General features: G+C 44.2%; 1 protein-coding gene, 2 long non-coding RNA genes and 2 pseudogenes across 4 annotated transcripts; all 5 read right to left on the reverse strand.

The window, feature by feature from the left end:
- Window positions 1–27,384: 27,384 nt before the first annotated feature.
- Window positions 27,385–27,482, reverse strand: LOC120891922 (U6 spliceosomal RNA; annotated as a pseudogene).
- A 23,389-nt stretch (window positions 27,483–50,871) lies between these two features.
- On the reverse strand, window positions 50,872–51,007 carry LOC120891927 (small nucleolar RNA SNORA40; annotated as a pseudogene).
- A 21,431-nt stretch (window positions 51,008–72,438) lies between these two features.
- On the reverse strand, window positions 72,439–97,693 carry LOC144371179 (uncharacterized). Of its 2 annotated transcripts, XR_013431335.1 has the most exons (4): window positions 97,261–97,693; window positions 97,002–97,148; window positions 79,927–80,173; window positions 72,439–79,167 (listed from the first exon to the last, which is right to left on the reverse strand). It is a non-coding gene; the product is annotated as an uncharacterized LOC144371179 (long non-coding RNA). The 2 variants fall into 2 exon arrangements; XR_013431333.1 differs by lacking the exon at window positions 97,261–97,693 and having other exon boundaries at window positions 97,002–97,248.
- On the reverse strand, window positions 88,773–89,467 carry LOC144371180 (uncharacterized). The gene is made up of 2 exons (XR_013431336.1): window positions 89,097–89,467; window positions 88,773–88,938 (listed from the first exon to the last, which is right to left on the reverse strand). It is a non-coding gene; the product is annotated as an uncharacterized LOC144371180 (long non-coding RNA).
- Window positions 97,694–107,575: 9,882 nt separating the features above from the next.
- Bhlhe40 (basic helix-loop-helix family member e40) lies at window positions 107,576–113,899 on the reverse strand. The gene is made up of 5 exons (XM_005330964.5): window positions 112,893–113,899; window positions 112,661–112,730; window positions 112,291–112,398; window positions 111,238–111,361; window positions 107,576–109,599 (listed from the first exon to the last, which is right to left on the reverse strand). The coding sequence occupies exons 1-5, from the start codon at window positions 112,970–112,972 to the stop codon at window positions 108,746–108,748; spliced, it is 1,236 nt and encodes a 411-aa protein (XP_005331021.1). The 5' UTR covers window positions 112,973–113,899; the 3' UTR covers window positions 107,576–108,745.
- Between the last annotated feature and the right edge of the window lie 7,997 nt (window positions 113,900–121,896).

Consider the following 121,896-nt stretch of genomic DNA (forward strand, 5'->3'; position numbering starts at 1 on the left):
CTGTGTATATAATAATATCTTTGGTGTAAGATGGGGAAATAAGAATATATATGTAAATATATGTATATATGGTATTTTTGGTATAAGACAGGAAAATATGAATATATAAGGAAATATGTGGTATTTGCATAATGAAATCCTGGGAGAATAATAAAAACATTTTCCTGTGGGGGTAGAAAGAACTACATAGAGTACAGGAATGGAAATTAGACTTCTCCAGGAACCTTTTCATACCATTTTGATTTTTCAGCCGCCTAAGTGGGTTACCTGTTCAAAATGTAATTTAAACTGTGTGCAGTGGGGCACAACTTTAATCCCAACAATTTGGGAGGCTGAAGCAGGAGGGCCACAAATTCAAGGACAGCCTCAGAAACTTAGTGAGACCCTGTCTCAAAAAATAAAAAAAGGGGGCTGGGGTTGTGGCTCAGTGCTAGAGTGCTTGCCTAGCATGTGTAAGGTGCTGGGTTTGATTCTCAGCACTGCATATAAATAAACGAAAAATAAAGGTCCATCAACAACTAAATTTTTAAAAAAATTTGTAATAAATAAAATAAAAAATAAAAAAGGCTGTGGATGTAACCCAGTAGTAAAGCATCCCTGGGTTGAATCTCCAGCACTAAAAAAAAAAAAAAAAAAAAAAAGTATTTTAAGCTGGGCTGGTGGCACATGCCTGTAATCTCAGCTATTTGAAAGGCTAAGGCAGGAGGATCGAAATTTAAGGCCTCAGCAACTTAGTGAGATTCTGTCTCAGGAAAAAAAAAAAGAATAAAAAGAGCTGGGATATAGCTCTGTGCTAGAGTACCCTGGGATTTAATTCCCAAGACCAAATGGAGGAGGAGAAGGAGGAGGTGGAGGAGGAGGAGGAGATGATGAAGGAGGAGGAGGAGGAGGAGGATTTTAAATTTCTTAAAAATCCCTTTGCGCTGGGTGAGGTGGCACACCTGTAATCCTATTGACTGGGGAGGCTGAGACAAGAGGATCAAATGTTCCAGGTCACCCTGGCTCAAAATAAAAAATAAAAGGGGCTGGGGGTGTGGCTCAGTGGTAGACCACTCCTGGGTTCAATCTCCAGTAAGGGAATAAAGGTGCCCCTGGGCTGAGGATGTACCTTGGTAGTACAGCGTATACCTAGCTTGTATGAACTTGATCTCCAGTGGCCAGACAGTGTGAGTGGCCCTCATGGAATTTACTTGCCAGTGAAGACAAAGTCTAGTAAACAAACAAACATGGAATAGAATGAGACGCAGTACTGAACAGGCCAGGCACAGCAGCACATGCCTGTGATCCCAGCAACTCCGGAGGCTGAGGCAAGAGGATTGCAAGTTCAAAGGCAGCCTCAGCAATTTAGTGAGGCCCAGAGCAAATAAATGAAGAAGACCCTGTCCCTAAATAAAATACAAAAAGGGATGGGGGTGTGTCTCACTGGTTAAGCACCTCTGAGTTCAATCACTGGTGTAAAAAAAAAAAAAAAAGAAAGAAAGAAAGAAAGAAAACTGAACAGGAACAGAGAGAGTGGGCAGGAGTGAACTCTATTCTCTAGACCTGGAGCCCTGGGAGGAAAGACTTGGAGGAAGTGAGAAAGAGAACAAGGCAGATTTCCTGGAGAAGCACATTCTGGGAAGAAGGAAGAGCAAAGACCTGAAGGGGAAGGAGCCTGAAACATTAGGGGCATATGAAGACAATGTGCCTGGCAGAGATTAGGAAAACCAGGTTGGAAAGAGGTGGGTGGAGAAAAAGGCAGGAACCAGATGGAGTACAGAACGGGGAATCTAGTTTGGATGCTGCTCTATGTAATGAGAAATCAGGAGAGAGATGAAATGTATATGTTTAAAAGTTCATTCAAGTCGGGCGTGGTGGTGCACACTTGTAAACCCAGAAACCTGAGACGCTGGGGCAGGAGGATTGCAAATTCAAGGCCAAGCTCAGCAATTCCACAAAACCCTGTCTCAAAACAAAAAAATAAAAAGGACTGGGGGTGGAGCTCAGTAGTTAAGCATCCCTGGGTTAAATCCCCAGTCTGCCCCCACCCCCAGAAAAAAATGTTCACTGAAGCAGATCTGTGGAGTATTAGCGTGGGAGAGTGTCATGGGTTCATGGGTTGAATTATGTGCCTCCCCTCCATTCAAAAAGATTTGTTTCAAGGCCCTAAGCATCTTAGTGAGACCCTGTCTCTAAATAAAAATATTAAAAAGGGCTGGGGATATGGCTCAGTGCTAAAGTACCCTGGATTCAATCCCCAGTACAATATATATATATATTTGTTTAAGTCCTATCTCTTGCTGGTTGTGTTGCCACACACCTATAATCCCAGTAAATCAGGAATATGAAGCAGGATGATCGCAACTTCAACGCCTGCCTCAGCAACTTTAGGGAGCTCCTCGGCAACGTAGTGATATCTTGTCTCAAAATCAAAAGAACTGGGGATATAGCTCAGTGCTAGAGCTCTTGACTAGCATGCAAGAGGCCCTATGTTCTATTCCCAGCACATTCCCCCCTCAAAAAAGGAACAAGATCATTTTTGGAAATATAGGATCCTACTGGAATCAGGTGACACTCTATGACTCCTGTCCTGATAAGAAAAGAGACCAGACAGCTGAGGGGAGATAGCCATGTGTCAAAGAATGCCATGTGATCAAAAATGTGGCACCTGTAAGCCCAGGAACACCAAGGATTGGCAGCAAACAGATTCTCCTCTCCTGGAGGCTTCAGAGAACAAGGCCCTGTGACCCTGAGATTGCAGATGGCTAGCCTCCAGAACTGTGAGACATTTGAGGTTTTAAGCAGCCCAGTTTACGACACTTCCTTATGGCAGCCCTAGCAAATGAATATAGAGGACAAGAGCAGAAGCAAGCTATGCCTTTGCTTTAGGAAATGTTGCTGGGACTGGGCTGTTGGAAGCATGTAGGTGTTGGTTATCACATAACTTCTGCTCTAGTGGGAGAGACGGACAATGAACAAGTGAAAAAAAAAAGATCATTCATTTATTTATTTAGGTGCTGGATATAAAACCCAGTGCTCTGCACTTTAGGCAAGCACTGTACCACGGAGTTATATCCCCATCCCAAGCTAATTTTAAAATGAGGAATTGAACATTTGTCTACAGTTATTGTAATTCTTTCCACTTCTAAAATCACTAGTCAATAGAAAATCCACTGCTCAACTGTGGAATTTGATTTCCCATTTAAAAAAGAAGAAATTACAAATTATTTTTTATCATAAAAACCAAAGGGTTATTATTATTATTATAATAATAATAAAACAGTCAGGCACAGCGGTGCACAACTGTAATCCTAGCAACTCTGGGCAACTTAGCAAGGCCTTCAGCAGTTTAACCAGACTCTACCTCAAAATAAATGAAATAAATAAAATAAAAAGGACTAGGGATACAGCACAGTGGTAAAATGCCTCTGGGGTCAGTCCCCCATACTAAATAAATAAATAGAGAAGTATATTTAAACAAAAGTAAACCATCTTTGAGCATTTTTAACCCTGTATCTCTGAAGTGATCAGTTTTTTGTTGTTGTTGTTGTTGTTGTTTTGGTCCTGGGACTTGAATCCACCAGGGTACCACTAAGCTACAGGCGTTTTTATTTATTTTGAGGTAGGATCTCTCTAAGTTGCCCTGGCCACCTGGCTGGCCTGGAATTTGTGATCCTCCTCCCTCATCCTCCCAGGTAGCTGAGATCACACCAATGCACCCCATTCTTAAGCATTCTTTTATTTACAAAAGTGGGAACATCTTGCAAACATTACTGTATAGCTTCATTAATTAATGTATAGTTAAATACATTTTATTAACAATAAAGACAAAACTGAATGTAGTGGTGCACACCTGTAATCCCAGCAGCTGAGGCATGAGAATTGCAAGTACAAGGTCAGTCTCCGAAATTTAGTAAGACCCTCTCAAAATAAAAACACAAAAAGGGCTGGGCTGGGGATGTAGCTCAGTAGTAGAGCACCCCTGAGTTCAATCCCCAGTATCAAAAGAGAAGGGGCAGGTGATATAGTTTCTGAGTACAGCCTACATAGTCAGATGACTTATTCCAATACCAGCTCCTTTACCAATCAGCTGGGTGAACTGTACAAGTACTTGGTTTCTCAGGCCTTCATGTGCCATAAAGATAGGACTATTCAAAGAAGTAAATGAATGACTCCACATAAAGCTCTTAGAGCTACGCAAGGCATCAATACCCACTAAATGATAGCTATTATTTCTGAAAAATAGTGACTCAGGACAATTACTGCACAATTCAGGAGCTCAGTTTCTCATCTATAAAACAGGGATAAGGATGCCACCCTTATTTGATGTTTTCAATTAGGAGCACTAATTGAAAAAGTTTTTTTTTTTTTTTTTTTTTTTTAGGTACTGGGGATTAAACCCAGGGATACTTTACCACTGAGCTACATCCCCAGCCCTTTTTATTTTTAATTTTGAGACAGGGTCTCACTAAGTTGCTCAAGTTAGCCTAGAATTTGTGATCCTCAGCCTCCCAACAGTCTCCCAAGGTGCTGGGATCACGGGTATATGCCACTGCTCCTATCAGGAAGCACTTTCTATTAAAGCCACTTCAGTAGTGTACAAAGTCCTATAGAGACACTATTCCCTTTGAATTTTGTCTAGGCTTAAATTGGAAGAATGGGAATTCAAAGTCAGGTGCTCAGATACATAGACCCATTTACAAGATATGAATGGATAAGAGTTGGGAATCCCAGAGCCATGGGAATGAGGATGACAAAGGACAGGGCAAGAGATATGCAGTTGTTATATAAGAACTGTGACGTTTTACAGCATCAGAGCTGGATAAATCCCTGAACACCATCCAAGTTTTACCTATCAGAAAACAGAGCTAGGTGTGGAAGTGCACACCTATAACCTCAGCTATTTCAGAGACTAAAATAGGAGGATTACAAGTCATGTGTCACCATACCCAGCTATCAGTTTTTGTTCTGTGGAGACTAAACCCAGTATCTCTCGCCAAGTGCTACACCACGGAGCCACACCCCAACCCCCTCAGTTCTCTTTAGAAGCAATATCCTCCCTCTAAAACCTGAACTAGTCAACCCAGTTTTAAGAAAAGCCAATCAGATTAGAATTCCAAAGGTAGAAAACAGATAACATAATGTGTGTTATATAAAGGTTGCTCTCTGAGAATGAAAAAAGTTATGTTGCTAGGAATGAAAAGTTTTACCTTGAATTAGAAAGTTCTTATCTTGAGCCAGACATGGTGGGGCCTAGCTGTAGCAGGGGATCAAAGCTCAAATACAGCCTAGGCAAGTTAGAGAGACCCTGTTGCAAAATTAAATGAAAAGGTCTGGGGATGTAGCTCAGAAGTAGACAACTTGCCCAGCAGGTGCAACACCCTGGGTCAATCCCCAGCACTAAAAAAAAAAAAAAAAAAAAAAAATATCTTGTCTTTGAAAACTAAATATGTTGTCTTGAGCAAGTATTGTTCTCTCTTTGGGTTTCAGTTTCCTTTATCTATGAAGGGTTTACTTATTTATTTATTTTAGTAGTGGGGATTGAACTCAGGGACTCTCTTGAGTCAGGTTCTTGCTCAGTTCCTTAGGTCTCTTAGAGGTTTAGAGAAGAACCTCTTCTTTCAGCAGGGTATGGTGGTACAAGTCTGTAATTTCAGTGGCTCTGGAGGCTGAGGCAGGATGATGCCAAATTTGAGGCCAGCCTCAGCAATTTAGTGAGACCCTAAACAACTGAGAAACACTCTACCTCAAAATAAAAAAAATAAAAAGGGCTGGGGATGTGCTTCAGTGGTTAAGTGTCCCTGGGTTCAATTCCTACTGGCAATAAATAAATAAAATTAAACTATATTCTAAAGGATGTAGCTCGGTGGTATAGCCCCTCTGGGTTAAATCTCCAATTCCAAAACCATACCAAACCACCTATTAGTTTCAAAATCTTATCATAGCATCCTCATTGAAAGATTCAGGAATAGAGTCCTGCATGGGAAAGGAGATAATTCTATTCATGTATGTTTGTATTTGTATTTATTCATTGGTACTGTGGATGGAACCCAGCAGTGCTTCATCAAAGAGCTACATCTCCAGCCTTTCTGATTTTTATTTTGAGACAAGATCTTGCTAAGTTGTCCAGACTGGATTCCAACTTAAAATTCCCCTGCCTCAGCTCCCAAGTCACTGGGATTATAAGCATGTACCACCATTCATGGCAGATAATTCTCTTAAAAGTATATATATATATATATATATATATATATATATATATATATATATACACACACACACACATATGAGAATGTTGAAATTTATAGAAAATTATGCAGACAGTACAGAATTACCAAATACCCTCTTCCAACACGGTTTCCTCAATTGCACTCATTACCATTGAACCAATGCTGTTATAGTTTTAACTCGGGTCCATAGTTCACATTGACATTCATTCTTTTTTAAAAAAATATTTTTATTAGTTATTGATGAACCTTTATTTACTTATTTGTTTACATGTGGTTCTGAGAATTGAACCTAGTGCCTCACACATGCTACTCTACCACTGAGCAACAATCCCAGCCCCTGGCCTTCACTCTTAATGATGGTTTGGTCCGTGGGTTTGGTCAACTGCAAAATATCCAAGTATCTACCATTGTGATATTATACTGACCTGGAAATCCCTTGTACTCCAGTAGTTGGTTCCAGACATAATTCACTTTCATCTTTGACAGTCTATTAACCCAGCTCCCTGGCTGCCAAAGCCACGCAGCTGGTCTCCTGGGCCCAGCAAGAGGTGGCAGCAGAGTGGTAGCCGCGTGGGTTGAAGTGTGCAGCGAGCATAGCTTGCAACCCCACGGAGCCGGCCATACAGGCACAGCAGGCCTGAGGCCCACCAGCCAGTGCCAAGGCAAGCCAGCGTACACAGACCTGTCATGCCCGGGCAACCAAGCCTGGGCACAGCATGAACACCTGCTACAAAGCCTGTTCCAGGCAGCAACACAGCCCCATCCAAGGGCCTCAACCTCCCACTTCCTGGAGAAAATGAAATGGGGCATAAGGAATGGAACTCAAAATGGATAAATGACCATAGGGTTAATACATTTCCAAACCCTAATTAGCATAAGTTTGGACCAATAGCCAAGAACCAAGTACTACATAAACCACACTTGAGGCCCTTTGGAGTTCCATTTTGCACTCTAAGAGTTCTGTCTGTATTTCTTTCTTTCTTTCTTTTTTCTCCTTGGTACTGAGTCTTGAGTCCAGGGGCCCTTAACCAGTAAGCTACAACCCCAGCCCTTTTTTATATCTTATTTAGAGACAAGGTCCTGCTGAGTTGGGCCTTGTGAAGTTGCTGAGGCTGGCTTTGATCTTGCATGCACACCCCAAACCCCGGCTCTAGTATTTAATAAATCCTACTCTTACACTCATTCATCCTGGTCTGTGGGTTTTTTTCTTCCAATTCAGGAGGTAAGAATCCTGAACGAGGAAGCTGATGGGAGGCTGCTGGGATCTGCTGCAACACTGGCGGACATGGCCTGACATTAAGTGCTGCAACATTTCTGGGCTACAGAGGCCTGTGGTTTGTACAGACTCCACCTGCCAGCAAATGCAGTTCTCCCTGGCATCCCACGTGGGTGGTGGGAATGGAGTTCCCCTCAGTGGAATGGGCCAGCTGAGAAATAAAAGAAAATAGAATGTTGAAAAAAACACAGGACACAGAAAGTAGTTTCAAAAACTGGGGGCAGGATGTGATAGCCAATCATACGGATAGGGCTTCTATACTCTGGCAAAATGGAGCCCAGGCTTGCTTTTTTTTATATCGGGAACATCAGACAGGGATAAGGTTTCCAGGGCCGAGTCTTGCTTCAAGGTTTCTTGCAGTCAGCAGGTTCATTGATATCTTGTCAGGTCACACCCATCTGAGGTGCTGTGTGGGATTTCTGGCAGAGCTTAAGGGGGAGGTTCACCTGCATCAGGCAATCAATCCCGGTGGGGGTGCCACAGGTGGTTCCCAATACCAGATTTATCCCCTCATTAGGCTACTATGTGCAACATAGTCCACACACAGCCCACAGCTTGTGACAGGCAGTGAATCAAATTCCATCTCAAAACTCTGGTTTCATTATGATATTAAATATTTATGGGAAAGAGAATCATGGCCAGGCATGGTAGCCCACACCTGTAATGCCAGCAACTTGGGAGGCTGAAGCAGGAGGATTGCAAATTGGAGGCCAGCTGAGGCCTCCTGTTTCAAAATAGAAAGGACTGGGGAATCCATGCATGCATAGGTTTGTCAAAATAAACACAAATATAATATATAACCATAAAGCTCAAAACAAATAAATAAATAAGACTGGGAATGTAGCTCTGTGGTAAAGCACCCCTGAATTCAATCCCTAGTAGTGGAAGTAGGAGGAGAAGAAGGGAAGAGAGGTAGGTAGGTAGAAAATAGGGATGGGAGGAAAAAGGGGGACGGGGAGAAAGGAATGTGGAGATCAGATTGCCACATCCTGAGCACTGTTGGCATTTAGGACCAGGAACTAAAGTTCTTCAAAGAAGCTGCATCTCTATTAAATATCCTACAGATGTCTGAACTTGGCTGACTAGAACATCAGAATTGTGGAGAGATGGAATGTTGCAAGTCAAGAGCCAAAATATCTTAGGCTATCTTAGACTCTAAGAATCATTTGGTAATTAGTAGATAAATATTTTAGAATATATCACTAAGCTTAGCTGACTTCTAGCCTCCACCAACCCTAAAGCTAATAATTCTGTAAGGAGACATCTATAACCTATGAAAGAGGTTTCTCAGGTTCACTATATCCTGTCTACCTGTCCTTGGATGTAATTGATAAATAATAAATTGATTTATAACTTACTTTAAAGAAATTTTCTTAGTCATTTGGGATCTTTAAGCATGCAGAAGAACCAGTATTTTCATATGAATAAAATTCAGTATTTAGGTGTAAATGAATGCCATTCCTTTTAAAATTTTGATTCAAAGACTTTTGTTCTGTGACCATACAAGTTCACATAATCTCTTCCGTGATGAAACGTCACTCAGGGGCATGTTGAGTCCTTGGTCCATCGAAACCAAAGTTTTGAGATGAAACTTGATACTCTGCTTCTGCTTCTTGGTGAGACTGGAGTTTCTCCACATTTGCTGGCAGGTGGGGCCTGTGTGCATAAGTTTTCTGGGCTCTGCTGCCAAAGTGTCCCAGCTCTGAAGGGCAGGCCATAGCCTCTGGTATTGCAATAAACCCAAGGAGCTCACCATCAATTTCTTCTTCTTCCAAGGTTCTTGCAAAATTGAAGAAATCCACAGACCAGGATGAATGAATTTAAGAATAAAATTTAGCCAGGCGCAGGGCCGCATGCCTGCAATCCTAACAGCTCAGGAAGCTGAGGCAAGAGGATGGCGAGTTCAAAGCCAGCCTCCTCAATGGCAAGGCCCTGAACAACTCAGTGAGACCCCCTGTCTCTAAATAAAATACAAAAGAGGGCTGGGGATGTGGCTCAGTGGTCGAGTGCCCCTGAGTTCAAACCCCAGTGCCCCCCCTACCCCCACCAAAAAAGTAAAACTTACTGACAGAAGTCTTGCAGGACAAGAAGAGACCCGATAACATATTTTCTGCTACTAAATGTGATGGTCTAGGGGTTTATATAGCTTTTGGTTTGCTGCTATTGGTCCAAACTTATGCTAATTAGGGTTTGAAAATGTACTAACGCTATTGGTCAACTCTCAATTCCCGACTTCCCTTGTTCCGGGAGGGTCCGCCTCCATTTTCCCTCCTCAGTTCCGGTAGCTAGAGGTTGAGGGCCATAGATTGAGGTCGTGAGACCGTCTATGCTCACAGTTTCTGGGCTGCAGTGCTATGTGAAGTGACTCCTGCCCCAGGCGTCATTACCACACCTAGGCCTGGACACTTAAGGGTGACAGGTGGGTACACTTTAAAGCGCTGTGCCTCAGGCCCCCCACACCTGCTTGGCGGCTTCCACAGGCCGGTGGCCATGTTTGCCACGCTCAAGCCCCCGAGGGCCACTGCTCGTCAGGGACCAGTAGGCCAGATGCATGGCTTGGTCACCAGAGAACTGTGTCACCGGGGACCATGGTCCCTCATATTTGGCCCAGAATAAAATTTAATTGAGTGTCCACATACTTTATGTACAGAGATACGAAAATTGTGGTATACGTGTGTATGAAGAATTACAATGCAAAAAAAAAAAAGAATAGCGTTACCTGAGATTAGGTTGAGGGAAGTGAAAGGAGGAGAAGGCAGGGAATGTGGGGATAAGAAGGTAGAATGAAACAGACATTATTAATGTATATGACTGTATGACCAATGGGATTCTACAATATGTATCCTCAGAAAAATGAGAAATTATATCCCATCTATGTAGGATATACCAAAGTATATAAGTGCATTCTACTGTCACATATAACTAAAACAAAAACTTAGGTCATATAATATATTATATGGATATCATATTAAAAAATAATGTAACTGTGGTCCGTTTTATGCTTTCAATATGGCCCTTGCTGCTCTGCCACTGCAACTTATTTTTAAAATGGATATATTTCTTTCTCTTCCTCTCTCTCTGCTCTTCCCTTATATCTACCCCTCCCTAATCTCAGAGCAAATAGGATTACCTTTCTTCCCCATTTTTGGCAGATTTATCTGTCCCCCAGTTCATACCCAACATAGAAAGAAAGTAATTCAGATTTTGGGGATGGCACAGAAGATCTCAGAAATGACTATCTCCCAAATCAACCAGTGAGTTACGAGTCTGAACAGAGAACATGTGGAATGTAGCCTCTGAGTCACCTGTTTAAAAGTGTCCTGTTCCTGATGATGGGCAGAGTCATAACCTCTGGGACAGGAGTCTCCTGTGCTTGCTTCTCCTTTGCTAGCAAAGCAATAAACCTTCCTTTTTCTCAAAACTGTGTTCTCATTTTTTTTTTTTTTGATTGGCATCAGGGTCAAGGACTGAGCTTTTGGTAAAGATAGGGATAGATAATTGTTTTGTGAGGAGTGGTTCTGATCACTGTGGGATGCTCAGCAGCAGCCCTGCTTTTATCTATCATATGCCAATAGCAATCCCACCCCGTCTACAGGGGTGACCACACACACACACACACACACACACACACACACACAAATGTTTCTAAGCCAAAGCTAGTGGCACTCGGTCTGTGATCCCAGTTGCGAGTGAGGCAGGAGGATCACAAGTGTGAGGCCAGCCTCAGCTACTTAGCCAAACTCTGCAAAATTTAAAGGGCTGGAATGTAGCTCAGTGATAGAGCGTCCTCATTTTCAATCCCCAGTACCACAAAATAAATAAAACATTATGGGGGAAAGGCACAATTGCCCCTCAGTTGAAAAATGCTGGATTAGACAACAGTTTGTTTTTTTGAAGTTTTTTTTTTAATTTTTTATCTCCCACTGTCCCTTCCTTTATTTAATATATTTTTTTTTTGTGGTACTAGGAAATTAACTCAAGAGGTGCTTTACCACTGACCTACATCCCCACCCCTTTTTATTTTTAATTTTGAGACAGGGTCTCACTAAGTTTCCAAGGCTGGACTTGGATCTTGAGATCCTCCTGTTTCAGCCTCCCAAGTAGCTAGGATTATAGGACTGGGCCACCATATCTGTTCTGTTGTTTTGTTTTATTTGATCTTATTTCATTTTATGGTACTGGGGATCGAACTCAGGAGCTCTCTAACACTGAGCCACATCCCCAATCCTTTTAATTTTTTGTTTTGTTTTGTTTTGAGACAGGGGCTTGTTAAATTGCCCAGGTGAGGCCTGCGACTTTGGATCCTCCTGTCTGTCTTCAGAGACGCTGGAATCACAGGGGTCACCTCACTACTGGCAAGAGTCAAGATCAGAACCCTGTTCCCCAGAGTTGAAGGATGAACACGAAGAATGGCACCAAGGTAAGCAAGCATGCAAGCATTTTATTAAAAAAGAAAGTGAGAAAAAGACTCAGAACCCCCAGCAGCAGCACACCTGGGAGGGCAAGTGTGCTGTTTGAATCTTACGGTGCTCCTGGTGCTCCTTTTAATGGCATCTGAGGAAAAGTTGATAGAGCTCCTTTTGATTGATTTTTGATATTTCAATTACCCTGTGGCAGGCTTGGGCGGATTATAGATTATACACTTGCTTTCATGGAGATGGAGATTTTCGCTCTTTCTGAGAAACAGGAACTGTTTTATAACATGTTGGGGCATGTTGGGATGGCTGTCTGGTACTTGCCCTCTTGTCAACCTTTACTGTCCCTTCCCTACTCTCCATTTCCCCACTCTGATAAGGAAACCCTTGCTGGTATAAGGGAAATTGGGCAGTGACTTCTCTAGATGCCTCAAGCTGAGAGGGGGCGATGACTGGTAAGCTGTTTGGTTTTCCCATCAAGTCGATTGAGAGGTTCATGGTAGAAGTCATCTGTGATGCTCATGGGTAGACTCATCTCCACTACTATCTGCAGGTTAATGGATTCCAGCTTGTTAAAAGAGGAATTTGAGATCTCTTACTGGTTCACAGGTGTATGGAGGAGATTTATCTGGTGGGGGTTTGAAGTACTCCAGTCCAGTTTTAGAGTTAGATATCCATCATTTAACTCTGGAGTGGCGAATCCAGTTACTTTTACTGCAGAGGGGGTGGGGAAAAATCACAGAAAAAAGTCCCTTCCAGATAGGGTGTGGATCAGGGGAATTTGAGGGTATCAGTCTTGACCATTACTATGTAAAACAGAAATTCTGGTGGTCCATTTTCAGAATACAGTATTTACCTTGAAATGACTTGGGATGTCACAAAGTTAGCTGGAGGAATGGAAAGTTACAAGCAATCAACACCAGAGGGTTAAAAATTCACAGCCTTTTGCTGGATATGGTGGCTTATGCCTATAATCCCAGTGGCTCAGGAGGCTGAGGCAAGAGGATCACGTGTTCAAAGCCAGCCTCAGCAATTTAACAAGGTGCTAAGCAACTCAGTGAGACCCCTCTCTAAATAAGATACAAGATAGGGATGGGGATGTGGCTCAGTGGTCGAGTGCTCCTGAGTTCAATCCCTGATACCCATCCCCCGAAAAATTTCACAGCCTCTTAATAAACAGGAGGTGAAAAGGAAGTCCCCCTGCACCGAACCAAAAAAGATAAACTGTGCAGGTGCCAAAAGGCATTCAATCCAAGGGGATTTTCCCCACCAGGAGGGACCAAAGTGAGGCGGAGACAATGAAAGACTATGTTTCTTTAAATAACCCAATAGGAGATAGTGAAGTCCACCAATGAGTAGTAGTCAAGTACCCTCTTTCCCTGATAACTGTCCATGCCAAAGATTGTGAGGTCATCCCTGACCAATGGGCAATGACTCGTGGGCAGTGTTACCCATGACAATGAGCAGGTACCCTTGCATCAGAGATAAAGGCCAAACACACCTGCTTTGTTTCTTTTTTTTTAAATATTTTTTTAGACATTGATAGACCTTTATTTTCTTCATTTGTTTTTATGTGCTACTGAGAACCCAGTGCCTCACACATGCTAGGCAAGTGCGTGACCACTGAGTCACAATCCCAGCCCCAGTTTTGGTTTTGATTGCTCTCCCCACTTCTGTGTTTGGAAGTAAAATTCTTGCCCTGTTCACAGAGCTGATTAGGCTCCTAGTGTTTATTTTTGCTCCTGGGGTGTCCAGGACCCCCAATATTTCCAACATTATTAAGTCACCAGGGTAAGACTGGAGAAATAAGTGGCTCATGTGCAGGATACTTACAGATTTCAGTTTGGAATTTGGCTAGGTTTGTGATACGAGATACCAAGTCAACACCTTCTTGATCTTTAAGGGTATCATTTTTTAAAAAATGGCTTCCCGTATAAGAGCTCAAACTGACTAAGTCCTAACATTCCTAGGGTATTTCTGATTCTGAACAGGGCTAGAGGAAGCATCTTAGGTCAAGGATACCGACTTTCTTGAGTGAGCTTCCTCAAATGCATGGTTAGATTATTATTAGCCGTTTCTATCTTCCCCGATAACTGAGGTCTTCAGGCACAGTGAAGACGATATTCTATATCTAAGGCTTTTGCTATTCCCTGAGTGACAGCTGCCTTGAAAGCTGCTCCATTATCATCACTTTGAAGGCTGCAGGGCAATCCAAGTCCAGGGACAATTTCTTGTAGTAAAACCTTTGCCACTTCTCCCACTTGTTCAGTTCTGAAGCGGAAAACCTCAACCCACCCAGTAAAGGTATCTGTCATGACTAGCATCCTGGAATCCACTGCTCTTAGACATGAATGAAATCAAGTTGCCAATTCTTTCAGGGAATTTTCCTGCTCTCTTCAGTCCTAGAGGCCTTTTTAGTAAAGTGGGTTATTTCTTTGGCATATTTGCCTTGACTACCTGATGAACAGTTTTGGGTGTGACTTTTCCTTCAAATAACTCTTTGAGTTATCTTAAGAGTATTTTCTACTCCTAAGTGAAAAGACTGATAGAGTGTATGTAGAATTTTCCATTGGGAGTTAGCAGGTGAACAAAGTTTATTATTTTCTGTCTGTATCCATCTGGAGGGAAGGGGAGCCCCTCCTCTAGATAAAGCATATTGTAGTTCTTCCCAAATACATTGAGGTCTTCTATCCAGGGAAGGTTCAGTCCAAAGTAAAGGAGATAAGTGTGATGGCTGACATAGTTCTCCCTTGGATACCTCCCTGGCTTATCTGATATTTCATCTATTCCCTTTGGTGTACCCAGTAGTGAATTACTGCTACCTGTCTAGGTAATGGACAGCTTCCAATAATTTCAAGACCTGCTTATAGATTCAGATCATCTCCAAAAATGCTTGGCTGCCTTTAAGACAGTCTCCTTTTCATTAGAGGTCAAAATTTGGTTAAATAATAACATAATAGCCTTCCAGGTAAGACTGAACACCTGATATGAGTTTTGGAACACCTCAATATATTTATCTGAATCCTCTGAGAACTTCCCTGAGCCCATCTTTATTTGCCTCAGGTCTTGAAGGGGAAAAGGAACCCCAGCCTTGGTTGGCCCAAATCCCGCTCCTGGCATTACCTGTAGCCGCAGTATGTTTTATCCTCCTCTAGGGGTAGATGATAGGGGTCCTAGATAGGAAGGACATGAGAGCTGCTGGCAGAGTTAGTAGGGGTTGGGAATCCTTGGGCTTTCCCTGGCTTTTCTACCCTGGCAGGTATCTCCTTAGACTTTTGATCATGGCAGCAGTCCTAACTGGGTCCAGCTTGCACTGCTGATAGAATGTGGGGTTCTCCCTTAGAGAAAAAAGAAAAAAAACAACCCTGAACGTAGTGGACCTCAGACCATTTTCCTTCCTTTGTTCAAAACAAACGGAGATGCAAGATAGTATTAAAGTTTAGACTTCCCTCTGCAGCCATGAGTCTCCATCAGAGTTTGAATTGAGGCCACACCTGACAGCAGAAGACAATCAGATGCTTTTTCCTGAGTGTCTGTGGATCAAACTTGCCCAGTTTTTCAGTAGGCAGGCTAGTGTTGAACCGGGCACTACCTTTGAGGCTGATGCTCCCATCTGGATAAAAGAAAACAGAACTCCGGCGCCACACCATGGGAACCACCCACTCTCATAGGGACGAGTCCCTGGAGAGCCCCTTGGAGGAGGTTGGCAATCCTGCCCCTCTAACCAACCCTACATAACTAGCCCTTATTACTGCTTTCTTTTTCTTTTTTTTTTTGAACTGGGAATTGAACCCAGGGACACTTAACCACTTAGCCACATCCCCAGCTCTTTTTCCATTTTATTTAGAGACAGGATCTCACTAAATTATTTAGGACCTCACTAAGTTCCTGATTCACTTTGAATTTGTCATCCTCCTGCCTACCTCAGCCTCCAGAGCTGCTGGGATGACAGGTGTGCACCACTGTGCCCAGCTATTGCTGCTTTACCAGTTAAGTTCCTCAGATCTTCTCATTTCCAAGTGAAAAACACACCGGGGGAGCCAGGCTTAGCAGACCTTCCTGGTCTCCTGTGGCCCCTGTTGGATTTCCAGATCCAATGAATGAAATGAAATATCGACCAGCCCTGGAATGTCTTCCTCTGATTCATGTGTCTACAAGATTGGTGGGCACAGGAGAATTAACTCTCATTTCCAGCAAGGTCCAAGGAGTCTGTGTAAGGCCAGGGTCATCAAAAACAAAGGATCATTTTAAAGGGGTTTTTAACTTACAATCTGGATTCTAGGCACCCCAGGTTGTCTCAGAGGACCTTCTTTGGAGAAATTTCAGGAAGAATTTAATTAATAGGTTATGAGCCTGATGGGCTTGGAGATACCCAGAGGAATAAAGCTGAGCTTCCTTTGGGGGAGGATGAGAATGTGTATCCCCTAGATCCTTAAAGAAGCAAAAGAGACAGTGCCTCCCCTTCCCTGACAGGCAAAGAAATTAGAGACATGTGGGAGTTCAGAAACAATGGCAAGGATCATATTCTTTTTTTAAAATCTTTATTTTATTTGTTTATTTATTTATTTTTTTATGTGGTGCTGAAGTTCGAACCCAGGGCCTCACACGTGCTAGGCATGCACTCTACCGCTGAGCCACAACCCCACCCACGAGGATGTATTCTTGGCAAGTCCACAGACCTTCAATATGTGAGAAGAGAGAGCCCGAACTTATCCCTAAACTTGGTGCAGTGGCACAGGCCTGTCATCCCAGCGGCTCAGCAGGCTGAGGCAGGAGGATCTCAGATTCAAAGTCAGCCTCGGCAATTTATTGAGGCCCTAGGGAGGGGCAAGAGTGCTGGTTAAGTCTTACAGCACTCCTTCTGTTAAAGGCACAAAATAAGAAGTTGATCTGCTCCTCTTGATCTGTTTTGGATATTTCAATTTTCCCGTGATATGTGGGCTGGAATACGGATTATACAGTGGCTTTTGTCCCAGAGCATATCAGGGTATGGTCCTTTGAGCTGGTCCTCCCATCCCTATTCTCCACTGCCCAGCCTTTTTTATCTCCACCACTGTCTCTGGCTCATGCCTGTCCATTCTTTCAGTCCTCCCTAGAGTAATGACATATCAAGCAGGTGGGAGCTGTAGGAGAGGACCCCAGGGAGAGAACAAGTGTTTTTATCGCTGGCATTGTCAGCACTATCAGCAGAAGGGTAATAAAAAGAAACCAGCAGACCGGCTGTTGGTTTATTCTTGCTACTTCTCTACCACAACACACCCATTTATTACTGCAGCTGTTCCAAGTAACCCTTGGCACAGCTCCATCCCATGTGCTGATTTTTTTCCCTGCCCGTGGTCACTGTTAGGTAACAAAGCATCCTGCTGTCACTTTAAATCATTGAATGCCTTTCAAGCTCAGTTACACCTTAAGAACTTGAGGGAAAAAAATTAATTTCAAGTACAAATTTCTCCTGATCCCAGTCAGTTACGGTGGCACATGCCTGTCATCCAGGCTACTCAGGAGGCTAAGGCAGGAGGATCACAAGTTTGAGGCCAAACTGGGCAATTAGTGAGACTCTGTCTCAAAATAAAAACCAAAAAGGAGGCTGGGGTTGTGGCTCTGAGGTAGAGCGCTTGCCTAGCATGTGTGAGGCACTGGGTTTGATCCTCAGCACCACATAAAGTAAAATAAAGACATTGAGTCTACCTATTACTAAAAAATAAATATTAAAAGAAAAGGGGACAGGGATGTAGCTCAGTGATAGCACTCTGGGGTTCAATTCCCAGTCCTAAAAAAAAAAAAAAAAAAAAAAAAAAGATTCTCCTGGACCCCAGTTGCAGAGTTGCAGGTATAGACTAGATATTTGGGAAGGGACAGGACAAGATTGGCTGCTTCCATTTCCTGCTATCTTATTTTCTTAGGGCTACAGTAATGATGGACCATTATAAATTTAATGTGTCCCAGTTATGGAATCTAGAAGTTAAAGATCACAGTGTTGGTGGTGTTGGATTCAAAATATATATATTTTGGTACTGGAGACTAAACCAGGGGAGTTTACTATAGAGCTACATCCTCTGCCCTTATTTTGAAATAGGGTCTTGCTTGACCTCTACAATTCTCACTGTGTTACAGAGGCTGGCCTTGAACTTACAATCCTCCTGCCTCAGCCTCCTGAGTTGCTGGCATTATATATGTGATATCCTGTTTTAGTCAGCATATTTATTGATATAAATATGAACAGTATAATAAGAACAATATAAAGGAGGAAACGTGTATTTTGACTCACAGTTTCAGTCCATGGTTGGCTGATTTCATTGCTCTGGGCCCAAGGAGAGGTAGACAACATGGCAGAAGGGTGTGGCAGAGGAAGGCAGACCAGGACATGGCAGTCAGGAAGCAGAGAAAGCTCTATTCACTAGAAAAAAAATATGCATCCCAAAGGAACACCCCCAGTGACCTACCTCCTCCTGGTACAGTTATCAGCCAGTTAATTTGTATCAGTGGATTAATCACTGATTAGGTTAAGGTTTTAATGGTCTAATAATTTGACCTCTGTAAATTCTTGCATTGTCTCACACATGACCTTCTGGGGCATCACACTATAGGCTGGCTTGACTTGAGTCTATAAAGATCCAGTGGAGGGCTGGGGATGTGGCTCAAGCAGTAGCGTGCTTGCCTGGCATGCATGCAGCTTGGGTTCGATCCTCAGCACCACATATAAACAAAGATGTTGTGTCTGCCGAAAACTAAAAAGGAGGCCATAAGCAATTTAGCAAAACCCTGTGTCAAAACAAAATTTAAAAAGAAGGGAGGGTGAGGGTTGGGATTGTGGCTCAGTAGTCAAGCACTCCTGGAACCTTATTTTAAATAAGGCTACATTCTGAGGCTCTGAGAATTAGGAGTGCAGCCTACCATTTTGGGGAATCACAACCCCATTCATAGCACCTGCCTAACCCGTTCTACTCCAAAGGATGATCATGTAATTTGTCAAATCAAATGGGACCCTTCTGAGAGTGAAAGGGAGTGCTGTTGGTAACCATGTCAGAGCCAGGTATGGTGGTGCATGTCTGTTCTGACACATTTTAGATTACTCTAAAATATATTGAGTCTGCTGCATCCACAGCACTTCTACCTGGTCTTTTATTCGAATATATGTATTTTTTTAGTTGTCAGTGAACCTTTATTACTTATTTATTTTTATGTGATGCTAAATATCAAACCCAGTGCCTCACACATGCTAGGCAAGTCCTCTGACTGGTCTTCTAAAGCCCCTTTCCCTAGATTTAATATGACAGGCAGCACTGCCCCCCCCCCCAACACACACACACTTTTCTCCTTGAGGTTGAGAGTGAGAAGAGTATTTCATCACAACTCTCTCCAAATTGTTTTCCTCTAATTCCCTCTTTTTAAAATATTTTTTTAGTTGTCAGTTGTTATGGTTTAGATGTGGTATCCCCCAAAAGCTCACATGTGAGACAATGCAAGAAGATTTGGAGGAGAAGTGGTGGGGGTATTGCCTTAGCCTAATCAGTGGATTAATCCCCAATAGGATTAACTGAAGTGGTAGGGTGTGGCTGGAGGAGATGGGAATTGGGGTATGGCTTTGGGGTATATATTTGTATCTTGCCAATGAAGTCTTTCTCTCACAGCAGAGAAAAAGCTGACTAAATCATCAATGGACCTTTATTTTATTTATTTATATGTGGTGCTGAGAATTGAATGCAGTGCCTAACACATGTAGGCAAGTGCGCTACCACTAACTTATAACCCCAACTCTTAATTCCCTCTTAGACTTTTTTTTTTTTTTTTGGTGGGGTTGGGTTTGAACCCAGAACCTCATGCGTGCTAGGCTAAGCAACATTCCCAGCCCGTCTGCCTCTTTCTTTGCAAGTGATGTCATCTCAAAGCCATTTCTTCTAGCCCTGCTTGGTGATCTCCTGCATTTCATTGACATGTGACATTTACTGTCTTGGTGCTTAAGCCCAAAGCAGAACAAAATGATTTTATTTTAATCCTCTTGAACTACATTATTATTATTACACTGAAGCCCTCTGAAAGCATTGTTAGCTGGTGTGGTGGTACACTCCTGTAATCCAGCGGCTCTTCATTACAGGAGGCTGAGGGAGGAGGATGGCAAGTTCGACGCCAGCCTCAGAAATTTAGTAATGCTCTAAGCAATTTAGCAAGACCCAGTCACAAAATAAAAACTAAGAAGGGCTGGGGATATTTATGGCTTGGTGGTTAAGCTTCTCTGGGTTACAATCCCCAATACAAATAATGATGAGAAGGAGGAGGAAGAGGCGGAAGTGTCCATGGCAGGGATACTCTTATTCTAGTTGGCATTCCCGGTCATCGCTGATCCGATCCTTGGCAAGGAGTCTGCAAATGTTTTCTAGGGGATGAAGGAATGGCCAGTTTCCTCTTCAGTGACAATGTCGCTATTTGATTTTATTCGACCCCTAAAGAAATCTTTAATAATGGAATGAAGAGACAGACGGAGAAAAGCGAAACAGAAGTGCACCTCCCTTCAACTTCTAGAAGGATGCTCTAATTGCTCCCAGGTTGTCTGGTGCAGGCAGCAAGTGGAGAGGTTGTGCGCAAAACCACCGCCGTTTCTGAGCCTGAGCCACTGCGTTTTAGCGCCAGCTGGTGGCTGCGGGGTGCACTGCAGGGTCTTCTCCAGGCCTCAGGAGGCAGGACCAGCATTCTGACGCCCCGCGGGTTATCCTACAGCTCTGGAGGTTTTCATAGGCTGCCAAGTCAAGTTCAAAGCTTTCAAAATAAACGCATGGATGCAGAATACCCTCTGCATTGACAAAGCCTAAGCAGGTGGTCTGTTGTGCTAATGTGCTGATGTGCTAAGGAAGACAGATTCAGGGTGTCCAAGGAAAATGTTATTAATAATACTGGATTCTTCATGCTGCTCCAAAGTAAAAAATATGCTATGGAACAGAGGCAATGGAATAAACCTTTTAGATTTTATTTTTAAATAAAAGAATTCATCATTATTTTAATGGATGCATGTAGGAGAAGATAAAGGCATTTAGGGAGATAGATTTTTAAAATAAATAAATCATATGACTATAAATAATATAACTACAGTCTGAAGGGTGTAAGTACTTAGAAGTCCAGATATAGAGGTGAAAATACAGCCAAGCATGGTGGCACACCTAGCAATTTAGCCAGACCCTCTCTCAACATAACATTTAAAAAGAAACTGATGTAGCTTAGTGGTAGAGAGATTTGCCTAGCATGCCTAAGGTCCATTACTGCAAAAGAGAAGAGAGGATGAGGAGGGAGAGGAGGAGGACAAATGCTTAAGGCCAACCTGAGCAACTTAGCAAGGTCCTGAGCAACTTAGACCCTGTCTTAAAATCAGAATCAAAAGGGTTGGGTATTTAGCATAGTAGTCAAGTGCATCTGGATTCAATCCCCAGTGCCAAAATATAAATAAATAAGTAAATAAATAAAGTAAGTAGTGATAGAATAATAAAAATGATAACAGAAAACAATAGATCAAGAATTTATCTTGTGTGGGGGGCTGGGATCGTGGATCAGTGGTACAGCCTAGCACATGTGAGGCACTGGGTTCACATCTCAGCACCACATAAAAATAAATAAATAAATAATAAAGGTATTGTGTCCATCTACGACTAAAAAAAATCATATTTAAAAAAAGAATTTATTTTTGTGTCAGGTTTTGTGCCAGTTGCTTTATGCAGACCATGTCATAGATTTTTTTTTAAGTTTTGAATCCAGAGCTTCATGCATATTAGGCAAGTGCTTTGCTACCACGTCACATCCCTAGCTTCTTATCTTTCCTGTGTGATGGATATCTTGAATATTCCTGTTGAAACAACCAGAGAGAAATTCTCCAAAGAATAAGGATGGCGGGAGGTGGGGGGAAGCATAGCATTGCAATTTCGAGAATATGCATGATGTTGCAAACTACAGACATATTTAAAGATCGAGGCAAGGGAAATGGTTTAAAGACAAAAATGAGGAGGATTACATCAGATAGTTGAAACAATAATCTGTAGTCACAATCATTAACAGTGTCTTCAGCCCAAGGTTCAACAGACAATTGCTAGTTAGATGTCCTTGTGGTTATTCTTGTGGTACTGGGGATCAAACCACTGAGCTACTTCCCCAGCCTTTCTTATTTTGAGACAGAGTGTTTCTAAATTGTCGGGCTGGCCTCAAGCTTGCAATCCTCCTGCCTCAGCCTCCCCATTAGCTGTGATTACAGGTGTGGACCGCTGTTTCCAGTTCTTGAAGTACTTTTTGTGTAAGGTCGTGGTGGTCTTTGTGGGTGTTTGTGGCAGAATCTTTTGTGATCCTTGCTATTAGGCAATAATGCTTAAGAACCCTTTCTTCATAACCTTCAAATTTATTTGCTGTTTCTTTTATTTATTTATTAACTTATCAGGAAAGAATTGACACAAGTGACTCCATTTTTTATTCTGACAACTTACTTTCTTTCTTTTTGGTATTGGGTATTGAACCAGAGGTGCTTTACCACGGAGCCACATCCTCCAGACCTTGAATTTTTTTTTTATTTTTTGAGATAGAGCCTTGCTAAGTTGCTGAGGGCCTCACTAAATTGCTGAAACTGGCCTTGAACTTGTGATCTGCCTGCCTCAGCCTTCTGAGTTTCTGGGACTACAGGTGTGCACCACCATGCCCAGTTATTCTGACAACTTTCCATTCCTCCATTCCCACTCCTCTTCTCCCTCCTCCTCCTCCTCCTCCTTCTCCTCCTATTTCTCCTCCTCATCCTTGTTTTCACTGGGAATTGAACCCAGAGCCTTCAGCATGTGATGCCTCAGCACTGAGCTACATGGCCCGTCAACTTTTACCTTCTTTACAGACTTAAAAAACAGGCCTTGCAAAGGTGGGTAACTTGCCTAAGATTGTACAGTTTCTGCACATTTTCTCACATATTTACAGACATACATAGTATATTATTCTGGGTTCTGTAGAAGAACAGAACCAATAAAACATGTATAAGAGGAGATTTATTAGACTGGCTTACACAGCCAGCGGCTAGCTAGTCCCACAGTGATCACCTGCTGGTTAGAGAGCTGGGGAAACCAGCAGCTGCTCAGTCCAAACAGCTGGGAGCCTCAGAACAAGAGTGACCAATGATGCAGCCCCAATTCAAGGCTGAGAGATGGAAAGTCCCCTGGAGAATCACCATGGCAAACATACATTCAAAGGCTGAAAACTTGAGTCTGATGTCCAAGGACGATGACAGCCATAAAATACATCCCCACTCAGCCCAGCACCCTGGCAATCTTCTCCCTTACTTTACTCTTGTTCCATCCAGGCTCACTGGGTGGTACTGCCCACATTTAGGGCAGGTCCTGCCCCTGCTCTTTTTGCAGACCCACAGACCAATAGTCTCTGGAAACCCCTTCCAAGACACACAACTAGAAGGGCTTTGTTTTGTTTTTATCAATTTTCTAGGTGTGTCTCAATCCAGTCAAGCTGACAACCAACATTATATATGAATGTATGTAGATGAGTACATATGTATATACTTTTTTTATTTTTGGTACCAGGGATTGAACCAAGGGGTGCTTAAACCACTGAACCACATCCCCAGACTTTTTTATTTTTATTTTGAGATAGGGTTTTGCTAATTTGTTCAGGGCCTCGTTAAGTTGCTGAGGCTGGCTTTGAATTCATGATCTGCTTGCCTCAGTCTCCCAAGTCACTGGAGTTACAGGCATGGGCCAACATGCCCAGCTATGCTTTGCTTTTTTTTTAGTGTTGGAAATAAGCACGGAGCCAGATAATCATGCATGCTAAGCAAGTGTTCTACCACTGAGCCACAACCATGGCCCCCAGCATATACTTTCTATGAATGAGATTTTCTAAAGTGAGATTGAGTGTTGCAATATACCTTGCTTTTTTGCATTGAACATAGCGTTGGCAGCTTTATATCAAGATTTATGGTTCTTTATATCAAGATTTATGATCCTGAGCTGGGCATAGTGGCACACATCTGTGATTCCAGCTACTCAGACGTCTGAGGTAGGAGGATTGCAAATTCAAGTCCAATCTGGGCAGTGTAGACTTTGTCTCAAAGTAAAATAAAATTAAAAAGGCTGGGAAGATGGGGCTGGGGATGTGGCTCAAGCGGTAGCGCGTTCGCCTGGCATGTGTGTGACCCGGGTTCGATCCTCAGCACCACATACCAACAAAGATGTTGTGTCCGCCGAGAACCAAAAAATAAATATTAAAAATTCTCTCTCTCTCTCTCTCTCCTCTCTCACTCTCTCTTTAAAAAAAAAAAAAAAGGCTGGGAAGATAGCTCAGAGATAGTGCATTTGACTAGCATGTGTGAGGCCCTGGGTTCAGTCCCCAGTATTGAAAAAATATACTATGATTCTGTCCTGTGTCACAGTCTCTCCATATCTTTCATCAACATGAGAGTTAATCTATGTATGTCAATTACCTGGCTGGCACATAATAGGTGCTCAAGAAATTACAATGATTAAAGTCACAATGAGCTCTTACTAGTTGATGGACAGGTGGATCAACATTGAAGGAGGTGTTTTTGTTGTTGCTTTTGGTTTGTTTTAATTAAATATGATTGTCTAATGCAGCTAAAACCTACTGCATGGATACCTCCTGCCAGTTCTCTCTGGATATTTTGCTTTGAGGGTTTGGCTGTTGTAGGCTCAAAGAAAAAAGAGAAAAAAAAAATAGACAGCTGGGAATGAATGTTTAAGGAGCTGCCTAATGAGGCTCAGAGATGCAAACAGAAAATGGAAAACAAGTGAGACTCCCAAGAATAAATCTGACAACAGGAGATCAAGTCTGAAGGCCTTTGCTGAATCCATAAATCCCATGAGATCACTCCCTGTGACTAGATGAGGTCTGCTAAGAGCCCATTTGCCTAGTAATGAGAAGCTCTCTAACAGAGCTCAATTACCAACCTGGAATAATAGAGACATGCTGATTTTTTTCAGATTTTTTTTTTGTGCATTATGTAGTTGTACTTAATCAGACATGCATGGAATTTCACTTATTCCATCAGTCCACAGTAGCCACCCTTATTTTCTCTACTGGTCTACCTTCCACTCATTTATATATTTTAATTGGTGTTTTATAGATAGATAAAGGGAGAATTCACTGTGGTGCATTTAGACATGCACACAGTATAATTTTGTCAAATTCACTCTGCATTTCTTCCTCTCTTCCATTCCTTCCCCTCCTCTTCAATCTCCTTTTTCTGTTCTACTGGTCTTCCCTCTTAGGATATCCCAGCCACCTTTACCCCCACTTTCTTTGCTTCAGCTTCCACATAAGAGAAAGAACATTTGACCCTTAACTTTCTGAGTCTGGCTTATTTCGCTTAGCATGATGTTCTCCAGTTCCATCCATTTTCCTGCAAATGCCCTAATTTCATTCTTCTTTATGCCTGAGTTAAAACTCCATTGTGTATGTACACTACATTTTCTTAACCCATTCATTTATTGATAGGAACCTGGGCTGGTTCTGTATCTTGGCTATTGTGTGTTGTGCTATTGTAAATATTGAAACATTAATGTGTCTGAATCACTATAGTATGCTGATTTTAAATCTTTTGGATATAAACAGAGGAGTGGGACCGCTGGGTCATATGGTGGTTTTTAGAGGAATCCCATGCTGCTTTCCAGAATTGGACTAATTTACAGTCCCACCAACAATATATGTATGTATATCCCCCCCACCACCACCACATCCTCACAAGCATTTATTATTATTTGTGTTCTTCATAATTGCCATTCTGACTAGATCGAGATGAAATCTCAGTGTAGTTTTGATTTGCATTTTCCGGATGGCTAGAGATGTGAAACATTTTTTCCATATGTTTGTTGGCCTTTTTTTTTTTTTTCTGTTTAGTTCTTTTGCCCTATTATTGATTGGGTTATCTGTTGCTCATTTTGTTTTGTTTTCTTTGCATATTCTGGATGTTAATCCTCTGTCAGAAAAGTAGCTGGTCAAGATCTTCTCCCATTTTGTAGTATCTCTCTTCATGCTCTTGTTTCCTTTGCTGTATAGAAGATTTTTATTTTGTTTTATTGTTTAGTTTGGTTTGGTTTTGCTTTTGGTACTAGGTATTGAATCCAGAGATGCTCTTCTACTGAGCCACATTCTCAGCCCTTTTTATTTTTTGTTTTGAGACAGGATCTTACTAAGTTTCTTAGGACTTTGCTAAGTTGCTGAGGCTGGCCTTGAATTTTTGATCCTCCTGCCTAAGTCTTCCAAGTCACAGGAATTCCAGGTGTGTGCCGTCATGTGCAGCTATGTGCAGCTATATGCAGAAGCTTCTTGATTTGATGCTGTCCTACTTATTGATTTTTAGTTTTACTTCTTACCTTAGGGGTCTTGTTAAGGAAGTCAGTGCCTACACCAGTATGATGGAGTATTGACCCTGTGTTTTCTTATGACATTCTAATTTTTTGTTAAGTCACTAGAGTACTACTGCTTAATCAATTACCGGATTGCTGTTTGCCCCAATAGCAAAGACTGCAAATTGAAAACACTGTTTTTTTTTTTTACATTTCGACTGAGGTTCCCTTCATTAACATGAACAAGGATTCTACATGATTCCATGTAGAAAATAGATTTAACATCTTCTGCTAATTTCTTCTTGGTTCTGTGGAAACTAAACAACAAACTTAGAATCCTTCAAAATGGTAGTTTCATTCAACAAACATTTATTGAGCATTGACTATGTGCCTGGTCCTGTCCTAGGCACGTGGGATATGAGGGAAGAAATAAAAAAGAAAAATGGGGAAAAACTTTTGGGGTTTCTGTTCCCATGGTCTGAACTTCAAATATGCCAGGAAAACTACAATTCCTTCCTGATGATCTTTTTTCAACAATACAACCTTTCTGTGGCATACATAGTAATTTAATGAAAGTAATCATTCTTCATGCCTATTTAATCAGTATGCATTGCCTCATGATTCCTGAGTTTGTAGCAATTTATGTATTTATTTCTAATACTGAATTAGAACCAGCTCACAGCTCTCCATATCAGGATTAGATGGGAGTCTGGTATCCATCTCTGAGGGTTCTCTCTCTACCTTGGAATGACAGGAATCCAGAGAGGACATGAGAATTCAGGAAGGAGGTCTGCTCCGCTCAGCTTCTAACAGGACGGGTTCTGATTTCTTAGCTCAGGTTTTTCCAGAGCTCCTGTGTTCCAAATGACTACTTGATATTTTCCCCAGGAACCAGTCACATACTACAGGTGTGATCCACAATAATTAACCCTCAGCATGGCACTGGTACCAACCAATCAGGAAACAAGCCAGCCCTAGTGCAAAGACAAATTACCAGCCTGGTGTGTGTGTCTGTGTCTGTCTGTCTGTCTGTCTGTCTGTCTGTCTGTCTGTCTGTCTCTCTCTCTCTCTCTCTCTCAGTACTAGGGATTGAGCCCAGGGATACTTTACCACTGAGCACTGAGCTACATGCCCAGCGCTTTTTATTTTGCTTATTTTTTAATACCAATGACTTCTTAAAAATTTGGGCACAGAGACCATGCTAATCTTCTTTGGATCATTCCAATTTTAGAATATGTGCTCCTGAAGTAAGCACTTATTTTTAAGATAGGATCTTGCTAAGATGCTGAGGGTCTCACTAAGTTTCAGAGGCTAGCCTTGAACTTGTCGTTCTCCTGCCTCAGTTGCTAGGATTACAGGCATGCACCACCATACCCAGCTAGGCCCCAGGTCTTGATGCAACAGTGTCTGTCACATTATATAAAGAGCCGGTGGCGAGGGGTACATATTCATATGGTCCTTTTAGGGAAATACAAAGTGCCACAGATTGAATTTAGACCAGCTAGATCCAATAATTTAATGGATTTTTAAAAATTTATCTATTTATATGTGATGGTGAGGATCGAAACCAGGGCCTCACACATACTAGGCAAGTACTCTACCACTGAGCCACAACTCCAGCCCCTAGATCCAATAATTAAGGAGAACCAAAAACATTGTAGAGAAAGAATAAAATGAACAACAACTGACCCAGGGAATAGGAAAAAAACTTAAGGGAAAACAGTCTCTCCTCTCTCCCACCTAAGTATTAAGAATTGAACCCAGGACCTTGGACTTGTTAGGCAAGCACTCTGTGATTGAGCTATATTCCCACCACTTTTTATTTTATTTTGAGATAGGGGCTAGGTTCCCCAGGCTGGCCTTGAACTCCAATTCCCATCCCATTTCCCCACCACCCCATATTGGGGATTAAACCCAGGGACATTCTACCACTAAGTAACATCCCCAGTCCCTGCCTAGATTTTTTATTTGGGGGGGCCATTACTGGGGATTGAACCAAGGGCTGCTTTACCACTGTGCCACATCCCCAGTTTTTTAAATTTTTATTTATTTTTTTATTTTGAGACATGATCTTTCAAGATTGCTTAGGGCCTCACATTTCTTCTGCCTCAGCCTCCCAAATAACTGTGATTACAGGTGTGCACCATCACGCCCTTCCCCAGTCCTTTTTATTTTTTTATTTTGAGAAGATAGGGTCTGCTAAATTGCTTAGGACCTCATTAAAATGCTTAGGCTGGCCTCAAATTTATTATCCTCCTGCTTCAGTCTCCCCAATAGCTGGGGATTATGTGTGTGTGCCACCATTCCAGTTCAGATTTTATTTTGTTTTGTTTTTTAGTACTAGAGATTGAACCCAGGGGTGCTTTACCACTAAGCTTCATCCCCAGCCTTTTTTCCTCCCAGTTTTTATTTTGAGACAGGGTCTTGCTAAACTGGTAAGGCTGATCTTGAACTTGTGGTTCCTTCTGCCTCAACCTTCCAAGTTTCTGGAATTATAGGTGTGCACCACAATGCCCATCCTCCTCAGCCTTTTTTAAAATCTATTTTTACTTTTAGACAGGCTCATGCTAAGTAGTGACCTCAAACTTGTGATCCTCCTGCCTCAGCCTCCCCCGTAGCTGGGATGGCAGGCATGCACCACTGCACTTAGTCAGATCACTCCATTTCTGCAAGCTTCCTTTCCCTGTTCTCTAAAATGTGAGTTATGGTACTTGCCTGCCATTATGAATGAGGGTGAGATGAAATCTCTTACAGAAAGCACTTTGTATAGCCTGGTACCAGGAGACTTGAGCAAGTTTCAGCTTGTATTACAATTGTCCTTAAAAAGTAACACTAGGGTGAGTGTAAATTCTCACAGGCACAGGAGCCCACCAGCCTCAAGGGAACATTTTTTTCCCCAGTTTAACTTACTCTCTGATTGAGGTCTTGTTTTGCTGCATAGTGGAAAATAAAATCTTAATTCTAGGTTTTCTCAGTCATTTCAGGTTTAAGCTCAGTCTTGCTTCATTGCTTCCACTCTCCAGATCAGGGAGTGGTTGAGGGTTGCAATGTGGATCAGGAAAGTGGCAGGTCCAAGCAGATATCCAGGGTCCTAATAGTCTCTTCTCCACTTTGGCACTAACCACAAGAGACAGGCCCTGCCGCCCCACCCTGTCCCCCGCCTCTGTGGGTTGTACCACTGCACTGAAGATACAGGCACATTTTACCTGAGGAGGAGCTCAATGCACTCATCACTTAAGATAGAAAAGATAGCCAGGTGCGGTGGTGCATGCCTATAATCCTAGCAGCTTGGGAGGCTGAGGCAGGAGGATCACGAGTTCAAAGCCAGACTCAGCAAAAGTGAGGCCCCAAGCAACTCAGTGAGACCCTGTCTCTAAATAAATACAAAATAGGACTGGGGATATAGCTCAGTGTCTTACTGCCCCTGAGTTCATTCCCTTGTTAAAATAAAAAGGAATTAGCTCTATTTCAATAAGACTAATTGGTGTATCCATATGATATTTTCAGTATTTAAAAAGTTGAGCCAGGGGCTGGGGATGTGGCTCAAGCGGTAGCGCGCTCACCTGGCATGCGTGCGGCCCGGGTTCGATCCTCAGCACCACATACAAACAAAGATGTTGTGTCTGCCGAAAACTAAAAATAAATATTAAAAAAAAAAAAAAGTTGAGCCAGGTGTGGTGGGGCATGCCTCTAATTCCAATGGCTTGGGAGGCTGAGACAGGAGGATCTCAAGTTCAAAGCCAGCCTCAGCAATGGTGAGGTGCTAAAAAACTCATTGAGACCCTGTCTCTAAATCAAGTACAAAATAGGGCTGGGGATGTGGCTCAGTGGTCGAGTGCCCCTGAGTTCAATTCCTGGTAACCTTCCCCCACCACACACAAAAAAATTGACAATAGACATGGAAAAATAACCTTAGTGAAAGGCCAGGTTGCGGACATGATATCACCTGTCTGCCCAGCAACTTGGGATTAAAAAAGAAAACAATCCCATAGTTCTCAAATTCTCATCTTCTTATCTTTCTCTACTTCTCCATTGAATCTGATATAATTTTCCATAACTTTGTCATCAATACACACATTCAAGTTTATCTTTGGCTCTTTTTAACTTGAATCTGTTTTCTGTAAACATTTTCATGTATGAATCCAGACAGTGAATTTACAATTTTTTAGCAGCTGCTTATTATTTTTATACTGAGCTTGGTAACAGAATTTCCCAACCTGTATTTCATAGAATCCTAGTTCCAGGACCTGATATTAATAGATACCAGCAATAAAAAATTTATTATACATTTTTATATTGATATTTATATTATGCATAGAAATATGTGTTTGTCATAAGTTTGGGAAATAATATCCACACTCTTCTCACAGCTCTGGCCATTTGACCCTTTGCAGAAAGTAGATCTATATCTAGAGCATTTCTTCTTTATTTTCATATGTATCTATCTGCTTACAGACAAACCTTTTTTTTTAAATTTACTTAAAAAATTTATTTTTAGTTGTAAGTGGACTTTTATTTTATTTATTTATTTGTATGTGGTGCTGGGGATCAAACCCAGTGTCTCACACATGCTAGGCAAGTGCTCTACCACTGAGCCCCAGCCCTAGCCCCCATTTTTTTTTCTCTTCCCCTTTTTCACTGTCCTGTGGTCCCACATAAGATGTATTCAGCTGGCTGAGGTGACACATGCCTGTAATCCCAGAAGCTTAAGAGGCTGAGGCAGAAGGATCACAAGTTCAAGGCCTGGCTCAGAAACTTAGCCAAGGCCATAAGCAACACAACTCAAATTTGTCTCAAAATAAAAAATAAAAAGGGCTGGGGATGTAGCTTAGGGGTTGAACCCCTCTGGGTTACATTCCTGGTACAAAAAATAAATATGTTCACATAAGATAACTTTATATTTCAGTATTTAGCTTACAGAATATCAAAGGGGCAATGTAATTCAAGTAGAAAATGTTTGAGGTCCATTAGTCAAAATGCCAGACCTATAGCATTTTGAGGTGGGGGGAACCACTGGGGATTGAACCCAGAGGTGCTCTAACACTGAGCAACATCCCCAACTCTGTCCCCCTTTTTTGAGACCAGGACTCAATAAATTGCAGAGGCTGACCTTGAACTTGCAATCCTCCTGCCTCAGCCTCCTGAGTGGCTGGGATTTTGGGCTTGTGCTGCTGCAACACACAACCCATAGTATTTCTCAGTGGTTACATGAAAAGCTATCAAAGAATACTGAGTATGAGATGCGAAAGAGATTCCAAAGAGTTGGATCCAGTTTATACGCACATGAATTAAAAAATAATGTCTATGCATTTCCTTATGTGAGCACATTTTTTTCTTTCTCTCTCTTTTTTTTTTTTTTTTTTGTACCAGGAATGGAATCCAGAGGGGTTCGACCACTGAGCTACATCCCCAGCCTTTTTTATTTGTTATTTTGAAGCAAATTTGAGCTGAGTTGCTTATGGCCTTGCTAAGCATTTAAGGATGCATACAGGGCCTACTTGAGAAGCCAGTGTGCCAGGGAGGTTCAAAGAAGGTGATGCCTTTGCACTTGTGGGTGAATAACCAGACGTCACCTGGGAACTTGTCTTCTCTTAGGCTTCCTAGAAATTACAAGCAGCAGAGACTTTTTGTTGATACTAAGAAATGAGGTGGGGAGCGGGGTTGGTGTATAAATGATTTTTGGTGCCAGGTGACTCATTTTTAAACAACTTCCACATTCAGCAGATGGTGATAATGCCAGTACTTAACCAAGGGCTGAGTAAGTCAGGACGACATGTTTCCACACTTCTCAGATGCTTATTTCTAAATATTATGTAAAACCACATCTTTGAGCTCCTCTCTCTGCACTGAGTGATGGAGACCAATCAAAGCTTCTGCCTCTAAAGTCCATCTTGGCCTCCCATGGGAATGCTTTAATGAACCATATGGATTGGACCTGAGAAAATCCAGACATTAAGGCACTGAAACTGTCAGTCCCCAGACAAGACCTATGGTAGACATTTTCTGTCTTTATCATTTCCTCTCTTTTTAAAAAAATTTTTTTATTTTTTTGTTATAGTTGAACACAATACCTTTATTTATTTATTTTTATGTGGTGTTGAGGATAAAACCGAGGGCCTTGTACATGCTAGGCAAACACTCTACCACTGAGCTACAGCCACAGCCCTGTCTATCATTTCTTGCAAGAATACGTCCATATTGAAAGGACCTTCAAGTCTTTATCCAATTCCTGTGTGTTCCTGATAAATTAATTTACAAAACCTAGAGTTTTATGGGGAAGAGGGAACTTGAAAGTCATTGAGGCTAGGTCAGTGAGAACTCAGTTTTCAACCCATTTTTTATGCTTCCCCTTCCATGACACACAGCTGATGTTGAGGGGTGGCTGCTCAGGAAGGGAACATATTTCCCAACTCTTGTCTATGCAAGGCCATATGACCAGTGTGGGCCTATGGAATATGAGAAGAAGTGTCACTTCTGGGTCAAGACAATTTAGAAAAGGGAGTGCCATTTCTTCTGTTCCTTTTCTCCTGGATGCAGAGGTGTCCCAGACCCTAAGGGATGGCAGAGTTATGAGATGAGACAATCCTGGGTCCCTGAATCACCATATGGAGGAAAACCATCAGGAATATATTCATCAGATTGCTGTATGAATAGGAAATGCAGTTGACTCTCTATCCATGGCTACTGCATCTGTAGATTTGACCAACCATGAACTGAAAATATTGGGGGAAAAAATTGTGTCTATACTGAACATGCACAGACTTTTTGTCATTCTTAACTGTATAGTGTCACAGCTGGGTGAGGTGGCACATGCCTGTAATTCCAATGTTGCAGGTAGATCATAGGTTCAAGAATAGCCTCAGCAACTTAACTAGGCCCTAAGCAACTTAACAAGGCCCTGTCTCAAGATAAAAAAATAAGTGCTGGGATTGTTGCTTTGTGTGGTAAAGTACCACTGGGTTCAATCCCCGGTATGGAAAAGAAAAAGAAAAAAAAAACATTATAACAATATTTGTATAGTGTTTACATTATTTTAAGTATCTGAAGTAATCTATAGATGATTTAAAGTATATGAGACTGGGGCTGGGGCTCAGAGGTAGCGACTTGCCTGGCATGTGTGAGGCACTGGGTTCGATTCTCAACACTGCATATAAATAAATAAAATAAAGGTCCATCAGCAACTTTTAAAAAATTTAAAAATAAAGTATATAGAAGCATGTACATAAGTTATATGCAAATAATAGATTATTTAAGATATGAGCACCTGAGGATTTTGATTAGGGGAGGTTCTAGAACTAATCCCATGTGGTAACTAGGGATGACCGTAATTAGTATAGTATTAAACTACGAAAATTTGGGGTTTAATCATTGCATTAGCTAGCCTTTCTCAAATTAATACAGAGGCCAACTCTCATCTCTTTAGTAATGTTTGAATTCTCTATAAAACTCTTCATAAGAAGATTGGCAGGAATGGCCAGAGGCAGTTTGTATAATGGTCAAGTTCACAAATATTGGTGACAGGTCCAATACAACTTGAATTATATTTACAATGCAAAAACCATACTAAAAAACTATTAGGTGAGTCAGTTAACTTCTCTGGGCCTTGGCTTCCTCATCTGTAAAATGGGCATATTCATGGTACTGGGCCATACAGTTGGTGAGAGATGGAAAGGAGCTCATGCATGGGAGGCACTCGGTCGTCTAGAAAGGGAGGTCTCTGTTCTTAGTGGCATCATCCAATCTGTGCTGTTGATATGAAGGAGATTGAGTCTCAGGTTTTTCTGTAATTTAATTACTTTCCATATGGCCAAAATAACTTAGGGATCCAGGGTACCTGCCCAATGATGTACTGGACCTTGGAAAAGTGGGACAGGAGTGGTGAAATTGGAACCATAAATCCTTGCAAATTCAGGCACCAAGAACCCAGAGAGAACAAATGTCAAGGTCTCCAGACACTAACACACACCTCAGCCATGGTCAGGATCCTGCAGGACAATGGTTGACACCAAGATGAGGGCGTGTTGGATGTGGGTAGGTTGGGTGCTCTCAGTCCAGAGTAGATCTCTGGGTCTCAGAGAAGCAGTGCTCTCCTAGGATCTCTAAAGAAACCCTAGACTTACATGGAGAAGTGGAAGGATCAGCACTAGGAGAAGGCTTTGGAGGAACACTGCCCGAAGAGAACACAGGAAAGCTGGGTGCTGTGGCACATGCCTTTAATCCCAGCAGTTTGAGAGGCTGAGGCAGGAAGATTGCAAGTTCAAAGCCAGCCTCAGTAACTTAGCGAGGCCTAAGCAATTTAGCAGGACGCTGTCTCAAAATAAGACAAGAAAAGAGATGGGGATTTGGCTCAATGGTTAAGCACCCCTGGGTCCAATCCCTGGTACCAAAAAAAAAAAAAAAAAAAGCACAGGATGGAGATGGAGAGGAATGAGAGATAGGGCAGATGGCCCAAAGTCCATGTTCCCTGAGAAAATCCATAGATGTTTCCTGCCTCTCTTTCTTATATCTGCTGCCCTAGCTCCGGCTCGGTGCCCTTACTCCTCTTAACAGAAGTCCAGGGTTCTAAACAGACTTCCTTGCTTCCTTCCTCCCTCCCCACCCCCCAATACTGGGGATGGAACCCATGGCCTTGTGTATGCCAGGTGAGCACTCTACCACTGCCCTTTTTTGTTTATTATGAGACAGGGTTTCACTGAGTTATCCAGGCTGACCTTGAACTTGGGATCCACCTGCCTCAGCCTCCCAAGTAGCTAGTATTACAGGTGTGTGCCACTTCACCAGGCTCCAGGGCAGACTTTCTACGGATCCCCTGCCGTTTGCTTTCAGGTCCTTCTTTGGCATTAGGAACCTGAAAGACAACACTACCCCTCCTTCCTTCACCAGATGTTGATACTGGAAAAGCAAAAGCAGATGTTTGATTCAAAATTGCTCCAGAGATGAGAACAGCCTGGTCCTTCCCACCCTTGAGGACAGCACTGGGGAAAATGATCAATCCTTCTGTATTGCGATGCCCAGTTTCCAACATGCCTGGAGCCAAGCCACAAAACTGTCCCCAGTAGCTACTTCAGACCCTGACTCTGAAGAGAAAGGAATAAAAGAAAAGAGAAATAGATGCAGGAGCTGCGATTCATCCCCTCAGGCATCCACCATGGGTGACATTGCTGGCCCAGGCTACCTTCACCATCTGGTTTTCTTTTTCTCACACATTTATTTTGCTGCTGTCATTTTAAGGATAGACAAGTGCCACATAACTCGATAGGGAAACATTCTGAGACTATGTTATAGGGTGATTTCATTGTTGTGGGACCATCATAGGAGACACTTACAAGAACCTAGATGGTATAGGCCAGTCACTCAGTGTGGCCTCCATGTGACCAGGAGACACAGTAAGCATGAGATGTACGAGGTTACTGCCAGCAAAACATAGCAGAATGTTTTACAGTCAACTTATTTTAATTTTTTCTTATTTTTTGGTACTAGGTATTGAACCCAGTTGCAATTTACCACTGAGAAGCATCCCCAGACCTCCCCTCCCCCTTTTAAATTAATTTTGGGACAGGGTCTTGGTGTGTTGCTTAGGGCCTTGGCAAGTTGCTGAGGCTGGCCTCCAGCTCACTATCCTCCTGCCTCAGCCCTCTGAGTGGCTTGGATTATAGGTGGGTGCCACCAAACCCGACTTCACCTTTTTCTGTAAGTAGAAGGAGTACACTCTAAAATAATGACAAAAAGTATCCTATAGTAAATTTATAAACCAGTGACATAGTTGTATCACACATTTTAACAAAAGTCAGTCATTTATCGTCATTGTCAAACCTTAATCTGTTGTATGTAATTGGATGTACAACACTTTTATATGATTGGCAGCATAGTAGGCTATTTACACCAGCATCACCATAAACATGTGAATAATGTGTTTTGCTGGCACTGATGTCACAATCTTATCTGATTTATCTAATATATCTATTTATCTATCTATCTAATCTGTCTGTCTTCTGTCTGTCTGTCTTTGCAGGGCTGGGGATCAAACCCAGGGCTTCACACCTACTAGAAAAGAGCTTTATCACTGAGCTACCCCATCAGCTCAAACCAAAACCACTTTCTTATATGAGGTCCACTGCCAACCAAAATGTTATCATGTAGTCTGTGGCTATATTGTTTGTGCATCTGACATTCTTTTCCTTTCTCATGGCAAAAGTGTTCTGCTTTTCCTCTGGTAAGCCACCCCTCTCCGTCTACATGATTCATTCAAGAAATACTGTATAAACTCACCATTGCAGAGATGAACACAAGGTCTCAAGTCCTAGTGGGTCATAGTCTTAGTCCAGAAGCCAGGCCAATGGGAGTCTGCCTTTGGGCCTTGGAAAAGATGCATCAGGCATTGCTAAGCTAATGGGATGTCAACCTGGAGCTTCTGCCTGACCTGGTGCCAGCACTGAGGGGAGAAGCCTAAGGGGTGAAAAGAAACTGGCTTTGGCTTATGGCTGTTGTAGTTGAATTTGTCTCTTACAGCCAAAAGAATTTTGAATCATACCTTCCCCAGTGTTCTCAAACTTTTTGTTCTCAGGATTCTTCTGCACTTCCAAAGTTTATTGATGACCCCTAAAAGTATCTGTTTATGTGCATCATTATTACTAGTATTATTTTTGCAGTAATGGGCATTGAACCTAGAGCCTCATGCATGCAATGTAAGCCCTCTACCACTGAGCCATAGCCCAAGTCCTTTGTACATTACTTTTATCAATATTTACCCTACTAGAAATAAAAAAATCATAATTTTCAAAATAGTTCCACATTAAAACTAGTAACAAATAAAGCATATGTTAATATAAATATCATTTTATAAAAAATACCTGTATTTTTCTAAATAATATATTCAGGTTGTTGGCACCGTCTTATATTTTTTCAATTCTCTTTACAATGGCTGACTTAATTGAAAATAGATGAATTCCCATTTACAACTCTGCGTCAGTAGTATATTGCCATATGCTATTTTGGTTATGTGAATATAATCCTGCCTCACAGAGATATGTGTAGTTGGAAAAGAGATGGGTATTTTAACAGAATGTTCAGAGTTGCAGATATTCTTTTATGATACTATGCCAAAACTTGACAAGTGGAAGATGCTTTTTTTTTTTTTTTTTTTTTTTGGTACAGAAGGGCATTTTACCACTGAGCCACATCCTTAGCCATTTTTATTCCTTACTTTGAGACAGGGCCTCACTAAGTTACTGAGTCCGGCCTGGAACTTGTGATTCTTCTACCTTAGCCTCCAAGTTGCTGGGATTATAGGCATGCATCATTGCACCTAGCAGGTATCTTCCTTTTATTTTTACAGCCTTGGGGATTGAGCCCAAGGCATTGTGCATGCTGGGAAAGTACTCTACCATGAACTACACCTCCATCCTTAACAAGTGATAGTTTTCTAAAGGTCAGTTATGATATGGGATCTAAAACTACCAAAATGAGCTTTTTTGGGGGCCTTGGGGTAGTGATACCAGTGGCAGAGCATTTGCTAAGTGTGGGCAAGGCCCTGGGTTTGATCCCCAGCTCCAAAAGAAAGAATAGAAGAAAGCAAAGAAAAGTGAACATTTCATATTCTATACACTCATGAAAAAGTGAGAGTAATAACACGTTCATATTAGTATGAATATAGTTTGGAGCCTGTGGACCCCCTGGAAGAATTCAGGGCACCTTCAGAGGCCCTTGGATCACAATTAGAGAACGACTGCTTCCCCCTAATCCTCATTGACTCTGACTTTCTCTCTCTGCATTTTTCCAATATTTGATTTGGCTCATTCAGCCGCCATCTAATAATAATTTAAAAAATCTATTGATTATTCAACAAATACTACTGCATACTCCTTGTGCCCGAGGCTGTGTGCTTGGAGCTGGAAATACAATGGACAGCAACCTAGAACCAGACCTGACTCTTAAGTTGCTTTTGGCCTAGTGGGGAAACAAAGCTAATTAAACATTATTAATAAAGGTTTACACAGTGGGGCAAGAGTGGGAAGGAAAACCTCAAAGTGTATCCCATCAAAGAGTGCTAAGGGATTGGGTCTTTTACACAGCGACTTCTAGACAAAGGTAAAAAGGATGCATAGTTATTTGTCAGGCGAATGGAGTGGTGGGATGGGGAGAAGGGGCCTGTAGATTATTCTAGGCAAAGGCAAATGTCTTAGGAGGGAAAAGCTACAGAAGACAGGTGACCTTAAAGAAGATCACCTCATGGACTAACAGATGACCCCATGTTTTAGTCAGCTTTTCATCACTGTGATTAAAGGCCCAATGAGAACAACTTAGAAGAAGAAAGATTCATTTTGGATCATGGTTTCAGAGGTCTCAGTCCACAGATGGCCAAATCCATAGCTCTAGGCCTGAAGTGAGGGAGAATATCATGGCAGAAGGGCGTGGTAGAGGAAAGCAGCACAGCACATGGCAATCAGAAAGCAGATAGAGCTCTGCTTTGCTTACCAGGGACAAAATATAAACCCCAAAGGAATGTCCCCAGTAACCTCCCTCCTCCAGCCACACCCTACCTGCCCTCAGTCACCACCCAGTTAATTTATTCAAGTGGATTAATCCACTGATTAGGTTATAGCTCTCAGAATAATCATTTCCCCTCTGAATATTCTTGCATTGTCTCACACCTGAGCTTTTGGGTGACACTTCATATCCATGGTCCAGTCAGCTAGAGCTACTCTTACAGGATTATCTGGCCCATGCCTAAGGAACCATTCATTCCAAAGGGACTATGGGTATGGCAAGCACTGCTAGAGAAATTATGAACTCCTTTAAAAGTCATAGCCCACCTCTCTTTGCTTCATGGTTGTCCAGCACACAGCCATCCTCTTCTGTGAAAGCATTGAAGATATTTTGCATTGGCTGGTTTGTCAGCGCTTGATTTCCCACAGGGACGTTGTTGAAGTGAGGCTCCTGGGAGGGACATATTGCAAAGGACAGCAGCAGTGTGGGTGTTCATGAGATAGTGCTCTTGGGGACAGCACTGGTGGAAGGGAAGGGAATGGAGCAAGATTGGGCCCACAAAGAAGTCTGTCTGCAAGGTACTCATCCAAGGTCTCTGCCAATCCCACTGTCAGCTCTGAAGCTGCACCAAGCGGGTCAGTCTTTAAGCAGCCACATCTGTCTGGCATAGGACATGGGCTGTAGGAAGGAAGCATGACCTGGGGCAAGGCCATCTTCTCCAGCTAATGTAATCCCCAGAGCAGTCCACCACAGAGGGCTGTCTTCCAGTACCACTCCCAACACTTAAATAATAATCCTTTCCTTAAGGAGGATTTTAGGGGTGCATCACCCACAGCATCCCTGGATCCACTTGACAAGAATCAATCAATATGGTACGTCCATGAAGGGAGCATGGCCAGGGAGTCAGTGGGACTGAGTTCTAATCCTTGTTATTAATCAAACAAGCATAAAAACATGTGATTGGTGAGCTGGGTGCACCTTGCCTGCCTCCCCAGGCACGTCTCACATCCTCTCTCACTGAATCTATTCATCAATGTAGGTCTTCATTCCGTCCTGTCAACCCCCCAAGCTCATTTCTACCAGGGATCTTTGCACTATCTGTAGGAATCATTGTATGCGTGGGCTTAGGACATAGTTTCATGAGTGTGGGGACTTTGCACTGCTCACCTGTGTACCCTCAGAACCCGGATCATAGTTGGCCTAAAAACTATTTTCTGAAAAAAAAAAAAGAATAAATGAATGAATGAATATCAAGCAGAATGGGTGTATTGGTTTTCTGGGGTTGCCATAACGATGGACCACAGGTAGAGGGGCTCTAAGAACAGAAACATACTTCCTTGCTGTTCCAGAGGCTGGAATTCTGAGTTTGAGGTGGCACCAAGTTCAGTTTCTCCTGAGTCTCTTCTCCGTGGCTTTTGATAGCTGTCTTCTCCCCGTGTCTTTGTGGGATCTTCCCTTCCTATCTGTGTCCAAATGTCTTCTTATTCTGTAATCGTATTGGGCTAGGTTCTACCCTAATGACTTCATTTTAAATTTGTTTCCTCTTTAAGGACTCTACTTCCAAATGCAGTTACATTCTTTTTTCTTTTAATTTAATTTAATTAATTAATTTATTTTTATGTGGTGCTGAGGATCGAACCCAGGGCCTTGCACATGCAAGGCAAGCGCTCTACTGCTGAGCCATAACCCCAGCCCCAAATACAGTTACATTCTGAGGTCTTTGACATGAATTGCAGGAACAAATTGCAATCAAGAACAACATAAAGGCTGTGTCAAGCATTCCTGTCTCTCTCAGGACAGGAATAGCTTCATGGCATTGAAGAAGGCACAGCAGGACAATAACCCCTCTTTGGGGGGGGGATCCTCATGATGACAGGATGACATTCTGGGCATTGTGCCTTCTCTATTGTAGGCACTCTCTAATTCTTCTTCCCAACACTCTGTTGAGGGTAGAGAGAGACTCAGTGATGTTAAGGTCTTGCTCAAGGCCACACAGTGGAGGTGGAGAAGCCAGAACTTGAACCCACCTCTCCTGGCTCTAAATCCACACTATGTGCCATTTCTAGAGCGTGCCTCTTGTTTATCTTCACAGTTTCTTAATCCCACAGTTTGAGATGTTCACAATCTCTATCAATGGAGCCATCATTAGTTTAATTACATAGAATTTTGTGATGCTTTCTGTAAGTCACCTGCACTCCCTTCCAAGGAGAAGGGAAACCATCCGGGAAAACTGCAGAGGCCCGGATGGTGTGGACATTCAGGACAGAGAAGCAATGCTTTCTTGTTCCCAGCGTTGTCGAGCGAATGCGCTGCTCCCCTCCCTGAAACTTAAACTGCAATCAGAGATTTCCTACACTCGATGCTTTATTAGCTTGGAATAGGCCCAGGATAAAATTAACCAATCAAAGAGTCTGAGAAAACTGCAACCAATTACCCTGGAAAATATGCTAAGCCTGAAACAGATTTATTCAGCTTTGCTTGGTGGGTGGCTTCACAGGACGGAAGCCAAGATTTATCATCTGCTTGGTTTTGCCTTTGATTATTCATTGATGACTTTCTCACCATAAGCCAATACAGTCTCCCATCTCAGAAAGGGGGAGGGGGATACAAAACACCATATCGACTGATTCATTCCAAGCAGGATGTTTTTAAGAGAACCGGACTTGTGATATTAATGCATAGTCCCTGTTTTTTTCTTCTGAATTCACAGCAGGAGATTAATGAAAACTTTAGTGATAGGTGGACGAGTGTGGGTAGAATGTTCTACTCATTCCACACACTGTATATTCCAAATTCATGTTTCTCGACTGCCTGTTGTCATCACACACTGGGCTAGATGTTTTCCCAAACTATTTCGACCTGCAAGCACAGAACCTTGAGGTATGTGCTGTTGTCCCCATTGTACAGATGAGGAAACTGAGTCTCTAGAACCATGTTGTCTAATACAGAAGCCATTACCATAGGTAGCTCTTTAAACTCAAAAGTAATTTAAAAAGTCAATTCCTTGGGCTCAGTGGCAAAGCACTTGCCTAGCATGTATGAGGCACTGGGTTCAATCCTCAGCACCACATAAAAATTAACTAATAAAATAAAAGGCATTCTATCCATCCACAACTACAAAAAAACAAAAAAAAATTGAAAACCAAAGTCAGTTCCCTTGTCACAATAGCTGTTTCAGGTGTTCAACAGCCATGTTGAACAGCCATGTGACTAGTAGCTGCCATACTGAACAATACAGATACAGAACATTTCCATCATCCAGAAAGTTTTATTGGATCTGCTGTTCCAGAGTCTAGAGGCTGAGACTTGATTATTTGCTTAAGCAAAGATCAATGCAGATCTCTCTCTGTCTCTCTGTTCTGTTCTAGCCCAGTTTCTTCCCACTATTTTACCACACCCACAGTAACACTGATATTCCTAGTGAGAAACTTTCAGTTATTGGGAGAAGAAACCTTGCCTTGACCTTATTTCTTTTTTGGGGGTGGGGGGTTTACTAGGGATTGAACTTGGGGCACTTGACCACTGAGCCCCATCCCTAGCTCTATTTTGCATTTTATTTAGAGACGGGGTCTCATTGAGTTGTTGAGTGGCTCATTTTTGCTGAGGCTGGCTTTGAACTCGAGATCCTCCTGCCTCAGCCTCCTGAGCTCCTGGGATCACAGGCATGTGCCACCTTACGTGGCTTGACCCTTTTTCTATGATATTCCCATGCAAGCTTACATAGATGTTTTTCCACTTACAACGAGATTATGTCCCCCATAATCCCCTTGTAAATTGAAAATATCAATTTATGCAATATACCTATCCCCCAAACATTGCAGCTTATCAATATAGCACATTGTAGAGCCTAGGTTGCTTTCCCTTGTGATCAAAAGACAGCCCACCCTCACCAGAGAGAGTATCTTACCCATTTGGTTAGCCCAGGAAAAGATCAGAATTCAAAGTATGGTTTCTACTGAATGTGTAGCACTTTCACACCATGGTGTAGTTTTTAAAAAATCCTAAATTGAGCCATCATAAATTGGGGACGATGGGTACTCGTGAGGAACAAGAAACTTCTTTTTCACCCAGAATGGCAAGTTGGAAAATGATAAATAATGACCAGCAGGGGGAGTGCGTGTCCTATGTCTCATAAACCTGTACCCGCAAAAATGGTTTCAGTTGCAAGACAAAGCCTATGGGTGAAATTTGAATTGTGTCTTATCATTTCCTTCTTTCCTCTCTGGAAATCCTTTTTCTTATGCCTCAGAAACTTTGCAGAAAATATGTTTAAAAGCCGGAAATTAGAGCCACCCTCTGATGTCAGCTCCTGTGGCTTTAAATATACCTTTAAATAAAGATAAAAAATATAAATATATCTATGTCTATATATTACTCTTAAATTTACATCTCTGGATTAAACCCATCTCTGGAACTATAGCTGTCTGCTCCATACCCCTCTGGAGTGTCAAATAGGCGTCTCAAAATGAATTTATCCAAAAAAGGAACGCTTGCTTCCATGACCCCTCTGCCTATCAGACTTGTTCTTTATCTTGTTCCTATTCTATAAAATTGCTATAAATGTATACATTTAAATTCCTTATTTCCTTTTTTTTTCTCAAACACTCTGAGCTCTCTCCTACTCCAGGGCCTTTGCATAAACTCAAGTCTCAATTCAGGACTCACCTCCTCAGAGAAACCTTCTTCCTAAAGTGGTCTTCTGCTTTGGGTGTCTAGCCTTCAAGTATATTTTTCAGAACATTGACTGCAGTTGTAAGTGATGCTGTTTCCTTATCCGTTCACTAGTGAACAAATTGGTCTCCTGCATAAGACAATAAGCTCTTGTTCCCCACTAGAATTTGGACTTGGGTCAACCATCTCCAAATTTCTAGTAGGTTTAAAAAGAAGGAAGGCCAGATGCTATGGCACACATCTGTAAATCCCAGTGGCTGGGGAGGCTGAGGCAGAAGGATTGCAAGTACAAACCTAGCCTCAGCAACTTTTAGCAAGGCCCTAAGCAACTCAGTGAGACCCTGTCTCAACATAGAAAAATTTCAAAAAGGGCTGGGGATATGGCTCAATGGTTATGGATTCAATCCCTGGTCCCCCAAAAAATAAATAAAAGAGGAAGGAAAAGGCATTCAAGAACTCCTATATCTGCAGACTTATTTCTCCCATTAAAATTACCCCCTCCCCTTGGTAACACATTCCTTTCTTCAATCATCTTTAGTATTCTTGCTTTGGAACTTCTTGCAGAGTGAGTACTCAAAGCCCCTTGATCACAAAGTGGTTCTAAATGGGCTAAGACATAGGAATGGAAAGAGCACACTGTAGAATAGTATTGTGACCTAATCTCATCTTTAAATAACTGAATAAATACATTAAAATACCTCTCATAAAAAAAATACCTCTCATTCTCCATGAGCATCCCCCTTTCTCATCTGCCCACCTCCCACTGACACATCTTAAGTCTGAAGAAATATTTACTAAATTTAAATATATATATGTTTAATTTATATATTACATTATATGCATATAATATATATATTTTGGTTGTAGATCGACAAATATTTTGCTTATTTATTTTTTATATGGTGCTGTAGATCAAACCCCAGTGCCTCAAATGTGCTAGGCAAGTGTTCTACCACTAAGCTACAACTCCAGCCCCAGTGTTTACTAAATTTTAATGATGTTTGCAATAAAAAGAGAAGAATTTTCAAATTTCACCATTATTCCTCATAGTTACCTGTGGGAAGTGGGACCCAAGGAGACAGAGGGGACTATTGGGCTAGAATGCACCAATGTGGGCTTTCCAGCTGGTCCCATCCACTCTGATTGGACTATACCTAGGCTGTACCATATATTTACAAAAACCCAGGGAAGGAGGTTCCAGTTTTTTCTTGAGTACACACGTCTAAATTATTTAAATTCAGTATGATGGACAAGCATTAATTCGGGCTTCTTATACCAAGTCCATATTGCATATTTGGCAAAATTCTATTCAATTTACACTGAGCACTTACTGTACACCATGTTCTACCTGCAGGGAGTGGGGAGGCAAAGAGGAATAGAACCTCAAGGATCTCACCACTTGGTAACCAAGAAGATCGTCATCCAGCTTGATCACCCACCATGGTCATGAGGACTTGCTCTGAAAAACTGTGCAGTCTCTAAAAATCATAATCTTCTGCAATGTGCAAAACCCTAGAAAATTCTCAAGTGGTAAGAGAGAGGCAAATAAACCTTCCAAGGGAAGAGAACCAACATCTTGAGAGCAGCAATCCCCAGTAAAATAAGTCCTTGGTTGCCAAAGAGGCATCCATGGCATCATCCTGCATTTTAGTGTACAAATTATGGCTCATACACTAGAAGTCTTTCTCATCTCCTTAAAATGACAGTTCTTAGTTCTGTCAAAGCCCCATTTCTTTTTAAAAAATTTTTAAAATTTGTTCTTTTTCATTATACATGACAGTAGGATGTATTTTGACACGTCATACATACTTGAAGTGTAATTTCCCATTCTAGTGATTGTACATGATGAGCAGTTACACTGGCTGTGTATTCATATATGAACTGGGAAAGTTATGTCTGATTCAATCTATTGTCTTTCCTATTCCCAACCCCACCCCTTTACTCCCATTCCCCCCTGTTCAATATGGTGGACCTCCTTTCCTCCCTCCCCTTGCGTGTTAGAATCCCTATATCAGAGAGAAGATTCAGCCTTTGGTTTGGGGGGGGGATTGACTTATTTCACTCAGCATATAATCTCCAGTTCCATCCATTTACTGGCAAATACCATAATTTCGTTCTTCTCTGGCTGAGTAATATTCCATTGTGTATATGAACCACATTTCTTTATCCATTCATCTATTGAAGGGCATCTAGGTTGGTTCCACAGCTTAGCTTTTGTGAACTGAGCTGCTATAAACACTGATATGGCTGTGTCATTGTACTATGCTGATTTTAAGTTCTTTGGGTATAAGCTGAGCAGTGGGATAACTGCGTCAAATGGTTGGTTCCATTCTGTTTTCTGAGGAATCTCCATACTGTCAAAGCCCCATTTCTTAAGACAAATATTTTTAAAACCTTGCCTTTACTATGCTAAATTGAAATTCATAGATATTATAATCTACCTACACATCTATACTGTAAAAGTTAATATAAAAGTCCTAACTTTGAAGGAAAAAAAAACTTTACAGTCTAATATCTATCAATATAAAAATGCTCAAGCATGACAGTGACTACACAAGAAGATGGTGAATTAGTCAGATGTTTACCACTTTTTTTTTTTTGAGAGGAGTAAAAGTTTATTTTGGGCTCAAAATTTCAGAGGTTCAATCCATGGACAGCCAGCTCCATTGCTCCAGGCCTGACATGGAGGAAAACGTTATGGTAGAATGTGGCAACAGGGGAGAGCTGCTCAGCTCATGGTGGCCAGGAAGGAGAGGGAGAGTGGGGGAGGGAGGGAGAGTGGAGGAGGGAGGGAGGGAGATGAACCTCTACTTTTTAAAAAAAATTTTTTTTTTTTTTGAGAGAGAGAGAATTTCAATATTTATTTTTCAGTTTTCGGCGGACACAACATCTTTGTTTGTATGTGGTGCTGAGGATCGAACCCGGGCCGCACGCATGCCAGGCGAGCGCACTACCGCTTGAGCCACATCCCCAGCCCAATGAACCCCTACTTTTGATGAGTACATCTGGATTTCAGAGCAGTGAAACCATATTCAACTGGATACTATTGACCTTTCTGATTTAAATTTGTTAGTTCAAAATAGTGGCGAAATAGGCATATTTTAGATATTAGTGAAATAGCTACAAGTGAAGACTCATACAACCCTAAGGCACTAGCAACTCAGATGCCAAGAGCGGTGGTGCTGCCAATTAATGACATTTCCCAAAATGGTGGACCAGCCTTGGTAAACAGCCATTCTTCCATTGGCAGTGTGGTAGCTGCTCTAGGAAACTTGGTGTTTGTCATTTAAATGAAGGTGGGGGAAAAAAAGAGTTTGGCTCTAGGATCAGAAAATTAAAAATAAGTTTTTCATTTGTATAAGTGTCTAGTAGGACATTTTAAATCTTGGGGATCTCAGGGAAGTTCTTTGTCCAACAGGCCTGACTCACACGGGGCCTCCAAAGCCATTAGACTTCCCCATCTCCACCCCCATATTCCTGTAGTCCTTGTGACATCCAAAAGCACCCTTACAAGCTAACATCCCCTAAGGATGGTGCCATCCTGTTTAAGAAAGAATTTCCTTGAAGTCACAAGCTTTAGCAGGACCTTAGGGCTGTACTCCATCATCCATCTGGGAATCTAAGGATTAGCAGCAGGTGAGTGGAGTGGGTTGAGAAGAGCTGGAAACCCTCAGAGCCATAGGTTGGGCCTCAGGCCGTAGCTAAAACTGAGCTCCAAAGACTGACACATACTGGGGAGATAGATGGTGATAAGAGGAAACTAGGCTAATAGATGACTGGACAGAAAGACACTAGGAGATGCAATGGGACATGTGAGAACAGGAAGATGAGGTGCAGTCACAGGACAGCGGGTGGGTAAAGAGCAGGATTTCACCCACAAGACAAGGCCCCAATTGTAAAGAAATCACAGTCTTAGGACACGTCCAGAAATTCTCTCTCTCACACACACACAGAGATGAGCACAGGGAACAGAGAGCGCTTGTTACGAAATTGGGTTTTGGGATCAGAGAGGTTCAAACCCCAGCTCAGCCACTAATCAGAAGTGCCTTTACAGGTGGTGCATTGCCTGTAATTCCAGTGACTCAGGAGGCTGAGGCAGGAGGATCATGAGATCAAAGCCTGCCTCAGGAACTTAGTGAGGCCCTAAGCAACTTAGGGATACCCTGTCTCTAAATAAAATGTTTTTTAAAAGGGCTGGGGATGTGGCTTAGTGGTTAAGTACCTCTGAGTAAAATCCCCAGTACCAAAAAGAAAAGAAACATTCTACCACTTGGGCTTGTGAGCATTCAGTGATGTGAGGGGCAGTGGGGACCTGTAGGCTGCTCTGGAGCAGGAGCCTGTCTAGTTTTGTGCCCCTGAGTACTTGATACCAAGCAGCCTCTGAATCAACCCCAGTCAAATGAACTGATTAAAGGCCTCTGGAAGGTAGCCATTCTCACTATGATGAATGACACAGAAAGAGGGAACCAGTTACTGAAACTGGGTGGAAGTGGGGCTCGGTTTCTTTACTGGGACCCAAGATCACAGGCAGTACTGGTCACAGAAGAGGAAACCAGATCACACAGTAGCTAAACCCATGCTCTTGAAATCTGTGAGCAAGGACCACACTGGTCTCAGTACTCTGGGGTGGGATGGTGGGGCTCAGCACCCAGAACAAAGTCGTGAGGCCCTGGAGATGGTGCGAAGAAGCCCAAGGAGCCAACAGGGCTACTGGGGACTACAGAGCTCTGGGAGGAGCCAAAGGAGTACCCCCTGACAGGTAGGGCAGGCCTGCCTGCTCCCCTCTAAGGACCCGTGAGAACTGAACGGGAGCCATACAAAGTGAGAGGAAAGTGAGCCAGCCATGGCTCCTTCCCTCCTCATCTGCTCCAAACCGTCTCCCTCTACCCTTTGCACTTTGAGCTTCAGCCACACTGGCCATTTCCTTGTTTCTCGAAAATGCAAAGCTCCCCCACCCACATCTCCACCATCTAGTCTTTGCTTGACTGATTTCGGCTTACCCTTCAGGTCTTGTTTCAGCTATCACTTCCTCAGACAGGCTGTCCCTGAACTAGGTGGGGTGGCCTTTACCTAATCCTGTCCTTATGTGTTCAAGCTCTTTCCTTCTTGTCATCTGTGACAATGTTGGTGGAATCATTTGTTCAGTGTCTGTCTCTCCCATGAGAGTATTCCCTCCCGAGGACAGGCCCTATGTCAGATCTACGATCCCAGGCCCTGGGGTGTGTAGCCTGGAGCAGGGTGAACCCTCAACATATGCCAGTGGACAGGAAGGTGGATGGGGAGAAGGAGTCCTAGATCTCAGAGCAGAGTTATGGGGTTTGTCATAAAAGATAATCAGATTGTGCCAGGTATGGTGGTGCACACCTGTAATCCCAGCCACTCAGGAGGTTGAGGCAGGAGCATTGCAGCATTACAAGTTTGAGGCCCGTCTCAGCAACTTAGCAAGGCCCTGAGCAACTTACTAAGACCCGGTCTCAAAATGAAAAATAAAAAGATTGAGGATGTAGGTCAGTGGTAAAGCTCCCCTGGGTTCAGGCTCCAGTATGAAAATAATAATAATAATATAATCAGATCCATAGACAAGCTTAACTCTTTTTTTTTTCTTTTTCTGTCTCCCAATATTTCCTTCAAACAAACTCAGCTCTTAAGAAAACCTGGCCTCCAACATTCCTGACTGAATATTCATTCTGTTGCAGTTTCTCACCTTATTTCAAGGCCCAGCCTACAGAAGAGATTTATGTTGTGTTCTCAGTTGTAAAAGGCTCTGGTAGAAAATACTTTGATTTATTTCTCCCTCCTCCCTGCCTTGGAGCTGGGTGCCGTGAACCATGTCAGGCACAGGTCTGAGTATTTTTTTTTCCATCTGTTGGATCCTGCTGGTGAGAAAATATGTACGGTACTCAATCCAAGGCAGAAATGAAATCCAAAAAACAGATTTCTTCCTCCTTCCTTTGTGTCCTCCATCACCTCCATGCAAGCCCCTGCCAAGCTAAAAATCTGCCAAGCAAGATACCTAAGCTCCATTTTCTGGTTTGTGGGCAAAAATCATTGTTTATTCCTTGAGGTTCTTTCATTCTTTCTTTTTCCTTCCACGTAATTGCTAGTGGAAAGTTCAGGTTCTTCTAGGTGCTTACAGGGTACAGGTGGGAAAAAGGCCCTAGAAAGACAGCTGTTCCTCCACCCCACAATGCTGGGGATTGAATTCAGAGGTGCTCTACCATGGAGATAATCCCCAGTCCTGTTTATTTGATATTTTGAGACAGGGTCTTGCTAAGTTGCAGAAGCTGGCCTCAAGCTTGCAATCCTCCTGCCTTAGCCTCCCACATAGCTGGGATTACATGCATGTGCCACTCCACCCGGGGAAGGCTGGCTCTTCTTGTAGGCTCAGAAATGGCAGAATGGCAGTGAAGCTGACAAGAATTTTTCAACTCCTTGTTTCTAACAGCTATTGATCACTGCCAAGCTTCAAGCCCTCACTCTAAGCCAAAAAACATGCTATTAAATGCTTTACATACAAGGTCCTGTTTCATCATCCCAACAACTGTATAGAACAGATAATATTATTGTCTTCATTTTACAGATGAGGAAAACTGAGGCCTAGCAATTTGAGGTGGTACATTGGATTGAACCCCAGGGTACTTAACCACTGAGCCACATCCCTAGGCCTTTTTAATATTTTAATTTAGAGACAGGGTCTTGCTAAGTTGCTTAGGGCCTTGCTAAAATCCTGAGTCTGGATTTGAATTCATGATCCTCCTACGTTAGGTTCCTGAGTTGCTAGGATTACAGGCGTATGCCACCATGCCTGGCAAGGCCAAGCAAATTTAAGTAAGTTGTCAGACTCTCACAATCAGTAAGAGTCACACCTGCCTTTTTGCCCCCACAGTCTGGTCTTTAATGGCTTCTTAGTGGGTACTTTGATGGCTGGTGGCTTAATTGGTATATTAACAGCAGCAACAAGAGCAGTAAGATAATTATAGATATATATTCCAAGGACATTAGCTGATGTTGTTATTGTTATCATTATATTGTGACCCCTGATATAGGAATAGCATCAGCCACCCCCTAAAGATTCTTCTCTTCTCTGGCCTCTGCCAGGGGTCTGACCACAGGGGCAGCTGTCTTTGTGATGTGGGCATCTGTTTCCAGAGGTAGCCACAGTCCAGTTGTTCAGTTCTCCTTGGGTCAAGGGTGCACCATCACATGGGGCCCAAACGAACACCCAAGTGGGATTTGAAACGTGGTTGGGAAGGTGACAAACCTCAGCTTCTATTACCAGTTCCTAGAACTAGGCTGTTTCCCCATGTAGAGTCTGTTATGATTCATTCGAAATGAGAGCTGAGTGACAAGTTGAAGTCTTTTTTTAAATATGCTGACCTGAAGAGACCTTGAAAAAAGTGGGGCTTCTTCGTTTCTTTCTTTCTTTCTTTCTTTTTGTGATGCTGGGGATTGAATCCAGGATCTCACCCATTTTTCTTCTTTTTCATAACATTACTTCTTGTATGTATCAAAATTCACTGAACAATGAGTTCTGGGTTGCAAGATAGGATTTATTTATTTATTTTTTTGCACGTGTCCATAAGTCTTTATTCACAAGTAAGCAAAAACACAAACATAAGAGCTAAAATGAGACGTTTTGGGTAGAGGGAGGTATTGGGGATCGAACCCAGGGGCATTTTACCACGGAGCTATATTCTCTTTTTATGTTTATTTTGAGGCAGGGTCTTGCTAAGTTGATTAGAGTCTTGCTAAGTTGAGGCTGGCCTTGAACTTGAAATCCTCCTGCCTCAGCCTCCTGAGAGACTGGGATTACAAGTATCTGCCACCACACTAGGCAGAATTGGACATTTTTTAACAGTAAAATCTCCTTTTGAAAACCTGTAACTATTTTAAAGAGGGGAAAAAAACCCACTTATACACATATATAACCTCAAAAAAGCTTCTAATGTCAAATATAATTCCCCTTCCCCATATTTTTTAATATGTTACTTCTTTTTTTAAACACAATTTTTAAAATATCATTATTTCACTTATTTATTTTTATGTGGTGCTGAGGATTGAACCCAGAACCTCGCGCGTGCAAGGCAAGCGCTCTACCACTGAGCCACAACCCCAGCCCATGTTACTTCTTTATGATAAAGAATCTGTCGATCCAGGTGGAAGATCATTCAGAATACTGGATACAAGGATCAGTAGCTGATGGACAGCGGTGGTAGCTCACTCAAACAGAGGGAACTCTGAATGTGGGACCATTTAGACCAAGGTTCAAATCCTGACTCCATTACATTCTATCTGTGTGACCTGGGGCAAGTTCATTAACTTCTCGGAATCAGTGTGGGAGAGTCATATCCATATCCACCTGGTAGATTTTTTCATGGGAATCTTGAAGTAAATTCAAGTTCTCCAGGTAAGCTAAGGAAATAGGGTGTACTAGTTAAGAGCTTAATGTTTGCAACCTGGGCTTCTTTACGATCTAGATAAGGTTTGAAATCAAGTGCCTAGCCTGGAGTAGTGCAGCATGCCACCCAGAACAGGCTGAGGGTTCCGGGTGGGGGTGAGCATAGCAGTCAATGGCTCTTCTCTGTTCCATACCTGTGCCTCTTAAGAGCTGTGGGTTCTATTCTCCACCCCACCAATTGTGTCCTTGGAGCTACATTCATCAGTATGTTTATCAGGTGGAAGGAGGAGCTGAATTTTAAATGAATACATTTTTTTTTTGAGAGAGAGAGAGAGAGAGAATATTTTAATATTTATTTTTAGTTTTCGGCAGACACAACATCTTTGTTTGTATGTGGTGCTGAGGATCGAACCCGGGCCGCACGCATGCCAGCCCAGCACACTACTGCTTGAGCCACATCCCCAGCCCAAATGCAATTTTTTTAATGGAGATGATGCTAAAAAGAAATGTTGGTGGAGACTGGGGGTGTAGCTCAGTGGTAGAGAGCTTCTCTTACATGCTGGAGGATCTGGCTCCATCCCCAGTACCTCAGGAGTGGGAGGAAAGTCCCAGGAGATTTTGCCTTGGACCTGGGATCCTGGAGAGTCACTTCAGAGCCTATTTGGCCATGTTCCTTTTCTAGCCAAATTTAGTCCTGGATGAACTTGCAGATTAGCACACCTGCTTTTTCTTCCTTGCCACTGTCCCTTATTAAAAAGAGATTGAGGGCTGACGTCAATAAGGGAATTCAGAGATTAGCCGATTTGATCATGGAAATCTTTTTGATACCATGGCTAACTGTTGATTAAAGTAGAGAGACTGGGGAATGAGGCTCGGTGGTAGAGCCCTTGCCTAGTCTGCTCAAGGCCCTGGGTTCTGGTTCTAGCACCAGCTCCACAACTAATTCTTTTTTCATAGTGAAGATTAAATCCAGAGATTCTCTACCCCTGAGCTCTATCCCCAACCCTTTTTAGATTTTTCATTTTGGATAGGGTCTCTCTAAGTTGCTGAGGACAGTCTTGAACTCGAGAACCTCCTGTACAGCTGGGATTATAGGCATGCTCCACTGGATCCCAGTTCGCAGCTCCACTACTAAAAAAATAATAAAGTGGAGATTCACCTTTCCTTTTCTGCCCTCCCTTAAGGGTTTGCTGTTGTTATTGTTGTTTTGCAGAACTGAGGACAGAACCCAGACCCCCATGGCTAGGCAAGCGCTCTACCATGGAGCTACACCCCCACCCCCACCCCAAGAAGTTTTTAAAAAATCAATTCTGACATTCTGCTCTGTGATTGTGTTAATAGTGAAATAGCCAGGTCTAGTGCAATGAGTAGGACTTCCAGGTCAGATAGCTAGATCTGTGTATCCTATGCCTCATTTCTTATTTGTGAAGCAGGACAAGGAAACCTGTCTCATAAGTGTAACGACAGCATTCAGTGAGCTCAGATGTGTGCAGAATGGTTCCCCCCCCCTCCCACACTGTGGGTTTTCTGCTCAGTTGCAACTCTACACCCCTTCTTTTTTAAAAACAGAATTCCGGTTTGGTTCACTCTCCCTCAAGTGACTTTGTCCTTTTCTTTTGGGAGCAGGAGTACTAGTCCCTAAGGAAGTCCCAGGGAATACATCTTATTTCATTTAAGCTAGTCTTAGAGGTCTTGATCCTCCTGCCAAGTGCACATGTTGGGGTCCTACCCATGGGATGAGAGGAAGATCGGCTGGGGAGCCTCTAGGAAGATACTTTTACACAGGGAAATGAGCTGGGGATGGTGGCACATTTCTGTAATCTCGGGGATTTGGGAGGCTGAGGCAAGAGGATTGCAAGTTCAAGGCCAGCCTCAGCAACTCAGCAAGACCCTGGCTCAAAATAATAAATAAATAAATAAATAAAACTCAGCGGTTAAGTGTCCCTGGGTTCAATCCCTGGTATTAAAAAAAAAAAAAAAGCCAAGGATTAAGGAATTAGACAGATAAGTTTTCTATCCCTGGATGCTGTGTTTTTGTTTGTGATACATGAAGCCATCTTTGGACCATGAATAGAGCTCTCCTATGAGGGTAGGTAACAAACTGAGGATGTCAGGGAAGAATATGAGGGAACTTGTGTGCTAATGATGTCATCCGGCTAGTGTGTTAATCAGTTTTCTGCTACTTAATAAAATACCTGAGATTATCAACTTAAAATGAGGAAAGGTCTATTTGAGCTCACAGTTTCATTATACGCATAGCATGAGTAAGAAAAGAACTTGATTGTTTCAAATCTGTGAAATTGAAGTGTTGTTCATTACTGCAGCAAAACTTTGCCTTTACTAACTGACCAATACATTGAAGTAATGGAACAGAGAATCTGGTAGACAAGGAGACAGAGGTGTGAGATATTTGTCAGTAGAAGATTAATCTTTATGGTGTGAAAAGTCTGATTACCTTCTAGAAAATTCAATATAAGGACAGACTACTCTCAGTTGTTCCAATAAAAGGGAATTGATACTATCATATTGTTTAAACCCTTCCAGGTTCACAAATTCCCTGAGGTTCAGGATCATGTTCTCATGCTTCTCTGTGTTCTGCACAGCCCAACATGGCCTCATGTACATGGTATTCAAACCGTGCAGTGCTTAAAGCTGAGGCTATACAGCCACATATGCTCTGAGATTCTGACTTGGCCATTTAGCAGCTGTCTAACCTGGGGCAAGTCATTTCAAGTTGCTATGATGGTGTCCTCCTCAGTAAATTAGGTTTATAGCATTCTCTGCACTAGTTCACTAGTTTCCCGTTGCTACTGCAATAAGTAATCCTGAGGGCTGGGATTGTGGCTCAGTGGTAGAGCCCTTGCCTAGCACACATGAGGCACTGGGTTCCATTCCCAGCACCACATAACACCACATTAAAAAAAAACTAAACTGAATAAACAACTGTCCATTACAACTAAAAAATATTTTTTTAAAAAAGAAAGTAATCATAAATTGAGCCACTTAAAACAACACAGATATATTACCGTATGGATCTGGAAGTTTAAAGCCCAAATTGATCTTGCTAGCCTAAAATCAAAGTATCTGCAGGCTGTGTTTGCAGAGATTCCATTAGCTTGCTGGGTTTTTTTTCCCTTAGTTGTAGATGGACCCAATATCTTTATTTTATTTACTTATTTTTTTAGGTGATGCTGAGGATTGAACCCAGGGCCTCACACGTGCAAGGCAAGTGCTCCACCACTGAGCCCCAGCCCCAGGCCCACATTGCCTTGCTTTTTGAGGCCCACTTGCATTCCCTTTTATTGGTCCTTCCCATCTCCACACCCAACAGGAACACTATTCTGACATCTGCTTCTATCATTACACTTCCTTCTCTGACTTTCCTGCCTCCCTCTTTCGTTTATAATGAACCCACCCTTTTTTTTTTCAATACTGGGGATCAAACCTGGTGTGCTTTACCACTGAACCACATCCCTAGTTCTTTTTATTGTTATTGTTATGATTTTAATTTTGAGATAGAGTCTCACTAAGTTGCTGAGGCTGGCCTCCAACTTGTGATCCTTCTGCCTCAGCCTTCCAAGTTGCTAGAGGTGGTTGCCACTTTGCCTGGCTATCAGGACCTTTACAACTACATTGGTATTACCCAAGATAACCACCCCACACCCGACCCACAAAGCCAGCTGGTTAGTAGTACCTTCATCCCATATGTAACCTCAATTCTTCTGTTCCATATAACCTAACATAGTCAAGATGAGTTCCAGGGATCTGGATGTGGACATTACTAGGAAAGATATCACTGAAAACAGATTATTTTATTGGGCTTTTCAAAGAAGGCCCAAAGAAATAATCTATGTAAAGGGTTTAGGACAGCGTTGGGCACAGTGAGTAACCAATACGTGAGTGATAGCTACTTTTACAGAGTTAAATAATGTTCTTTGCTTCCTAAGAATTCATTCTGTGAAATCATTCCTCGAAAGTGAGTATCATTTAGAAAGTTACAGGCCTATGCAAATGAGAGTTGCTTTGAAATTCAGACATAATTTGTTTTGGGGTAGTCAAGTCCAGAATCATAGCATCTTCATGCAAAAAGAGATATTGCAAATCATCAAAGCCAGCTCTCTGATTTTACCAAAGAGTTAACTGAGGGTTGGAGATGTAAGTGGCGGAACAAGAAATAAAAGCTGGATTTTTCTGTATGATGGGAAAGCTCAATGTCTAATCATGAGGCTTTATTTCCATACTTCTATTTTTCCGTTGTTGTTGTTGTTCTTCACAATCCAGAAAGCTTGGAATTTGGATGACAGACAGTTCATATCTGTCAGCAAAACCATAATTTCTTGCATTTTGATATAGCGTTCTTATCATAGCAAAGTCAAAGAATCTTATTTTAAAAAATCTTCCTTGGGAACAAGGGACCTGGTTATTTATGGAGAGTGACATTTGATTTTTTAGTCTGATGGAGAATGTTTCCTTTGGATTCCACCTTCCCTCCCATCCCATGGTAAGTGTTCAACCTCTACCCAAGGGCCACATGACCCAGACTTGACCAATCACAGTCTTTCCTGGGATTTTTTTTTTCCAGAGTCCTTGGAAAAGATCTCTTTCTCTAAGACTGTGACTTAGGCGGAGTGTGGTGGCACCTGCCTGTACTCCCAGCAGTTTTGGAGGCTGAAGCAGGAGGATCACAAGTGCAAGGTCAGCCTCAGCAATTTAGCAAGACCCTGCCTCAAAAAAAAAAAAAAAAATAGGGCTGGGGCTGTGGTTCAGTGGTAGAGCGCTTGCCTAGTGTGTATGAGGCCCTGGGTTCAATTCTTAGCACCACATATGAATAAGTTAATAAAAAAAAGATCCATCAACAACTAAAAAATATATTTAATAACTAAAATAAATTTTAAAAATAAAAATAAAAAGGACTGGGAATGTGGTTCAACGGTTAAGCCCCATGGGTTCAATCCCTAGTACCAATAATAATAATAATAATAATAATAATAATACTTGTGACTTTGTGACCACTGGCAGCCATCTCATTTATTGTATAGAAACAGAAATATAATGAAATCATGTGGCCTCTCAAATGGCAAAACACCTAGGGACTCCTACTTATAAGAGCCAAAAAAAAAACCTTTTTTTTTTTTTTTTTTGCTTAAATCAGTTTCATTTATATACCTATTAACTTCAAAGGATCCTCACTAATGTAACTGATATCAATATAAAGCCCTATTTGAAAATTTTAATCTTTAATGAAAAAAATAGTTTCTAAATTGATGGTTTCAGTTCTCAGTGATTTAGGAAACAATACTGAAAGCATTTAAGGAACCATTTATTTTTAAAACAGCAAGGGCGGTAATCTTTGGGAAATTAAATAACTGTGTTTTGATGTGAACAAAGCCTCTTAAATTGCATGACCTGGGCATCTGAATGTCCATTCAGTTCTTCTAAAAATATTTCCTGTACAAGTGCCGCCATATACCAGGCCCTGCTAGGAACAGGGCAGCAATCAAAGCTCCTTTTTTTCTTCTTTTTATGTAATTTATGTTCATTGTGGCAATTCAGAAAATACTGGCATGCAAAAACCAAATCATTCCAGTCATTTCTAATGCTTAGAAGAGAGCTGTCACTACCATTCTGATGTCTCTGAACCAGGAATTTTTTTTATCTGTATATTTCATAATACCAGCCGTCACTGCTTGAGTGTCTCATCCTGACAAGCATCAGGTTCAAGATTTTATGTGGATTATTTCCCTTGTCCTTAGTAAACCCAATGAAGAAGTGACTGTCATTATCCCAATTTTATCATTTTGGAAACTGAGACACAGCCAAATTCAGAAGTATGGATAAGATCACATGGCTAGCCGGGTGCGGTGGCACACGCCTGTAATCCCAGCTGCTTGGGAGGCTGAGGCAGGAGGATCATGAGTTCAAAGCCTGTCTCTAAATAAAATACAAAATAGGGCTGGGGAGGTGGCTCAGTGGTTGATATGCCTCTGAGTTCAACCCCCAGTACCCCCGCACCAAAAAAAAAAAAAAAAGATCACACAGCTAGTGAATGCTGGTGCTGCGGTTAAATGCAGGTAAACTTTTTTATTATTTAATTTTATTTATTTGTTTATTTATTTTTGGTACTGGAGATTGAAGTCAGGGGTGGTCTGCCACTGAGCCACATCCTCCAGCCCTTTTTTTTTTTTTTAATTTTGAGACAGCATATCACTAAATTGTTGAGGCTGCCTCCAACTTGTGATCCTCCTGCCTCAGCCTCCTAAATCACTGGGATTACAGGTGTGTGCCACTGTGCCTTGATTTTCTTTTTTAAAAATTATTTTAATGCCAAAACCATGATCATATTCTTTTGTATTTTGTTTTCTTTTTTTCAAAAACACATTTCAAAGATGCTGGGGACGGTGCTCAGTTGTAGACCAAGGCTATGGGTTGGCGTGCACATACACACATTTATCCCAAAGATCTTTTCATATAATAAACCATGACTTCATGTTTAAGCTCTGCCCTGTATTCCACGCTGTGGGTGATCACCATCTCTCAATTAAATACTCACATAGACATTTAGGTTGGTTCTAAATTACCCACAGCCATGGTACCCACAGTTCAGGGTGGGCCTGGTGGGTTTCTGTGAGTGTCACTTACCAGAGAAAGGCACAACCCTTCATCACCTGCCACTCATCTGTCCTATATGGTGAGTTCTACCTATGGCCACCCAGAGCAGCTGGCCTTCCCTTAAACATGGCTAAATCTTCCCTCAGAATGCTTCCCTTCTCCTGCCAGGGGTTCCGAATCCTCATGTGCCACTTGATCTGTTTTCTGACCACTAACTTGGTGCTTCATCACCTGGGCTACCCACTTGGGGCATCAGCAGTATAGCAGGAAAGAAATGGAATCACCACTCATCTAGTACATTTTACCACCATTATGTGCTCACATTGGTTGCTTTCTAAAGACCAGGGTACTTCCTGCTTATCTTGGAAACCCCAGGTTACAGTACTGACATCAGAATTACCTGGCATGCACGTAGAGAATACAGGTTTCCCAGGACTAGATTTAAAACATTTTTTATTTTTTATTTCTTTAAGAGAGAGTGAGAGAGGAGAGAGAGAATTTTTTTTTTAAGAGAGAGTGAGAGAGGAGAGAGAGAGAGAGAGAGAATTTTTAATATTTATTTCTTAGTTCTCGGCGGACACAACATCTTTGTTGGTATGTGGTGCTGAGGATCGAACCCGGGCCGCACGCATGCTAGACAAGCGCGCTACCGCTTGAGCCACATCCCCAGCCCCCCCAGGACTAGATTTAACCTGTCTGGCTTAGGGTCCAGGAATCTGTATTTTCAGAAGACTCCAGGCAGAGCTGGCATTCAGACAGCTGGGGACTTCAAAAGTCATTAAGGTACCAATAGATTTCTGAACCAATTGGCAAACAGATATTGTCCCTAAGGTCCCTGAGTGTGGGCGACCAAATGTTCCAACTTTACTTGGGATGTCCACATTTCAGCCATGCAAACCCCAATTCTCATGATGGTTATTTACACACACACCTGTGTGTTCCCTGCCACTTCATCTCTCTCCCAGATCTACCATAGTTCAGAAACCACAGAGTGAATGACTGGCATGGGATAAGCCTCCCAGATTGCATCTGCTTCTCAGTTCTGATTATTAATGGATGTCCTTGTCCTTTCTATTGTCAAATATACATTTTGAGTGTCACCTCTGCCCAAGCAATTCTGAGGTAGGTGGTCTGGAGACAGCTTTTTGGGAAATACTAGTGCTGTTGCCTACTACCAGACTGGGTGTTGAGAACATTTCACATAATACTGAAGACATTGATAGGATGCTTAGCCGGGGCCAGAAATCATTTGAAGAACTTTAGACACGACTTGGGAAGCTGAGGCAGGAGGACCAAATGTTCAAGGCCTGCTGGGCAACTTAGTGAGGTCCTTTCTCAAAATAAAATAAATAAAGTAATTAAAAGGGCTGGGGATGGAGAAATCCCGGGTTCAGTCCCTAGTGCTGTGGGGGAGGGGAAAACTTTAGACAAAATAACTTGTTTAGTGTTCACTATAATACTAACAAGTAGGTATTATAACTACCTCCATTTCGAAGATGATGAAACTGAGCCTCCCCACCCTTGAATTCAGTCATTTGCCCAGGATTGCATAGTAAGGGACAGACATGGAATTTGAACGTGGCTGTGTTCTGGGGTCCATCAGGCAGGCAAGTGAAGAAAAATGCCCATATGTAAAAGACCTAGTAGGCTCTTTATTCCAACCAAAGCCTCAGAAAACCCCCATCTCTCTGCAAACACCACCAGTGACCCCGTTTAGTTTCAAGAAACCTCTGGTGTCCAGATTTGAGCCGGTGACACATGGCTCAAAGGCTCTGGGCTTGAGGGCATCATGGAATGCTTCTTTATGCTCCCAGCTATCAGCTAAGCCGTTTCCAGTTCTCACACCAGCTTGGCTCACATGGCAGAAGATTCTGAATATCAACCACGCTCAGGAGCGAGCGACGGAAGCATATGTCAGAGCCAGAGAGAGGAACGGAGTGACAGCCTTCTTCGGGGAGGGAGTGTGAATATTTTTTGCAGGCAGGGCTGCTTTTTAAATGAACTCTTCTTTTTTGAGTCCACCTGTTACCAGACCAGATGGACCCAGCTAGCCTTTTCTTTCAGAGGCTTCAAATGAAATGCAACACTCTCTGAGATTCAACCCAGTTCCACCCACAGAAACCAGCTCCCTCCCTCTTTACCCAGGTGCTTCGTGGCTCTTAGAGTCATAGAATCTGACACCTACACAATCTGACATTTACAACGGGAAAACGGAGGCCCTCAGAGTGGGTGCTTAGACCTTCACTGAGACTTTCAATAAACACTTTGGGGTTGTTCCTATGAGCTTGGGCATGCTGCTGGGTTTGTGGATACAGATGAATAAGGCAGTAATGTCCCCGATCAGCCAAAATACACCTTCATTATCCATGGGGGGCGGGGAAGGGCTTTGCAGGAGTAGTTAAGGTGAATTGAGGGTGTTTTCCAAAGAGATCTGATCTTCTGGCAACAGGGAGGACTGCCAGGCACAGTGGTGCATACCTGTAATTTTAGTGACTCAGGAGGCTGAGGCAGTAGGATTCTAAGTTGGAGGCCAGCCTTGGTAATTTAATGAGAACCTGTCTCAAAACATGTAAAGGACTGTGTGTGTATGTTGGGGGAGAGTAGCTCATTGACAAAGAGCCCCTGGGTTCAAACCCCAGTACAAAGAAAAATGGGGGAAAGGGAACAGGCCCTCCAAACAGAGAGGACTGCAGCATTTGCAAAGGAGCCTGAACCTTATTAAATAACTGATCGAATGGCAAGAACAAGAACACAGAGAGCAGCTATGGAGGGAGACAGGTGCACAGGGGCTTGGAGAGAGATCTGGGCCGAAATGCTTCAAGCATGTCTCAGAGCACAGCTGGATTTTTGTTTCTAAAAGACTATGCTGATTTACACCTGTTCAGCCACAGAAGCAGAGCTGGGCCTCAGAAGCAGGCCTCTTGGGGCCCTTTGTAGTGTTCTTTACTGCCAACCCAGAACCTAAGTTCTGGTCTTACCACTGGTGTTTGAGGAACCCTCCTTCAGTCTGTATCTACACCCCTTCAACCACTTCCCCATCTTCTAATTTGTCAGAAGTGAGGGACGGCTCAAAATGCAGGCCAGGACTGATGCCCAGAGCCAAATCCCAGTTCTCTTATGTCTAGCTGAGTGGTCATGGGAAAGTTAATTAATATCTCTGAACCTCAGTTTCTCATCAGTGAAAGGATAAGTAAAAACCCACCTCTGATTCTCATGATCACAATTTACAAAGGTAAAGCATGTAATATTTCAACCTAAATCATTAGTCAATGAACAGGAACTCTTTTCATTGGAACTCCCTTATTTGGAAAAGAGCCCAGGATTTTATGACAAAGTTTTCTTGTACACATTTTTCCTAGTCTTCCAAGAGGGAAGCAGCTTCTGTTTGTTGATTTTCCAGGGAGCCTTTTTTTTTTTATCCTTTTTAATCTGGTAAACTCACCTCTCACCTCTCACAGGCAAGAGGGTGTAACCTGAACCTGGGGTGATGTGCACATTCTGAGAGCAAGAGGTTCTCTTTCCAGTAGCCCAATCTGCTGGTACCATGAGCATCAGAGGGCAAAATGCAGGAAGAAAAATATGAGAAAAGCAGAGCTGACAGCTATAAGAACAGAGAGAGTCTGGGCAACTGGAGGTGCCCACGGTCCTGGGCTCTAAAGTGGTGTTATCTCAGCTCCTTTTGCAATTCTGTGAACTACTTCAACAGCCCCTGCAGGCTCCTGGGAATCACTAAATCCCCTTCTTGATTTAGCCACGTTGAGAAATGTTCTGACACTTACAACCAAAAAAGTCCTGACAAATATTCAAGGTCATGGGCAATTCTGAATCATCTCCTTGGAACTGCAAAGTTCAGAAAGCTCTCAAGAGGTGATCCAGGCCAGTAAAAGAAAAAACAAAACAAAATATCAGCAATACCCATGACCCTCCCACCTTTTTTTTAGATAGCAAAATCTTCTTTTCAAATCTTCAGGAACCCAAATAGATAAGACAGATAAAAGAGGAAGTACTGTTATAACAAGCTACAAAAGTGTGGAGACCCTGATGGTCCTGCCTACTGCCTCCCCAGCACCCGTCCAAAAGCTAATTGTCCGGTCCGACTTCCTACACTGCAAAGCACAGCACTTTGGCTGCACCTTGCACACCTGGTCCTCCAGCCTCGGCTTGAACACGTCTACAAAGGGCAGCTGACTGGGGCTTGAGGCAGTCCACTTCCGTTTTCAGACTTGTCTGATAGCAAGACAGTTCCTCTTCACCCTCTGGTAACACTCGCCCATTCGTAGGTCCTACTCCTCTTGGGTGAAACAAAGCTAATTAAATACACCTTTCCATGGCATCCAGCTTATGCATCTTCAGTTCCTTCTGAACTGCTCCTCCTGGGACCTCATGTCCAGCTGGTGAGATGCCTAAAATAGGAACCCTGCCGTTCAAGGTGTGATTGAGGAGGGGCATGAAGACAGAAGCCTTAGAATCAGAGAAAGTTTTTATGAAAACACACACACACACACACACACACACACACACACACACACACAGAGCAGAGGTGCATGGCAAGTCCATCAGTTTCTCTGTGTGGCATTTTCCCTGTGCCAGGCCCTGTACTCAGGGATATCCACACTGATTCCCCTGCAGCCTTCACGACATGCCCACTAAGAGGCTGGTTTGTCCCTGTTTAAAAGATAACTACGACCAGGTGTGGTGGTGCACATCTATAATCCCAGGGGCTCAGGAGGCAGGAGGATCACAGGTTCAAGGCCAGCCTCAGCAATTTAGCGAGGCCCTAAGCAATGTAGCAAGACCCTGTCTCTGAATTAAAAATAAAGCCAGGCATGGTGGCGTGTGCCCGTAACTCCAGCAGCTCTGGAAGCTGAGGCAGGAGGATAGCGAGTTCAAAGCCAGCCTCAGCAAAGATGGGGCGCTAAGCAACTCATTGAGACACTGTCTCTGTATCAAATACAAAGTAGGGCTGGGGGTGTAACCCCGGGGTTCAATCTCAGTACAAATAAATAAATAAATGAATAAAAATATAACTGGGAGCTGAGTCCAATCTCTCTCCCTCACTGCAGGACCCATCACATTGGTCCCTACATCTATCACTGCTGGCCCTCCTTGAATAAAGCCTGCCTTACTATACATATACATATATATGTAAGTGCTTAAAGATGAAGCCCAGAAGGGTTTTTCCAGTGACTGGCTCCAGGACAGAATCTAATTTGGGATTTGTACCCTTGTCTCACATGATGACAAAGCTGGAACATTTTGTTGTATTTCTGTGAGAAGATGTGGCATTCTTTGCCACTGACCATCTAGGCCTGAAAACATGATCAACTGAAGCTGGGAAGAGAGCATCAATGCAGATAATTCTTGCAAATCTTTCATCACTGTGGTCAGGACACAAGGGCAATCACCTCTTTTATCTTGAAGCCTTGGAGAAACGTGTGTGTGTTGTGGGAGGGTACTGGAGATTGAACCCAGGGGTGCACAACCACTGAGTCACATCCCCAGACCTTTCTATTTCTTATTTTGAGATTTGTCTCACTTAGTTGCTTAGGGCTTTGCCAAGTTGCCTAGAGTAGCTTTGGACTTGGTTTCCTCCTGCCTCAGCCCTTGAGTTGCTGGGATTTTAGGCTCATGCCACAGTGCTTGGCTGGAGAAGCATCTTTTAAAACATCACAGTAGTTGCATTTTAGAGACAGCTGAGTCTGTGCAGTGAGCAATCAAGGAAGACGTGGGTCTGGGGTTGGAGTGATGAGGCATGACCTCCTGTGTGACCTAATGGACTGCAGTTCCCCAGCTTCCCGTTTCTCTGGCCCAGAGAGACTCTTTGAGCTCTTTTCCTACCCAGACCCCACTTCTGCATGCCATTGTGTCTGAAGGGGAGAATCTGGGGTGCACAGAGATGAAGGAACAAGCCCTGGCCACCTTGGAGGCTGTGATGTAGCCAGGAGGGAAACTGGCTTCTGATCCCTGCTTCCTAATCTCAGGGGCATATCTATCCGTGTTCCACAGCTGCATCTGAGGTTTTCTTAAAATGTTAGATAGAGCTGGGAATGTGGCTTGGTGGCAAAACATTCAAGGTACAAAGTGTAATGGTAATAATAGCAATAGAGCTGGGTCCGGTGGTGCTTGCCTGTAATCCCAGCACCTCAGGGATGCTGAGGCAGGAGGGTGACAAGTTCAAAGCAAGCCTCAGCCATTTATGTCTTAAGCAACTTAGCAAGTCCTGTCTCAAAATAAAAGGGGCTAGGGATGTGGCTCAGTGATTGAGTGCCCCTGAGTTCAATCCTCAGTTAAAAAAAAATGCACTAAAGCTTTAAAAACGAATTATGCATAATTCTGATTTAGGTTTTAAGGAGTAAAAAATGTATGTTCATAAATTATATACAATGAACATTAACATTATATAATATATTGATACATTTTGATGTAGCACAATATTTTAATATATTTTTACATTTATGTATGTCTTGACATGACCCACAAGGCCTGTGATTTGCCCTCTGACCCTCACCCCAGTGTCATTGCCATCACTACCTCCCAGACCTTCCTGCAGGACCACAGGTATTACTTTCATTTCCTCCATCGCCTGATGCACTCTCTTGCTTCCTGGACTTCTTAATTGCTGTTTATTGTCTCTGCCTGCGACACTCGGTCACCCTCACCATCTCCCCTTGATATTTTAGCCCTCAGCTAAGATGCACCCAAAGTACCACCACTTGGGTACCTGGTATTATCATCATTTAAAACTTTTTCTCCAACCTATCTTTTTTGTTTTGCAGCACTAGGGATTAAACCAAGGGCCACTTTTTCACTTAGCTCCAACCAGCCCTTTTGATTTTTTATTTGAGACACATTCTTGTTAAATTGCCCAAGTTGGCCTAGAATTTGAGATCCTCCTGCCTCAGCCTCCTGAGTCTCTAGGACTACAGGTGTGTATCAATAGCACCTGGCAAGAGATCCTGTGTCATTTTTTCATGGAGGTATTCCTAATGTGCATGTACCACAGAGACTGGCATAAAGTAAATATTCAGTGGAAATATACTAAAGGAAGTACCAAAATGATATTTTGAAATCCTAGTGAATAAGCTGCCACATACTAATATATCATCATTTTTAAAAGAGCACACGTTTATTGTCTTCCAAGAACACTGATACAGTGGTGTATAATCCTAGACTGAGGAAGGAGGAGCACAAATTCAAGGCCAGCCTCAGCAACTTAGCAAGACCGTATGTCAAAATAAAAAGTAAAAACAAAACAAAAAACGGGCCGAGGAAAGCATATAGCTCAAGGGTAAAGCACTCCTGGGTTCAGTCCCCAGTATCAAGAAAAAACCCCAGAAAAGTCTCCAAATGTCTCCAAATGCAAGCTACCACAATGCTAAGAATGATTATTATATATTATTTATGTATTTATATATAATATTATATATTATCACATTATTTTATATGCCACAAAGAATTTAAAAACATAATATTGAGAGTCATCCAGATCTAGTTCTCCCGGTTGCTAGCTGAGTAACTGAGGGCAAGTTTCTTTTCTGTAATATTTCATCACTGTTACAAAGTTTCAGTCAGAGAATGTAAAGGAAGTGCATCTATGGAGCTAGTACACCATTGGTGCCCAGTTATGAATATATTTATGGTCTTCCTTGGAGAATACTCAGTGCTTGGCTAAACAAAGGCCCACCTCATCCCTTTTCTACCCCTTTATCTCAGAACTGGGAAGATCTACTTTGCTTGTCCCAGCGTTTGCATTTGTGTGTGTGTGTGTGTGTGTGTGTGTGTGTGTGTGTGTGTTTGATTTGATTTTCTTTCTGACTTAAAAAAAAAATGGATGCATTTCACCTGTAACTCTGGGTTTGCGACTTCTTTCAAAAGATGAGATAGCACAAGGATAACACAAGGTCCTCCATCAAACATGGCGGCCACAACTTGAATAAGACCTACCCTCTTCAGTCAGGCAAAATAGCTCCTCTTCACGGAATCCATGGGGCTCTCCTGTTGACGTGACCTGACTTCTGGAGGCCCTTGAGTTTGTAATCCCTTCTCTGGCAGTAGAACGCAAGTGGCAGAAGGTTTACCACGTCAGTCTTCTTCCCTTCTGTAAGTGGAAAGACCCAGTATAGAGATTCATTTTTCCACTGATGTAAATTATACTATCACCCCGATTTAGATAGCAGAAGCAGTTACAAGTAGTTTGGTTTTAAATATATTTTCCACCCCACTACAAAAATGCTATATGGCATATTTAGAAATCCCCTACCCCACCCCCTGTAAAAGTTTTTGCATGACAACTGAAATTCCTACTGTTCAACTATGTACATTGTACTTTGAGATTGGGGGAGTGATTCTAGCTGGTTCTAGAACTGTACCCGAATAAGCTTAACATCTGTTTCATGAGTAGCTTGCAGCAATGTAGCCCACCCCACCCAGTTCCTCTTCATCTTGGACACTGTTTTTCCTACTTCTCCCAATTTGCAAACTCAATTTCATCTAGGGGTTGTGAACCCCAGGCAGGGAGGAGCTGGTTGCCCATATATCGAATAGCCATTCAATAGGTATCGAATACCCCCCCATAGGAGGGGTCCCAAGCAAGCCCTGTCTCCAGATGAGACAAAACACTAGAGCCGCAGTTCTCAAAATGTGGTTTCCAGCCCAGCAGCCTCAGTCTCTGGGAACTTGTTAGGTTCCGGCCCCACCCCAGGCCTACTGAATCCAAATCTGCATTTGAACAAGATTCATGAACACATTCAAAATAAAACAGTCATTTCTTTAGTGAAAAGAACCATGAGGAAAATAAAGGAGGGTGATGTGACTGTGACTGGGAGGTGACCACTTGAAACAGAGCAGCTGTTTTAAAATGCTTTGGTGTTGGGACCCATTTATACTTTTTTTTTGTACCAGGTATTGAACCCAAAGGTCCCAGGGGTGCTTGACCACTGAGCCACATCCCCAACCCTTTTTATTTTATTTTATTTTTTGAGACAGGGCCTCACTAATTTGCCTAGGTCTTGCTAAATTGCTGAGGCTGGCCCTGAACTTGTAGTCTTCCGGCCTCAGCCTCCTGAGTCACTGGGATTACAGGAGTGCACCACCTGGCCCCTCCATATTATTACAAAAATAGTTTTGATTTTTGTGAACCCTGCAAAAAGTCAGGGTGCTGAATCCCATTTAGAATCTCTAATGGGACCAGGTGATGAAAGTCCTCCCAGGAACACTGTGGAGTAAGACCTCAGTCACAGGTGTTAAGGATGGGAGACTCCTCTTTTCAAAAACATAGGCCTGGCAGTGAGAGTGTTAGTGCCACTTGTGGTCCTGAATTGGTCCTAGAGTAGGGGCACAACTATGGATACATCCCTTACCCTCTAAGATTCCGTTTCCCGTGTTGTTACTTTATGGTTTTTTCGTTTGGCTAGTTGATTTTGTTTCTTTTGTTTTGGGTTCTGGGTATTGAACCTGGGATGTTTTACCATGGAGCCACATTCCCATCCCTTTTTATTGTGCATTTTGAGACAGGCTCTAGTAAGTTGCTGAGGGCTTCGCTAAGTTGCTGGGCTAGCCTCAAACATGCCATCCTCCTGCCTCAGCCTCCCGAATTGGTGGAATTGCAGGGTGGGCCACCGCGCCTGTCTCCCTATCCCTATTCATAAAGAGGAGGGTGCACCCTAACCTTGCAGCCCCTCCCCAAGTCTCTGGGAGGTGCCGGTGGGAATTTTAGAGCGATCCCCCATTCTCCCAGCAGAGGGCGATAGAGACCAGCCCTGGCTGGACCACTTCCATCCCAGAGGCGGTTCACCGCCTCCGCATCCAGACACAAGGTTCCCTCATGATTGGGGCGGTTTCCTTGGCACCGTCTGCCACCAGGTATCCCAGGCCAACTGAGCCATCCCCAGGGGATGGCAGGGAGCACGAATAGCCCTTGACCTTGACCCTAATGTGGTCAGATTGAGATGCTCACATTCTCGAAGTCCCAGTCCGGGAAGCTCAGCGGAGGTTTGGTTTGGACCGACCCAGTTTTTTTCCCCCACTGGGAACCACCCAGGAGCTGTTGACTCCTCACAGGGAGAACCGGGCGGGGTGGCCGGAAGGGAACAAGACAGAGCACTGCGCCAGCTCCCGGGGGACCGCCCGCCTCGCTGGCCTTGCTGGCCAGGGGCTGCGCTTGCATCAGCGCCTGCCTGGGCAGGGGCAGCGGCCCGGCCACCAGCGACGTCAGCCGCTTTCCCAGAAGAATTCCACTTCCTGAGGCCAGGGGCCCTGCTGCGTGGGCGAGGCAGGGGGGTTTTGGTTTCGAAGATGACACCACTCGTTTGCAGCATCTCCTCATTCGCTCGCTCTGTTGTCATGGAGACCAACAGCACCCTGGCAGCCTTAGGCAGGCTAACCCTCCCCGGGAAATGACTTGGGACACAGCCGGCTCAGGAAACCACTGGCCTTCTAGGGTGCTGGCTCAAGGAGACAGAGGCCTCGGGTCCTGGGGGCTGCCCTGGGGGCCATCCTGGGGGGCCTCTTTCCATACTATACAGTGATGATCAAGATTTCAAAGCACTCTTCTCTGAGGGTCTTAGAAACAGCCCTGAAAACATCCAAGCCCAAAGAAGAGCCCTAAAGAAAACATCCAAGGGGCTGGGGATGTGGCTCAAGCGGTAGCGCGCTTGCCTGCATGCGTGCGGCCCGGGTTCGATCCTCAGCACCACATACCAACAAAGATGTTGTGTCTGTCGAGAACTAAAAAATAAATATTAAAAATTCTCTCTCTCTCTAAAAAAAAAAAAAAAAAAAAAAATCCAAGCCCAAAGAAGAGCCCTAAAACAGCACTGTGGCTGATAGAAGTGACTTTTTAGTCCCCTGTGTTTGGAGGTTGTTTTTTGTTTAGTTTTGTTTTTCCGTACCTTCCTTTTCATGAAGCAGTTTCTCATGACTGTTTGAAGGCTGGCTTGCCTTATCTACCCTCAGTGAAGCAATGCTTGTTTTAATTCACTTAGGCAAACATTTATTGAGTACCCAGAATGTGCCAGGCAAAGAGAGGGATGCTAATAATAGTAGCAGCAAACATGTTGCAAGCACTTGCAAAAGTGCACAGGTATGAACTTATTTAGACTTCACCATGACCTTACAAGGAAGATGTTATCCCCATTTTATAGAGGAGGAGAATTGGACTGTCCAGTGCATGGGAGACTGACTAGGAAGTAAAACTAGATCTAAGTCCTAAACTTGTACTCTTTATATTGCCAGGCACCTCTCACTACATGGATTAACATGGTAGATGTGGCCTTTTGCCATTGATGCGTTTGTTACTGCATTAAGACCATGCATTTAATCTTTAGTTGTGTGTTAATAATTTGAGAAGATTAAAACGAAGAGAACTGTAAATAAGAAATTTTTATAAGGCTGGGGATAGAGCTCAGTTGGTAGAGTGCTTGCCTCACATGCACAAGACCATGGGTTCAATCCCTAGTACCAGAAAGAAAGAAAGACAGAAAAACAGAAAAGAGAAAGAATGTATAATAATAAGGGGATGGAGCTGGGGATGTGACTCAAGTGATAGCATGCTCGCCTGGCATTCCTCAGCACCACATACAAACAAAGATGTTGTGTCTGCCGAAAACTAAAATATAAATATTAAATTCTCTCTCTCTCTCTCTCTCTCTCTCTCTCTCTCTCTCTCTCTCTCTCTCTCTCTTAAAAAAAATAATAAGGGGATGGATGGTAGCTCAGTGACAAAGTGCTTTCCTACCATGTTTGAGGCCCTGGGTTCCAGAACCACATGCACATGCGCATGTGCACACACGTAATAAAAATAAAACATAATATACATGCAGCTACCATGAATGCCCCCTATATTCCAGGCACTGTGTTAAACCTACCACCTTAAGTATTCCCAACAGCTCTATGAGGTTGGTTCTGTTACTTTGGTCCTTATTTTGTAGAAGAGGAAACTGAGGCACAGCTAGTGAATTAATGCTTAGTAATTAGTAGAACAGTGCTTTGGTCTATACTAGGCATTTGATACACTTGCACTCAGTTTTGGGGAGAATGGAGAGAGTAAAATATACACAAACACACCAGAAAAAAATTGTTCACTTGGGATCATTTCCAGCTAAAAATTATTATATTTTAAAAGGAGATTAGGAAAGGGTAGGTTTCTTTTTCTTCGTTTTTTTCTTCATGGGGAAAAGTTAAGCAAAAAGCTTAGGAAAACAAGGTAAGAACACTTTTGAGTGATGCAGGTATTTTGTGGATCTAACTTCCATCTTCACAACACCCCTGAGAAGTAGTCTGAATTGGTTATCTTAGTCCCAACTTACAGATGAACACTGAGAATCTTTACAGAGATTTTCTAACTATTAAAGAAAACAAGCAGGCTAGGTATGGTGGCTCACACCTGTAATTCCAGCATCTCAGGAGGCTGAGGCAGGAAGATCTCAGGTTCAAGGCCAACCTCAGCAACTTAGCAAGACTCTGCCTCAAAATAAAAAATGGAAAAGGCTGGGGATGGAGCTTACTGGTAGAATACCCCTGGGTTCAATCCCCAGTACCAAATAAATAAATAAGAAAGAAAAAAAAAAGTAAACAATCTTTAGGACTCGAAATTAAGCCACCCACAATAGCCAAGGAGTTGGAAACCATCTAAACATCACCAATAGATCAACAGATAAGTACATACATACAATGAACAATTAGCCTTCAACAGGAATGAAGTACTGAGATGGTTCAATCTGGATGAGCCTTGAATACATGATGCTAAGTGAAATAAGTCAGACCTAAAAGGTCCTTGACCTGAGATACCCAGAACAGACACCCAGAAGTGGAGGTTGCCAGAGGCTGGGAAGGGGGAACAGGAAGTTCTTGTTTGGTATAGGATTTCTGTTGCAATGATGAACATGCTGTAGAAATGGATAACGGTGATGGACACAACATTGTGGGTGGACTTTATACCACTGGTGTATAAACGCTTTTGTAACAAGCAGCTTTTGTGTTGTGCGTGTTTCACCACAATGAGAAAAACATATTTGAGAGAGAAATCAAACCACATCACTGATTCCCATTCTTTTTTTTTTAAAGAGAGAATGAGAGAGAGTGAGAGAGAGAGAGAGAATTTTAATATTTATTTTTTAGTATTTGGCATACACAACATTTTTGTTTGTATGTGGTGCTGAGGATGCCAGGCGAGCGCGCTACCACTTGAGCCACATCCCCAGCCCCAATTCCCATTCTTATTCAACTCTTTCTTGTAGAAGGAGATTCCTTGTACCCTTAACCCAGAACCCATTTAATTTTGCCTGGGTTTGGTGGCCTCCATGTGAAAGAAAACATCATGCCTTTACAAAAATAGCTCACAATCGCATTTTTGCTAAACACAGGAGACTGGTATTCCCCTCAGGTATTCCAAATGAGCAAGATTTGGCTGGTAGGGGAGAGAATCACGTGGTGAGTCACCGGTTTAGCAGGTGAGGTCATCATGGGGTGACCGTCTGTGAGGCGGCCCTCCCAGCTTCTCAGCTCAGGGGCAGCCGGGTCACCAGCTGGCCTGTGGCTGGAAGTCTGGCTGCTTGGGTGGGAGACATTCCTCTGTATGACTCAGGGGCTCAGTGCCCCCAACAGATGGGATCTCTGGTAATCAAAGCCAACTCCAAAGGTGGAGCTTTGGGCTGCCAAGTCATAGTCTTTCAGGAAGAAGAGGAAGACATGGATTCTTGGGAAGGGAGAGGAGAAGACTTGTTTTCTGTGTTGGAATACTAAATACTTAAGACACAATAAAATAGTAATCCTCATTTGTTTTTATTTTAAATTTTGATACTGGGGATTTACCAGTACGTAACTGGTACTGTAGTTTATCACTGAGCTACATCCCTAGTCCTTTTTAAGTTTTTTTTTTTTTTTAAATTTTTCCAAGACAGGGCCTCACTAAGTTCTTGAGGCTGGCCTCAAACTTGCAATCCTCCTGTCTCAGCCTCCCAAGTTGCTGAGATCACAGGTGTGTGCCACTGCACCTGGTGATTCTCCTCATCTTGATTTATCCTAAGACAATGAGAAGACAACTACTACATGGAAGGGGACAGTAAATATTTATTGAATGATTGTTATTTTAAAGGAGTTCAACCAGAAGAACAATTCCAAACTAAAAATTAAAAATACGGAGAGATCTCTCTATATGTATACTTTCTCAGTTATCCCGCTCCTTGGTATTTCTCCAAAAGAATTAAAATCAGCATACTACAGTCATACCGGCCCATCAATGTTTATAGCAGCACAATTCACAACAGCCAAGTGATGGAACCAGGCCAAGTACCCATCAACAGATGAATTGATAAAGAATATGGTATATATACATAATGGAGTTCTACTAAGCCATGAAGAAGGAAATTATGGCATTAGTAAATGGATGGAACTGGAGAACATCATGACAAATGAAATAAGCCAGGGCTGGAAAGTCAAGGGTTGAAGGTTTTCTCTCTCATGAGGAAGGTAGAGCAAAATAAGGGGGGAAAAATGTGTGTGTGTGTGTGTGTGTGTGTGTGTGTGTGTGTGTGTCAGGAGTGGGGGAGGATATCATAAAGATAAAGGGAAGATTAATGGAGTAGAGGAAGGAGATTGAGGGGGGAGGGAGAAGAGATGGGAAATGGGAGGAAATATGGAATGAATTTAACAAAATTATTCTACGAACATATATGAATACTCCACGGCGGATTTCATCTCTATGTATATCTATAAAGCACCCATCAAGGATAAATAAATAAATAGAAGAAAGATCAATAGAGTAGAGGAAGGAGATCAGCGAGAGGAAGGAGGAGAAGGAAAGAGGAGGCACTGAGGACCCAAAAGGAGCAAATGAAATCCGGTACATGAGTGATTGTGTCATAATGAACCCAACTATAATGCACCAGTGAAAGCATTTTAAAAACTAGATTGTAAAGAAATACATTCTGAGAAAATCTGGATTTTTACTTAGTTTCATCAACTCTGGCTTTCTCAAAGAGGCATCTGAAATGGAGCTTGGTAAATTTTTGTGGAATCGACATACACTTTATGTGGATGGCTCTGATCCTGACACAAAGAACAGTGGTGTTTATGTAGGTAGCCAGGTCATTAATAAGTGGTGGTAATGTGAAGGGACTGTTTTTGGACATGTTTGCACACTCAAAAGCAGTTGTTTCATGTATATATAAGTTGAAAGAAAGTGAGAAAGTGTTTTTTATTTGTTTAGCCTTTTTCCTCCTTGGTCTTTATAACTTTGAGTCAGTCTGTTAGGTTTTAAAGCACCTGAGTGTTAATATCACACAAGTCAGTGAGGACTCTTGTTTGCAAGACAGAAACTAGATTCAAATCATCCAGAGGAGAGGAAAATCCAGCAGATGGCTTCAGGCATAGCTGTATCCAGGTGATCAGATGATAGTAGTAGGGATCTGTTGTTCTTTATCTCTCAGCTTTGCTTTCATGGACCCAGAAAATGGCCAAGAATCTTCCCAGTAGTGCTAGGCTTACATTCTACCAGCTTAATTACATCTTTAGAAAGAAATTTTTCCTTCTCAACAACAACAATAACAAATCTCAGGATTAATCCTGCCCTGGATTGAGTCACGATCTTCACCCTGAGGCGACGGTGTTAAATCTATATGAATCTCAGGGACTGAAAGAGAAGTGGATGCTGTTCCCAGAATAAAAAAGAATGGTCGCTAGGCAGACGAAAACAACAGGTGTCACTCCCGTGTGAATGTGTGCCTGTGGGGGAGAGGGTTTATAGTTTACGTGCCACGTTCCTGCTTCCTCACTACCTAGTGAGTCAGTCTGCTGTGTGAAATGTGTGCACTCTGGACTTTAGAGTCCAAACTGTGGCTCCTGGCTAGCCGCGAGGTCCCAAGCAACTCACTCAAAAACAGTGGTGCTCCGAGCCACCTGGTTTTGGAAGCTAGGTATGGACTAGGCATTGCAGGTACTATCTCCTTTACAGCTCTGTAGAGTGTTTTTGTTTTTTTTGTATTTTTTCCCCCTCTTGGGATGTTGGGGATGGAACCCAGAGTCTTGCCCATGCTAAGCACGCGCTCCACCACAGCGCTGGCATTCCCAGCTTGACATGTAGTAGCCATGACTATCTCCATCTTGCAGATGAGAAAATGGAAAGCCAGACAGAATCAGTGACCCATACAAGGTCACCAAACTAGTAAGGGACACTCCAATCCAGGGCACACTGCCTCAAAGTGGCCACTCTGGGCCTAACTCTTCCCACCTGCAAAATGGGTATGAAATGAAGGAGGAGGAGGAAGAAGAGATGGGGAAGAGGACGGCTCAGCTAGGGGTGCAGCCGGATGTCTAGCACACACAGGCCCTGGTTCTACCCCCTCCCACCCCCGCACCACAAAACAAACAGAAATAACCAGTGTCAGGCCCATGATGTATTCGGCATGTGGCATATCCAGTTCCTCCACCTGTTCCCACTCTTCTTTCCTTCCTTCCTCTGTCTTTTCTTTTTGAACATTCCACAAGGTCTAAGACTTTTCTTTCTCTCTCTCCCTTCTACTTTCCTTCCTTCTCCCTCTCTCTTCTTTTTTATTTATTCTTTGCTCCCTTTTGAAAAGTAATTAATGTTCCTGAATCACCAAGGAGACACAGTAAATATTAGAGCCTAATGACAGTGACCATGTGTGGTGTCAGGGATGGCACCCAGAGCCCCAGGGCCGGGTGCATGCTAGGCAGACACTCCACCACAGGACTCCCACCCCAACAATCTTGTTCTCTTTCTGCTCCTCCCTGGAACCGGAACTGAACCCAAGGGCACTTTACCACTGAGCCACATTCCCAGCCCACCTCCCTCTCCCCGCCTCCTTTTCTTTTCTTTTCTTTTTTTTTTTTTTAACTTTGAAGCAGGATCTCACTAAATTGCTGAGGCTGGCCCTGAACTTGCAGTCCTCCTGCCTCAGCCTCCCTAGTCACTGGGATTATAGACATGCCTTATTCATTTTTAAAACCTCACCTCTTTTTTTTTGGTAGCGGAGATTCAGCCCAGAAATGCTTAACCACTGAGCCACATTCCCAGCCCTTTTACATATTTTTATTTAGAGATAGGGTCTCACTGAGTTGCTTAGGGTCTTGCTAAATTGCTGAAACTGGCAATTGAGCAATCCTTGAACTTGTAATACTCCGCCTCAGCTTCCCAAACTGCTGGGATTACAGGTGTGCACCACCACACCCAACCTCTCCTTTTTTTTTTTTTGTAAATGGACACAATATCTTAATTTTATTTATTTATATGTGGTGCTGAGGATTGAACCCAGGGCCTCACACATGCTAGGCAAGTGCTCCACCACTGAGCCCCAGCCCCATTTCCAGCTCCAGCCCAATCTCACCTTCTTATATATGACTATGACCTCCAGAATAACTCCAAGGCCATGTAGCAAATCCAGCACTCTGGCTTGACCAAGCCAGATGCAAGCTCACTGGGAAGTGGAAACAGGCAAGCAGGGTGCCTTCTACCCACTTGTGCCTGTGTGCTCCCTGGTCCCTGCTCAAGCGTGTCAGCAGTCTGTGAAGCCCAAGTGCCCCCTCTGGCTGAGCTGAGGACAGGGCCAGGGGAACCTCAGGTGAGGCTTTGGCCTCACCTGACCTCTGCTTCACCTTCCCTCCTGCCTCCTACCTGCAGAGGGGAGCCCGCCCAGAGGCCAGAGAAAAGGCCAAGGAAGTGAAAACCAGGCTAAGCTGTGGGGTTTGGAAACACCTCCCATTTCGGACATATTGTGAGTAGAAATCAAAAGGACTGGAGAACCCAGAGCTTGGCTTCACCCAGATCCCAGGCTGGAGTGGAGATGGACCCTCCTGCACAGGTGCAGGGACAAGACTTTGTCTTGTGGGGGAACTTGGGAAACAGCAGACCTCTAGCTCCTTAGTAACCATTTTTCTAGAATGTTCCGGCCTTGGGAACAGGAAGTCCCCACAGGCATCAGAGCCACCTCTGCACGCACACTGCCCCCTAACTGCTCACTGTGTGAGAGGGTGTGAGGCATTTGCACACCCCATCTAGGCTTGGTGTGGGGGCCTCACCCCACCAAGGCCCTTCAGGCTGCTCCACCTGAGGTGGATCCAGGGCCTGCCTTCTTGGGGCAGCACTCCTGATAGCAAAAACTTCCTTTTAGCCCCCACCCCCTCAGCAACCTGTGGCCTAAATAATAAGAAAGATAGATTCTGAGAAAGGTTTTTAATGAAATAAAGAGTGAATTGGGATTGGCTGTGGTTGTGGCTCAGTGGTAGAGAGCTTGCCTAGCACATGTGAGGCACTGGGTTCGATCCCCAGCACCACATTAAAATAAATAAAATAAAGATATTGTGTCCATATTTAAAAAAAATACTTAAAAGGGGGGTGGGACTGGTACCCAGAGAGGAAAGTGTACCAGGTGACAAGCTCATACTTACTAAGAACCACTCCAACCCTAAGAAAGAGTACAAACAAGCCCCATGTTAGAAATGCAGAAACTGAATCACAAATGTTACTTCCTAGAAGCTGTAGGGTCTATTTTCTGACCTCTTACTCTCTCCATACATAGACTTGAATCCCAGGTACTCTGATTTCTTTGCCCAGTGCTTCTTAAACTTTAATATGCATACAGATTACCTGGGAAACTTGTGGAAATGCAGATTCTGATTCAACAGGTCTGGGGAAGGGGAGGGCCTGAGCTGCTGGTGCGTGCACATTTGCACTGGGGATGTGTTAGCTAGAGTTCTTCCGCTGGGCTGCACCACGACCCCCTGCCCCATCCTGCATTTCTTCTGCACTGCCAGGAGATGCACAGCTGCTAGTCTTTGCTCTACTCTGAGTAGCAGGGCTCCAATTTCAGGCTTTCTCTTGTGCTCAAAAGAGCACACGCTGAAATTTGCCATGCAGGCAGCAGGCCCAGAGGAGCTATTGGAATTGAGATGTGCTATGTGGAAAACACCTATAAGATTTTGAAGACTTTTTAAGAAAAAAAGAACGTAAAAAAGATCTCATGGCTAACTTTTTATATTGATTCCATGTTGAAATGATAATATTTTAGAGCAAAATAAAAAACATCTTTAAATTTATTTCACCTGGGCTCAATGATAGAGCACTTGTCTAGCATGTAGAAGGTCTGGGTTTGATCCCCAGCACTGAAAAAAAAAAAACTATTTTATGTGTGTATGTGTGTGTGTGTGTGTGTGTGTGTGCGTGCTCGCATGCATGCTGAGAATCTCACATGCTAGACAAGCACTCTTCCACTGAGCTACATCCCCAGCCATTGAAATTGAACTCAGGAGTGCTTAACCACTGAGCCACATCCCCAGCCCTTTTTATATATTTTATTTAGAGACAGGGTCTTACTGAGTTGCTTAGGTTTTGCTAAGTTGCTGAGGCTGGCTTTGAACTCACTATCCTCCTTCCTCCCTCAGCCTCCCAGGTAGTTAGGATTACAGGCCTGCGCCATCATACCCAGATCTTTTTATTTTAAAAATGTAGCTACTAGAAAATCTTAAATTATTCTTGCAGCTTGCATTGTTATTTATTTATTTAATTGAACAGCTCTGGTCTAGGGTGGTGATTCTCAACAAGGCAGGGGTGATTTGGGTTTCCAGGGGATGTGTTGGCAATGTTTGGGGACATTTTGGGTTTGATTTATCACAACTAGTGAGGTCGCTATTGGTATGTCATGCGGGAAACACCAGGAATGCTGTTTGATGTACTGTAATGCACCCAACAGCCCCTGACAGTCAAAATACCCATTCCAAATGTCCTTAGTGTCAAGGTTGACAATCCTGACCTATAATCATCCCCCATAGACTCTGGAACTATTTTATTTCCTTTATTACTCATCCCTCATCTTTCTTCCTCTATTACTACTAAAACCCAAGGCCCTCAAGAGATGGGGTGGCTGCTAGAACAGGGCCTGTCCCCAGGCACTCTGCAAAATATATTTTCAGTGACTTTCTTTGCAGCGGTTCAAGCCAGCCAAGTGGTTGAATTCATTCATGCAAATTAGCACAGGCCCCCCAGCCAGGGCCTCCAGCACACAGCGAGACCACTCCGCCCCGAAATCAAGCCAGGACAGAGCAGAATCTGAACCCACTGGTTTGACTGACTGCCCGCTGCAACTGCGCATTAATCAGTCCATCTGCAGGCAGCCAGCCCAGCCTGTCTGCTCTTTCATCTCTGGGGACCGCCTACCGGCTCCACCTGGTTTCCAGGGACTTTATCCACCTCCCAGTGCGAGTGGCAGGTCTCCAACCCATCTGAGCCCCTTTCCTTAGTGGCTGGGCCCTGTATGGCGCTCAGACCTGGCCTTTCAGAGAATCCCTTCCCTTTGCAAAAGGCTGATGGGTGGGGAGGAGGGTGGGGCCAGAAGAACAACCCGGGTTCACCCAGGGTGTGCAAGCGCCTGGAATCAGAGCAGATTAATTTATCTTTCTGAGGCTCTTCAATCTTCCGTCTGAAGTGTTAAAACCAGTGTTCTGCATCCTCTCCCTTGCCCTCTGTCACTCTCTGGGGGGCAGGGCCTTGCCGGGGCGGGAGCCTGGAGACCTGGGTTTGGCTCCAGAGCCGGCTGTGTGACCTAGCTGCAGGGGAGGGAAGCCCTTCTGAGCTTCAGGTTCCTCTTCTGTAGAATGAGGAGAGAGAGGGGCAGGGATCCTGGTCTTAAAATCTTCCAAGCTTCCCTCTAGTCTTCAAGGTGAAGGCCCTGGGCTCCTTAGCATGGCTCCATTCACTCTTGCCACCTTTCCTCTTGCTGGCAGCCCAGCTTCCGTAAAGCGCCTGGGCAGCTGATGGAGACCCTGTCTTAAAATAAAAAATAAAAAGAGCAGGGGGTGTAGCTCAGGGGTAGAGCACCCTTGGGTTCAATCTCTAGAACAAGAAAGAGAGAGAGAGAGAGAGAGAGAGAGAGAGAGAGAGAGAGAGAGAGAGAGAGAGAAAGAACCTCTTACTCTTCTTTTCAGCCCTAGAAATCTCTGGTGCTCTCCCTTTGCTCTACCTTTGCACTTTGTCCTAGCCAAAACACACAGACAGGATGTCGTCTTATATTCTTGTGTGGTGCTGGGGGTGGGACCAAGGGCCTCAAGCATGCCAGGCAGGTGCTTTTCGGCTGAGCTACACCCCGGCTCCCTGCACCTTTTTTGCTCTCTCTGGTCTCTGTGGTACTCTCACTCTTGCCCTCTTTCTGTCTCTTCCACCTTTGTCTCCCTGTGTCTCTTGCTATGCCTGTTGTGTTTGCTTTTGGGAGAGCCCTGTTTCTGTCCCTGTTTGTCCCCAGACTTGCAAGACTCTCTCTTGCTCTATTTCTACTTACCCCCCACCTTTTCTTTTCTCCTCCTCCTTCTTTCCTTCTCCTGTCGCCAATTATGTATTCCTCCCCACCCTAGTACTGATTGAACCCAGGGGTGCTCTACCACTGAGATGCATCGCCAGCCCTTTTTATTTCTTTTCATTTTGAGACAGGGTTTCATAAGTTGCCAAGGCTGGCCTTGAACTTTCTGATTCTCCTGCCTCTTCCTGAGTAGCTGGGATTATAGAAATGCATCATCGTGCCTGGCTCCTTACCTGTATTCTTACCAGCCATGATGAAACATTTTTTGTGGTAGAGGAATGTTTTCAGTATCCCTGTGGGTCTTGGCTTGCAGGAATCCAGCCATGGCAGCCCTGGGCCTTCTCTGCACTTTTGGTGAGAACTTCTGTGTGGAAAGAGGCACAGAAGCCTCATGCCCGGAGACTCAAGGTCAGGTGTGATGAGCCACTGGGTCTTCACTGGGAAGGTGGACAACATCCTGCTGATTTTCAGCAGACAGGCCTACAACGAGAGAAACTGGTCTGTGTGTGTTCTGTCCATCATGGTGGATAGATAGGTCAACAGAATTAATAGTGTGTCTTTTTCTTTTTAGTATTATCTTTTGATACTGGGAATTGAACCCACTGAACTCCATCCCCAGCCCTTTTTCACTTTTTATTTTGACACTAAACCCCAGAGTCAGTGGAGTCATAGGGCATGTGCCGCCCAGCAGAAGAGAGGGGCAGGGGAAGGGGCTGGAACTGAGAGACGGGGGTTCTTCTTGAGATGAGACTCTAGCAGCTCCAGGCAGCTCCAGGCACTCGGCCTGAATGAGCAGGAAGAGAGAGCCCAGGGTGAGATGTCCAGTCCCAATTCCCAGACTGGGCCTTACCCTCTTTTTCACCTTGGTTTCCTAATGGGTGTTCCTGCCCCACCTGGAGGGGAAGTGTTCAGACAAAGACTCCTCACTGGTGGCGGTGACTCAGGGCCCCACCCAGACCCAGACCCCTGCTCGAACCTTCCTTCCCTGCAGTGTGCGTGCGCGCGCTCTCTCTCTCTCTCTCTCTCTCTCTCTCTCTCTCTCTCTCTCTCTCTCTCTCTCCTTGCCCACAGGCCTGGCAGCAGCTGCTGGGTGTTTTCAGGAGAAAGCAAGACAGCAAGGTCATGGAAAACCATGGAATTCTCTCCAAAGCACCTGTGGCCACAGGGTCTAGCCTCCAGAGGCGAGTTCTTTGTAACCATTAATGGTGGGTCAGCTGCTCAGTGTTGGATTGGTGACATCATTGTCAACAGCTCAAGGGACACTGCCCTGTGGAGTGGGATCAGCCCAGCTCTAAAGATCTGTCACCACTACCACCACTACCCTTTAGTCAGAAGCCCTGAGAGGACAGAAGCCCTGCCATGGACCCCACTGCACACCCAGCACTTGACATGCAGACTGGTATACAGCAGGTGCTCAATAACTTAATAAAGAAATTAGCATGCTTTCTAACCTTGTTGTCATTGCCATGGACCAGCTGTGTGACCCTGCTGATGTTCCTTAACAGTTCTGAGCCGCTTTGACCCTCACCAGTATGATGGAATGGGGCCAGGAGAAGTGTAGACTGGGTGCCTGGCCTTCCTCAGTAAGACAGGCTGGCAGGGGCAGGGAGTCTCTCCCTGTCACTCTAAATAGATTAGGGATAGGGATGGAGGAGGAACTTTCCTTTCCAGAAACCTGCAGCTTCTGCTGCTGGGAGTTCCCAGGGTGCTGCATAGATGTTGCTTTCTTAGGAAGATGATGTGAGAATGTGGTTAAGAGCTCATGTTCTGGGGGCAGAATGCCAGGGTTCCAGTCCTGCCTCCACCTGCACCCTGGAGACCCTGGGCCAGCCACAGCCTCTCTCTGAGCAGGTTCTGCTGACTGTAGACTAGAGCTATGAGGACATTTAAATGAGATACCTCCCACACAAGGCACATTAGCCATGATCACCGGTGTCCACCTCCCAGCCCTGGGGAGGTAAAGGTGACCGACCTCTCCCCAGGGTACAGAAAAAGAAACCTGGACAGGGCAGGTGGAGAAGGCTGTCTGGCCACAGAACCAGGTCTGGACACCTCTGTCCCTGAGGCCAGCAGGCTGCCAGAGGAGGTGCTGGTGGTACTGCCCTCCCTCTCTCCTCCCGCTGGCCCTGGAGGAGAAGTGAAACCCGAACCCACCAGCGCAAGAAAGAAGAGAGGGAACTAGCAGAGGTGAGGAGAGGCGAGTGTCCCCTGAATTCTGTTGAACAGACCGTCTAGGGCGAGGTCAAGCCCAGGGCGGTGACAGGGCGACAGGGCGGAGGTGGTGGGAGGATACTGTGACAAGAGTGGGCCTGGTGGCTGAGCCGGCCAGCAGCCAGGGGTGACAAGCTGGTCCTGAGAATGCGGAAGGAAGCCCTTTTATCAGCATTAACAAGAACAGACAGGGAAGTTGTTTGCATCTGGTCAGATACCTCAGCTGTGACCTCCCGTTGCTAAGGAGGGGGGTCTCTGCAAAAGTCTCATGGCACAAAATACATGCCCCTGATTCTTAGAAGCTGCCCTCTCCCTACCCGGCTAAATCTCTCAGCAGCCACCAGCACCAACCCTTGACCTTCCTGCCTGCCACCCACAGCCTCTGCCTGTAGCTGCTGTGGCCCACGTTTGCAGCCAGTCTGTTCTACAGACGAGGAAATCAAGGCCTGAGCCTCAGTTCCTTCTCTGGCTGTGCCACTGGCAGCTCTGAGATTCACGTGGCTTTATGAGCTGGGCCTCAGTTTACTGCATCTTCCTTCTGGTCCTTCCCCTTCCTTTCCCTCCAGAGCAAAGGGCGTGGAACTCTAAGGCAAAAGTCACCCTGTTCAAATGGCATGAATTAGTCAATAACCCAGCTCTGGGGCTGGGCGTGGAGCTCCTGGGTAGAGCATGTGCTTAGCATGTGCCTGGCCCTGGGTTTCATCCCCAGCACCAAAAAAACAAACAAAAGCAGCCAGCACTGAGGTTAGCTTATGGAAGCACTTTAAGATGACCCAGAGATTCGAGATTCCAAACCCCCATGGACCAGCAGAAGCGCTCCCTCCCACACAGGGCCACCTCCCTTCCTGAGCCTTTGTGCTCTGATTTCGCTGTGGAGCAGCTGTGCTTTCTGCAGAGTCCCAATGCCAAGTGTCTAGGTCTCGTGCAGGTGGGACATGCCAGCAGCATGTCCCCACCTATTCTGAGCACAGCCACAGGCCAGGCATCAAGCCAACAGTAACCATCTCAATCATCCTCCCACCACCCAAAGGGTCATATATGCTCCTAACACCCATTGTACACCCCAAGTAATTTAAAAATTAAAATTTAATAAGTAATTATAGCCATCACTTGGTATCCACAAGGGATTGGTTCCAGCATCCTCACAGATACCAAAACCGATAAGACGCTTAAATTCCTTTGTTAAGTACTTTTTATCTTCTCAGGATTAGGGATTGAATCCAGGGGTGCTCTACCTCTAGCTGCATGCCATCCTTTTTTTTTTTTTTAATATTTATGTTTTAGGTGTAGTTGGACACAATGCCTTTATTTTATTTACTTATTTCTATGTGGTGCTGAGGATCGAATCCAGGGCCTCACACTTGCTAGTGAGTGCTCTTACAGCTGAGCTACAACCCCAGCCTCCCTTTTTTTAATTTAATAATTTTATTTAAAGACAGAGTCTCCCTAAGCTGCTGAGGCTGGCCTTGAGCTTGTGATCCTCCTTCCTCAGCCTCCTGAGTTGCTGGGATTACAGGCACCCACCACTGTGCCAAGCCCTCCCATATACTTTAAATTATCTCCAGATTACTTACAACGTCTAATACAATGCAACTACTGTGCAAATAGTTGTATACTTTAGTATTGAGGAAATGACGACGATAGGGGTATAAAAGCCTGTAAAGATACATTTAAAAAATATTTTTGATCTACCATGGTTGGTTGAGTCTGTAAGCACAGAACACATGGACGTGGAGATCTGACTGTAATTCCAGATAAATGAACAAGCACAGGGCAGCCCTTGTCACGGGGCAGTGGTGTTTGTCCCCACCCCACAGCTGAAAGCACTTTGAGGCTGGCCTCAAGAAGGTATCCATTATGGCCCCTGGGCCTGCCTTCTCCGCACCACAAGAGTGTTCTCTGCATCCAAGAGAACAGTCTGACCCCAAATTGCTGGTGCGGCAGAGGCTCTGTGTTGGGGCTCCCCAAACCGCCCTGTGGTTTTAGGATGGAATTTGGAACCATGTAGGGTTCATGTTCACTCAGTCAGGAAAATTAGGGAATCTCTTAGGAATGTTCCCAGCAAAGACACAGTGGCTGCCCACATCCTAGGTCACCCAGGAGCTGGGGAAGACCAGATCTCTGGCTTCCCCCGATGACCCAGTGTCCAGGAGTTGCCCTCTGCTGCAGGCCCCTGAGGCCCAGAGCTCCTTGGGAGTTCCTCCCATCTTTCCGGACTTCCCAGAGACAGGAGACCTCCCTGCTTCAGCCTTCTCTGTCTGTACCCGCTCTTCCTCCAGCAAGTGGCATTATCTCTCATTGGCCTTTGTTGTATCAAGCTATGCTTGTTCATTTATTCAGCACCAACTATATACAGTGGGGTTAAGTAGATGGATGAATGGGTCAGTGGACAGGTAGGAGCTTATCTAGCATCAGCAGCATGAAGCAGACCTAATCTCCATGCTCCGGGGCCTTCTAATTTCCTGGGGGAGGAAGGAAATAATAAGCTATTTGTACTATTAATCATTTCATTATAACTCTGACAAAATGCTTTAGAAAAGCCCAGGAACTACCATGAGGGGCCTCTAGTAGGAATGTGAACTGATTTAGCAAAGAGGGCTTGTGGAGGATTCAGAGAAGGTTTCTTGGAGGAAATGTCTAAACTGGGGTCTGAATACTTGTGGTATTAGCTGACCAGACGGCGGAGACAGCTTGTGCAGAGACCAGATAGAGCTTGCTCCAGGAAGAGAAGCGAGGCAGTGTAGACTGTGTAGCTATGCTGTGTAGACTGTGTGGTTTGTGGACTATGAAGGGGAAGGAGATGGTGGGGATGGGAGAGAAAGAGCAGGGAGAACGCTGCAAAGGATCGCTGAAGGTCAAGTTACAGATGCTGTGGCTCACGAGTGTGTGTGGTGACATTACTTTTTCCGTCTCTAAAATGACACTGTTTGCTTGGGGTGGGGGTTTGGAGGGGATCAGAGCAAGGCAATAGGGATGCTGCGGGGTCGGGGTCTGGGCTAGCACCCATGGCTCATGCGTGAGAATTAGAGGGGGTCCTTCTGGGAGTATTCAGCTCCATGGGCCCTAAGAATTCCAGCCTCTAATAACCCTAAGGTTATCACCCTTGTGCAGTCAACGGTTTATACAACTGTACACAGCAGCCTGAGTACTGTGGGATACACTGAAAGCAGTGGTAACCTTGGTTGAGGACTCTCTCTGCCTTCTCTGGTTTAAGCACCTTAAATTCTGGGTTCTTGAGTTCTGGATTCATGTTTGTATCCCCCATGCACATAGGCATACTCCTAAAGCTTCTTCAGAAGCCTAATTTTTTTTTTCTTTAGAGTTTCTGTCTTGTTGTCTTGTTTTCACATTCATGATAGCTTCCTCATAAAACACTCCTACTGCTAGGCATGGTGATGCACACCTGTAATCCTAGTAACTTGGAAGGCTGAGGCAGGAGGATTGAAAGTTTAAGGCCAGCCTCAGCAACTAGCCAGGCAACTTAAAGAGACCTAAGCAACTTAAAGAGACCCTGTCTCAAAATAAAAAACAAGAACTGGGGATGTGGCTGAATGGTTAAGTGCCCCTGGGTTCAATCCCCTGTACCAAAGATAACCCCCAAAAAACCACTCCTACTGGGTGCTAGGCAGCATTGTTAAGTACTTTGACCTTTTAATTCTCCAAACATCTTATCCTCTGTCAATTAATAGAAACTGGGCTATGGACACATAGTTAGGAAAGCAGAAAGTTGCCTTTCAGTTTCTGGCAGAAACTGGCAGATGGTGCACGCAAGCCCTGGGGATATGGTCCAGGCCAGCACCCCCCACACCTTCCAGTAGAGATTCTTGTGGCCGAATCTTGCAATTTGAATCCTAGAATATTAGCGTTGAAAAGGACACGGTGGGCCTCAATTTATAGATGGGGAAACTGAGACTCAGAGAAGAGGTGGAAATTGCTTCAAGTCACAGAGCCAGAGCAAGACAGAAGCCAGGTCCCCTGTCAGGTGTAGAAGTTGATAGATATCATGAGTAGAAACTAGGAGAGAAAGAGCAAGCAGGGAAGTGACTCTCTAGGGACAGTATCTGATTGTGATGGTTATCAGTGGGGCTCAGAGAGTCACAGCAGGACATGCACGGGAGAGTCACTGGTTCCTGTTTGAAGGGAAAGAGATGGGAGAGAAAAAAGGACTTCCCCAAGGAGCAGTCCAGTCTCTAAACTGGGATCTCTTGGGACCTAGGGTCTTAAAAAAAAATTTTTTTTTGTACTGGGGATTGAACCCAGGGGCATTTTACCACTGAGCCACATCTCCAGCTCTTTATATATATGGACACAATAACCTTTATTTTTATTTTTTTAAATGTAGTGCTGAGGATCAAACTTAGTGCCTCACACGTGCTAGGCAAGTGCTATACAGCTGAACTACAACCTCAGCCCCTTACTTTTTATTTTGAGAAAGGGTCTCACTAAGTTGCTTAGGGTCTAACTAAATTGCTGAGGCTGGCCTCAAATTTGCAATCCTCCTGCCTCAGCCTCCCAAATCTCTGGGATTACAGGTGTGCACCAGTTTACCTGTCTCATCAGATTTTCAAGATGATCTGTGGCATGCCTCATTGTGGCCTTTGGCCACATATAACCAGGACAGCCCTGACTGACAGCAAGCCACCCACTCAGTGGCTATTAAGGCCCCTGGTGAAATTGGGAGTGAAAGCCTGGTTCCCCTTCCCAGCCTCCTCCACCCCAGGTACCCTCTGAGGGGCCCTTCTCCAGTTCTCTGTCAGCGCCTGCTCGGGGGTTTTCCTGGTTCTGGGTTTAACATCACAGCTCCTCTTCTGTGACAGTTCCTTGGTCCCACCAGCACTGCCCTGAGCTGGAAAATCCCTCAGAGCCCAAGCCGCTTGTGACCGTAGAGACAGGAAACCGAGACACTGGAGGCAGGCAGGGTGTGGGGTTTATTCTTGGTATGTGGTTGGGAAGGGCGGGGCTGGCTGGGGGAGGGGCGGGATGGGAGAACTGAGATCCACAAAGAAGGAACCCTGCTGAGAATTCAGCCCCTGGGATCCTCTCCTTCCTTGGTGTAGCCTCTGGGCTGTTGGGGTGTATCTCTGCAGGAAGCTATGCAGCCCCTCCCTCAACCAGGTTCCCACCCTGTGGCATTTAGTAGGACTAGCAATGGCAGTAATCTAAGGGGTGGTTGTCATTCACTACACATTTCTAGATCACATTTTATGTCTCTAGGACAGCCCGTACATGGGGAGCCTCAGTGAAGGGTAGCTCTCTTTGCACACCCCTCCAGTAGAGAGCAGTCCCATTTTGCAGATAGAGAAACTAGGCTTGCAGCTTCATACAGCTACGCTCATCCAGGGATTCAACAAGTGTTTATTCTGTTAGGAAGGCTGAGATGGGAGGATCTCATATATAAAACAAAGAGTTGTGGCCAGGCTGGTGGTGCACATCTATAATACCAGCGGCTTGGGAGGCTGAGGCAGGAGGATTCCAAGTTCAAGGCCAGCCTCCGGAATTTAGCAAAGTTCAGAGTGAGAGGGAAAGAGCCCTGAAGGTGGTCCCTTTCTCCCAGCGAATGTGAAGCATGTCAGACACTTAAGAAAATCAATAAGGAAGGGAACTGATTGCAGATGGGGTAGGAAGTAAGAGGGGGAGGCCATATATGAGTGTGGTGTATTCTGGAAAGGATGACAGGGAAGGCTTTTTAAGGAGGTGACAGTGGAGTGAAGTGCCAAAGAGCTTAGGAAAGGTGGTTTCCAGTAGAGGCTACCGTGAGAGCAAAGGCCCTGGGGTGAGTGAGAATGTGGTGGGTTTGCAGGAGGAGCATGGGAGGACTTTGGTGTTGCCAGAGGCGGGACCTGGACCGTAAAGGACCCTCCAGGCCTCCATGGCTGGTGGGGCTCTGCCCTTGCGACCCAGGTCTGGTGCTGGTATGAGCTGGGCTTGGGCAGGTGCCAGTGCTCCCATCCCTGCCGGCTGCCTCCCTGCCTGGCCCTTCATTCTCTGTGTGTGACAGGACAGGCTGGGCCACTCCCAGCTCAGTAGCCTGTCTGGGCCTGCTGATCCCTACTAGTGACTGGAACCAACCCCAGGAGACCTGACAGTCAGTCCTCAACCCAGGCCTCTTTCTGACCAGCCACCCCCCTCCGGCCTTCTCCCTCCCCGCATTGTGCCAGGGTGGGGCCCCACCTGGGTTCAAATCCTGCAGCTACCCTCTAGTAAGCCGTGGAACAGTGACCTGTCATTCGTCACCTCTCTGGATTTCTTCCTGCCCCTGTGAAACGGGATCATGCGGGTCTGCTGTCCTGGGGTTGAGGATGAGCATTGAGCAACGAGCTAGCCTTGAAAATGGATCTGGGCTGAACATACAATCATTGATCATTGCATTGCCTCATGTCAGCCCTGCTGGGCAGGTATCACTATGCCATTGTGGGCACGTGGCATTTAGAAGGTCACCCCACATTTACAAGGGTCCCACACTTGACTTAATGTGCTGTTGTTTCTGTCTTGAAATTCTTTGATTTTTTTTCTTTTTGTGATTGTTACTGTCTTGAAGGAGGTTTGTTTTTGTTTTGTTTTTTCCTTTTTGCAATGCTGGAGATGGAGCTCTCAACCACTGAGCTACACCCCCAGCCCTTTTAACTTGTTTATTTTGAGACAGGGTCTTACTAAATTGCTGAGGCTGGACTCCAACTTGTGATCTTCCTGCCTCTCCGCCTCCCCGCTGCCCCGCCCCAGTAGCTGGGATTATAGGTGTGTGTCACTGTGCCCAGTCCCAGCCCTTGAAATTCTTAATGATTTTTAAAACCAGGGCTCTGTATTTTCCCTTTTTCACTGAGTTTCGTGAAGTGTGTCACCAGTCCTGATTGTCATATATCCATTCAAATATTCAAGAAGTATTTATTTTAGTGGGGCACAGTGGTCAGGAGGCTGAGGCAGGGGGAAGGGAGAATGGAGACCAGCCTGGGCAACTTAGCAAGAACTTGTCTCAAAATAAAAAACTGGTAGGGACTGGAGGCAAATCTCAATGGTAGAGCACTCCTAGCAGAGTACTACAAAAAAGAAAAGAAACAAATATTTATTGAGCACCCAACAGAGTCAGACACTGTTCATAGAGATAAGAGTGAATAAAACAGAATTTCCCACCTTCATGGAGTATATTTTGTGTCATTTCCCAGATGAGAAAACAGGTTCAGAGAAGTTAAATTACCTCTTCAAGGTCACACAGTAAGTGAGTGTCCAAGTTCCAACTCAGAGCTTTTTACCACGATCCTCCCCTCCCTGCTTCAGTATAAAGCTATGCAGGAGAAAAAATAGGAAATACCCTTCAGGGCATTAAATGCCTTAATTCATTGAAATAAAGCCCCATTGTAGAGACTAGGAAATGGAGTCTCAAGAGAAGTTAGGTAACTTGCTACGCTAAGGCGTGGAGCTGAGAGTAGGAGCCTAAGATGTCTGGCTCCAAGCCACCTGCTGCTAGCCACCCACCCATCATGTCTCCTTTTGAAGTAATCATTCAGAAAATAGTGGCTTTTATAATTCATTTCAATTGCCATGGTTTTCATTTTTGCCCTTTGTATTGCATCTGGAACACACGCACCCTCCCCCCCCCCCCCCCCCGCCCCGAACAAAGCATGACCCAAATCCATGGGGGCACCAGAGAAGGACCTGCAAATCAAGAGCCGATGCGTTCAACCCATGTGGCAATGAGGACTGCACCCCACCCCACCACAAACCCCCCAAATACGACATGACTTATCTATTGCCAGCGCGCCGACAACCTGGCCTTTCTCCACTGTGCCTTGAGCCAGTGATGAAATCTCTCAGCATGCAGGATGTAGAAAACAGGGTCGCCTCTTCCAGTAAGCAGGCTTGAAGGAGGGGTGAGGGGGGGGGGAGCAGTTCACAGTGATGGTTATCAATGAGTAAAACTTCCCTCTTCCTCCCTGGGTGATGGCAGCACACAAAGAGGTCTGCCTCCCCCAGAGGCTGCCCCTGCACAGAGGGTCTCATCTCCCGAGTCAGGCAGGCCTCAAGCAATGGGTGATTTCCAGGGCTCCAGGAGATCCCCTTTCCCAGAACAGCACTTCCTGTTGCCCTCCCTCAAGTCTGGCATCTTCTGCTATTCATTTGGGATTCGACACATAGTTATCAAGTGCCTACTGTGTGCCAGATGCTACCCCACAGCCTGAGGTGCAGTAAAGAATACAATGAGCAGACACCCTTATCCTCAGGGAGCTTATGTTGTACTCCAATTTACTTCCAGTGGGAATTATTTTGATTGACAGGCAGACATTGGGAGATTTACCTTGTTGGGCTCTGGATATTTTGCACCCTTATCAATATGATTGAACTTTGTCTAGATTGCAATTAGTGTTTAATTGTTTGGGGGGTGGGAGGGTAAATCTGGTCTTGGTTATTTCATTAGGGCAAGAATCAGAAGTTTTGCTGGGCACAGTGGCACACCCCCATAATCTCAGTGACTCAGGAGGAGGCTAAGGCGGGAGGATTGCTAAATTGCAGGCTGGTCTCAGCAATTTAGCAAGATCCTTTTTCAAAATTAAAAGGACTGAGGGTGTAGCTCCGTGGTAAAGCCCCTCGAGTTCATTCCCAGTACCAAAAAACAAAATAAAACAAAACAAAGTTCCTTTCCACTGATTTCTCCTCATGAAAAAGCTTGCAGGTCTGGGAGAAGTCAGAACTGAGATATCATCAGTTATTTATACCTTTGGTTGCATGAGTTTATAAGATCCTTTCTGAGGCATTATGATCGTAGGAACAAAGACTGGGGAGGCAGTGGGGACAAGGCGGAACGTAGGAGGTAAACCAAAAAATGTTCACATAGCCATTGTTTTGCCTGTTCTTCATGTTCTTCAAATCTTCCAGCAAAGCAAGGGCTTCTGGTTCCATTGGGTGTGGACAGTGAAATAAGTGGTGGGCTCAGGTCACCTGGCCAGTTAAAACCCAGAGCTGCTGGTTTCTACTCTGAACCCCCATATCCTCTGTCCCTGCTGTTTTGTGGGGGAGGGAAGCTAACATTCCCAGCCCTTTTAATTTTCTATTTTGACACAGGGTCTGTCTAAGTTGCCCCAGCTGGCAATCCTCTTGCCTCAGCCTCCTGAGTCTCTGGATGCCAGGAAAGAGCTCTTTCTACCCCTCCTTTTTGTCAGGGATGACCACCCAGGAGGGCGAAGAGCATCAGTTGTGCCCAGTTCTTGTTCCACATTGCTGGCCTGGCCTCCTCTTCTTGAGGCTTGTCTGAGGACAGCTCTAACTTCCTAGGGATACAAACTAGTACAGTTCCTTCATGTTCTGGAGCAGCAGCCTCAGGTTAGGAAGACATAGAACATTCCGGAGAGAATGCAGATTTCATCAGGGCAAAAAAAAAAAAAAAAAAAAAAGAAAGAAAGAAAAAGAAAAAATGCATCTGTTTGGCTCATTGCCTGATCCCTAGTTAGTTTTCAGGAATATTTCTCTCAACATCAACAAATGGATGGATTTGGGGGCTAATAGACTTAGAACCACCTACCCTAGTGGCTTCATATTTTTTTTCTAATTTTTTTTTTTTTTTTGGTATGGAGAATTGAACCCAGGGGCACTAAACCACTGAGCTGCACCCCTAGCCCTTTTTGTATTTTATTTAGAGAACATGGTTGCTTAGCGCCTCACTAAGTTGCAGAGGCTGGCTTTGAACACACAGTCGAGCTGCAGGGATTATAGGTGTGGATCACCATGTGTGGCCAAGTGGCTTCATTTATAAAAAGCAAAACATTATCCCCTTCCCCCGCCTTTTTTTTTTTTTTTTTTTTGAGGCTGACTGTGTTGCCCAGGTTGGCCTCAAATTCCTGGGCTAGGGGCTAGGGATGTGGCTTTGTGGTAAAGGGCTTGCCTAGCATGCATGAAGCCCTGAGTTCACCCAGCACTGCAAAAACCAGTAACAGCAAACTCCTGGGTTCACAGGAGTCCCTTGCCTCAGCATCCCAAGTAGCTGGGACTCTGTGTACCACTGTGCCTGGCTAATCCCAGCTTTTTCATGTTGTTTTGATTTCACTGATATAGTGGAAATTCCATGAGTGCAGAGGTTTTTGTCTGTTTTATTTATTCCCTGCTGTATACCTAGCATCTAAAACAAATACCGGTCACATAAAAGATGCTTAATAAATAGGGCTGTATGAACAGATGTGAGCAAACCATCCAGGTTTCAGGGACTGTGTGCCTAAATACGACCCAGCACAGCACTACCACTAAGTGAGAAATTTGAAGTCAGGCCATGGGTTTGACTCCCAGCTCTGCTGCTTATTAGCTGTGTGACCTTGAAAGTCTCTGAGCTTCAGTTTCCCCAGAGCCTATAAGGAGGAAAATCAGCATCTCCACATCAGTGTCTCGAGGATTAAATGGGGTCATGCATCTAAAGTACTTAGCAGAGTTCCAGGAACAACAGAAATGTTCCCGAGCCTTCTTAAAGACCTAGTGTGCTAGGATGGTGCCTTTTTTAAGGGCAATTTTTCACTCAAAGGACTTTTATCCTCAGGACTCCCCATAAGCCCCAGAAGGTTGTTTCAAGGCTGTATAGAAAAGAAATTCCTATCAAATCTCCTTCAGGCAACTTAGATACCCCATCCAGACCTGCACTGCCTGATCCCCATGCAGATGGATTCACTGTGGGGGCACTAGGTACTGCTCATAGCCCTTTGAAGTTGGGGTGTGCTTTTTCTTGTCTTGTGGTTGGCCTGGCCTCAAAGCTAACAAGCAGCTGTCCCTGCAGCAGGGTGAAGAGGGTGCTCTCAAGATCTGTAGCACAGATAGCAAGTGAAATCTAGTCCTCCGGCAAAGGCAGCCCACAGATAAAGAGACTGCCCTGGCGGGCTCCGCCATCCCCACCGAGGCCCAACTAGCCTGCTCAGTGGATCTGTTCCAGGCTGGGTCTTGGCCAGCTTGCAGGCTGCTGAGCTGGTCCTTCTGGCCTCCACTCTTTGAGGCCTTTGAACACTAAGAGTATGTGTCAGTTTTTGCCTTAGAACGTGTTCACTGTGAAGGAAAGGCCCTGAGGCTTTGCAAAGAAGGACTTCCGAAGCTGACCTTCCTGAGGGCCACAGTGGGTCAGGGAGAACAGCTGGGAGGAATGAATAGCTAGACTTCTGATGCTCCTACTCGGAGGTGGACAGGTTCTGAGGGCGAAATGGGCAGGCAAGGGGCATTGAGAAAGCTCCCAATCCATGAAAGCACCTTTCTTTTCTTCTTTTCAGGAGTTGGGATTGAACCTCAAAGTGCTCTACCACTAAGCCCTTTTTGTTTTTTTTTTTTTAATTTTGAGGCAGGGTCTCCAGTTGTCTAGGCTGATCTCTAACTTGCAACCCTCCTGTCTCAGCTTCTCGAGACTCTGAGATCACATATATATATGCTACCCTGCCTGGCTCATGAAACCACTTATTATGTTCATTTGGGAATAAGGAGAATCCAGAGTAATATGTCCAGGTCTTTATTTTTACATTCAAAAGTCCTCCCCAGTGGGGCACAGGAGCACCTGCCTGTAATCCCAGTGGCTCAGAAGGCTGAGGCAGCAGGATCACAATTTTCAGGCCAGCCTCAGCAACTTAATGAGGCTCTGTCTCAAAATAAAAAATAAAAAGGGCTGAGGATGTGGCTCAGTGGGTAAGCACTAGTGGGTTCAATCCCTAGTACCAAAACTAAAACTAAAACTAAAACTAAAAAATCCTACTTAGATTTAAGGTTCAGCACATCTCATTTCCTTGAGGAATGTTCTGGAGTTTAGTTTTCTCCAGGCTTCTGTCTGATATGTGTTAACCTACTCACTTATTCATTCATTTGGGAATAGGCAGTATAGTTCAATGGCTAGAAATGCACACAGGAGCAGGACAGTGTGAGATCTCTCACATGCACACAGAAGCAGGACAGTGTGAGATCTCTCATATGCACTTCCTATAGCTCAGGGAAGTTACTGCTCTGAGCCCCAACCCTCTCATCTCCAAAATGGCCAAAATTGTACCAGCTTTACAAGGCTGGGTGAAGGTTCACTCATTGAGCTTTATGGAAAGCACTCATAACCGAGTTTGGCACTTAATAAGCACTCAATAAATACAATGGTGCTCATATTCTCTTTTCCACAACCTCTGTCCAGTACCTAATCTACGCCCAATGCTGTGGGCCTAAGGATTACTGGGCTCACAGAGGTGAGCTTCCTGGATTCCTGCTTTGTCTCCACGTCAGCCTTGGGCAATTTCCCTTCTTTATCTGTAGGGAAATGTCTCTAGATAAACTCTGGAAAGGAGGGCGATTATTCCTTCCTCAATCAGGGCTTGAACTGTGCAGGGTGACTGCTGCTTTGTGGATTCCACCTTAAGTGTCAGAGGGCCTGAGAAGGACTCCACTATGCACACACTGAAGGCATCTCTTCTGCGCTGAGGCTTGGTCTCCTCATCTGTATGATGGGTAATGGGTGGGCCGGGTTTTGCAGAGCAAAACGAATGAGGCCCAGCATCATGGGCGGGGGGGGGGGGGGGGGGGGGGGGGGGGAGACATGACGGGTGTCGGGTGTCGCAGCACAAGGCCAAGTGCAGAGTCCCAGGCTCCTCATTAATAAATAGACTGAAGTTGAGAGGTGAAACCTATGTGTCAAACTCATGATTGCAGGTGACAGAAATTCCTCTCCGCTTGATCTAAGCTAAACAGAAATGCAGGGAGAAGAACGTGGGGGTAGCACACGTAAGCGCTGGAAAGGCAGAGGTGTGATTTTTCTTTCTCTGATCTGCACCCAGGGAAGGAATTCCGATTGGCCCAGCTTCGTCACATGTATACCTCCTGGCTCCCTAAGGGCGGAGTCGAGAATCGCAGACCTGGCTCCCTGGGGGCACGCTCAAGCCTCAGGACCCCTGCGAGGCAAGCTGCTCCCTCAGCCCCTGAGAGTGGCTGACACTGTCCTCCCGTCAGGCACGCAGCTAGTCACATTGTCACGGAATGTCCCAAATTCAGGAAGAGCTGGAAGCTGAAAGCCCAGAGACAGAAAGAAGTTGACCTGAGGTCACACAGCCTGTGTACCCTGCTGGCTTCCTTCTCTCTTAGGGGTAAATACTCCAATCCCCACCCTCATAGGGAAGCTCCTGCAGACCTCATTCACTTCCTGCTTCCCCTGATTTATTTTTTGTGTGCCTGCTTGCAATCGGCACATCTTCAATAGGGTTATTCTTATGATCATTTTTTTAAAAATAATTGCCTGAGGCGCCCACACTGATCCACTTCTCCTTCATTCATGATAAAGGAGTTTTGGGCCCCGAGTTCCAGCCCGGGTGGCCTTCTTCCATGGTCCTGCCACACTTCTCCGCCTGCAGCTCTGAGTGTGCCTGCTGAGGGGCTGTGGTAATCAGGGGTCCCCAGGTCGATGGGGTCTGGACCATACCTGGCCTCGATTTCTAGAAGTCCAAACTCAAGGCGTGGGCAGGGCTGCTTCCCTCCGTAACTGTGAAGGGCAGTCTGTTCCATTCGTCACCGTCACCCCTTGACTGCGGGAGGTGTTTTCTAGTAATGTTTGTCCTTCATTGTCTGGTAGAGGCGTCACCCCAATCTCTGCCTTCATCTTCACATGACATCCTCCCTCTGCTTGAGTCGGCTTCGGTCCAAATTTCCTCTTTTTATAAGAATGCTAGTCAGGATTGGGGTCCATCCTAATAACCTCAGGTTAACTTGATGACCTAGTTTTCAGCTGGGTGCGGTGGCGCATACCTATAATGCGAGCAGCTCAGGAGGCTGAGGCAGGAGGATTGAGAGTTCAAAGCCAGCCTCAGCAATTTAAGGAGACACAGCAACTCAGCAAGACCCTTTCTCTAAATAAAATACCAAAAAAAGGTTGGGGATGTGGCTCAGTCGTCCAGTGCCCTTGAGTTCAATCCCTGGTACCCCTGCTGCCCCCCCCCCCAAAAAAAAAACAAAAACCTTTCCAAATAAAGTCACATTCTGAGGGCCCAGGGTTTAGTACTTCAGTAACCTTTTTGGAGGAAGGGACACAATGGAACCCATAGCCGACTGTTCTCACTTCCTTCTGTAACCCAACTAGACAGCTCCAACTAACCCATTTCATCTCAGGTAGAACTTTCCAGAACTCCCCAAACCACACCCAACCCTGTTGTCTGCTCTGCTTTCATACACCGTGAATGGCTCATGTATTAATTCCATTGACATCCATGTCCTTCTCCAATTGTCAGCCTTCTGGGGACTGGAACATGACGCCTCTACCAGACAATGAACTGTGTACCCTGGTAGCCCCCAAAGCCTAGAACCTGGCATATAAAGTGTCCCAGTAACTGTCTGTGGCCTAGATGAAGGAATCAGGGATGAACCTTTGCTACTCACAAAGGCGAAGATGAGGTCAGGGCTTTGACTAATAGTGGTGGCCTTTCCCTTGTCCCTGTCCCACTGGATGAATCCATCTCAGCCTTGTGGTGTGGGGAAAGCCTCAGGAAGCCCTGGGAGGCCCGAGGTGAGTTAGAAGGGATGGTGAGGTGAACAGGCTCTGAAACTGGACTCCTGGCATAGAGCAGGGGGTGGGAAGGTTCATGCAAGGTAACAGCACTTGCTTTAGAAGTCAAGGGGCCAGAGGGAGCATCATCTTTCAGGAAAGCATCTCTCAATGGTAAAAGGCCACCTGTGCCCCGAGTCCCAGGTCCCCAGGTTGCGGTGCCCACATGGCCTATAAAAGGTGACAAGGAGCCAAGCATGGTGGCCCATGCCTGAAATCCCAGTGGCTGAGGCATGAGGATGGTGAGTTCAAAACCAGCCTCAGCAACGTAGCAATCCGCTAAGCAGCTCAGTGAGACCTTGTCTCTAAATAAAATACAAAATAGGGCTGGGAGTGTGTCTCAGTGGTTGAGTGCCCCTGAGTTCAATCCCCAGTACTCCCCCCCCCCAAAAAAAAGAAAGAAAAACAGGTGACAAGGGTCACCTGGACGGTGCCACTCAACCTGCCCCCATGATGTGTCCATATGGACTTACCCTTTGGAGATGTGGCTCAGTGATAGGGTGCTTGCCTAGCATGCATAAGGCCCTGGGTTCAATCCCCAACACCACACACTTAAGGAAAAAAACAAGACTAAAATGACTTTACCTTCCTGCATGTGGATGGGTAGAGGGAAGTAAGGACCTTTATCTGGCTGAATTGAAGCAGTTCCACCTGTTCTCCCACAGAGAGATCTGTCCTCATCCTTGTCCTTGTTCAGAAGGACCCTTGGGAACACCTCGTGGCATCAGCATCCTGAAGGGAACAAATAAAGCCCTTCTGAAATCCAGCCCAGGATAAGGGCCAAGCTGGAAAAAGTGACTTGGAGGCCAGTCACCGTGCTTTCCCCAGTGAAAGGCTGACTCACAGGAGCAGGCCGGCGCTGGCTGGGACTCGAGCCGGTGGCTTGGAACATGTTTGGACAGTGAGTGCCTTGTCTGAAAGGCTGGTCCGTGAGAAGTCACGGGTCAGGGGAGCCAAGGCCACTGCCCTGGGAAACACCCTGCATGAAGCCACAGGGGCCCCAAGGGAGCCAGGGTCAGGCCAGTCCCCAACCTCCCTCCTCCTCAAGCTCCCAGAGACCCAGCATAACCCAAGCTGGGAACGATCTCCAGACCCCAGCCCACCCTAGTAATGAAGCCCTCCTAGGGAGGTGTGCTGTATGTGGGGCTCCGGCTCACAGGAAAAGCAATCTGAAAAAAAAAAATCCACATTAAAATAAACGTAGAGAAACTCCAGTTAGCCTCCGTTTTCCTTATAAGATGATCTCAATGCTTTTCTTTGAAATATCAAAAAAAAAAAAAGCTATTTTCTGGTTAGGGGGTACAGACAGGAGTGGAGTGAGCTTCACTAGTGCTTAAAGCGCGCACTGGGTCTGTCTGATGGATGTGGCCTTGGAGCCGGGAATAGAGGGGGGGCTCTTTCCCTGCCTCTCTGCCCTCCGGTGCTCTGTCTGTTTTGACACCCAAGGCTCTTTCAGTAAGGTCTTCTGAGTCATACCTCAGTCTAGATCCTGCCTGTGCCATCTGCTGGCTGTGTGACCTTGGGTGAGTCACCTCATCTCAATCTTGATGTCTATAGTTGTAAGACAGAGATGCCTGGAGCCTGGTGCAGGGATAGGAGAGCTCCTGGGGTGTTTCCTTTACCCCCCACCAGTGTCTTCAGGAGAGAATGTTATGGTAGTCATTCCCTAGAATAAGGTCTTATGAGTTCCTTTCATTCACTTAGCATTTGTGCAGCACTGGTGCTGGGCTTGAACTCTCTGTACACAGTGCACCCTCATGACAATTTCTACAAGATCATCACCTTTGCACAGTTGGGGAACCAGATTCAGGGAGGTGAAGAAACTTTCCCAAGGTCACACAGCAGAGCCTAATTTGATTTGTGCCTTCAAGAAATGTCGACTGGGCTGTGGTTGTAGCTCAGTGTAGAGCGCTTGCCTAGCATGTGTGAGGCCCTGGGTTCGATCCTCAGCACCACATATAAATAAATAAAATAAAGGTATTGTGTTCACCTACAACTAAAAAATAAATATTAAAAAAAAAAGAACTGTCGACTGAAGTCCTGCTCTGTTTTAAGGTGGGCTCTGGGACCATAGCAGTGAATGACTCAGGGTCCCTCTAAGAACTTCTACTAAGGGCTACTGAGTGGATTTGCACCTCTTTTGCTCATCTGTGTAATTGCTGAAGTCACTGTTACAAGCTTCCCTGTGCACAGGGACAGGAGCATCCTTCCCTAGACCCTTCCCTTTACCTGCTGGAGGGAGTGGCCTTGTTCCTAGCATGTAGGGCTGGACCTGCCCTGAGCTGAGCTGGCATCCTGCCTCCCATTTCCATATCACCTCCTGGGATGCTGTTGGTTGCAGATTTCCAAGAACTCCATTCTTGCACCTTTTTTGTACTTAATGATATAGTATGTACCACAGAAACAACATGTGCTCATCATAAGAAAAAGAAAGAAAATACAGAAAAGCAGGTAAAATAAGACCTGCAAAGATGTTTCAAATTTTGTTATATTTTCTGTGACTTTTCTTTTTTGGTACTGGGAATTAAACTCAGGGGTGCCTAACCACTGAGCCACATCTCCAGCCCTTTTTTATTTTTAATTTTTAAATTTTGAAACAGCATTTCACTACATTGCTTACGGCTTCACTAAGTTGTCGAGGCTGCCCTTGAACTGTGATCCTCCTGCCTTAGCCTCCTGAGTTGCTGGGATTGCAGGGGTGCACCACCACACTCAGCTCCTCTGTCAAATTTTTTCTATGTAAATATAATACATTAATAATAATAATAATAATAACAATAACAATATAAACATTAATTTTAGCTAACCCTATCATGGAACTTCCTTCCACATAATGCACTAAGCATCTTAGATATATTGACTCATTTAATCCTCACAAGACCTCTGTTAGCTGATTGCCATTGTCCTCCTTTTACAAGTGTGGAAACTAAGGGAGAAAGAACCTTGAAGAGTAGTCATGTCATTCTTTGCTTAAAAATTATGAATTCTTACCTCTTCTGCTGCTGTAACAGAATTCCTGAGATTGGGCAATTTGTAATGAACAGAAATTTATTGGGCTCATGGTTGTGTAGGCTGGGAAGCCCAAGAGCATGGCCCAGCATCCCATGAGGGCCTTGGTGCTGTGTCATTCCCATGGTAGAGGGCAGAAGGGGAAGAGGGCATGAGAGCAAGAGCAAGGTCAAGGACAAACTACATTTTATTTTATTAATTAATATTTTATCATTATTATTATTGTAGTACTAGGGATGGAACCCAGGGGCATTCTCCCACTGAGCTACATCCCCAGCTCTTTCCATTTTTTTGAGACAGGATCTCACTAAGTTATGGAGGCTGGCTTCCACTCTGTGATCTGCCTCAGTCTCCACAGTTGCAGGCGAGTACCACTACACCCAGCTCTCCAACTCTTCTAACATAATTTTCATGACTGTTTACCATTCCAGCATTTGCAAATACTGTAAGTTACTCAACCAATCTCCCTCTGGCTATTTTTCTGAATTTCTTTTCTTTTTCTTTTTCCTTTTTTTTTTTTTTTTCCAGTACTAGGGATAGAACTCTCTGAGCATTGAGCATACTGGGAAAGCACTCTACCTCTGAGCTACACCCAGCGCTCACGCTTGCACGCTCTCTCTCTCTCTCTCTCCCCCTGCAAACTCTGAATGACACAAAGATTTTCACCTTTGTCAATTCATCTTTAAAGGCCTAATTAAAAGCCTCCTTAAGATGACTCCTAGAAGTGGAATAATTTGGACTCAAGATGTTCATGTTCTAAAGCTTCTGACATCTCTCACAAATGGCTCCCAAGACAGGCAACTCTCTGGGGTTGCTAAGGGAGTTTGAATGGTGTCCTATGGAGGATGGGTTGTGACTCTTGTCAGAATGACAGATGCACATGCCCTGGATCCCCTGATGCTATCTGGGAGTTCACTCCATAAATAATATTATACACCTGCAAAAACAGGTATAAAATCACTCATTGCAGTTCTGCTGGAGATCAGAATAATCCAAATGACTATAATAAGGAACTGATCAAATAAATTATAATTCATCTCTACAGTGAAATACTGGGGAGTTGTAGAAAAGAATTGAAAACATTTCTGTGTGTTCATGTGGAGAGTTTTCCACATGGATATTAGTTAAATAATAAATGTAGGAAAGTGGGAATGGCAAGCTACTTTTAGGTGAAAAAAGATGAATTTTCATCTGCATTTATATACATACATATATGCTTAAATATGTAGATATTTTATATATATTATTTGAATATATATAAAAATACATATAAATATATATAGATATGCTTAAATAAACTCTAAATTCTATCTACCGACTTACTTGTGTGAGTTTGGTGGAGCTAGAAGACTGGGATGATAGATGGGAACAAGACAACACTTTTTTTTTTTATACTTTTTTATGTTTTTGAACATGAAATCATTTTCAGCTTCAATTCAGTAAATTACCTTCCAATACTTTTATTTATTTATTTATTTGGAAATATGGATTGAACCCAGGAACCCATTACCACTGAGCTACATCCCCAGTCCTTTTTATTGTTTATTTTGCCTAAGGCCTCACTAAGTTGCTGAAGCTGGCCTGAAACATTCAATCCTCCTGTCTCAGACTTCTGAGTCACTGGGATTATAAGTGTATGCCACTGCACCCAGCCAGAACTGTTAAAAATTTTAAGGTATCAGGCTGGGATTGTAGCTCACTGGTAGAGCGCTTGCCTAGCACTGAGGCACTGGGTTCGATTTTCAGCACCACAATCAATCAATCAATCAATCAATCAATGAATAAATAAATAAATAAATAAATAAACAAACAAATAAATAAATAAACAAACATATATATATATAAAGGTTAAATTCTTTTTTAAAAATATAAGGTGTAATAATAGTATTATAGTAAACTTTTTAAAAAGAATACTTATCTTTTATACATATACTGAAATATTTACAAATAAAATTGTATGATTTTCAGATTTGCTTCAAGGTAATAAATGAGCTGGAGAAGCAGATGGGAATACATATTACAGATAAAACTGAATTGGGCATGCCTGGTACTGTGGCACACACCTGTAATCCTGGCAGCTCAGGAGAGTGAGGCAGGAGGGTTATGAGTTCCAGGCTAGCCTCAGCAATTTAGGAGGGGCTTATGCAATTTAGGGAGACCCTGTCTCAAAATAAAACATAAAAAGGGCTGGGGATGTGGCTCAGTGGTTAAGCACCCCTGAGTTCAATCCCCCCGAAAAGTAAATTATTAAGTGAAATTTACATACAATCATTGTGAAGTTAAAAAATCCAGTGTCATTTAACACATTAACTATTGAATTCCAAAACATTTCTGTTGTTCTCAGGTAAAACCCTTGCAATGTATTAAGAAGTCTCTCTCCATTTTCCCCTCCCCCAACCCCTGGCAACCACTAATCTGCTTTCTGTCTCTGGGGATTTATACTGTATGTTTTCTATAAAGGAAAGCACACACTTTGTGACCTTTGTGTCTAGCTTGTTTCACTTAGCTTGATGTTTTTGAGATTCTTCCACACTGGAGCATGTGCCAGGATTTTATTTCTTTTTACATGACTGTATAACATTCCACTGCACATATAGACCATTTGTGTATCCATTCCCCTGTCAATGGACATTTGGGTTTTCATCTTTTGACTCTGGCAAATATGCTGCTATGAACATAGGTGTGTATTTATTTGAGGCCCTGTTTTCAATTCTTTTGGGTTGGATACCTAGCAATGGAATTGCAGTGAAACACAATAATCCTGTATTTAACTTTCTGAGGAACTGCCAAAGTGTTTCCCACCGCAGCAGCTCCACCGTTGTACATTCCCCCTGGCAATTGACAAAGGTCCCCATTTCTCTACATCTTCAGTGACGCTTGTTATTTTCTGTTTTTTTTTTTCTAAATTATTGTTATTATCATAGCCATCTTCGTGGGTGTGAAGTGATGCGACACTGTGGTTTTGATTTGCATTTCCCTGATGACTCATGGTGTTGAGCATCTTTTCATGTACTTGTTGGCTATTTGTGTGTCTTCTTTGGAGAAATGTCTGTTCATGTCTTTTGCCCGTTTTTATTTTATTTTATTTTATTTATTTTTTGTACTGGGGACTTAACAACTGTCTTTTTTTAAATTTAATTTTATTTTGAGACAGGGTCTCACTAAGTTCCTTAGGGCCTCACTAAAATTCTGAGACTGGCCTCAAACTTGTGATTCTCCTGTCTCAGCCTCCCGAGTTGCTGGGATTACAGGCATGCATCACCGTGTTCAGTCTTTGTTTAAAAGGGATTATTTTTCTTTCATTGTTTCTTTTACTTTTATGAATGTTTTAAATTCTCCATCATAGAAAACATGCAAAGTCTGAGATGTTTTATTTAAAACTTTCAGAAACACACTTTTTTTTTTTGGAATGAGAATGGCTTTCCTGCCTCTTTCCCCATGTGAATTCCCCAGAGAGCTTTGCATAATCCCCACCTCCACATCCCTATCCATCAGTCAGTTTTAAAATATTGCTATTCTAACAAACAAATAAGCACATGTTTCTTTGGTTTTGCTCCCTGAAAGATGAGAGGGAGCAGGGTGGGTCATGGGGGTAGTAGATTCTGTCTGTCCATTCCCCTGGGCACAGCTCAAGGCTGAACCCTCTCCACTAAGCGGCTTCACCAGGAGGATGCCCTCAGGTCCCACCTCCATTACTTGGTTGAGATTCTTCCAGGAAGGAAGGGCCCCATCTATAACAGAAGGAACCTTCTGGGCCCAAGTCCAACCACATCACAAGACTGGATGTCCCAGCCTGGACACCCACATGTCAAGGGCTCCATTAGCCAATGCCTTTGCCGGCTCATGTTCTGCTGTGGTAGTCGGGGCCAAACAGATGGCTTGGGATAAACAGGGGGTGTTGGCGAGTGGGGGTTAGGGTGTGACTTTGAGGGGCTACCCTCTCAGCCTCCCTCTGGGTCCTAGGGAAGGAGGAGAGTGAAGGAAGGAGCCATTGATTGGTAACTTCAAACTTGTTAGTGATATTTTTTCCATCAGTAGAACTCTTTATTTTTTAAATTAAAAAAAAAATTTGGTACTAGAGATGCTTAACCAATGAGCTATATCCCCAGCCCTTTTTAAATATTTTATTTAGAGACAGTGTCTCACTGAGTTGCTTAGAGCCTTGCTAAGTTGTTGAGGTTGGTTTTGAACCCTCCATCCTCCTGCTGCAGTCTCCTGAGCCGCTGAGATTCCCCGCATGCACCACAGCACCAGGCAGCAGAATTCTTGTTTGAACAAACCATTATAATATATAAGGCAGAGAGAAAAAGGAACGTGCTTCCACTAAGAAAGGGCAAGAAACCCAGAGCTTCCCTCCCTCCCTGCCACGTGGCAGGCACCCCCCAGCGGGGGGGGGGGAGGGAAATTCTGGGTCTCAAGACAACAGAGGATCCCACTAAAAACATAATAGTCTTTATACAAAACTGCGTGGGAACGCAAAACATTCTGTCTCCTCTCTGAGAGCCCCTCTGGGGGCTCCAGGGACCTGTGAGAAAACTGGGCGGCATGCCCAGCTCTAACCTGAGATACTGGCCCTATTCCACACAGCCAGGCAAGCGCAGGTGCCTCAGCCAAGGTGGAGAGAAGGGCCAAGGTGTGGGTGGGCTGCAGGAACCTGAGCAGGGCAGCAGCCTTCATGGCCTGGTCTCTGAGCTTGCAAACCTCCCTTCCAACAAGAGAGCTTGGAACTCAATCTCAGCCTCCTTCCCTCCTTCCAGCACAACTGCCTTGCTCCAAGTGGTTCCTGCGTAGTAGCAGCCTTAGTTCTGCCTACCTGTGCCCTTCCTAGCCTTAGAGAGATGTGAGAAAAGGAAAGTTTCTTTCTCCCACCCCAGGACACTCCAGTGCAAGATTTTCACCAGTCCAGATTCTGTTTCTCAGCAGAGACAACCTGTAGCACAGCTCCTATCTTCCTGGCTTCCCTGCTTGGTTTGTTTCTTCAGAGGATGTGCCCATTCTTGGCTGTGGGATGGTGAGGCTGGTGAGCGGGCAAGGAAGCAAATAAAGAGTTGGGCAATGACTTTACTCTGAACTCGATTATCTCATGGTCACATTGGGCATGAGGTGATCTCCTCCGCAGAGCTCTTTTGAGGACTAAATGAGATAATGTGTGTCAGAGCCCAACCTCTCAGGAACCCAGTTTAGAAGCAGATCCACACCAGAGAAAGGGTGTGCTTTCCTCCCTTACACAATATGTCACCACACATGAGGTATTTCCCCTCTTTGAGCTCCAGTTTTATCATCTATGAAAGGGGCATGTTAAAAAAAAATCTTTTTAAAATTAAAACAAGGGAGGCATGTTAGTATCTACCCACCACAGTTGTTGTAACAAATAGAGATTATTCACATAAAGTGCTTGATAAGGCTTTTAGCATGGGGCAAGTATTCAAAATAGGATAGTAATAGTTGCAATTACCATTACTCTTGGTCTTTTTATTGTTAACTTAGCAAGAATGGCCATGGGGTTTTGTAGTTAAGCACAAAGACTGCAGCCCAATTGTTGAGGTGTCATTTCCCATTCACCACCGAAGCTGTGGGACCTTGAGAAAGTACTACCTTCTCTGTGCTTACATCTCATTAACTGTATATTGGCATAAAAATTGTATCTACCTTATGGAACTGCTGTGATAATTAAGTTATTGCATGTGGAGTACTTTGAAGAATGCTTGCCAAACAGTAAGTGCTACAAACAAGTTTGTTGTTACTATCACTAGTAGTAATATAACTATTTGTATTATTATGATTATTAACGACTAGGCTCTGTGAAAACCTTCGTCTTGGATGGGATTAAGAGATTCACAACCCAACAAATCCACCACCCTACTAATGGTATAGCCATTCTGAAGTTTCTTTGTGACCTTGGGCAAGTTACCTCCCCTCTCTGAACTTGCTTTTATTTATCTACAAATGTCAATTATAATAGTACCCAATATAGTATTTGGAGGTTGTTAGGCTGCATTTAAGAGGGATGACCCGTGAGAATCTTCTTGCTCCTAATTAATTAGGCCCTTGTCCCAAAGCTCAGCTTACCTCCAGCTCCCTCCCACCCGGGCTCATATTCCCTCCTGCTGGGCACAGGGGGCTGCCCTGCGCCCCGCTGCCAGGCCCTATTTCTGGGGGCCGAGCAATGCCGAGGCCTTGCCAAGCTTCCCCGGGGATCAGGTTTCTGCTGACGCGGTGCCAGGCACGTCTGCTTCCAGGAACCGGCAGCCGCATTTAGCCGCGGGCCGCACATGAAAGGGCTGCAGTCGGAAACGTGACGTTGTGTCAACAGGCGAGGCAGGTCAGCCCTGGGTGAGACCATCCCGGCAGGCCCGGCGGATCACGCCCTGTCTGAGGGCAGCCAGATCCCAAGCCTCCATTCCCTGCCTCCTGCCACCTCTCCTTGGCCCTGGAGCCAGAGCTTCACAGCCCCTCACGCTCACACACACCCCTTTTAAACAGAGGTCCTCTTTGTGCCCAACGGGCAGAAGGATGGAGTGCAAGCCCTCCCCCCCCCCCACCTCCCTCAGAGCGCTCTTGGATCCTGCTGAAACTGGACGAAGCAATGTCAAGGGCAAACTGGAAGGAAAGAGACAGCTGCAGAGTTAGGGGGTTTCATAAGGGCAGACTCCAGTAAGGGTATTCTGGATGGGCCATGTGTAGAACCTTAATTTTTTTTTTAAAGTTCAGGTTGCTCCACTTCCTGCCGCTGTCCCCACAGTTACTCCTTGAATCACTGGCTAGGAAAGGGGGCGGGTCACGCAAGAAGGGTTTGGGCTTGATTTCAACCCCCAGAGTTTCATCTCTCAGATAAACTTGACTGGTTTTGTGCTTTCATTAAAAAAAAAAAAAAGTCTAGCTGGAAAGGTCTGGCATCTCAAGGAAGCATTATTCAGGGGCTTGCAATCAGGAGACCTGCAAGTGCTGGGAGAAGGCGGGACTTAGAGAGCCATCTGCCTGCTGTAGGACACGTGAGAAAGCCTCAGAATCCTTATTTTATCTTGTCAAAAACAGGCGTGGAGAGGGTGGTGATAGACCACCAGACTGGTCTTGTTCTCTGTGGGTCCTTCTACACCACGTGGTCTGGAGTCAATTGGGAGGAAATATGTACCCTGCCTCCTGGCCCTTCAGGAGCCAGAGAAGGTGATATTTGAAGCAGACAATTCTAATAGGCAGGTGATGCCTAGAAGAGATTGACCTGGAGGCAGCTCCCCTGCAGGGTTCCAGACAACCCAAAGATTCTGGAAGATGCACCTGGGACCGCCAGCATCTGAGGGGAAAGCAAAAAATATTCGACTGGGTCATTTCCCACATCTTTTCCTATGGAATTTTTTTCTTTAATAAGAGCACTTGACTAAGGAACACCAACATTCATTCACGCAAACATACCCAAGGGGAGGAAGTCCAGGAAGGATGTAGAAAGTCATTATGGAATGTCACCTCCAACAGCAATACTACAGGATGTAGCAAATCCATTAGATCTTGCTAGGTTTGAAAAAATCAACTTACTTGGCATCAAATATTATTGCCTAATATCATCAGTTAAAATCTTTTCTCAATGCACTTACCCTGATGTTCCTGATGTTCTGACCCATGACTTCATACCTAAGTTTTCTGTCAAGTTCTAAAGATCATGACTAAAGCAGATGGGAGGGGAAAATGTATTTTTTTGCTTAACTCTGGGAAGAGGCATATGATGATTGCAAATCCCTGCCAAGGGTTAAGTTAAAAAAAAAAAAAAAGAAACCTAAAAAAGAAATAAACCTAAACCAATATTTATCTATTAAATTGACTAACCCTAATGAAATGACATCAAGATTAACTGGTTATTGCCTTCACTCAAGAGGACAACCATATCACACAACTACGTGTTTTTTTCAAAAATTCAGGAGACCTTCTTTCTCTTCCACAGGAAAAGGATTATTTTATTAAGTATTTTAAAACAACTACTTAACATTTATTCATAGATAAAAATATTTACAATTTCACACCTTCAGAAAGGCTCCAAAATATAAACACTGTACCTCTCCCTTGAGAAAAGAAAAATTATTTTTCTCTTCAAAAACAGGAATACATTCATTTTTCTCACTTTGTAGATCAAGTAATTATACAAATAAACATCTGAAACATTTCCTTTTTAATATATTTATATAATATATATTTATAACAGCTTTACAAATAAAGGCAACGACTTTATACCAAAACAAAAACGGAAAGAAAACATTGTCAATCAAGCATAGTGCATTTTGAGAAGCTGGTGCAGGACTGGCTGGACAAGTCAGGAAAACATGGGCTCTGGATCAAAAATAAAACCTCTTTGATGGAGACAGAATCCTTTTTAGCAATAAGGGCATCCCATATGCTGTTGGGCAAGAGGAATTAGTTTACAGAAAGGGCCCTGCGGCACCCGGGCTTGGTTAGGCCTTTTGGAAGCTAAGCTTGGTTAAAAGGGTTGAGTCTAAAACCGAGTCTAGCTCTGCGTTAAAGGTAGCAATTGGTTATTTAGCTTTATGGACTTTGGGGCGCTGAGGGTATGGGCATCTCTGAGACTTCATTTGGTTCCCTGGACAGCATGTCTTAACCGTGAGACCGTGAAACAGGTGCCAGAGACCTGGGGAAGTTGTTCCCTGGCAGCTCAAAGGGGCCATTTTCAGTTCCTTAGTGAAGCGAATCACTACGAAAGCCCAAGTAGGGAACTACATTCTCTTTATTCATCGGAGGCAGGGGTGGGGAGCAGACCTGCGGAAATCTCCCCAAACCACTACCCTACCGTGTTGTGCCAGTGTCTGCTACCTCACCAGTTTAGCAGAAAGCTAGGTCTGACTGCTCTCTCCTCACAGTCTGGTGAGTCACCTCCTCAATAAAGGGAGAAGGGTGGGGTCCTAACAGCTGGCTCGGAGCTGCGCTCTGGAAAACCCTCTTTTGAAAGTACCTTTTTCTCAAAGCCACAGACCCGACTCCCAAACTCCCAAACTGCACAGTGACTCACAAGACCAAAACTTTGAAAATCCAGCTGATCTATGTCAAAGGGGGCTATTCTCCAGGAAGGGAAAAGCCCCAGCCGGCTACTATCATCCCTGCTATGGCATCTTCCCTATGCCAAAATAAGCTTGCGATGTCCTACACCTACATAAACGCAGGCTCGTGCGCCTACTTGCACGCATGCGCGCGCATCCCCACTCCTTAGATTATCTCTGTACGCACAACGGAACAATCTCGCTGCACTCACAAAAATGTTGGTTTGTGTTTTTGGAAGTAGGAAAGAAGGTAAGCGAAGCAGCAGGATCCCCCTAAAGAGTTTAGTCTTTGGTTTCTAAGTTTAAAGGCGGGATCTGCTTCAGGGCCTGGAGCAAGGCGGAAGAGTCGAGGGACGGATGGGCGGACAAGGGAGAAGGGAGTCTCTGTGGCATAAGCAAGGGAGTGGAGATCTTGTCTGGGTTCATGAAGCTGGTGAGCGCGGCGGTGGAGGCGTTGAGGCCCGGGTACAACACCGGCACTGAGGTTGGGTACCAGCACTTCTCCAGCATGGGCAGGTAGGCAGTTGCTGATGGTGGGATCAGATAGAAAGGCAGGCAAAAGGGAGGCTGGTGCGGGTGTGGGCCCAGGAAAGGGTTGCTGATCAGGTCACTGCTAGTGAAGTGGCCTTCGTCATCTGACACCTGCATTCGGCTCTTCTTCGTAGGGGGTTCTTCGGATTCTTGCTTAATGGTGCCGACCCGGTCTCCCACGGTGAACCTGCGTCCATGGTCACTTTTGAAGTACGGCTGCTCATTGCGCAAATCGCCCTTCTCAGATTCTCCCCCGTAGCCACTGTCTGTGTCTGTATCGCTGCCGCTCTGCTCCCCACTTGAGGGAGCAAATGTCCGCTGGATGACTGGTACACAGTTTTTGCCAGGGCCTTCCAAGCCTTTAGCCAGAGAGCTGGCTTTCTCCTTGAAGTCCATCCCTTTGGGAGCTGGGTCTGATGGTTTCCGGGAAGTGCCACCCTGCAGCAGCTCAGAGGCCACACGGTGGAGGTGAGTGACAAGCTGCGAAGACTTCAGGTCCCGAGTGTTCTCATGCTTGGCTAGGTACTGAAGCACTTCCCGGGCACACGTCTGGAAACCTGAGCAGAACATCTCTTGACCTGCTTCCACGTTTCTCCCCAGCTCACCTGAAGAGACAAAGAACCAAAGGAACATGTTTCAGAGGGCTCTGCATCTGGGGCTTTCTGTTGTGTTAAAAAAAAAAAAAGCATTTGCTAATTTTCAATTCATTTCTAACTTCAAATGTAACATGTTCAGAGAAAAAAATACACTGAAAAGTTTAAAAAAATAAACATGAACATCTATAACCCTAGCATTGAGAGATTTGGGGGAACAGGGTGCTGAATACTGAATCCAGGGCCTCATAGATTCTAAGCACCTACTCTGCCATTGAGTGACACCCCCAGCCCCCAAATATGACTTTTAATGGCTGCATAATAGAAATGGACCATAATAATAATAATAATAATAATAAATGGACCATAATAGAAGATGGATATTTCTGCTCTTGCTGAATTTGTAGATTATTCCAGAGTTTTTGCTGTGACAGTGTAACAAACATTCTGATATATTTTTAAACCCAAGAGTTGAATGATAGAAAATAAGTCTCACTGGGGCAATATGCACAAGGCCAGACAATCATAAAATAAAGAATGAAATATCATCTAAAGTAAATTTATTTTCAATGATTTATAAAAGGTATATCCTGGGGCTGGGGATGTGGCTCAAGCGGTAGCACGCTCGCCTGGCATGCGTGCGGCCCAGGTTCGATCCTCAGCACCACATACCAACAAAGATGTTGTGTCCGCCGAGAACTAAAAAATAAATATTAAAAATTCTCTCTCTCTCTCTCTCTCTCTCCTCTCTCTCTCTTTAAAAATAAATAAATAAATAAATAAATAAATAAATAAATAAATAAATAAATAAATAAATGGTATATCCCCACTGTCAACTTTAGGCTATTTCTAAGTCTTTTATGTGTATTCTATCCATGATCCCCCCCCCAAATTAGGTCTGATCATCTTCTATTTTTAATGAGGGAGCTGGCAGAAACACTTGCTGGGTTTTTGTGATTCTCATTACACTGGCCACAGAAAGAAATACAGAGAAGAATGGATGTTGGCATGGGTACAGGAATTCTCTCATCTGTACAGTATTATTTGGAAAGAACGAGACTGGAAGGTTAGAAGTATCTCTGATTCTCTGGATGTCAGGAGAAACAAATGACGAAACTTCAGTGGTTTCGTTAGATTGTGCAATTCACTAAGATACCTAGTGGCGATTGAGGGAACCACAAGAAATGCAGGAAAAACTCCTGCTGTCATCCTGCCAGGATTGCACCCCACAACGAAAGAACGAACGGAAGAGCAAATGATAAAGAAACAAAGGAACAGAAAAATGCTGGGGCATACCGGTGATCTATTCTCCAAGGAGAGAGGGCTAAGAAGACCAACTATAAAACACCCACAATGCAAATTATAGGTGTCTTGGCATTTTAAAAGGGAGTAGGGAAATCTCCCAGAACCCAGAGACTCTGAAGCCAAAATGCCACAGCATCGTTTTATCATTTGACTAATACGTATTCATGCCAGGTGGCACCCCGCAGCATTCCAAATGGAAAGTCTGACCTTTTGGAAAGATAAAACAAGTCTCCTTCAGTGAACGTGCACAAGCAATTGGTTGCAGGAATGTTTGCCACATCCCATGTAGAGCCCAGGGGCTCTCTATCTGTGCACAACTCTTTAAGAGATACTAATCAGACTCACCTGCTTGTAAACCACTCTGCAGAGCAATAATTTTCTGCTGCTGCTGATCAATCAGGTTTGTTAGTGCTTTCACATGCTTCAAGGTAAGTTCCAGAACTACTGCTTTTTCCAAGTGACCCAAAGTCTGGAATGAAAAGAGCTTTAGTCAGCGGTGAGGTCACAGAAGTCCCACCTCTGGGACACTTATTAGCAATGAGAAATGTCTATAAAGGGGGAAAAAAGAATAGAATAGTCTTTCCTGGTTGGCTGAATTTCATTTTAACTTTGCAGATAACATTTCTAAATGCACACACACACACACACACACATACATACATACATATGATAAAAGGATAAAAAACACATATGTCATTTGTCTTTGGAAGCTGCAGCTACCTAAGGAGGAAGCTTTGACAGATAAATTTCTGCAGCAGCCGCTGCTGACCTTAACTCAGGGGAATCCAGAGATAACATTTCTCTGCAGTAGTGTCAACCCATGGAGGGACTTCTACTGTGTCTGCAGCCAAGAGGCTTTCCCAAGTTTTTTTCCTGACACCCTTTCAGAACTTCCAGGTCATCCAGGCTTTTTTCTTCCTCTCCAAATGCTTCCCCACCCCCCCACCCCCTTTCTCTAAAGGCTGCTTAAGCTTTTGGCTACTGTCAAGAAAGGGCAGGAAAAAAAATTGCACACCAAAAACAGGCTCTCTTAATTAAAAGGGGGGGGCTGGGGAATTGGATTAAAAAACCCCTGCACATTCTTAGTTTTTTTCCTTTAAACCAGGAAAACTAGAGAATTCTAAAAATGACCAGAAGGAAAAATCTTAAGCTCCCCAAAAGGAGGCCGGCTGTTGTTGGAGCCAACTTGGAGAGGTCCAAGAGCTTCTCACTCATTTGCATAGGGTCAGAAAATCTCTGGACTGGGGAAGGATACCCCTGCACAGTCACCTGCCAGCTTTGGTCGGGCCATCTAGACTAGTCTGCAATTCCCCGCGACGCCTGCAGGCGGCGGGTGACCCCCCCGCCCGCCCTCTGGGCAGAAGAGCTACATTGGACAGAGGCCAGCTTCTCACTTACTGTAAGTTTGAGATGTTCGGGTAGGAGATCCTTCAGCTGGGCGATGCACTCGTTAATCCGGTCACGTCTCTTTTTCTCGATGAGCCGGTGCGGCAGTTTGTAGGTCTCCTGCAAAGCGCACGAAAAGGCGGTGGGCAAGGGGATGCGAAACCTCCCTTCCTCCACACCCCGCCTAAATGAAAAAAGTCTGGTTAAGGAGCAGAGTCGAACCCAGAACCACCTTCTGCCCCTTCTTTTCCAAGTCACTTAAGTAGTGGCACCGAACCCACAGTTTGCATCTCCCCCGCCAACCTCAAAGCAAGAAAACTTTTCTTGGAAACTTAGCGGGCAGCTAGGGACTTCGGCGCGGGGTCCCCAGGGGTGCACTTACCTTGCTGTCCTCGCTCCGCTTTACTCCCCGCCTCGACTTGTACACTTGGTAGATATGGGCAAAATCCATTCTGCAGGGAGAGAGCCAAGAAGGGTCGTGACTTTCCGTGCGCACTGGCTGCAGGCGCCCTGACGGGCGTAGAGTCCCCGGAGGCGCCCGCAGCAGCTGAGTGAAAGGCACAGGACCCAGGGCTGGAGTGGAGGCTTGAAGGGGCCAGAGAATGCAAACTTACCCTGGTAGGTCTCCGTGCTCCAGTCCTGGTGCTTTGGGCAGACAGGCAGGGGGTGGTTGCGCGCTGGGGATCCGCTCCATGGCGCGGCGATCCGGGGCCACTGTGCGCTCCTGTCTGCACTTAGCGGAGCGTCGGGCTGAAGACTGTCCTGAAGCAGGCTTCGAGGGTCTCTCCGCAGAGGTTTCTCTGAGCCTGAGTTCCCTGAAATGCACAGAGCTGCTGCGAGCTGCGGCTTTGAGGTGTTGCTTCAGTTGGGGGCGTGCATGGCCGGGTGTCCTCGCGGCCTCTGGCTCCCGGCTCTGCGCACAGACTGGCGGTGTGTGCTCCCTGCGCTGTCTGCACCGTGCGAGCCAAGTGAATGAGAAGTGGGGCGGGCAGGGAGGCGGGAGGGAACGGGGGGAGCAGTTAGGGCGGAGTGTGTGTGGGGGGACGAGCCGAGGAGTAATGGAGAGGCTGCGGACTGGGTTAAATGGGAGCGAGTGGGTGGGTTGGAGCTACGTGTTCTACCCTGTGACTCCAGGCACGTCTGGCCGCTGCCGGGGAGGGAAGGAGCGACCTGCCCGCCCTCCCCCGGCTACATCACATGAGTCTCACGTGTTGGACAACGCTCTGGCTGGCTGCGAGGGAGCCCCCACCCCCAGCCCTGGCCCCCAGGTGTCTGCGGCTGCGGCCTCCTTTCCCCGAAGAGGGGGTGGCAGCGCAGCCTGGGTCCTGCCCAGCTGGGTGGGGGGCGCTGAAGCTGGAAGAAACCGGGGAGCTGGGGGAGGGGGAGAGTTGGTAACGTGGGCGAACCTGCCCCAGGGAAATGAAGTAAGTTCCCGTCTCCTGGGAGGGAACGGGGGAGGACGGATCCGCCCGCGTCTGACTCAAGCCGGGAGAGGAATATCCCCTCGCTTGCTTCAGCCCAACCCTCTTCCTCCTCCCCCGCCCAGCCCGCTCGGAGGAACCGGCGCACAGCGGAGGGAGTCGCCCGGCCCCTCTGCCATCCCCAGAGGCTGGGGTTTCTTTCCGTCCCGGCTTCCCTGCCCCCACCGCTCAGCCCCGTGTCCAGGAATTGCCCGCCTTGGGGAGGGACCGAGGGGCGGGGCGGATGTCACCCCATGGGAAGCGGGCTGGCGGCCAAGCGCAGGGGCAGCCGAGGCCGCCGCCTAGCACGCCGCGCGCACCTGACCGCCGAGGGTGTGAGCCACGGGCCCTTTGCTCCCCTGGAGCTCAGCTCCTGGGCACAGCCTGCGGGCAGACAGGCACCCACTTGTGCACCCCCCCCCCGTGGGTGCCCCTCTGCCCCTACCCACCCTGGCCAGTCAAGCACAGAAAGATACCGGGCGCTGTGCCTAGCGTTCCCTCCCTCTCTCTGCCCCCTCTGAAGCAGAGGCGTCCGGGTCGCCTCCCCTCCGGCTGCAGCGTTACACAACCGCGGCGGCGGCGCCTGCCCTGCAGCAGCGCGGGGCGTGACTCTTCACGTGGCCAGTCTTGGGCCGCAGTGCCACGGACTGGGAGCCCCACCGCGCTGGCCCGAGCTGAGACCCCAGGAAGGTGGCGTGCCAGCCGAGGTCAGTCGTCATTCTGCTGCCACGAACTTCGGTGGCGCTGTTTTTCGGTCTGTTGCGGAAGGGAAGAAAGAAGGGAAGAGAAAAACAAGCAGGAAGAAAACTCTCCACCTATCACAGTGAAATCTTCGCATTCATTCAGTCGACACTTTTATTGGGTCCCTTACCCCGTGTTAGGCGTAGTGCCCGGTGGATCAAACAGGGATCCTGTCCTTGAACTTACAGAAACCCCAGGGAAGGATAGATAGGACAATGAGGAGAAGGCAGCCCTGGGAAAAAATACATAAGGGCCCCTGGCTAGCAGGAAATAAAAAGAGGAAAAGGTGCTTTTTGTCGTTTTGTTTTTAATTGACATTTACCAAAGTGCTTAGGTACAAGGGGGAGCAGTTAACCCAGAACTTGGGGCAAAAAGACCTCCTCTAGAGGCCCCAGGTCTCTAAGATCTCACTTAGGCCTCCGGAGGCCTCTACCTACCTTCCCAGGAAAAGTCCGGTCTTTGTGACTTGGAGCAGAGAAAACAGCTGAAACTCCAATCCTGCGATGTGAGCAGCTTTGATACTGTCAGAGGAGGGAGCCAGTGGAAATTCATGACTAAAATAAGGCCTGGCTGGGGATTTCACTGACCTCTGCGCTCTCCTGCCCTGCGAGTTCGGGGAGTTGAGAGATGACTGTAAACCTTTCCCACTACGCTTCGCTTCGGGTCAGTCACCCCGTTGCTGAGTGACCTGGCTGTGGGAAACATTGGGAGAAAAATGAGGTCATTGCTGGGACTGGGCGAGGACTGGCATCGGGCGCACTTTGCTGGGGATCAGTCTTAATTGACAGTGTCTTTGACAACGTGGAGAATTGGGATTCACAGGTTTACCAAACAGGGAGTGTGTTTCCTTCAGATCACTTTGGAGAGCTTCCACTTCCTGTTTATGTTTCACAAGCGTCAAACCCATTAGCAAGTGTGAAATGTGCCTCAATTTCTAACTGCTAACTGGGGTGACCTCACTTCGGGGCTTAGAGATCCTTCCCTCCCTAGAGCCGACTTTTGCTGGCTTGTTATCAGCCATCTCTCTGGAGGAAATAAATGTGTCCCACCTTCGTCCTGCCAGGTGGGCAGTAAGACCAGAGGCAGAGAGGGGACTGGAGTCCACCCTGGGTATGTGCTTCAGCCTGGGGTAACCTGCTCTATTGCACGACTTTAATAAACATGAGGAGTTGTCATGACTGCGTCAAAACCGAAGTTCTGCTACGAAATAAGCTGTGGAAGAGAAAAGGATTTATGTCCCCCTCTGCTGTCACCCCCCCATGCCACCATTTCTGCTTGAGTGACTCATGACAATATCATTCTGAAGTCTTTGAATTTATCAAGACGTTTTGCTCTCACTTGTTTTGCATCTGTAAATAATAAAACACGGCATTTCCTACTTTTTATTCGTTCTAAATATACTCTCAAGTTTCAAGAACTATCCCCATCCTACCATGTCCTGATTTCTTCTTATTTTAAAAATCTGTTCTTCTCTCTATAGTTTACTGCTTTTTAAAAAAATTAAACAACATAATTCCTTCCCAGCGAGTATCTTTCCATCTGAAGAATCTCACTATTTCAGTATATAATCTTTTATAGATACTTTAGGGTTTACCACGTGCTAGTTTTTAGATTGCGTGCATGCTAAAATCCTTGTGCATGATAATTTATTCATTCCTTATCACCACTTTATGTGGTTGGTACTAGTATTAGCTCAGTTCACTTAACATATATATTTATTGAGAGCCACTTTGCCTCAGGCACTGAACTAGGTCCTAGTGGTATGTAACTCATACCCTTTGGAAAATTGAGGCTCAGGGAGGTTAAATAGTGTGCCCCAGATTGCATAATCTGGGATAAGACCTCAGGTTTGTTGGACTTCAAAGTTTGTGCTATTAATCGCTATACTTCTGGCTGTCTTGTAGGGCTATATGGGTTGTGTAGTGCTCAACTCCAGAGAGAGCTGTTCATACTGCAGTCCACGAGAGAGACCCTCTGGAGTGGTGTAACTGAGCACCTGCCCTTGGTTATCTTACCATTTTGCAGCCCTCCCTGATGTTTTATTTCTTCCAAGTACGGAAAAAATGTAATTTTCTATAAGGGAAGCATGAGTATTTCTCTTTTTCTTCCCAGTGGGGATCAGCATGTTGGTGGTCTGATGTTGTATATTAGTAAGAGTCTATGTTGTTGCTGTCTGCGGTAACTCCTGGGTCTTCCCCACACAGGTTGGAGTTCATGATCCCCTCACAGTATGTACACCTCACTTGCTCAGATTTTGCTCACTTTTTGCCAGTTTATGGAGCCTCTGATTTTTAAAATGACAGATCATAGTAAGAAATACAGTGTATTATGACATGTGTGTGTCAGCCTGCCTTATGCATAGAGCAGCCAAGACTTAGTTGGGCTATAGCAATAAGCTACCATGACCCTCATACCAGCAGTCCTAAATAACCATTACTCACTTAAAAATGTTTTTAAACCACTTAGGAAAAAAACAGTCCAAAGCATTCCAGACAAAAAGCTTACAAACAATACTTCCCCTTGGCATATGCATTAATATATTTTTCTAATCTAATCTATTTTATTAAGAGAACGATATTCTGGTCTTGATGTGCAAAGTTGATTTCACAACCTTCCAATCCAATAGATCCCGACTTGCAGTTTGAAAATTTGCTCTTCAATAGGGATTGAGTTCTCATTTTTTGCCCCCACAAGCAAGAGATGAGTAGTGTCTGCACATTTGAACATCTTCTAAACCACTCAGAAAAAATGTTAAGTGAGCCCTGGGTGGATTCAAGGATGTAGATGTCTCTGTCTAGGAAAGCATCTGTAAATTCCTATCATTTGTTCTATATATAGAATCAACCTCCTCATTCTTTGCTCCTTAAACAAAACAAACTCTATGTTTACTTTATTGAGAGATAAACGTCCAGTAAAATACAAGATCTTATATGTAGGGTTCATGAATTTTGGTCAATGTGTGTATCTTCACAGACATTTCCTGTTAAAGTGTGGATCTTAAGTGGTTACCTGCTAAAGGCTTGATCACCGGCCCCTGGGGCTATTGGGAGGTGTGGTACCCTTCAGAGGCGGGGTCCAGTGAATGGAAGTTAGGTAATTGGGGGCGTGCCCTTGATAGACATATTAGTGAGGATCCCTACTCTTAAGCTCAGCTTACTCCAGGCTCCCTGCCATGATGTTTTTCCTCATCACAGGCCCAAAGCAAGGGGCCTGCCAATCATGGCCTGGAACCCCTGAGTTCGTAAGCCAAAATAAATCTTTCTTCCCCGTTCATTTATTATAGTACCAGGAATGTTCTACCCCTTAGTGACATATCCAGACCATTTAGTTTTTTTTTTTTTTAAAGAAAGAGGGGAGAGAGAGAGAGAGAGAGAGAGAGAGAGAGAGAGAGAGAGAGAGAGAGAGAGAGAGAGAGAGAGAGAGAAATGAATTTTTTTAATATTTATTTTTCAGTTCTCGGCAGACACAACATCTTTGTTTGTATGTGGTGCTGAGGATCGAACCCGGGCCGCACGCATGCCAGGCGAGCACGCTACCGCTTGAGCCACAACCCCAGCCCCCATTTAGTTTTTATATTTTGAGACAGAGCTCACTTAAATTGCCTAGGCTGGCCTTGCACTCAACGAGCCTCCTGCTTGGGCCTCCCAGGTCACAGATTCCCACCTCAATACCCAGCTGAATGCTTTTTGTTTTTTTGTACCAGGGGTTGAACTCAGGGGTGCTTAACCATTGAGCTATATCCCCAGCCCTTTTTTATATTTTATTTAGAGAGGGTCTCGTTAAGTTGCCAAGACTGGCGGGGATCCTCCTTCCCCAGCCTCGAAAGCTGCTGGGATTATAGGCATGTGCCTCCTCGACTTGCCTGAATGTATTCTTTTGAGCAAAATTTCTGTTGCTTCATGTTTTTTGAGATTCTTCTACATTGTTGCCTATATTAGAAATTCATCTATTATTAATATTATTATTGAGTATATTTTATTGTATGCATTTAACACAACTTGTTTTCCTAGTCTCTACTGAATGGGTATTTGGTTTGTTTCCAGTTTGGGATGATTAGGAATGAGGCTGCAGTTCACGTCCCTATAGGAGTCTTTGTGAATGTACGTTTTCTTGGCTAAATATCAGGGGTGGAGTTCTTGGGTCATAGGTTAAATATATGTTTGACTTTATTACAATTTGCCAAACAGATCACCAAAGGGGTGTTACCATTTTACAATACTAACAACAATATACAAAGTTTCCAATTGCTCCACATCCTCAACAACATTAGTCTTGACAGATTTTCATATTTTATTTTGAGCATTCTAATGGGTCTGAAATGGTATTGATTATGGCTTTATTTTGCATTTTCCTGCATATTAATGAAGATGAGCACCTTTTTAGGTGCTAAGTGGTCCTTAGTATGTCTTCTTTTGTGAAGTATTTGTCCAAATTTTTGCTTGGTTTTTAAATTGGATTATTTACCTTTTAAAAAATGTTGTATATAGAAATATAATTCATTTATCTATATTGACCTCATATCCTGCAATTTGGATATTTTATTTTATTGTTGATTTGTGTTCCTTACATACAAGTACTTGGTCAGCAACATGATTTTATTGTTTATCTTTTATAATTAGAATTTTAAATTTTTATAAAGTTCAGTTTGTCAATATTTTCTTTACAGTATGTGTATATGTAAGTGTATTCATCTTTTTCAAAAACTTGGGGATGACTGAAGTAAAAAATATTCCATTATGTTTTTTCCTATGAGCTTTATAGGTATGATTTTTTTTTTTTTTTTTTGGTACAAGGGATTGAATCCAGGGGTGCTTAACTGCTGAGCTATATCTCCAGCCCTTCTTATTTATTTATATTTTTGTATTCTGAGCAGAGTCTTACTAAGTTGGTTGGGGCCTCATTAAGTTGCTGAGGTTGGCTTTGAACTTGAGATCCTGCCTCAGCCTCCCAAGCTGCTGGATATACAGGCATGTGCCACCATACCCGACTATAGATATAATTCTTATATTTAGGTCTGTGATCTACCTTGAAATAATTTTTGTTTGTGGAGTGAAAAAGAGTTAAGATTTAGTGTTTTGTTTCAGCAATGTTTAAAGAGGCTTTCCCTTCCAGTTGGATTGACTTTATGACTTAGTTGAAAATCCACCATACATATGTGGTTCTACTTATATACTTTCTATTTTCTTCCCTTGGTGTATTTGCCTAGGCATTGCTAATACCACACTTTCTTGATTACTGGGGCTTTATAGAAATCTTGAAATCAACTAGTGCAAATCTTTCAGCTTTTTCCTTTTAAAGATTGGTTTGGCTATTTTAGGTTCCTTGCATTACTGTGTACATTTTAGATTTAGCTTATTTTTCCTTCTTTAACTATTCTTGCTAATATTTCTTAAATATTTATTTTTTAGTTGGACACAATACTTTTATTTTATTCATTTTTATGTGGTGCTGAGGATCAAACCCAGGGCCTCACATTTTCTAGGCGAGTGCTCTACCGATGAGCCACAACTCCAGCCCTATTCTTGCTAATATTTTAATAGGATTAGTATAACCAATACCATAATCAGAACGCAGAATTTTTCTTTCACAACAAAATTTTCTCATGCTATCCCTTTATAGTCATATTTATTCTTAACCCTTAGCAATCACAAATCTGTTCTCCATGTCTGTAATTTTTTATTTAAAGAATATTATATAAATAGAATCATATAGTTTATAAGCATTTGAGATTTATATTTTTTTCACCTAGCGTAAGTCTTTTGAGATTTATCTGAGTAATTGTGTAAATATAGTAATTGGGCATACATAGTAAGTTTCTTTTTCATCATTGATTAGTATTCCATTTTATAGATATACCACAGTTTGTTTAATCATTCATCCACTTAAGCACATTCAGGTTGTTGCAGTTTTGGGATATTAGCAATAACCCTGCCGTGAACATTTGTGTACATGTTTTCCTGTGGACATCAGGGAGTTTTGTAATTGTTTTTCTTTCTCTTTGACACTTAGGGGTACATTTAATTACTAGGTCAATGAGCAAAGTATTTTTAATTTTTTAGGAAACTGACAAACTTTGCTTAAGTAACTGTACCATTTCACACTGCCCATTGCAATGTGTGACAGATCTTGTTTCTCTGTATCCCTGCCATCATTTAGTATCGTCATTACTTTTCATTATAGCTGTTTTTCAAATAGGTCTGTAGTACCAGGTATCCTTTTTATTATTGATTTCTAATTTGTTAGTATTGATTCAGAAGATACACTCTTAGAGTTTAATTCTTTGACAGTTATTAAAACTTCTCCCTCCCTGTACCCCATATGGTGCTGGGGTTGGGACCTGGAGTCTCATGCATGCTAAGCACATGCTGTACTACTGATCTATACCCTTAGCCCTTAAAACCTCTTTCATGACCCATCATACAGTCTATCTTGAAGAATGTTCCTGATGAGTTTTAAAAGAATGTATATTCTACAGTTGTTGGTATATTATTTTATAAAATTAATTGGACCAAGTTGGTAGATAGTGTTGCTAAAATATAATGTAGCTCTAACTATATTTTGTCCATTTACTCATCAGTTACTGAGAGTTACTGTCCATTTATCTCATCTTACTGAGAGTTAAAATCTCTGCAGCCAGTGGTAGATTTGTCCATGTCTGTAAACTTTTGATTTATACATTTTGAAGTTCTATTATTAGTTGCATATACATTTTTGATTTATACATGTTCTTAATGTTTTTATCATTAATACTTTTCTCCTTTTTTAACCTTCAGTAATATAATTATTTTGAAGTCTACTTTGATAACTACACCTGCTTTTTAAAATTTTATTTATTCTTATTAGTCATATATGACAGCGAAATGCAGTTCAATTCATATTACACAAATAGAGCACAATTTTTCATGTCAGGTTATAAACAAAGTAGAGTCACACTGTTCGTGTCTTAATATACTTACTTAGGGTAATGATGTCCATCTCATTCCACTATCTTTCCTACCCCCATCCCTCTCCTTTCCCTCTCTAAAGTTTGTCTATTCCTTCCATGCTGCCCGCCCCATCCCGATTATGAATCAGCCTCCTTATATCAGAAAAGACATTCGGAATTTGGGTTTTTTGGGATTGGTTTAATTCACTTAGCGTGATATTCTCCAACTCCATCCCTTTCCCTGCAAATGCCATGATTTTATTCTCTTTTAATGCTGAGTAATATTCCATTGTGTATATATACCACATTTTCTTTATCCATTCATCTACTAAAGGGCATCTAGGGTGGTTCCACAGTTTAGCTATTGTGAATTGTACTGCTATAAACATTGATGTGGCTGTGTCCCTGTAGTATGCTGTTTTAAGTTCTTTGGGTATAAGCTGAGGAGTGGGATAGCTGGGTCAACTATTGGTTCCATTCCTAGTTTTCCAA

Source organism: Ictidomys tridecemlineatus, chromosome 16, assembly GCF_052094955.1.
Source record: "Ictidomys tridecemlineatus isolate mIctTri1 chromosome 16, mIctTri1.hap1, whole genome shotgun sequence".
Classification (NCBI taxonomy): Eukaryota; Metazoa; Chordata; class Mammalia; order Rodentia; family Sciuridae; genus Ictidomys; species Ictidomys tridecemlineatus.

Coding starts and splice junctions, on each gene's coding strand:
- Bhlhe40 (XM_005330964.5), bottom strand. CDS start 112,972: ATGGAGCGGATCCCCAGCGCGCAACCACCCCCTGCCTGTCTGCCCAAA. Junction 112,399..112,660: donor AGCGGAGCGAGGACAGCAAG/GTAAGTGCACCC, acceptor TGCGCTTTGCAG/GAGACCTACAAACTGCCGCA. Junction 111,362..112,290: donor CCGAACATCTCAAACTTACA/GTAAGTGAGAAG, acceptor TTTTCATTCCAG/ACTTTGGGTCACTTGGAAAA.